Source organism: Malaclemys terrapin, chromosome 1 (assembly GCF_027887155.1).
Source record: "Malaclemys terrapin pileata isolate rMalTer1 chromosome 1, rMalTer1.hap1, whole genome shotgun sequence".
In the NCBI taxonomy this organism is placed as follows: domain Eukaryota; kingdom Metazoa; phylum Chordata; order Testudines; family Emydidae; genus Malaclemys; species Malaclemys terrapin.
In genome coordinates this window covers 135,466,429-135,610,607 of record NC_071505.1, presented here as the reverse complement: position 1 = coordinate 135,610,607, position 144,179 = coordinate 135,466,429, and the positions used below count along the sequence as shown (strand labels likewise).

Genomic DNA, 144,179 nt, shown 5'->3' with positions numbered 1-144,179 from the left:
AACTGGATCTATATAACTCAGTTCAGGATGGATAGCCACCTGTCGATGATTAGGAGAGATATAAACTCCAACACAGAAGAAGAGGAACTGGGGATGAGAGGACAAGAAAGAATATAGAACAACATTGAGCACAAGATGCACATTTCTGGCTGGATGCTGAGGAAACATTTCCTAACAGGGAGAGATCTAGTGAGATGTGGAAGGGTCTCCCCAAGGGATGGGGTGGAACATCCCTTGCTCAAGACATTTAAAACTAGACTGGGCAAAACCCTGGAGAACAGACTGTAGGAAGCCATCCTGCACTGGGCCCAGGGGAATGGAAATGGTGACTTAGTAGAGCTTTCTCCAACTCTGAGGCTGTATCTATACTAGATGTACTACAGTGGAGAGCTCTCCCGTCAGCTTAATTACTCCACCTTCCATGAGAGGCAGTAGCTGCTTCGGAGAGAGCAACTCTCCCACTGATATAGCGCTGTCTATGCTGGCACTTAGGTCAGTAGACTATGTCACTCAGTGGTGTGGATTATTCAAAGTTCTAGTGTAGACAAGGTCTGAATTCTAGGAGTCTATGAAATTCAGGACAGCAGAATGATGGAACTGCTGGCAAGAGCACTAGTGATAACAGTGTGATATCTTGTTTCCCCCCCACTGTTCTCTGGATCGGCAGGCTCACCCGGACGAGGAGAGGCTTGATCAAGGTGTCACTGCGGCCCTTATTTGGCACCGTCACTTTCCTACCGCCACAGAGCTCTCTGCTGGGCAGTGCCACTGTGGTGATGGTGAAGTTCACCTCACCTGGCAATGAAAAAGAAAACAAAAAAAAACCAAGCTCTTCAGAGCTTCCATTTCAAACCTGCCCATCCAGGCAAAACTGTTCAGTGCACAGAAAACTGATGACATCTGTAGTTCTGTGCAAGCCAAGACAATGATGTAAGAGGAATATGCTGTCACACCTAAGGCTTCAAAGTGATCTGTATTTCTCCACTCCAGGGACAGCTTTGCACAAACAGCCCTGTGCACTATGAGAACAGGGGTATGGGACCATCATATTCTGAAATATCAGGGATAGCAATGGAGTTCTAGAGGTGGGACAGTGGTCTCATCCAGTATGACAGGAGGATACTGAATTAGTTAGATGCCTAGTCTAGCTACAACAACAAGGTGGGAATCTGATTATTTGGAGCAATGGTCTGAGCTGGTACAGCAATTCCTGTGTTCTCTTCCCTTCGTCTCTGCTCTCCTTACCCAGTTTGGTGGCTGTCACGTTCCAGTAATAGGTCCTGGCTTCATCAGCACACAGACAGCTGGTGTATTCACAGCCCTTACATGATTTTACCTGGTACTTCTCTGACTTGGCCAGCGTAATCTGGATCTGCACAAGAGACCAGGGAAGGGGTGAGCAGTCAGGGACATGAGTGGAAGATCAGGCATAGGAGGCAAGGGAGAAAATGGGTGACACTTGAGCTTATTTAGTTTCTTTTATAGGGAATTTTAGCAACAGGGGAAAAGTACTGGATCAGCAGAGCAAGCTTCCCACACACATAGCAATCCAATCCCATCAATGTACCGAAGCACCATCCTGGCTTCCTGGTATCGGTAATGGAGGTAAAACTTGCTCTGGATCTCATGGGATTAGCTCCCGTTCCCTGGGGAATGTGTAAGGGTAAAAATCCACGTGGCTCTCTTGATACTGATTCCGGATCCATTGTGGGCAGGGGGGAAGGATTTACAGGCACACAGGTAAAGCCTAACCCAGAAGAGGCTAACCAGAGTGCGAGGGCTTCCTCACCCTTATGCACTGTTTCAGGTAGTTGAAGACAGTGGCAGTCAGTGTAAACGATTCTCCGCGGATCACAGAGTAGGGCAAGGTCAGGTCCACGAAGAAAGGTTTGAAGGCCGTCAGCCCCACCGTAGGGGAGATCCCGAAGCCGCTGCTCTCTGAGGTACAGAACATGCTGGCTTTCCATTCTGTGATGGTGTCAGGGAGAGTGACTGGGACCTGCTTCTTACCTGAACTTCTGCAGAGAAATCAGATCATGATATGGGGGGGGTGGGGGGAAGGGAGATCCCCAATGGACAGGAAAAATTGACAATAAATAAATGATACTATGATTATCTCCAGTATCTCCCATCCCAGTATCTTATAGAGCTTTCTAGGCATTAATCCTCCCAACACCCCCTGGGAGGCAGGGTAGGTCGTTATCCCACATTACAAATGCAGAAACTGATGCACAGGGAGGGGAAGTGACTCACCCAAGGTCACCCAGTGAGTCTGTACCAGAACCAAGAAAAGAACCCACATATCCTTTCTTCTAACCCCTAGATCCCACAGCCCTTCCTAAAACCCAGCAGATTTGTTCTCTAGAACATTAAACCAGCCCAGTCTCAAAGGCCTGTGAGGTCTGGTTCAGAGAAGCACCGCCAAACACTGCCTGCACAAAGCCTTGCATTTCTCCGCACCCTCCCTGGGATTAAACATCACTTACTCAATGGGATACAGCTCCCAGATCCAGGTCTCGGGGAAAAACTCACGGATTTGGGACTCACTGGATTCCACCACTGATGGAGGCGGAGATTCCACCACAGGGACACGTCCTGAATCTTCCATAATAGCAGGTGGCATGGGTGCCTCTGGAAGTCAGTCAGACAATACCTGATATGTGGCTGCTTACTCACAGAAAAGACTGGCACTGGGACAATAGAGTCCAGTAGGGGGCAGGGGAGGAACTCAGATGGAGATTAACCCTTTATTCCCAGACAGTAATTACATGGATTAAGAGAGCAGAAAGGAAATGTAATAGACCAGGACAATCAAATAAAAAGGTAAGGAACTCCTTACCCATTAGAATATTTTTCTTGTAGTACCAGATGGGATAGGAACGACAATCCTGGGGTCTCTTTATTTTGCCATTTGATAAAATTTTCAGTCCCATCTCCTGTGTTAAACCACAGATGAAAGAAACAAAATATGAAAAAGGAAGTTTAAAGTTTGCTTAGTGTCTCTCTGCCTGTGTATCAGTATAACTATTTGACTGCATCACATGGTCCCCTCTGCTTTCTCTAATCCCCATCTCGCCTGCCTCCCTTGTCTCTCTCTGCACTGGTCTACAATAAACTAGGACACCTTGGCAGGCACACTGATTTCATGAGCTCCTTGGTCATCTCGCTTGCCCTTGCCTAGGTCAACAGCAGCAGAATTTCTATTAACCAGTTTGGCTGATCAAGACACAGTAGTGCCTTACTCTAGCACAGCCATTGTTTATTGTGGAACTCGTGAGGCAACAATCCTGTTCCACCCAGGTATAAATCTGGTGATTAAACAAGAGCTGCTGAAACTGAACTCTTGAAAAATCTCTGAGTTCAGTGAGAGTGAAAAATTCCAAAATCAGCAACAGCATTTCTTCTGCTTAAAAAAAAAAAAAAAAACAAAAACCAAACCAAAACAAAAACTACACACACTCATCGTTTTGCAACTGGATGACTCAAAACTCACCACATATCGATCCCACCTGCTTTTACTCAGAGACTTTTAGATTCAAACACAACCCTAAGTGTCACTCCACTAACTTCAACAGCAATACACCAGGGATTATTTGCCCCATACACCTAGGACATAATATGTCCCGCAGATCTTTATTACTGCTGATGATGCATGAGCAGGAAAGAACCAGCCTGACTCTGCTTTTATTTCTACATAGAGTAAAACTGTTTTGAAGTCACAGAGATGGAACAACAGGGTGAAGTTTTAATGCAGACAATATTCAGAGCAGACCTGCACTTCCTAGTTGGTTGGTTGATAGATCTATGAGCCCAGACTCTCAGAACGGAGGCCATGCATCTTCTCCTCACACTAAGGCCTTGTCTTCACTTACCGGAGGGTCCGGCGGCACGCAATCGATGTTCTGGGATCGATCCCGGAAGTGCTCGCAGTCGGCGCCGGTACTCCAGCTCGCCGAGAGGAGTACGCGGCATCGACGGGGGGAGCCTTCCTGCCGCGTCTGGACCCGCGGTAAGTTCGGACTAAGGTACTTCGAATTCAGCTACGTTATTAACGTAGCTGAATTTGCGTACCTTAGTCCGAAGTGGGGACTTAGTGGGGACCAGGCCTAAGGAGAGGCTGGTGAAGAGTATAAAGGCACCCACCTTTAGGAAGCTAAAGAAGTCAGCCCCTTGGTCAAACCAAGGTCTTGGTATGATGGAACGTTTGCTGCGGTCCACTGGCACAGGGTTGATGACAGGCATTGGAAATGGCCTTGATATATAGCAATCATCGTACTCATCAACTTGATAGGGGTAACCTCCATTTGAGAAATCGAGCATCCCATACACCTGCAGAACCACACATGGGCCAAGGAAACAAACAAAGGGCTGATAGCAAGGACAGAGACACAGACACCTGCCATTCATCCCTCACCCTAGCTCCTACCTCCAACCCCTTCCCCCACACAGATGCCCCCATTCACCCCAGAGCCCCAGCTTCCACCATTTCTCCATCATTCTGCCCCATCCCTCAGTCCATCACAGTGAGCCACTCACACTGCTGTTGGAGAGCTCCCTCTCTGGCCTCAGGAGCAGGACACTCTGGTCCACAGCTCGGATGGCACACAACGAGTTGGGAGCCGCCCTCAGCTGGAGATTCACAATTGCCCCTGGCAAGTCCTGCTGCTGTGAGAACTCCAGGTTGACCTGGACAGATGGATCCCAAGACGGGCAGAGCCAGAAACATGGGAGCAAAGAGGCAGGAAAAAGGAAGGGCAAGAAAAGGGATGAATTAGAGAAAAAAAAAATGATTCCTGTGTTCAAGGGGAAAGATAAGGGTTTAGTCGTGGCTCCCCCAGTGCCTCAGCTGCATTTTCTATTGGTGCACATGCCACGCACTGAAGTGTTTTCATCTCTGCGCTACCCACCTCCCCTCTTCCTGCACCTGTGCCAACCCCAGCCTCCTCAGGCCAGAGCCTCACCTGGTTCTTGAAGCACATGGAGACTGTGAACTGGACTTTGTCAGCAACAACTCCCCCATCAGGGAACATGGCATAAACCACCAAGGAGGGGTCGGGAGCAAAGTGGGAGGTGAAGGTGAGAGGGATGGAGAAAGAGCCCATTAGCCCTGGGAGGAGAGAGGAAGAGGGGAGATTCTGTCAGTAGCTTTAATAGATCCTGCCCATCTCAGCCCCTCCCTCAGCCCCCCATCCCCCTTTCAGTCCAGTCCATTCCATGCTGCCTCCCTCAGTGCCTCCTTCTGGGCTCTGAATTGTCACTAGAGCCCAGCATTGGAGGGGTTTTGCTCCCCCATTTTGGGAGAGGTAGCTGTGGACCTACCACCATTCTTCTTGATATCGACACGTTTCTGACCATCCTCAATGAGCTTCCGCTTCCCCACCACCTAGGGAAGGAGAAGGAGAGAGAGAGAGAGAGATCTTAGAAGGTGTTCAGGTCAGGTACCTTCTCCCATCTCCTCTCATGTCCCCCCAAATCCCAAACACCAAAGATCAAAGATTACCACCAACCATGGGACGGATGAAGTCACATGGGGGACACTAGCCCTGGGAGAGGGGAGGGTTTCAGAGAGGAGGGGAGGCAGGTTGTGGGAGGGTTTTGGCAGCAGGGAAGGGACTTGCATGTCCAGGGACCAGAGAGAAGAAGCCTGTTCTGTGGGGACTGCACATTTTGTAGGGAGAGGGAGACTGGGGATGGTTTCTAGCAGTGGGGAGGTGAGCGGCACTGAGCGTGCTGGTTCAGGAATGAACAGGAGGAAAAGGCAGATCATGGGGAAGTAAGTGTCCTAGGGGATTGGGAAAGGGGGTTCATATGGGAGGGCATGTCCAGATTCAGGAAAGGGAATCCAGCACTTCAAGAAGCATATTGGGTAGCAACTGCTTATCTGGGGAGATTGGGAGGGCTTCCAGAAGGAAGGAAGGAAGGAAGGAAGGTGGGTCCATCAGGAGCAGATGTTTGTAAGGGTCAGAGCAAGATTTGGTGGGGATCAGGCAAAAAGGAGTAAACCAGCAGGAAAGAACTGGGTTGGGGCACTTGCTGGGGAATTGCAAAGAAGGTAGAAGGGGGTTTGCTGTCCTGTCACAGGGAGAGGGAGGGATCACCAGCTAGGAGAGGCTGGGCTGTCTGGAGGAGCTGTGATAGGGCAGGGTGGAACAGGGGAAGAGGAGTTGAAGAAAAAGTATGCTCCTCTTCAGTGCTTCAAGGGTTAAGCCACAGCTGATGAGAGCTACAGCCATGGTGCTCTCAGCACCATGGCATCTCTTACCCCTATTCCTGAGACCCCCACTTGGCACCTCCCACAATATCTCTGTCCCCCAGCCCCTGGCCTACACTGGCACTCACATAGAAGGAGAAGAGGATTTCTCTAGCTTTGCCTCCCAGGTCCATTCGGTCAATGCTGTAATCCACCTGGACCACCTGCTTCTGGCCGCAGGGCAGCACTCCCCGCAGCCGCTGGATTTTGAGGTAGCTCTTGGTGGCGCTGTAGTATGGCTTCAGGTGGAGGAAAGCATTCAGGTAGTACTGACGGATCTTTGTAGGCTCATACACCAGATCCAGAAGCCTGAACCTTCCCTGGAAGAGAAATAAAGGTAATAATTATGACTGCATTTCTCCAGAGCACTGTAAATGTTCTGGCCATCATGTGTGTATATATACACTGCCCTCTGCTGGATGGAATCAGTACAGCTCAAGTGTGATTCAGAAGATGTTATACTGGTACATCTAAACAGATTTTCCTCCAATTTAAGCACTAGAGGCCAGTGCTTTAGAGCAGAAGGGCCTCTGTGGTGAGAAGGGCCTTCGTTCTGTTCTTGGGCATTCATGGATCTGTTACAATCCCACAGTGCTTTACAGCAAGTGGACTGGATTCCAAAAGACATGATTGTGTTAGACATGAAAATAGACCTTAAGCATCTAAAATGGCATGTATTATCATATAACAATTATATATTGTGTACTGTATCTATAAATTATATACATTTGTTATAAAGTGGCTTATAGCCTGAAGCCAATCATTAACTGCCTGAAATTAGGAAGAAACCTCCCCTATGGATAGTTAGTGCATAGCTGTCCGTTACTGGATTTCTTGCTTCCACTAAAGTATCTGATTTTAGCCACGATCACAAACAAGATACTGGAATAGATGGTGGATCACAGCACTGATCTGGTTTGGAAAGTCCCCTGTTCTCCATGAATCCACTTAGGTACTTAACAGATGTGTAAGATACGCCAATAAGAAAATTTAACAGGGAGCAGAATAGTTTATTGGATGTCTAAAAACATGGATGTCTATCAACAGACAACTGGATTCAACAGGAGCCATTTAGCCACACTGCTGGCATTTGTTTATCTGTAGATGTGGATAGAGGGCTAACAAGGCCAGTTTTCTGTGCACAGAGGTAGCTCTTATCTGATGAAAATTCAGCAGTATTTTTGATGATGATTAGAGCAGGTCCTTGGGCTGGATGTTAGATGACCAGACGGGAATCTTTGAAAAACTGGGCTTTTTTACACCTTAGAGTCAACTCACCCACTATTGAAATGGGAAGGAGGGAGCCATTCTGCGCCAGCAGAACTACACAACATGGCCACAGGAGGGGAAGGGAATAAAGTCTCCTCCATTTGAAACAGCAGATTTTAGGATGGCACAATGTACAGAGTTAAGGGACTCACACCTACCTCAGAGAAACTCTGTATTATATGGCAACAGCCCTAGTGATGAGAATTACCCTCAGATCAAGGGCCTGAGAGATACAGAGAAGAGACTTTCTAGGGCCTACCCAAAGGGGAATTGTGTGGAGCCTTGCCAGTGCTCAATGTCTTTGTCAGCTCCTGGATGCAGCACTGTACCTAATTTGACTCACCTCCAGAGAGACCTCACTTCTATTCCAGGTAGCTGTGTCCAAAATGAAAGTAGCTACCCCTGTGCTATCGGTGGTGAGATTTTGGTGGGACTGGGTATTCCCAGCATTAATAACCAAGAAAATGGGCTGCTTCTTCAGTATGGAGCCTTCTCGGTCCAGGGCTTTGATCTGCAGGGAGAGAATCATGCACACATTCAACCAGCAAAACCTACTCTTGAGGAGAGACTGACCGGAATAGGGACTCTCTAGGAGAGACACTCAGTGGGGCTGAGAAAGCTCAGAGCAGGCTGGCTCCTTCTAAAGAGAAGGGCAGGGCTGAGGAACAGACAGAGGTAACCTCTAGGGAAAAATTAAAAATGGGAATTTCTAGGAGACGATGCTACAGGATCCTATGTTTTTGTCACCTGCTAGAGGCACTATGTAAAGCACCGTACTTTGGCTGCCCTGGATGACCACTCAGAAGCTCCACCCCATATAGATTTTACCTTCCCGCTGTAGGGGTACCCCGGGTGGTAGTAACTGTCCGAATCCTCAAAGCTCATTGACCCAGCTTGCTCAGACATAAACACAACATGGGTAGCGTTTGCCTCCACGCCTATGGGAGAAAGACAAGATGCACAGTGAGCCAATGAACACACAGTGGTTTGCCATACTCTGCCACACCAGGTTACAACAGAAAAGTTTTGGGACCACCCCTCCCATCTAGCCATAAAGCAAGGGAGGAAGGCCATGACCCCCCTTCCCCCCAGACCTCTTTGCAATCCCCATGTTGATAACCTGTGAATGAGCACCATGGCTAAAGACTCCACTCTGATTGGTAGAACAGTCTCCTGCCTGCCAGTGACCAACCCATTTATTACAAAAGACAATTTCAGGGTCCATCAGTGGCCAGTGGACTAGTCCACCATCCCAATAGTGTATACTTAGTGGGAAATGGCCCAAGCTATAGAAGACAGTGGGGCAGGCTAAGCATGTGCCCACACGCACCACAAAAACATTAAGTGTTGGGGGGGTCATCAGTCCATTTCAGAGATCACTCTCGGTCAACATTTCCTTCTTCCACCCTCACCCCCTCCCCAAGAACTTTATTATAAAGGAAGAGAGAAGCAATAGACACCCTCTCTCGCGCACGCACACACACAGCTTTGCAGATGCTAGGGTTTACCTGTTCCAGCTTCCACCAAAGTGGCTACCAGGTTTATATTGTGGCTGTACCTAGGGCTGACTAGGCTGAAGAATGCCAAGTCCACGGAGGCTGAGAAACAACCGGTCTTATCAGTCTGGAAAACAGGCAATGAGAATTGATGACACTTGCTGACAACATACTCAAGGAACAAGAGGAAAGGAACAGCCACCCTGTGATTGTGTCAGAGCTCAGAAGTGAAGCAGTGGCAGGCTCTGTCAGAGTGTGGAGGGGAGACATGCAAATGATGCAGGGAGTAGAGGAGTGTTTGAGTCAGCAGGAGGCACTGCTGTTCCCGAGTCAGCAGAACTAAGCCAAATGCTCCAGTGTGGTGCGAGGGGTACTGTGCAGCTGGGTCCTTCCAGAAGTGCCCACTGCTCCTGGTTAGAATTTCTCCCTCTCTAGCTCATTCTTTTGCCCTGCTGTTCCTCTTTCCCTAGATGCTCCTACATCTCCATTAGGTCATTTCCCTCCTCACCTGTCCTGTGACATTCTGGCAGATGTCCGTGGGCTCTGACTCCGTCCTGTCTATGTACCAGGTATATGCTGTCTGACACAAAGAGACTTGGACTGTACCCTGGACGGGCTTTCTGTATGTGTACCTGGCAGAGAAGGGAAACAAGAAAAAAAAAGAAACTATCTGCCACTGGTGTCCTTAGTCCACTCCTGCCTTCTTCCTTTGCACTATGGTGTATGTGCCTGCTATTCCAGTGCTGGGCCCCCCCCACAGTTCTGCTGATATACTCCACTTTCTCACACTCACACCTTCCTATTGCACTTTAACTGGGGAGGACACTCCATGATTTAAATAACTAACTAAAAGAACAGGAGTACTTGTGGCACCTTAGAGACTAACACATTTGAGCATAAGCTTTCGTGCCACAAGTACTCCTGTTCTTTTCGCAGATACAGACTAACACGGCTGCTACTCTGATAACTAACTAAATGGTGTTTTGAGGAAGCTGCAGAATGGACAGACTTCCGCGTGGAAGAAGAGTGGAGAGCCACTGTAAATGCATTCACCTTTTCCCTGAAGATCCTTATTACAACGCAGACCCTCTCAGAGAGGCAAAGCTAATCCCTGCCACCCACTGAGCTAGATAAGCTGGTACATTTGCACGTTAACTGTGCGCTCCCATCACAAGAGCCCCATGAAACGTACTTGCCACAAACTTTCAGTGGAAAAGACGTATCCGATGTGAAGATCCGAGTGGGCTCAGCCACAACCACTTTGAATTTGGGCAGCACTGGAGAGGGAGAAATAAGATGCAAGAAGTTAAGGAAGGAACAGGTTGGCTGACTGTCACCCAGCTCAGGGAGCAGTGTGTGTCTGCGTGTTGTGGGGGTGCAGCACTCCCAGAGACAGTATTCCCCTGGAGAGAAGGGAGGGGGGTGTCCTCTCTAAGGCAAGCGTTCGCTTGCAGAGTCTGTGTCAGGGTTGGATAGGGAGGGGGCTTCCTCAGGCTGGGATTCCCCTGGGACTGTCAGAGAGTGGAGTGCTCCTGCTGCTCTCCCCTCCATACCGTACTCCTCCACGCTGAAGATGCTGTAGGCCTTCCCACTGTCCACGTTGATGGTGTACGTTCCCAGGGGCGGTTCGGCTGCCAGCTGGAAGGACAACTGCACAATGCCTTGTGCTGGTTTCACATTAAGCCACTGGCCAATCCGGTTATTCTCAGGATCCTGATGCCACGGACAGAAACAGAATTAAAATGCAGCCCATCCTCCCTGTTTTACTCCCCATGCAGCCCAGCCCTTGGGAAGACAGGGGCTGGGAGTGCTACAGAGGCTGGGTCCAGCACCTCTGAAGGTTGGTGGTGCGCTGCATGACCAGGCAGGAGACCAGGGCTCCAGGCCTGGTCTCTTGCTCTCCAGGGGCCAGTACAGGCTGTGAGCACTGCAGAGGCTGAACTCTGTGCCTTAGGGGTAGTGCCCTGCACTGCTAGGTGGGAGACCTGGCTCCCATTCCCTGACCTGGTCTCACTCTCCTGGAGCTGGCAGGGGCTAGAATTGCTGCTGACACTGGGCTCTGGGTGCCCTACAGTTCGCACTGTTCTTTACTGTGCGTGACCGGAGTTTGATTCCCTGTCCTGGTCTCTGGCTCTCCATGGGCTGGCAGGAACTGAGGAAGCTGTGGAGGCGGGGCTAGGCGACCCCAGCAGATCAGTGCTCTGCACTGCAGGGTGGGAGAGTGAGGCTGGATTGTCAGCCCCAGTCTGGGAATTCCCCCTGGGCAGCAGGAGCTGCTGGAGAAGCCAGGATCCCCCAGGCTCCATTTCCCTAGAGATTAGCAATCTCTGCTGCTGTGAGGGAGACCCTGTTTCTAGTCTCTGTCGGTGCTGGTGGGAAGATGGGAATAGTGAGGGGGTCCAGTCTGGCACCCCCTGCAGGTTACTACAGTGTGTGTACTGCTGCACAGGAGACCATAGTTCCAATGCACGCGTCTCACAGCCGAGAGCTGCAGGAACAGGGCCAGCTACCCTCCAGGCGTGGGTGCAGGAGACCTGAGTGAGTCACAGTCTTGATCTCTCATTTGTGTGTGAAGGGAAACGAATGGAGAACAGAGGCATCTCAGTATGCATATGGGGGCCACTGACCTTCAGCTCCACCAGCAGGTACTGAAAGAGAAAACCAGACAGACAGAATTCCCATTAGCGATTGCTGCACTATTGCGGGGAACAGAACTGCTGCACGGGCTGGGATCTCCTCCACCCTCAGAGCTGAGGCCAAATCTGTCCCTACTCTTAACTCCATCAGATTGTGCTCAGGGCCTGGGCATTCACAGCAGGAGCATCTGAGTTCTAGCCCTGCTGTTGCCATGAAGTTCTGAGTGACCACAGTGTGCAATATATGGCACATGTTTTGTTACAATAACAGGACCCTCCAAGCATAGGCACCAACTACGTGCGTGCTCCGGGGCTGGAGCACCCATGGGGGGGGGGGGGGGGGGGGGAAACAGTAGGTGCTTAGCACCCACCGGCAGCCCCTCCGATCAGCTCCATCCCAACAATCAGCGCCTCCCCCTCCCCCCCAGCACCTCCCAGGTGCCAGTGATCAGCTGTTCAGCGCCATGCACAAGACGCTGGGGGGGGAGGGAAGGAGCAAGGGCGGGGCATGCTCGGAGGAAGGGTGGAACAGAGCGGGGGTGGAAAGAAGCCTGGAGCAGTGTGGGGTGCTGGCACATTAGAAAGTCAGTGCCTGTGCCTCCCAGCAATGTGAGCTCAGATCAACCTCTCTTGTTCCTTACAAGGCTTGAAAGTATGCAGCTAGTGATCCCCACCCCCTTTTCAAACTTCCAAAGTTGCTTCAACACCTCCCACAGCCCCCAGGGGAGGTTGCAGGAGGAAGAGTCCCATTTGGCAGCATTGGAGGAGCCTTGTGCGCTTTCCTCAGCTTGGCTGGCTGCTTTTCCCTGTTTTAGTTTTATGCTAATAGCTCTTAAACAATTTCCTAGGCAGCTTCAGGGAAGGTGGCTGTGTCACAGCTCAGAGCAGCTTCCCCTGTTCCCTCTCTATGGTCCAGCAAGAGCACCCCACTCTAGGCTTCTGGCTCCCCGGCTGTCACTGCTCTTGGGGAGAGACACACACACACTTCTTTTTCTCTTGCTCCTGAGCAGGTTGTTTCCAGGCTGAACAGTTCCCTGCCTACACGGTGATATCCCCAGCAAAGAGACTGCCTAATCAGGCCTGTTTTACCTTCTCTTTAGAGTGTAATTACCACAGTTAATCTACTACACAGCTTCTTCTAAGCAAGCACATTTTATACTGAAAGTATTACAGAGAAAACAAAAGAACCTACCTGCATGTTAATAAACTAAGCAGAGTTCACCCCCAACTCCTGCCAGAGCCCTTGTTGGAGACCAGTCCTTCAAAACCCCACTCCGGGGTTTCCCTGTAGCTTCAAGTTCCTAACACCCTTTGCTCAGCACAAGAACCCAGCCTTACGGGGGTCATGATAGGCCAAAGTCCTTCCAACCCTTCCCTAAGGATAGGGGGGCCCCCCTTGGACAGGAGATCCTGTCCGTGTGCTGGAGCAGAAAGAAGGCCCTGAGTCAAATAGCCTGAGTTTAAACTATCCCCAATCCTTTCATTGTCTGCTGGTCTCTGCATAATCCATCTTGAGCTAGCACATGTGAGCCTCTGTAAGTGGTGGCGCTTCTCTGGAGGGGTGACAGCCTGAATGAATTTGCCTAAGCACCCCCCACTGTTCCCAGCTCCTGGAGGGGCTGTATTTACCCTTCCCATGGAAATACATACAATCCAGGGCTCACAGGGATACATAAACCAGTCATTTAATACATTAGACCCCCCCATATATTAAACTTAAATTCAGTAAGGTTTAACCTAATTCCATAAGGTTTATCCAGGATATTACAGGACACCACCATATTTGTTACAGTTCGATTTCCTGAAGCAGCTCCCCATACCTCAGGGGAATGAGGTGGCCAGGTGCAGTAGGCAGCTAAGTGCTGGCAGGTCTCAGAAGCCACCTGATTCTGGTTTGGATCTGGGCCAAGGCTGGGTTACAACAGGAAGGGAGTTTAACCAAAGGGGAAATCCCAGATTCCTTCTGAAAATTCAAACTCTTGCAGCTGTTAGGAGATCCCAGATTGGTACTCCTGAGGCATAAAGCCCTCTGCCCCCAGGGCACAAGCAAAGATAGAAGGTAGCGTGTGGGGAGAGCCTATCTCCCTCTCTCCTCTTCCTCTACCACATTTCTCACCTTGTCATTCAGTGGGATGAAATTGCTGTTCAAAGTGACAATTCGAAACCTCACTGCAATGGGGAAAAAAATAAATAAATAAAATGCCTTTAGACTAATCTTCACGTGAGGATCCAAGCCTGTCTCCCCAATCCCAGCTGTATACACAGGTTCAAGGCATCATTTCAACATGTTCCCTGAAGCCTCATAGTTTCTGAGGCATTAAGTATTTGAGGGCTTGACAGGCTTTGAAGACAGGGATGGGGGGGGGGGGGGGGAAATATGTAGCTAAGATAAAAAGAACTCAGCAGGTATTTTGGGGAAGTGTGGTGTGGAGGTGGCTCTAGTGCACTGGTTCTCAACCAGGGTCTACAACCAGGTTTCAGGGGGTCCACCAAAGGACCAAGCTTCAGCCTTGGGTGTCAGGGCTCGGGGTCAAGCTTCAACCTCATGTGATGGGGCTCCAGGATGGAGTGCCACCTCCCTGACTCACCTCAGCGGGCCACTGAGCTGGTCTGGATTGGGGGAGGAGAGGCGCAACCCAAAATTGCAGCATCACTGCAGAAGAAAGATCTCCCAGAAGGAGTTGCCTCACAGCCACTGACTCCATGAGCAGGTAGCAGCTAGACAAGGAGACACCACTCCTCTGCCCTGCTACATCAGCACTGCAGGGAGCACAGCCAATGAAAGGCAGAAATCAGGGAGGGTGGCGGGGGGGATCCTGTGTGCTCCCCCACAATCACCTCTGGTTGGGGGTCTGCAGGTTTGTCTATTTAAGTTTAGGGGTTCCTGGGTTTAAAAAAAAAAGTTGAAGTGGAAACGTCAGACTGGCAGTTCTCATGTTTCCTCTTCAGCTTTTCACAGGGTTCTGAAGAGATGAAGCTGAAAGGCAACAAGTGTTTTCTGTGTGAAATGGGATGAGTTTATTTTGGCTGTGTGGGAGGAGCCTGAGAGACCTTTTAAGAAAACTAATCTGTTTGTCAGGGGTTGTGAAAGGGGAGAGAGAGAGAAAAACCACCTCCCCCTAAACAGGCCGCAGCTCTGCGGATAGCTGCGCAGCTTCTCAGGGAGTTCACTGGAAAGGAAGAATTCTAGACTAGTTGCACACACCAGCAGATACATTGGCATTGGCTTACTCACCCCAACATCTGTGAAGGAACATCTCCAGACACGTGTACACTTGCAAACTAACATGCGCACACTGGTGCAGAAACACACATAGCCCTTCAGCTACCATGCACTCGTAACACTTGCAGACCTCTGCACACCTCTAGGCATGAATAGATCTGCAGACGTGTACTCACTTGAGGGTAAACACTGCTTATGTACCAGCTTGTAGACAAATACCTCACCATATGCACCTGAAGTGTACATCTGCAAACACACATGCACCAAAAACCACTTGCCCATGCCCACGCACCTGCAAACACGAGTGCATACAAACAGTCTCATCTGCAAGTTATGCTCATTTTCACTAACAAAGAAAAAACGCTCACAGCTGCACCTCTCTAGGAACATATACACACACCCAATGGCACATCTGCATGCACACAAACACAGAGAAAGGAAATCCCTCAGGGCAGATCCCTTCTTACCCAACTGTCCTGGCATATAGATGGGCTTGTCAGTCTGCACAAAAGTGCTGTTGCTGGCCCTCTGAATCAGGACTTGTTTCTTCTCAGCTATCTTGCTCTTGCCCCCACCTCCAGACAGCTGAATGGTAGCGACTTCCTCAGTGCCCCCTGAAGGAGGTGGGACCTGGGGTACACAGGAAACAACATTAGGAGAATTAGGCACAATCCTTGGTGGAGGAAATTAATGATCACATTGCCCACTAATGAGTAATCCACAGAGGAGATAAGGAACCTACTTCTGCGGCCAGCTGAGTGATTTCTCCTTTAGCTGAAGAGGTCTGTGTTCTTGGAGCTCCTTCAGCTCCAAGAACACACATGAGAGTGTAACTTATATGGTAGTTGTAGCTCCTAGGTGCTGCATATAGATTTGTTACATAGGGTTACCTAGGGTTACCATACGTCCGGATTTTCCCGGACATGTCCGGCTTTTGGGGGCTCAAATCCCCGTCCGGGGGGAAATCCCCAAAAGCCGGGCATGTCCGGGAAAATCGGGAGGCTCGGCCGGGGCCTCTTTGTGCGGGGCCGGGGGCATGGTGCCGGGCCGGGCCCGCGGGGCCGGGAGCCGGCCCGTGGGGCTGGGAGCTGGGAGCCAGCCCGCGGGGCTGGGAGCCGGGCCGGGGTCGGGGAGCCGGGCCCGCGGGGCTGGGAGCCGGGCCGGGGTCGGCCCGCGGGGCAGGGAGCCGGGCCGGGGTCGGGGAGCCGGGAGCCGGCCCGCGGCGCTGGAAGCCGGGAGCCGGCCCGCGGTCGGGGAGCCGGCCCGCAGGGCTGGGAGCTGGGCCGGGGAGCTGGGAGCCGGGCCGGGGAGCTGGGAGCCGGGAGCCGGCCCGCGGGGCTGGGAGCCGGGCCAGGCCCGCGGGGCTGGGAGCCGGGAGCCGCCGGCCCGCGGGGCTGGGAGCCGGGAGCCGCCGGCCCGCGGGGCTGGGAGCCGGGAGCCGGCCCGCGGGGCTGGGAGCCGGGAGCCGGCCCGCGGGGCGGGGAGCCGGGAGCCGGCCCGCGGGGCGGGGAGCCGGCCCGCGGGGCTGGGAGCCGGCCCGGGGTCGGGGAGCCAGGAGCCGGGCCAGGGTCGGGGAGCCAGGAGCCGCGGGGCTGGGAGCCGGGCCGGGGTCGGGGAGCTGGGAGCCGGCCCGCGGCGCTGGGAGCCGGGCCGGGGTCGGGGAGCTGGGAGCCAGGAGCCGGCCCGGGGGGCTGGGAGCCGGGGGTGGTCGGCCAGGGCCCGAGCCGACCCAGGCTGGAGCCGCCGGGGGCCAGCCTGGGCCGCGCCTCCTCCCCCCCACACTCCCCCTTACCTGCTTCAGGCTTCAAGCAGGGGAGGGGGCGGAGACTTTGGGAGGGGGCGGAGTTGGGGCGTGGGCGGGGTTGGGGGCGGGGCCGGGGCCCCCGGGAGTGTCCTCCATTAGGAGGCACAAAATATGGTAACCCTAGGTTACCATACGTCTGGTTTTTCCCGGACATGTCCGGCTTTTCGACAATCAAACCCCCGTCCGGGGGGAATTGCCAAAAAGCCGAACATGTCCGGGAAAATGCCAGCCGGGCACTTCCCCTCCCGCGGCGGCTCTGCTCCTCCCCTGACTCTTCAGCTCTGTTTAAGAGCCGAGCTGCCTAAGCGCTATGGGCTTCGGGCAGCCCCCTTGCCTCCGGACCCCAGCCGCCGGCCGGGCACTTCCTCTCCCGGGCTCTGGAGGCAAGGGGGCTGCCCGAAGCCCAAGCACTACCGGCTTCACGGTTTGCCGGGCAGCCTCCAGACCCTGCGCCCCCGGCTGGGCGCTTCCCCTCCAGGGCTCCAGCTGCGCTCGGGAAGCGCCGGCCGGGGGCGCAGGGTCTGGGGGCTGCCCGGCAAACCGTGAAGCAGGTAGCGCTCAGGCAGCCCTTTTCATGTGGCTGGGAGTGGGAGGGAGGAGGGGCGGAGTTAGGGCGTGGCTGGGGTGGGAAATGGGCAGGGCCAGGGTCCCATGGAGGGTCCTCTTTTTTTATTTGTTAAATATGGTAACCCTATGTTACATACTGTGGAAGTGTCAAGAAGCTGGTGAAAGTGGGCTCCAGCTATCTCCCTCAGGTTATTGCTGGGTGAAGAGTATTTATCAAATTAAAGATGTGCTGAGTTAGGGCTTCACTAGAGCCATTAGCTGCACAGATTTCGCCTTTGTCATTGTTCAATGGACAGAACAAGACAATAGTTACCAGCCTGTGGCTCCTTCACCAAGCATCAAAATGAACACACACCTAGGGTTACCATACGTCCTGATTTCCCCGGACATGTCCGGCTTTTTGGTGCTCAAATCCCCGTCTGGGGGGAATTTCCAAAAAGCCAGACATGTCCGGGGAAATAGGGAGACATAAGCCAGGGTCTGCCCAGCCCCAGCATGATCTGCCGGGTCCGCAGTGCAGCCCAGCTGCCCCGGCTACATTGTAGCGAGCTCGGGTGGGGAGGGAGGGGCGCTCAGGCTTCCCTTGCGGGCAGGGACCCCCTGGCCACTGGGGGACCTGTTCTGTGACCCCGGCGCCACAGAGCTGTTTCCGGCAGGGACAACAGGCCGGGGAACGTGCTCGGCGGCGGCAGGAAGGAGGCTGCGGCTGGGGCTGCAGGGACCCATGCCGCCCCAGTCACCGATGAGCGTCTGAAGCCCCCACCAGGCAGAGGCTGCCGGGTGAGCGGGGGGACAGGGCAGGCAGGGGGCGCAGAGATTGCAGGGCGAGGAGGAGCAGGGCAGGTAGGGGCATAGAGGCTGCAGGGGCAGGAAAGGCAGGGGGCGCAGAGGCTGCAGGGGCATAGAGGCTGCAGGGCGAGTGGGGAGCACGGAAGCACTTAGCAACCCCCAACCAAGATCAGAGCGGGAGGGAGGAGGGGGAATGCAGGGTGCTCAGAGGGGGGGGCAGAGTTGGGGCAGGGACTTTGGGGAAGGGGCGGGGGCAGGGCCAGGGCCCCCGTGGAGTGTCCTCTTTTTTCAGTGTTGAAATACGGTAACCCTACACACACCTAGAGCAGTATCAACTACTAGGGCATGTGCTGGGAGCTGCCAGGCATGAGGTGAGAAGAGGAGGAACACACAAAGGGAATCTGTGAGCACTAATAATCAACACAATACCTACTTTATTAAATGCCCCAGACAGCCCAGCTCCACCCTGCCAGTGACATCAACATCATGTGCTGCCGTCCTCCCAGAGACCATTACACTTCAGTTACTCTGCATTAAGGGGGGGGGGGGGGAATAGGGTGACCAGATATCCTGATTTTTGGGTCTTTCTTATATAGGCTCCTATTACCCACCCACCCCACCCCCCCGTCCTGATTTTTCACACTTTGTCTCGTCACCCTAGGGGATAAGAGACCAAGAGTAACAGCTTGCTCTTCAGTGATTGGCAAAGCACAGAGCAGTCTTTGCACTGCTGCAAACCAGTACCATTGCTCTCTCTCCTTGTATTCATTGGGCGGGAGGGGGAGAGGGGTAACTAGAGCTGACTCAGTGGGCACATGACCATGAGCCCATTGCTCAGCTTTCTTATCTAACATTTACCACCACCACTCAGAGAGTTTGTTTATAATAAAACCCTTTCCCTGGGGGCCTTATTATTACTGGACTTGCTCATTAACCACACCTGTTAGTGAATGTGGGCGCACACCCTGTCAGTGCACTGCTCTGTACAACTAGCGAGGATCCTGCTTGCAGGCTTCTAGAACTGAATTTTGGGGCTGTCTTTGGGCAACAATGAGAACACACACACACACACACACACACGAAAATAAAATGGTTTCATTCAACTTCCTCATTGCCCCCCATACATGAAGTGGGTGTATATCAAGTGGGGTCCACTGGGATCAGTCCTGGGTCCGTATCTCTTCAATATCTTCATCAATGATTTAGATAATGACAAAGAGTAAACTTATAGAGTTTGCGGACGATACAAAGCTGGGAGGGGTTGCAAATGCTTTGGAGGATAGGATTAAAATTCAAAATGATCTGGATACATTGGAGAAACGGTCTGAAGTACTCCACTTAAGAAGGAACAATCAGTTGCACAAATACAAAATGGGAACTGACTACCTAGGAAGGAGTACTCCAGAAAGGGATCTGGGGGCCACACTGAATCACAAGCTAAATATGAGTCAACAGCAGGGCCGGCTTTAGGCCGATTCAGCTGAATTGGGCCCCGCGCCAAGAGGGCCCAGCGCCACAGCTCTCCACCCCGCCCCCAGCTCACTTCCCCCTCCTCCCCTCCCCTGAACACTCCGCCCCCTGCTCCTCCCCCACCCCTGCTTCCCACGAATCAGAGGTTCGCGGGAAGTCTGAAAAGAAGCAGGGGCGGGCAGGCAGCACCTGGTAAGCTGAGTCAGGGGTGTGGGAGGGGGACGTGAGAAGCGCTCTGGGGAGGCACAGCGCGGCCCAGTCCGGCCCTGGCCAAGCACCTCCAGCCCCAGCAGCTCCAGCCCTGGGGCGCCAGCCCCGGTTCTGGCCGAGCGTGCCGGCCCGGCCCCCGCGGCTCAGCTCCTTCCCGGCCCCCACGGCTCGGCTCCACTCCGGCCCGGCTCCCTCGGCTCGGGCCGGGCCCGGCCCCCAAGGCTCAGCTCGGCTCGGGGCGGGCCCGGGCCCCGCAGCTTGGTGCGGCTTGGCTCGGACCCGGCCCGGCCCCCTCGGCTCGGGCCGGACCCGAGCTGCAGGGCCGGACCCGAGCTGAGCCAAGCCACCCCCCTCTCTTCCCATTGCTTCACTGCATCTGAAGGGATAAAGGACACAGCTGTTGGACTAGGGGGAGTGGTCCTGACCTCACGAGTTTGGTCAGTAAGACTGCTGAAAGCATGTGGTGGGGAAAAAAACAAAAACAAACAAAGCTTTGATTTTAACATAGTTGGTTAAGTTAGGCACCTGTTGCATTTTATCTTTCTTGTAACCATTTCTGACTTTTATGCCTCACTATGTGTACTCACTTAAAATCTCTATGTAATTAATAAACTTGTTTTATCTACTCCAGAATGTAGAAATTGAAGTGTATGGGAAACTCCATTTGGAGTGGCAAGTTGTGTGCATATTATTCCTTTTAAAGAAATAACAGACCTAAAATAGCTTGTATAGTCCAGGAGCAGGGCCGGCTCCAGGGTTTTTGCCGCCCCAAGTGGTGGGGGGGTGGGAGTCGCGATCGGCAGCAGCTCCACCGCACCGCTTTCTTCTTCTACGGCAATTCAGCAGCAGGTCCTTCCCTCCGAGAGGGACCGAGGGACCCGCCACCGAAGAGCCCGACTTGCTGCCCCAAGCATCTGCTTGCTGAGCTGGTGCCTGGAGCCAGCCCTGTCCAGGAGAGGGCTGGGCAGTACAGGACATAGATTTCTGGGGCAAAAATCTAAGACTGGGGGTGTGTTACGGTCACCCTGCAGTGTCACCCCTTCCTGGGGATCTACAAGGCTGGTGAGAGCCAAAGTGTAACTCAAGTGTGGCTGGCAGGCTGCAGTTGCACACAGACACTCAGGGTGTAGCTTGTATAATGGAAGGCTGTTTTTGAGCAACCCAGGTGGGAGCTACTGCTGCAAAGTACTGTAAAGCACCCAAGGTTGCAGGGCAGGGTTACGCAGCTGCACAGAAGTCTGAATTGTACTCTGGTATGTCACAACAGGTATTTGAATATCAAGGCATGCCCTTCTATACCAGTCACACCAGTAAACATCTTCAAACAGGTGCATCAGCCAAGCCAAGCAGTGAGGAAGCTCCACAAGCACACTTGCATCTAACTATTTGCAAGTTCCATAGACACTTACTGGGAAGCTGAAGCAGTTGAGCTGTCTCCTCTCCCAGACGAACCTATCCAGCAGCTTGTAGGTCTTGATCTTGGTCTCCAGGGTGATAGTGAGCAGCATGGAGCTCTTCACGTTACTCAAGTCCATGCAGACCTTCTCCATGGAGGGATAGCTCAGCCGCGCTGGCAGCACAACCACATAGTTCCTTGAGCAGGGAGAGAGAGAGAATCAGAGGGAAGGATTTAGCCATGTGTGTTGCTTTTAAAACATTCCCAGGGAATCAAGTTCTCTGATTGACTGATAAACTATTCCGACCTAGCTGGCTGCTTGTGAACTTAGAGTTGCTTTATGCAGAAGCTTCCTTCCCTGGCAGAGGAGACAGGCTGAGTTTCTATCCCCCACCATGCTCCCTTGGTTTCTCAGGTGTCACCCCTTCCTGGGGATCTACAGGAGGTAGTCAGGTGCACCACAGCAACACCTTCTAGCAGCCTCCACAGGGAGACACACCCATCCATCACTGGGGGAGGCTTGGAAAATTTCTACTCTCTCTCAAGGGGGGTTGAGGCTGCCTTTATCAGCCTTGGTTTCTCCTTTCCAATCAAAGTAGCCCTTTACCAGATTCTGTCGCCCTCTGTGACATCACAATAGTCTCCCTGGCTACTGGTGGCAATGTTGCACTGCATGACAACATGTCTTATAAGGCTGCTGTACCCAGGGCCAGCTCTGGCTTTTCTGCCGCCCCAACCAAAAAAAAAAAAAAAAGAACACCCACTTGCGGCGCGGCCGGAGCCAGGGTGCAGGGGGACTCCCTGCGCTGGTGCCCCGACTAGCTGGGGAGAGAGAGAAGGGGGCAGCCAGGGCTTCAGTGGGGCGCTGTCAACGGCCCAAACTGCCGAGCCGCCTGCCAGGAGGGCTCGGCGCTGCAATCGGCTGAGAGGGAAGGATGCGGCTGCCCTGCCGGGCTTGCTGCAGGGTGCTCCCTTCCTCCGCACTGCCACCCCCTACAGGGCGGCCAGAGTGGAACAAAAAAAAAAAAAAAAGCGGCCGTGCCGCCCTAGGATTGGGCAGAATGCCGCCTCATACAATCTGCTGCCCCAAGCACCAGCTTGCTCGGCTGGTGCCTGGAGCCGGCCCCGGCTGTACCTCGGTCAACTTTCTCTGTGCAACCATCTTCCATTATCACAGTACTTCTCAGCGAAGAAACACAAGGATTGGACAGAGGGAGAGATATGGGAAACCAAACAGAAAGAAAACTATCTCCAGCTGGGACTCACTCCCACACCCTGCAATTCTTTGCCTAAGAATTACCTGCCCTTTGTGACACCCTAACTATCTCCCTAGCAACAGCCAGTGGTGTCACAGAGGATATCTCATGAAGAGACAGATGGGGACGGGGGTGGGGGGGTAGAGGGGACGGTGTCAATATGAACATTTCACCTACACTTTGGAGGTGTAAAGAACAAGGGAAGGGAGAGAAATGCCAGGAATCAAGGAGCAAGAGACCCCAGACCTGGTCTTATAACTCAACTGATTTAGTCAGGGAGTCTCCACCCAGCACTGACACCAGACTTCCAACAGCTTTCTCTGTCCCACACATGCTGAACCATAAAAACACTCCAGCTTCTTCTCTCTCCTGCCTCTCCTCATCTTACTCCACTTGGGGGTCTTGGAAAACCTGCCTTTATTTCCCCGCTCCCTACAGACTCCCTCACAGCATTCACAACTGCCCATGTGCACCTCCAGTCACTTGTCCCTTCCTCCAACAAACTGTCCCTCCTCTACCTACCCATTCCCCCTTTCCAACCAAGTACCATTCCTGATCCCTCATATCTAACCGCTTCCCTGCTTCCCTGACTGTGTCAATTGATATTCCCTCTTTCTCATCTGCCAGCCATTATCATCACACCCACCCCTAACCATCACCCTCAAATATTTGTCCCAACCTCCTTACTCCCACTTCTCATCTCATCCCCAACAATCTGCCCCCTCAATCTACCCTGGGCATTTGTAATGCCTCTAGCCACCAAAGTGCCCTCTGCTTCCCCCCACAGTAACTTGCTCCTTCCTCCCAACCCCTTGCCCTCTTCCTCCTCCTCTCCACAGTCAAAGAGCTGGAGCCAATCCCTAACCCCACAGTAACTTACGGGACAGAGTCATCCGAGACAGCAGATTGGAGGAGTAGGGCCAGGGTGCTGAGGAGAAGGAGCCACATCTCTGTAGGGACCTGCCACAAGCGCCACCCCAAAGTGAGCTACCTGGGAGCCTCTGAGCTAGGATTCAAGTTGGGGGGGGAGAGAGAGGAACAGAGTCTAAGCTGCTTTCTCTCTGGCTCTCAGTTTATGTGGTACTGGCTTTATATCCTCATTCTATCAGGGGTGTGACTCTAAAGAAGACTCCTTGCCCAGTCACCTATGGAAGACAATCCACCAATCAAGGGCTGTAGAAGGGAGGGTAGGGAGTTCAGATTTAACCTGTGAAGGGAGCTTATTCTGGACTGGAATGGAGATGAACGAGTTCTGGAAAGCTGGAAAAACCACTTAAACTCAGGCCTTTTCTCTCTGAATCTGCCAGAACCAAAGAGTATATACATTATGTGTGTAAGTACAGTATGTATAGTGTGTGTGTGTGAGTGAAAGAGAGCTCATATGTACATAGAGTAACACTGGCTGCAGAGAACTAGCTAAGTTCCCACTCCTAATCAACACACAGAAAAGAATACACAACTTTGTCAATGCAGCCAATACTCCCTGCACTAGGGGATTAAAAATTAAATACAAATGAAAACATGAGCCACCCGATGTAACATCACTCCCAGATTATAGCTTCCTAACCAGTGATGCAAACAACCTCGCCTCAAACCAAACAATGCTGAAGGTACTTAACCAACACCTAAAGCACCAATATATGAATCACCTGAAAGAACAAATTAAGAACAGTTAAAAAGCCAGACTGTTACAGAGCCCTGCAGAGAATTATCATACCAGGGCTGCATTTACACTAGCGAACTTCATAGCCAGAATTCACCTCTCGTGCAGCTCAACCAATAGTAACAACTGCTGCCAACGCCTGTAGCATAGGCAGGCCTCAGGCATTTTTGCCCATCATCTAACACTGTTCTGAGCAGATATACAGTTGAGCTCTGTCTAGATGCCATATATCCAAGTTCTGTCTGTAGAATGGAAGCTGTAATATCATTGCTATTACTGGTGGAGCTGCACTGGTAGAGAGTTATGAGTATGTTTGCTAGTATAGACAAGACTTAGCAGACTGCCTGTAGCTCCTGTATTCCCCATCTAGCTCACAGCTACGACCCTCTGCTTAGGAAGTACACAGCTGGCAGAAACTAGGCAAAGATACTAGCTCTCCTAAGGGACTGTATTAAAGCACATTTGGAGTTTCTAGGCCAAACCATTTTTTGAGATAAGATGGGACATCAACTCTGTTGGAAAATAGCTATACAGTGAGATCATCCCAATATTAGGAGTCTAGTATCTCCCAAACACCTTAACTGATTTCCCTCAGACTTTCAAGGGAAAAAGATCAATCCCAGCCTGAGCTCATAATTGTGGTAAGTGGATCACAATTCTGGTGTGGGTGCAGTTACAAGGTTGTAGGGAGAAAACCTAATGGAAATCTTGCCTCTGGTTTACCTCTGTGGTAGCAACCAGCATCTCTTCGTAATACGTGTGTACTGTGTGGTAAGTGTGAGAAAGTGCTACGTGCCTGCTCTAAAATTAACCTGCATACCTTTATGAACAAGGAAAGGGTAATATAATGGAGGAGGACAGGATTATGTACACAAGTATCTAGTTCTTGAGCAGCTGGACAGATGACAAATCTAGCCAAGGGAAAGTACCAAACGGAATGGCTCAGTCCAAATGAGAGAAATTGCAAAAGAATTTGCATAGAGATGACATATGTGCAGCTGAGAAATCCTTCCACTGTTCTGAATAATGTGTTTCTGCAACTGATCTACAGAATAGAATATATGGACTTCATTGCTTATTTAAGTTGAGGAGATAAAAATCAAATGATGTTTTTATTGCTGTATTCAGGTTAAATCACCTGCATCCAGTGCATTGGCATGAAAATTTGCTGCAATAGTCTGGAAATTGAAAGTTTAACATGCTGTTTGCATCCCTTAGTTTGTGTACTTTCAATATGTTTTTATATCCGATCACACTGTTTCTTATGTTCTTTGGCCTGGTCACCGGGAAGCTTCTCTTTCAGTACAGTTTGCTCACATCCAATGAACTCAATGAGACATGTGAATGGCTTCCAAAATTAAAACCCTACCCCTAAGCCTTGGGCATCCTATGTCAGCAAAAACTTCTTTTCCTCCTCTCATCATGATGGGATCAAGTAAAGGGTTTAGAGGAAGAGGAGGAGTACTTATCAAGATGTGGCAGCTTGCCAATATTCTCACTGCACATTCCAGCCAAGAGGAAGTCACAGTCCTCAAATTAAAGCTGAAAATTCATGTGCCACACCTGCTGCTGAATAACACTTAATTACAACTGGGTTCCTGCACTCCAGAGAGGCAAAATATTCAAGGGAGACAAGCAGATCCAGTTCATGTTAGAAAGGGTTCAGTTGTTACTGTTGTAAGGTACAACTGTTCTGAAAGACACCAACATGTCATGAGGTCCTGACACACTAGCCCAGTACGTGCAATGATCTCACCTCCTTCAGTGTCTTGGCTTGTCCATTCTTAGCTGTATTAGGCAGTAGAATCCTCTCCCCAGAGGAGAAGCTCCATAGTTCGGGACATTTAAAACAAGGACTAGATGAAGCCCTGGAGAAGAGTGTAGGGAACAAACCTGCACTGGCCAGGAGGGAAAGAAGTGGAGGAAGGAGAAGTGGTGACCTAATTCATTTTTACCAGCTCTATAATTACTGAGCGTGTCACTTCTACCTCTAGAGAGACAAGGTGGGCAAGGTAATATCTTTTATTAGACTAACTTCTGTTGGTGAAAGAGACAAGCTTTCAAGTCACACAGAGCTCCTCTTCAGTACACAGCCTTCAGGAGGTTATGGAGAAATGACAGATCATGAGGAGCACTTTGTGGGCCAAATCTAGAAGAGACACAATGGCACTATGGCTGCTTATGGCAGGCCTGACTCACACAAAACAGTGATAAGGGAAGACTTGATAGGTGCAAAATCCTTGGCAGCACAAGATTTGCAAACCTGTTATTTTGCATTCTGAAAGACAGAATCTAGACTGAGTTCTTGAACTATTTTTGCTTTAACTCCTCACCTCCTCCCAAGGGAGGTTCACTTATAAAATATTTTCTTCCTAAATGGAAGTCTCTGCTCTACATTAGGGGTATAGAATCCCCCAGGCCTCACAAAAGCTACACTTGTGCAAGTGGATGCCTTCGCCATTATTCTGCCATCTCGCCCTGCTCCATTTTTCACCCTCCTTTTTCCAGTAGAATTTCTCCCTCTCTCACTCTGCTTCATACTTCAGTCTTGGCTTTCCAGACAGTTTCCCTCTCTGCTTCTTTTCTCACAGTTGCTCCTAAGCAGAGCATGAGTGCAATAAAATAACAATTAAAGATAAATTTTAAAACCCACAACGTTCAAGCACGTTAGCCAATGCATATAGGTTATATACACACACACACACACAAACCATATTAATAGGTATTATGCAGATGGTACTAATATAATATAGGTGTGTGTGTGTGTGCTGGCTAATCATGCTAAATTGCACTATGCTTATTCTTGCTCATTTATGCTAAGGCATATACCCCACAACGCCCAGGGACAAGTATAGGTCAGCAGCTTAGCTTAGGCATGGGAATAAGTAAGTGTAGACAAGCCCTTAGGAAAATACAGAAGCTGTCAAAGGCTAGATGGATTAGTGTTATGAAACAAAGGTACAAGGTGGTAAGGAAATAACGTAAGGTGTATAAATGCTTTGTATTAAGGAGTATCTTCATGCCCTTTAACATTTCAAATTTAATATTCAAAACAAAAGATGGGAAAGTACAGGGAGGCACCAAAAACAAAACTGGCACAGGCTGGCTAGTTAAACTTTAAGTGACATGAACATTGCTCTGTTACTTGTAAACTGCCATTAGATAAAAGATGGCTAATTTAACAGGCCATTTGAGAAGCACACCTTCTGTGTAAGGTGAACTAAAAACACTGCAAAAATTCATTTTCTGGGAAGGATTGTTGACGTATTAACTCCTTCTTTCCTGTACTGTATTGCTTTATCCTTAGACATTACATTTGGCTGAGCTTGGTTATTTGGTCTCTTGAACATTCTTAACAATGAACTGCAACTACAGTCAATTAGTTGGCTATACCTTTTCATCAATAAGTGGGTTCACAATTAGGCAAAAACTCGCTTGACAAAGATACAACCAGACTAAAGATACACAAATCAAAGCTGTGCCATTAACCTTGAGGGCTGAGGTGACAGTTATAGGTAGCTTGTTTTCACACCCCAACGATTTCCCTGCTTGGGTGATGCAATGCTACATCTCTTACCTCTCTCTGGGCTGGATTGCATAATAAGGTTATCAGTACCTGGAGGGAGACTTAACCTCTGTGATGAGGGAGCTGGTCAAACTAGAGGAGCCAACTGACTAACAGGTTGGTTTGGTTTTCAGAGATGGCAGCTGGAGCATCATCCTAGTTTAACTGGTTTTACTATCTCCAGCAGACAAGAGCTCACACAGCCCAAGATGTTCTGATCCTCCTAGATCTCCCCAGAAATGCCAGAGGGGAAATTTTTTCCCTTGAGTTACCCAAAGAAATCTGAAAGTTAATCCAAGGATGGCCTAACACAGATGGGACAGAAGGAAGGTTGGTAAATGCTTCCTGTGAGAATAATCCTTCCCCTCAGTACTGCCCTGAAGTGCCACTGTGGAGTACCCAGTGGAGATAAGCCAGAGAAGAGCTAGACTGGTGGTATTGATTTAGATTGTTATCTCTAGCAGTCAGCTTCCCTCAAGCTAGAAGTCATTAGCCATTTGCTCAAGAAATCACATCCGGATGTCGATTATCTCATCATCCTATCACTAACTGCTTCTTTTGGAGAAGGTTATTGAGAAGTTGGGGCAAGACATCTTGAGTACTGTCTGAAGGCTTCAGTCAGAATTTCATTGTGGGCATCTGTAAACCAGCAGGCAAACACTGACCTGAAAGGTAGAATAAAGTTCCCAACAACCATCTAATCCAAAGTCCTTTTTCAGGGCTGGCTTTAAATTAAAACAAGAATTCCAAAACCAAAGTAAATAAATTCCAACCAACCACCCAGGGCTTTCCCAACATCTGCCCACTGGGAGGGGTCAGGATACTCCCTTCCTGGCTAGTATAGCCACATACTTCCATGGCCCTATGTCTCTCCTATTTGCTATCCTTGCCTAAAAGGCAGGAAGCCTATTAACTGGTTTGCGGAAGGTCACATGACTAGAAGCAAGCATTTGACCTGTAGCTACAACCCCCTATTTTAAATTGCTCAACAGGCACACTGGGATGTGCTCATGTGCCCCAAGGTCCTGTCCTCTTTTATATGATGGCAGAGAGGTTGCAATGGTCTCTGGCTGCTGAGTTACAGATGAACAAGGAAGAACTTTCTTTGCCAATTTGATCTAAGTACCTATCTGGCCTCCATTACTGTATTTATCTGAGTGCCTCACAATCTTTCATGTATTTATCCCCTCAGAGACAGGGCAGTGCTATTATCCTTATTGCACAGATGGGGAACTGAGGCCCAGTGCCTGATGACCATGGTGCATGCTGGAAGTATGCAAAATGAACACCTAGATAAGACTTGAACTCATGTAGACCTCAGTTGCACAGAACTAGTTTGTGTACCAGGGGACTCTGAAATATATTGGCTAAGGCAGCATGACCATGTCTCCATCTAGTTGCTGTCCCCTGTGCAGATAAATCAGGGCATGGTCCAGTAAGTTATGGTGGAGACAGAAAGCACTCAGGTACTATAGAAGTGGGTGCATTTCAAACACCTGGAACCCAATTCTTCACCTCCTGCACAGCATAAGAGTTCAAAGATTCCCCCTACGGTTTCATTTGGGAGCTGTTCTTCACTTCCTTCCTTGTGTTGCTTATCATCATTAGGGTAGAGTGACTCTCTTGATCCATGCCCCAGAGATAGCTGCATTTTAGGGATGAGTGTGATCCCTGGACAGTAGAGTTGGTCATATACTGCAGAAAAAAGTCCACAGATATTCACTCAAATTTAAACCACCAATTTGGTTTTGTCGTGGCTAGGGCTGTTTGGTGTTTGCTTGCCAGGGAAGTCAGAGCAAGTGAGTTTATTTGCCTGAGTGCTTGCACAGTGGCATATGCACATCAGAAGTGACAAGGTTGCATCATAACTTCTGTTTAAATGGGGGCTCTTTCTCAGTCCTCTAAAATCAACCTGCTTAGTCAGATTTCTTGACATTTATTGCGCCTCAGGAGGGTGCAGGGTAGGGTTAGTGACCAACATTTGAAGACGTCTGATCTAGAGGGTTGCAGAAATATAAGGCCTGAAAAAAATAGCCATTAAAAAAAACAACGGTTACCTAGCTTTTTGTAACTGTTGTTCTTCAAAATGTGTTGCTCATGTCGATTCCATTCTAGGTGTGTGCGCCCCCACGTGTGCAATCATCGGAGATTTTTGCCTTAGTGGTATCTGTAGGGCCGGCTGTGGCGCCCCCTTGAGTGCCGTGCTCATGCACTGGTATATTAGGTACCACCAAGCTTACGCCCTCTCAGTTCCTTCTTGTCAGCAACTCTGACAGAGAGGCAAGAGGGCGGGTAATGGAATGGACATGAGCAACACATCTCGAAGAACAACAGTTACGAAAAGATAGGTAACCATTTTTTCTTCTTCGAGTGCTTGCTCGTGTTGATTCCATTCTAGGTGACTCACAAGCAGTATCCTCGGAGGTGGGCTTACAGCTCACGGCCTTGCAGCTTGCAACACTGCTCTACTGAAGCCAGCATCGTCCCGGGCCTGCTAGGTAAGTACGTAATGGGACATGAACGTCTGGACGGACGACCAGGTGGCCACCCTACAGATGTCCTGGATAGGCACTTGGGTTAGGAAAGCTGCCGAAGAGGCTTGCGCCCTGGTTACGGTTACGCGGTGATGGGCGGTTACGATCACCGGAGGAGGCACCTTTGCCTGATCGTAGCAGCAGCGAATGCAGGCAGTGATCCAAGAAGAAATTCTTTGAGCAGACACAGGACAACCTTTCATCCTGTCGGCCACTGCGACGAACAATTGCGTCGACTTGCAGAATGGTTTGGTCCTTTCAATGTAGAAAGCTAGCGCCATCCTGACGTCTAGGGAATGCAACCTGCACTCTTCCTCCAACTTATGCAGCTTTGGAAAAAAGACAGGTAAGTAAACGTCCTGGCCTGTATGAAACTACAAGACCACCTTGGGCAGGAAAGCCAGGTGTGGCCACAGCTGGACCTTGTCTTTGTAAAACACAATATAGGGCAGTTCCAAGGTAAGTGCCCTAATCTCAAAGAGCCTGCAGCCAGATGTTATTGCAACCAAGAACGCAACCTCCCAGGAAAGGAGGAGGAGAGAGCAGGAAGCCAGAGGCTCGAAGCGGGGTCCCGCAAGCCGTGACAGTGCAAGATTCAGGTCCCACGGAGGGACAGGGTCCCTGACGTGTGAACAGAGGCCCTTGAGGACCCTGGCAGTCATATCTTGGGAGAAAACCGACCTATCCTCAAGCGGCGGATGGAAGGCCGAGATAGCGGCCCAGGGGACCTTAATAAAGGAAAGGGACAGGCCTTGGAGCTTGAGATGCAGAAAGGAGTCCAGAATTAACTACAGTGAGGCCCACTTGGGCCCAATGCCTTTATCCGAGGTCCTACAGGCGAACCTCTTCCATTTGGCCAGGTAGATCACTCTGGTGGAGGGCTTTCTGCTGCCCAACAAGACCTGATGGACACAGGCCAAGCACTCCTGCTTTTACACATTTAACCATGCAGCAGCCAAGCCGTCAGGTGCAGCACCGCCAGGTTCGGATGCAGAAGGCTGCCGTGGCTTTGGAGCAGCAGGTCCAGCTGGAGCTGTAGCTGTAACGCAGCAGCTACTAAGAGGTCCAGCAACGTGCTGAACCAGTGCTGGCGCGGCCAAGCCGGCGCTATGAAGATCCCTCTCGCTCTGTCCTGCTTGATCTTCATGAGGACTCTGTGAATTAACTGCACTGGAGGGAAGACGTACAACACAGCCCCTGACCACAGGAGCAGAAAATCATCCATCAGGAAGCCTCTGTCGATCCCCCGAATCGAGCAGAAAACTTGGCATTTCCTGTTTTCCCTAGATGTGAACAGGTCCACACGGGAGTCCCCCACCTCTGGGGGATGATGCTAACCATTTCCGGACAGAGGGATCACTAGTGGTGAGATGAGAAGGTCCTGCTGAGGCGACCTGCCAATGCGTTCCTGGCCCTGGGGAGGTGCGCAGCTACGAGATGGAAGTCGTGTTGCACACAGAAGTCCCAGAGCCTGAAGGCTTCTTGGCAAAGGGCAGACAATCTGGCTCTACCTTGCTTGTTGATATAGAACATAGCTGCTGTCATAGGCGTGCGCAGCACATTTCATTAGGGTGTGCACCAAGGGAATTTTTTTTTTTAAAGGTGAACATCATAAAGGGCGGGGTGTGGGAGGGGGTGCTGTGTGCAGGAAGGGGCTCAGGGCAAGGGATTGGGGCAGAGGAGGGGTGTGGGGTGTATGCGGGGGCTTAGGGAAGGGGGTTGGGTGCAGGAGGGGTGCGGAGTGCAGGAGGGGGCTCAGGACAAGGGATTGGGGTGCAGTGTGTGGCAGGGGGTTCAGGACAGGGAGTTGGGGTGCAGGAGGAGTACAGGGTGCAGGCAGGGGGCTCAGGGCAGGGGGCTGGGGTGCAGGAGGGGTGCAGTGTGCAGGAAGGGGCTCAGGGCAAGGGATTGGGACAGAGGAGGGGTGTGGGGTGTATGCGGGGGCTTAGGGAAGGGGGTTGGGTGCAGGAGGGGTGCGGAGTGCAGGAGGGGGCTCAGGACAAGGGATTGGGGTGCAGTGTGTGGCAGGGGGTTCAGGACAGGGAGTTGGGGTGCAGGAGGAGTACAGGGTGCAGGCAGGGGGCTCAGGGCAGGGAGTTATGGGGCAGGGGGTTGGGGTGCGAGATGCAGGCAGGGGGCTCAAGGCAGGGAGTTGGGGTGCGAGGTGCAGGCAGGGGGCTCAGGGCAGGGAGTTGGGGTGCAAGGTGCAGGCAGGGGGCTCAGGGCAGGGAGTTGTGGGGCAGGGGGTTGGGGTGCGAGATGCAGGCAGGGGACTCAGGGCAGGGAGTTGGGGTGCAAGGTGCAGGCAGGGGGCTCAGGGCAGGGGGTTGGGGGCAGGAGGGGGCTCAGGGCAGGGAGTTGGGGGGCAGGGGGTTCAGGGCAGGAGGTTGGGGGGCAGGGAGCTCATGACAGGGAGTTGGGGTGCAGGAGGGTAGGCTGTTTGCAGGCAGGCCCGGGGCTGGGGATCTGGGCTCCCCCATCCCAGCAGGCAGGCTCGGGGGCCGGGCAGGGCGCTTGGGGTCAGGCCAGGCAGAAGCAGGCGGGGTTGGATCGCAGAGGGGCCGGGCTGCTCCCACGGCTGGACTCAAGTCCGAGGGTGCCAGGCCGGAGCCCCCGAACAGCGCCAGGGAGCTGAGCTCGCAGCCGGGCTGCGGGGGGGCCTGTGGGCCAGGTTCGCCCCCTGCCCCGGGCCTCCTGCCTCCTGACCCCACTTAAGCTGGGCTGGGCTCAGGGGCGGCCTGACTCCCCCCCCCCCCGGGTGGTGCCCGGGCCCCCGGCCAGCGCGGGGAGCCGCAGATGGGTTTCGGGCCCTGGAGCGGGGCAGCTGCCTTGGGGGGGGGGGGATGTGGCAGCACCCCCGCGGGCCACTTTAAGCGGCTGTGTTGGTGCTGCCGGGTGGGAGGCTACCAGGGAGCACATGAGGCTGTTAAAGCAGCCAGCCCGGCCCTGGGGAAGGGGAGCCCGGCTCAACAGGGTGCAGGCAGGGGGCTCAGGGCAGGGCCGGGGGGGGGGTGTGCAGGAGAGGTTTGGGCTCCGGCCCGGCACCGCTTACCCGCAGTGGCGCGCTCCCTGCCTGCCAGGGCCCCATGCCGTGCCGCTCACCACCTCCCCACACAGCCCCAGGGGAGGGGAGGGGTGGCACAGGGCTCTGCACGCTGCCCTTGCCACGCCTCCAGGTACCTCCCCTGAAGCTCCCATTGGCCACGGTTCCCCATTCCCAGCCAATGGGAGCTTTGGGAGGCAGTGCCTGGAGCAACCCCCCCCCCCCCCCCCGACCCCAGAGACATGGTGCCCTGATGGCTGCTTCTGAAAGCAGCGCGGGGCCTGCGGCACCATGGGGGGCAAATCCCACAGGCCGGATCCGGATCCGGCCCGTGCGCACGCCTATGGCCGCTGTATCATCCATCAGGACTTGGACCACCCTGCTTCTTATTTGAGGTAGGAAGGCTTGTCAGAGCAGGCAAACCGCTCTGAGCTCCCCAACGTTGATGTGTAGGGAGCGATCGTGACTTGACCAACCATCTGCACGCTGAGATTGCCCAGGTGGGCTCCCCATCCCAAGTCTAAGGCATCAGAGATGAGGGTCACTGACGGGGACGAAGCTGCGAAGGGAACTCCCTCCAACACCAGTGCAGGATTCTGCCACCATGTGATTTACGACAGTATGTGGTCCGGGACCCTTACTACATGGTCCACACTGTGTCTGTTGGAAACGTAGGCTGATGCCAGCCACACCTGCAGGGGCCCAAGGAGGAACCACGCATGCTGGACCATGTAGGTGCAGGCCACTATATGGCCCAACAATCGCAGGCACATGTGAGTGGTGGTGAGAGTGTGGGTTTGCATGCACGAGATCAGGTCCACCATTGCTTGGAACTGGACCTCGGGGAGGAAGGCTCTGGGCTGACTATAGTCGAGGATACTCCTATGAACTCTGTATATTGCACTGGAGTTAAGGTTGACTTTTTCTTGTTTATTACAGCCCCAGGTCGTGACAGGTGGAGCAAACCAGATCGAGATGCCGCCACACCTGATCCCAGGACTGGCCCTTTATTAGCCAGTTGTCAAGGTATGGGTAAATTCAATTAAGGTGTAAGTGGCCTATTCTCAACAGTTGACAAGAAGGGGTGAATATCAAGGGAGGAAAAATTACTTTTGCAGTGCTAACGAGGCCAATGCAATTAAAATGGACGTTGCCCATTTCCAACAGTTGACAAGAAGGTGTGAGTATCAGCAGAGGGGAAATTATTTTTTGTAGTGACCCATCCACTCCCAGTCTTTATTCAGGCCTAATTTTGATGGTGTCCAGTTTGCAAATTAATTCCAGCTTTGCAGTTTCTTGTTGGAGTCAGTTTTTGAAGTTTTGTTGTTGAAGAATTGCCACTTTTAAGTCTGTTACTGAGTGTCCAGGGAAATTGAAGTGTTCTCCTACTGGTTTTTGAATATTACAATTCTTGATGTCTGATTTGTGTTCATTTATTCTTTTGCATAGAGATTGTCCGGTTTGGCCAATGTACATGGCAGAGGGGCATTGCTGGCACATGATGGCATATATCACATTGGTAGATGTGCAGGTGAACGAGCCCCTGATGGTGTGGCTGATGTGGTTAGGTCCTATGATGGTGTCCCTTGAATAGCTATGCGGACAGAGTTGGTGTAGCGGGGTGGACACCCGCTCCTGCCTGGGAAGGGTTAAAGCCAGCCCCACAAAGGGCTGGGGCTGTGGAAGAAAAGCTACCTAGGCTGATTGGTGAAGTAGCCACAGCTGGGCCACGCCCCAATCAGGCCCCAACTGGCCTGTATAAAGAGGCTGGGAGCCTCATAGAGTCTCTCTCTGCCTTCAGAGAGAGAGATGGGCCTGGCTGTAGGGAGCTAAGACAGAGTACCTGAATGGAGCAGGGCTGAGGAGCTCCAGCCTGGAAAGCCCCAGGCTGTGGCCTAGCATTGGGCCAAGGGATACTGGGGGTTGCAGAGGGCAGCCTAGAGGTAGGCCAAGGCAGCAGGTCCAAACTCTCTTTGCCAGTGATGAGTGGCTGATACTGCAGTCTGCCCCGGGCATGGGGCTAGATGATGATTGGCAGTAGCCTTACACTGAGGCGAGGTGGGGTTAGTGGGTGGGGGTTCCCCTGGGAGGGGAGATTCAGCATGTGTGGGTACTGCCAGGGGGCAGTACCCAGAGCAAGGGGCACTGGGGTTCTGGGAGGGATGCGGGGGCCAGTGCAGACAACAAGGTAGATCACTGGCCTGCAGAGGGTGCTCTGGGCTGGATTGAGTTTATTCCCTAGATGACCAGCAGGAGGTGCTGCAGGGGTGAGTCTGACCTCTTACAATTGGCAACGGGGTTTGTTGCAGGGATTGGTTCCTGGGTTAGTGTGTGTGTTGTGTGGTGTGTAGTTGCTGGTATTTGTTTCAGGTTGGGGGGCTGCCTGTAAGCGATGAATGGCCTGTCTCCCAAGGTCCGTGAGAGTGAGGGATCGTCCTTCAGGATAGGTTGTAGATCCTTGATGATGTGCTGGAGAGGTTTCAGTCGGGGGCTGTAAGTGACGGCTAGTGGTGTTCTGTTACTTTCTTTGTTGGGCCTGTCCTATAGTAGGTGACTTCTGGGTACCCTTCTGGCTCTGTCAATTCAGGTGAGTATTGTAGTTTTAAGAATGCTTGATAGAGATCCTGTAGGTGTTTGTCTCTGTCTGTCCAATCAGAGCAAATGCCGCTGTATCTTAGAGCTTGGCTGTAGACAATGGATCGTGTGATGTGGTCTGGATGAAAGCTGGAGGCATGTAGGTAAGTATAGTGGTCAGTAGGTTTCCGGTATAGGGTGGTGTTTATGTGACCATCATTTATTTGCACTGTCGTGTCCAGAAAGTGGATCTCTTGTGTGGATTGGTCCAGGCTGAGGTTGATGGTGGGGCAGAAATTGTTGAAATCCTGGTGGAATTCACTCCATGCATCTGATTAACTGGGTTTTAGCCCACGAAAGCTTATGCCCAATTAAATTTATTAGTCTCTAAGGTACCACAAGGACTCCTCATTGTTTTTGCAGCCACTTTGTTAGAATCACTGGTGGGTTTGGGCGACAGAAGGGATGCCTGTACAGATATGGAGTTGCTCCATCCACCAGTTTAGAGAGTTCTTTGTGTCCGGAGACCTGCCTGTCCATGGTGTCCTTGGTTGGAGAATAAGCAGTTCTTAGCCAGCCCTGGAAGCAACGAAGGCCCAGCCTTGCATGACTGGTCACAAAGGTGCAGGCTGACATATGGCCCAAGAGTTGAAGATAGTTCCTTATTGTGGTCCATGGGCTTCCCTGAATTGTCCCTACCTGTCCTGACAAGGTCACAAAACTATCGAAAGGGAGGTATGCTATGGCTGTCACTGAGTTCAAGTATGTCCCTATAAACTGTATCCTTTGTAATGGTACTAGTATGTATTCTTTATATTCAGCTGAAGGCCGAACTCTTGGAACAGATCAATGGTCTTCTAACTGGATGATAACACTGCCTTGAAGGAACAGCCTTTGAGTAGCTAGTTGCCGAGGTACAGGAAGACAAGGATTGCTTGTTATCTAAGGTAAGCAACCACTACCTCTAGAACCTTTGAAAATATCCTTGGGGCCAAGGATAGGCTGAAGGGGAGCATTCAGTGCTGGAAATGATCTTGGCCTACTGTGAATAGCAGGTATTTCCTATGCGATGGATATATAGTTATGTGTAGTGCCCTACCAAATTCATGGTACATTTTGGTCAATTTCATGGTCATAGGATTTTAAAAATCATAAATTTCATGATTTCAGATATTTAAATCTGAACTTTCACAGTGGTGTAACTCTAGGGGTCCTGGCCCAAAAGGGGATTGTGGGGGTTGCTATGTTATTGTAGGGGGGTCGCAGTATTGCCACCCTTATTTCTGCACTGCTGCTGGTGGCGGTGCCGCCTTCAGAGCTGGGCGGCCAGAGAGCGGTGGCTGCTGGCTGGGAGCCCAGCTCTGAAGTCAGTGTCACTGCCAGCAACAGCAGCAGAGAAGTAAGGATGGATGGTATGGTTCTGTCATCTGTCCAGCAGCAGCTGGTCTCCGGCCATCCAGCTCTGAAGACAGGTCAGAAGTAAGGGTGGCAATACCTCAACCCCCCTACAATAACCTTGCAAAAGACCAGATTTCACAGTCCGTGACCTGTTTTTCATGGCTGTGAATTTGGTAGGGCCCTAGTTAGGTAGAAGTAGGTGACTTGTTGGATAAGGGACAAAAATCTATTCCCTTCCTCTAGTGAAGGAATGAGTTGCCAGAGTTGTCACCCTGATCTTTTGAGGCTTCTCAAACTTGTTCATCTGTCTTAGAGCTAAGACCAGCTTCAACGTCCATCCTTCTTTGGTACTGGGTAATATTTAAAGTAGAATGCCCTGCCCCTCAAAGGGGAAGGAACCGGTTCTATTGCTCCTAGCTGAAGGAGAGCCCACCTCTTGCATCAATAGAAGCTTATGAGACCGAGAAGGGGGGTTGAAGGGAGGGAGTGACAGGAAATGGATGCTGTAGCCTGATATTATGCCCTCCCAGACACATTGGTCCATGGTGGTCCATTTCCACCAGGTGTGGGAAGGGATAAGAAGGTCCCCAAAGGGAGGGAGGTAAGCTAACGGGTGCAGCTGTAAAACCAGAGGAACAGGAGGATTCAAACCCATCAAAACTACTGTTTAGATGATGCCTGATTGAACATGAAGGGCAGCTGAGCAACACTCTTCCTCTGAAACCTGTCTCTTTCTGGGGGGTTCTGCTGGTCTATGGTACCCTGAGAACTGAGCCAGGTGTAACCTCTGGGCAGTCTGTGCTCTACTAAAATGCTTCTTGCTCGTAAATGTGTAAATGTTCAAGGAGCATAGGGTAGCCCTGGAGTCCTTCTACATATACAGGGAGTCAGTCATGGTCTCCAGGAAAAGCTTATGACCATCAAATGGGGAATCCCTCTACTGTATTCTGAACCTCTCTCGGAAACCCCAAACGTTGGAGCCATGATACCCTGCACATAACTACCAATGTGAAGATGGATCTGGCAGTCGTATCTGCCATGTCTAAGGTCTCTTGGAGCCATTCCGGCCAATAACTTACCCTCCACAACTATGGACTGGAATTGCTCCCTGGAGTCATGTGACAGCTGTTCAATGAAGACCGTGAGTAAATGTTGTTGTAATTAGTAAAGTTGCATATGGCCATGACTGCCTGATAATTTGCAATCCAGGGCTGCAGAGGAGTAAGACTTTCATCCAAAGGAAGGAGTCGAATAGGGGCAGGGAAGGGGTGGAGATTTTGGAGAAGGGGTTGTAATGGGGGCAGGGCATGGGTGGAGCCAGGGTAGTAGAGGGTCAAGCACCCACCGGCGCCATTAGAAGTCAGTGCCTATGGGTTCGGGGGCAGCCAATGAGGACAGAGAAGAGTCCCGTGCCACAGAATGGCCACACTGAGACCAAGGTCTCAGTATCAAGAGAGCAATGGGGATTCTGGCTCATCTGACACCAAGAGGTCCCTCGAGTATCAGAACTCCTGTGGTACCAGAAAGGACCACAGTACTGTCTCCATAGCTGAGGTTGCTGGAACTGGAGCTGACCATACCAGTGATGATGGGCATACTGGAGGCTTTATAGATGCCAGGTGCTGATGCTTGCTCACTACTGAAAGTACTGCTGGTACTGGGACCCCCAGCTGAACTGCTTACATTGGGTTAAGGAGCACGATGACATCAATGGCTAAGCAGAGTGCTTCGGTGCCAATGTCAGGGTTGAGCTTGATGGTACCCTGTGCTTACCCTCCTTACTGGTGAAGGGTAGAGATGCCCTATTGGAGCAGTACTTCCTTTCCTTAGAGCTCTGGGGCTGTCAAGGCTGATTCCCCATTCGGGCACTTCAAGTGCAGAAGGTGGGGGCCTGCAAGGATTCTAAAAACTAATACAGGCCACTCCAGGCTTGTAGTAAACTCCCAAGGTTACAGTTTTTCTCTGACATTGGCTTGGTAAATTTTGCCACCACCCAAATGCAAAAAATCCCCTTGGACCCAGGAAGGCGCACTTGGGAATTCCTCCCTGTGGGGTACCCTCAAGCGCTTTCACCCCCATCCCCACCCCTTGAGGAAGAGCTGAGGAGAAAAAAAACAAAAGAAATTAGCTGTTGCCACCAGCTAATCAAACAACATGGGCACAAACCTCTTTGGACACACACATCCAAATCCTGTTCTTAAAGGTAAACTTTATTAAAAACAAAAGAAAGGAAAATACATCTGGAACTTAGGCTTTTGCTAGATTTTAAAAGAACAATTCCAAAAATTAGCTTCCTTGGGGGTTCCTCTTAAAGGTTACAGGCAAACAAAAGCATTGGGGGTTAGCACAGAGGAGATCCGCAAGCCAAAATAAAGACCTAAACCTGATCACGTTTATCTAAACATTCCCTATCCAAATGATTTAGAATCATCAAATATCCGGGTTGGAAGGGACCTCAGAAGGTCATCTAGTCCTATCCCCTACTCAAAGCAGGACCAATCCCCAAATCACCCCCTCTACGATTGAGCTCACAACCCTAGGTTTAGCAGGCCAATGCTCAAACCACTGAGCTATCCTAGGTATGGAAGATACTTTTTCATACCTGGTTCAAACCTTGCACAGCATTTCTGCTTATAGCATTGCTGCTCCGTGTCCCTGCAACCCAGAGAACGACAGACAGACAAAGGGAAGTTTTTTCCCAATTTTAAAAAGTTCTAGCCTTCCCATTGGCTCTTTTGGTCAGGTGCCCACTTCCTTTTTTCTTTTTGTATGTATGCAGGGAGGTAAGGCAAGCAGAAAACAGCTACCAAGAGGAATTGTACAGCTAACTGGCTTCCCATAAAAGGGAGCTATCCCCCCTTCATTTATCACAGGGGCTTTACAGGCCTGCCAGTACCAGAGGAGGAGTAGTTGGCCTCAACAGTACCCTTGGAGACAGAGGACCTTGACAGGGACCTGTCTTTTTCAGAGCTGGCTCCTTAGAGATAGAATCCATGCTCCCCTTTTGGGAGTCTACCCAGCATGCTCCAAAGACTTTCCTTTCTTAGGGGAAGGATGCCCCGACACATACTGGGCACTGGATCTGTCCAGAGACAGATATATATGGGAGAGGGTATCTCCTGATCTGCTCAGAGGGTGATTGCAGGGAACATTCCATAGCGAACAGTCTGAGCTTTATCTCCCTGGTCTTCCTAGCCCTGGACTTATGGACCAAACAGAAGGAACACTTCTGGGAGATGTGGCACTCCCCTAGGCAATGGATACACTTATACTGTCTTGCTTACCAGTATAGCCTCCTGGCAAGAGAGGCAACATTTGAAGCCTGGCAACCCAGGCATACTCTGCCAGGAGAAGACAAGTTTCCCAGGGGAAAAGGGAGGGAAAACAGTCCTCTCACTTATTACTAAACACTGAATGGTAACCTACAACTACACACTCTCTTTGAAGAAAGAGAAAAGGCTGAGTATGCTCTATGCCAGGAATCAACAACCTTTGGCACACAGCCCATCAGGGAAATCCGCTGACGGGACGGTTTGTTTACCTGCAGCGTCCACAGGTTCGGCCCATCACAGCTCCCAGTGGCCGCGGTTCGCCGTTCCAGGCCAATGGAGGCTGTGGGAAGCGGCACGGACTGAGGGATGTGCTGGCCGCCACTTCCCGCAGCCCCCGTTGGCCTGGAACGGCGAACCGCGGCCAGTGGGAGCTGTGATGGGCCGAACCTGCGGACGCTGCAGGTAAACAAACCGTCCTGGCCAGCCAATGGATTTTCCTGATGGGCCACGTGCCAAAGGCTGCCAATCCCTGGTCTAGACGGACGTAGGCTTCCATCTTGGGCTAAGGTGGTAGAAAAGGAACTAAGGGTGGTTTTCCAGCGCACCCCTATTTAGTCTTGGTGTCTGCCATGAGGAGGAATAGAGTGCACACATGGGCTGGACACTGTTAGCTAGATATCTCTGATCGAGGGCTCAAGAGGCACATGTGCACCTGACGTGGAGCACCCATAGGGACACTACTCAAAGAAGAACAAACCATTTGCCAGTAGAACTGTAGAGGCAATTACTTTGCTGCCTCCTCCACTGGCTCCTCCTCCCTGTTTTTCCACATGCCAATAGGCTACATGCAGGGCTCTTGGTGCATGGCATTGGGAGGAGTTTCTTGGTGGCACTAGGGAGCATGTCCTTTCATGGACTAGCTGAGTGCCACAGAAGCAGGAAAACTATGCCTGAGCCTGCAGCCCTGGACATAGAGGGGTTCCTGTGACTGGATAGCATTACAGACTACCATGGGGGCAGGGCGTGAATGCAGGTGGCTTCAAGGAGACACCTGTTGCTTTACCAGGATAATTGGATTTATTTTATGCTCTAAGGATGGAGTGAGGCCCATGCAGATTTCCTTATCCCTGCTGTTCCTTTTCTTTGCTTCAGCATGCTTCCTGACTAGCCTGGACTTACCTGCCCCAAACAGCCTTTTTATCCCATTGCTCTTTGGACATGCCCCTCTCATGGAGCGGGTCTTGCTCTGCTTCTTGCCCTGTTCATCTAATACTTTCCTTCTCTCCACATGCACATATAGACTACCTGTTGTTCGCAGAGTCCTCTTTGTAGTTCCCATCATCTCAACCAGTGATCTCGGTATCTCCAGCTACTCACCTCTCTGCTCAGCTAGCACTGCCCTCCTGGCTGTCCCATTGCCTTAACTCTGCCCCCTTGTACAGGTGCTTTACAATACAGCCTTTAAATACAAGACCACATCCTATTTCTCAAGTAACACTGTATCCCAGACAATTTTTTTTTTTTTTTTTTTTACAACTAGAGATATAAATTGCTGCTTTCTACCCCCACTCATTTCAGCTGCAAGACTGTTTGGAGGAGGGAGTCAAAATAATTTATTTTTTAATACTCTGTGCTCAAAGATAACAGACCTGTCTTTGCTTCAGTTTTCCAGGGAATAAAAAAAATCATCTTTGGGCAGTAATCAAGCCTGGAAAATTTCTGCCCACAAGTAACACTTGTTAAGTTCTGAGTGACTGGAAACATTCCCTTCTGTCTAACGTATTTATATGGTCTCTCCCTGCCTCACTGTAATATCTGAGCACATCAATCTTTTAATGTATTTATCCTCACTGCACCCATGGGAGGAAGGAGGACTATGGGAAAAACTGTGGCACAGATATACTAAGTGACTTGCCAAAGGTCACACAGGAACTGTGCAGCAACGCAGGGAATTGAACCTGAATATCCAGTGTCCCAGCCTGGCACTGACTATCCTTCCTCTTCCCCTTGTATGTGAGGTTTTCTCCCTAAAGCTGTACAAGCCAGGATGGGCTACACTAAGCCCTGAAAAAGTAATTGGATTAAGCTGCAATATCTTACAAGCCTATAGTGCTACAAATAGCTACTTTATTCCAATAGAAAGGGGAGAGTCCCAATTTTTCAGTGGGACACTAAGGCGAGATCTACATTAGAAACTTTTGCCAGTAACATAATGTTGCATAGGGATAAGATTCTTCATGACATTTTATATTAGCAAAAAGCCCTAGTCTAGACACAGTTGTACAGGCAAAACTGTCCTTTTGCAACATAGCTTATTTAATTCAGGGAACTGGTGTAAGCTATATGGGCAAAGGCACTCTTTTGGCAGTATAAGCTGTGTCTGTATTGGGGAATTTGCCAGTATAGCTATACTTTGTAGACACAGCCTAAGTACTTGCTTCTAGTGCTGGAGTCATAAGAAACTGGACCTTAAAACTACAGCATTATTAGGTGTCCAAAAGCTAATTTAGAGTTGCCTACAATTTTCAGATATAATTTTCCTCTCCTTCTGATTGTTGTACAGTTGGATTTGAAATACATGGCTGGAAAACACTATATAATACAGGGGTGGCCAAACATTTTGGCCTGAGGGCCACATCTGGTTTCTGAAACTGTATGAAGGCTGGGTAGGGAAGCATGGCCCCCGCCCCTTATCAATCCCCTCCCACTTCCTGCCCCCTGACTGCCCTCCTCAGAGCCCCCGATCCATCCAACCCCCCCTGCTCCTTGTCCCCTGACTGCCCTGCCCCCTGACAGGCCGCCTGGGACTCCCATGCCTATCCCCATTTCCTGTTTCCCCACCCCTGGTGGCACCAGTGAGCTAAGGCTGTGGGGGAGGGGGAACAGCAGGGGAGGGGCTGGGAGCTAGCCTCCCCGGCCGGGAGCTCAAGGGCCGGGCAGGAGGGTCCCATGGGCCGGACGTGGCCCACAGGCCGCAGTTTGCCCACCTCTGATATAATAGCTAAGTATTATTACTACTTGAGGGCAAAAATAAAAAAAACAGTAGGAGAAAAAATGTTAAACTTCCCACAAACATTTTGAAAACTGATTTTATGTAGCATATCCAGAATATAAGGCCTTACAGTGGAATGCACTGGGTACCTTAACTATAGGCAGTGCTACCTGCCCCTGTAGGTAGCCACTAAGAGAAAAGGCTTTAATAAAAATATAATTTTAGCTCCTGGTGCACATATCTAACTTTACTCACATGTGTAGTCCCAATGGAACTATTTATGTGAGTGAAGTTACATGCCTGCATAAGTGTTTGCAGGATCAGGACCTATATTTCCAATATTTTGATTTTTTTGCATACAGCAGTTTTGTAACATTCAAACCAGACAACCTACCAGTAAAGGCATCTTTTAAAATATTCAACACTTATAATTTAGTTCATTCTACATTTTAACCTAGACTTGCAATGACATACATTTTCAAATTATCCTCAACCTGATTTACACTAATGATTCAAAACAAAATAAACAAACAAGTGATTTAAATCACTCCACCCTGCCTGGTTGTGACTATTGGTCACTACTTAAATATACATGTTAAATGACACTTCTTCTTGCCACCTATGTTTGTAGGGACACTGATATCAAAGTCACTTTGGAACTGATATTTTAGATAATTAAAAATAAAGCACTTTACACATCTAGTTTCACTAACCCTCTCTCTCCCCTCCAACCCACAAAAATAACGGATTCAATATGTCACAAACCAACATCTTTGCCTATGTTATTAATATCACTCAGATTGTTATGGTGAAAGAATTTGAAAAAAACAAATATTTTTAATGGCATTTCTCTCAGTCTGGAAAATGAAATTCAATGAAATCAGTTTCATTTTGGTTTACAGCCAATTTTACTTAGTATTTCTCTGTGCTGCAATGTTTAGCTAGCTCACGCTGCTGGGGGGTTTTGTTTGTTTTTTAATCACTAGGAAACTTTCTAATGGATTTGGGGGTTTTCTTAGTTTTGGACTTCAAGTTTTGATTGATTTAAAGGCCTTTCTAAAAAACAAAAACAAAAAATGTGTGTTCATATGAGATACCAAAGCCCCCTCTCCTTTTTCTTTAATTCCATATTTAGGCCTCAAATTACAGTTTTTAAAATGTCTCCTTCACAAGAATAAGGAGGCAACAGCTTCAGAAAATGCCTGAATGAGGAAAAACAGATTTTATTGGATACCAGCAGGGGGAGACAGAGCCTCAGAAAAACAATCATCATTTCATTGTAGTGAAGATATTTGGACAAAATCCTCCATAGTGTAACAGCACTGGAATCAACTGATTTACTCCAGGGATAAATTTAGCCCATTGAGATGTGGCAGTCTGAGTCTTGTTTCTATCCCATATGCTATATTAAACACAATGACAATAGTAGAGATGAAGGCACAGGTTTTCAGAATGACCTCTGATTTGGGGTACCTCTGCTTTTGAATGCCTAACCTGGGACGGCCGTAGGCCTGATTTCCAGAGGTGCTAAGCATCCTTTGTTCCAACTGCTATTAATGGATACTCAGCATCTCCAACAAAATCAGGTTGTGGGTGTCTCGAGTTGGGGAGCCACAATTAGAGACAACAGTAGAAAATGGGTTCACTTGTTTCAGCTCTGCAGACATGGTGCAAATACTAGTTAAAGTGACAGCAAGTGCTTTTAATAGACTTTATCTGGGGGAATAAATATGGTGCTTTCAGGACGGGAAGATAAGTGCATCATATTACACCTCCATCCTAACCAGCAGTGATACCCCTGCCTAAGTGCTGGGGAAGAAAGATTTACGCAGCCATAAAGCAGCAGGTAATGGGCGGGGGGTGGAGGGGGGTGTTTCCTTGTCTGGAAGGCAGGGGCTGGTTTTTGAACAGCAGGGAAGTTTGGTGATAAGGAGACCCCCACCATTAGTGACTAGCTGAGGAAGGTGTGGATGGGGAGAGGATTCTAAACAGTAGGACGGGAATAATGGAAGAGTGAGACTTGCTGTGGGCAGGAATCTCATCTCTTCCTGCTGATCAAAAGCTTCCCCCACTCCGTATTAACACCCCTTGCCTCCAAACCAGCCTGCTTCACTGAGTCACTGCCTGTGGAACTGCTCTGGCTCCTAAGGGTGACATCTATTCAATGACACTTACAAAAACCTGTAATTAACAGACAACTAAACTCCTTCAGGCAACTGAAGCAAAACACACACACACACACACACACACACACACACGCATGCCAGTGTGAAGGGAAATTACGACCGCCTCAATTCCACATGAACAAAACAATGCACCACAGTGTGTTGAGTTCAAAGAGGCACAGAATACAAAGAGATTAAACATGAGCCACTCAGGCTAAGGGAAAGAGATGGAAATATAATTAAAAGGAGATGGCTGGGGTGATGTAATTTTGCAGTTTGGCTGCTTGTAAAATAGACTCAACTCTCTCTCCAGGCACACTAGAGAATCCAGGGGCCTAATCCTATGAGGTACTGAGCACTTTCATTTCCCTTTTAAGACAGCAGGCATTGAGAGCACACAGCATCTTGCAGGATTGACTCCCTCCTCTCGCCCAGGGCAGCATCCAGAAAATCTGTTCCCAACCCAGCTGCAAGCTCTCCTGTCCCAGCTGGGCAAGAAAACGCTTCAATCCCACAGGGGGAGAATAGAGCAGTAGTTCTCAACAAGAGCCTGGGACCCCTTGGGGGGCCACAAGCAGGTTTCAGGGGGTCCACCAAAATAAACCAGAGAGGGGCCAGTGTTAGATTCACTGGGTCCCAGGGCAGAAAGCCAAAGCATGAGCCCCACCCCCTGGGACTGAAGCCCAAGCAATTCTCCTGCTTGCTACCCCCTAATGCCAGCCCTGGTTTTAATCTACTGGATCTGCAGAAAGACAGTTGTTATGGCACAGGTGGGCTGTGGAATTTTTATAGCATGTTGGGGGAGAGGGGGGCTCAGAAAGAAGTTGAGAACCCCTGGAAGAGAGAACATGTACAGAGCTGGTGTGGATGTTTGTGGGGTGAGTTAGGAGAGCAGTAAACAGAAAGTTCCCTCTTAAACAGGAAGGGAATGTGATGTGCCCCAACACACATTGGCATAAAGCAGGAGATGTCTGCATTCCCCAGGGACTCAAGCTCTCATCCCCTCAAACTCCTTATGCTCTTAGACTTGTAAAAAACTTGAACTGTAAAATGAAGATTGTGACCCCTTGATGCCAACTGGCAGAGGGCTCAGGGGGAGCACAGGGATTTATGGGAATCCCCTAGGTCAGATATACACATAATAGCTCACCAAAGGGTGGCATGTGAGGTCTCTGCTCATTAGAAGGTGATATACCTCTGAAATGTTCCTTTCAGGCAGGAGGTAACAGACTATCTCCCTGTCAAGCCATTTGGGTATTGTGTATTATCTGCCTCACATTGTCTGCCTGTTTGCATACAGAGCCAGATATGAATTAAGAGATTGAAAAATCTATAAGAAAAGAAATCTAAAAGATGAAACAAACAGCAGGGAGGGTCCCGTCTATGAATAAAGACAAGGAATTGTCTATCTTGGGGTGTAATTAAACACATGGACTCCTTCAACTGGGAGGCAATCTGACCGCATACTTGCCTCATGAAACAAGTATCACAGCCAACTTGTCTGCAAAACACTGCAAGGATTTGGGGTAAGCAATATTCTACGAGATATGATAATATCTTGTTAATTAACTCTAGGCGCTACAATGTGCATTAGGACTTTGTTTTACTTGTAACCATTTGTTTCCAATACTTCCAGTAGCTACTACTTGAATCTCTATCTTTGTTAAATAAACTCATACTTGATTTCACTGAAAACGTATCCAAATGCTGCATCAGTGATCTGAGGTATAACTAGTGAGCTGGGGTGTACTGTTCCTTCGGAAGCAGCAAATCACTGAATAAGGAGTGTCTAGGAGACCAGGGGCTGGGCACTACAGGGAGATGCTCGAAGGGCTCATGTGTTGGTGTGTGCCCATCGCTAACCTGTAGAGTGACAGTGGGGCCTATGACGCCTAGAGCAGAATGCTTGTGGTGCCCGTGGCTGGTGGAGTTGGGAGCTGACCCATGGCAGGCAAGGACAAGGCTTCCTCCCGCTATAGGTAGGTGGTAGCGAGGTGCCTCACAACCCTGGGTGCCACCAGGAAGCATCACAGGGGTAATGCTGACCTACCTTCCGAGGTCAGAGAGAGTGAGGTACTTCATTGCTTTAGAGATCCTCAGCTCGATGGTGCTACTGAAGGTCAAATTACTTCTGTGAGGAGAGTGACAGGGAACAAATTCAAGTCATTTGGAAGAGTGAGATCAGTAATACAGAGCCCAGCTCTGCTCAGGGCTGGATTAAGACCACCAGAGACTAATGACTATCACTCCCCTTGACCAGCTGTGCATCGGGGAAGGTGCAGTGGCAGGTCTTTTTCTTGCAGCTATGCCCCTTTATTGCAAACATCAGGGAGTGCAGGAACAGAAAAAGTGATTGATCTTCTGAGGCACTGTGTGTGTGGCAGGCAGGGCTCCTCATAGGACCCTAACCTGCCTTTAAAATACCACTTTGCCTCTCTCCCTTGGTTTCCACCCACAGAGAGCAAAGTGCTTCACAAACACTGGGGAGTTAAGGGTCACAGAACCCTGGGAGGGGCACAGCCATAGTTTCTCCAGCTATAAAATTGCAAGACTGAGGCACAGGATGACATGTGACTTGCATCAGCTCACACAGTAAGTCAGTGGCAGGGCCAGGAAAAGAACGCAGAGATCCAAGTCTTGTGGCACTCCCCTCTAGCCACTAAAACCACCATGCCTTTCCTAAACACACACCTGATTTATTTTCTAGAATATTAACAAGCAAACCCTCCAAAGGGCTGAGAGGTTTGGTTCACAGGACCATTGTAACAGAGCGCCCTGTTAGCAGTAGCGTAGCTAGTGGGGTGCAGGGGAAGCAGCCGCTTCCCCTCATCACATTTTTCAAAAGCGGCACCTGAGCAGGGCAGGCGACCCTAAAAGGGCCCCGCAGCTGTCCACCCCTCCCCTAGCTCACTTCCCCCTCCTCTCCTCCCCTGAACGCTCCGCCCCCCTGCTCCTCCCCCCCCCCCCCCGCTTCCCGCGAATCAGATGTTCGTGGGAAGTCTGAAAACAAGCAGGGGCAGGCCGACAGCAGCAGGTAAGCTGGGGCAGGGGGGAACGCGAGGAGGAGGGCTCCGGGGAGGCGCAGCGCGACCCAGTCCGGCCCCGGCCAAGCGGCTCCGGTCCCGGCTGGCCCCAGAGGCGCCGGCTCGGCTCGGGACCCGAGGCACCGGCCCTGGCGGCTCCAGCCCGCCTCGGGTCCCAGGGCATCGGCCCGGTCCCGGCCCAGCTCAGGCCCTGGCTCGGGACCCGAGGCACCGGCCCTGGCGGCTCCAGTCCTGTCCCGGCCCTGGTGACTCCAGCCCGAGTCGGCGCCGAGCGCGCCAGCCTGGTCCCAGCCCTGGCCAAGTGGTGCCGGCCAAGCATCCCCAGCCCCAGCCTGGCTCGGGCCCCAAGGCGGCGGCCCCGGTTCCCGGAACGCGGCCGGAGCTGTGCAGCTCTCCCCCCACCTCTGCCATGAGCCCTCCGGCCTCCCCGAAGGCTGTGCCTGCTACTCCGCCGGGGAGCCACCAGCCCGCCCCCGGCCCCCTCGAACCGAGCCCCTCCGAGGAGGAGGGGGCACAGCATGGCCACAGCGTGGCTGGAGGAGCCAAGGGGGGGCGGGCATGGTGCGGCTGGAGGAGCCAGTGGTGGGGGGGGCGTGCGCAGAGCATCCGGAGGAGGAGCCAAGGGGGGGCGTGGCCAGAGGAGGAGCACCTTTTTTAGGTTTGATCCCCCTGCACTTAGGACCTGGCTACGCCACTGCCTGTTAGGGTTGCTGTTATAGCAACTAACATCACCGCAGGGAGAGTGGGGCAGAACTGGCAACAGGCATCTCTCCTGGTCAAACTTGTTTCAGAGCATTGCAAGAAAACGAACCCAGCAGAAAAATTAGTTGTAAAAAACCCAAACTGCATCAAAGAGCAAGAGCAGTGGAACAAAGTAGGGAGTGGCCATAATTGCTTCTCCTGAAGGAAGTTCTACTTAGCACCTTTCACAGCCCAATATGATCAACTAGACACTCACAAGGTCGGTATTATCCCCACATTACAGCAGAGGGAAACAAAGGCAGCGTGTTAAGAAAGACTTGGCCAAGATTTCATAAGGCAGCTGCAGATCATGAAAGACAACACTGCTATTCTGACTCCATAATCCCTGTTCTAACTAACAGACAATACTGCCTCAGGGTAGCTATCAAAACAGACAAATAAAAATGGAGATATACCTATCTCATAGAACTGGAAGAGACCCTGACAGGTCACTGAGTCCAGTCCCCTGCCTTCACTAGCAGGACCAAGTACTGATTTTGCCCCAGATCCCTACGTGGCCCCCTCAAGGATTGAACTCACAACCCTGGGTTTAGCATGCCAATGCTCAAACCACTGAGCTATCCTTCCCCCAAATCCGGCAGCCAAGGTGTTGGGGGGGAAAGTGACCCAGGGAAGCAGCCAAGGTGACAGAACAAAAGGTGCTGGAGGAAAACAAAGGGCAGTGGTTAAAGCACAACTGTCTACATATCTCATACACAGCTGGGAATGCAGGCCAACCAAATCAAGAGGTTTTCCAAAGCTTGTGCTAACACGATCACCTTCTCCACTCCATTATGCTAAGAAGTTTTGTTTATAACAATGGCTCCACTGGGCAGATTCAGGAGTGCAGCAGAACTGTTTATACCAGGGCTTCTTAAATACCATAGCATGGGCCACAGTGTGTAGTTCCCTTACCGACCAAGGGAAGAACACAAAGGAACACAAGTAAGATGGGGCAGATGACACTCATTTATACTAACAGTGTAGCTGAGTGGCTCTTGTACTGCAGCGGACCAGTTCCTTGTGGGAGTTTGCAGAATGAAAATTTGAGAACCAAGTAGAAAGGAAAGGGTGGAGAGATCACAAGGGAATCTCTCCCTGTTAGGAAGCCATGGTCTCTCTCTTTTCCTCAGCATTGATGTAGTATTCTAACCTCCCGCACTTCAGTTCATTCCATTTTGGCAGTGGACCTAGACAGCTCCATTTCACTTTACTAGCTGCTCACTGCTGCTGCATTCAGGCTTCACATTCCTACAAGGGAATGCTTAATGTCTAAACAACAAACCTGGTTTTCACTAGAAAAAGGACAATAGGCCTTTTGGGGAATTCATTTGAATACCAAAGAGTGGCTGTCAATAGCCACTGCATAAATATGAATAAGTCACTGTGATTTGGAAAGGGTGGGGAGGCAGGCAGCTGAAACAAGATTGCAGAGAGCAAGTAAGGCTAGTGGGTAGGAACAGGAAAAGAATGGGGAAAGTCCCAGAGAAATTCAAAGGAAGCTGCATAGCCACTCTGCTATGGTGGCAGACATCCTTAATATTGGTATTTGAGGGTGTTGTTGTGGGTATATGTTCCAACACAAACAACTGCAGCTTGCTGATACTCATATAGTGACTCTGCATAATATTAATCAAATTCCTAGCTTCCACTGACATTTAACACACAAAGACCAAGAATAAGAGGCACAAATAACCCTGGAAATCAAAGTTCTACAGCAGCAGGGTGTGATTGTTATAGCGAGGTGGGTGCAGAAGCCACTGTCTCAAGGGAAAAAATCATCTTGATATGTATTGCAAAAAGTTTTTTGGTTAAGTCAGAAAGCTAGCTACAGATTTCACTACACAGATTCCTTATTAATACATCCTGACAACATCTCAAGGCTAACATGAGAGAAAAGAACAGGAGTACTTGTGGCACCTTAGAGACTAACAAATGTATTAGAGCATAAGCTTTTGTGGGCCCATGAAAGCTTATGCTCTAATAAATTTGTTAGTCTCTAAGGTGCCACAAGTACTCCCGTTCTTTTTGCGGATACAGACTAACACGGCTGCTACTCTGAAACATGAGAGAAAAGATTATTCTCCCCTCCCTCCCTCACCCTCCCCCCCCAAACAAGTTCATTCACTGAGTTGAAACTAGTCAGTACTTGGAGGGGATATCTAAGGCAATGGTTTTCAACCTTTTTTCATTTGCAGAGCCCTAAAAATTTTCAAATAGAAGTGCAGACCCCTTTGGAAATCTTAGACCACAAGTTGAAAACCACTGATCTAAGGGATAGCCACATAATGAAATGGGTTACTGATTCAATAAGTTTTTGTAGATACAGACTAACACAGCTACCCCCTGATACTTGATTCAATAAGGGGAACTCTTTTTCAAATCAGTGTTAAGTGGTAATTCTGGTGCTAAGGGCACTGTACAATTGGAGCAGCCATTGTTGGATGAATTATAACACACAGCCCTTCACTCAGAGATCCTATGATATTTTTCTCTAGAACCTTGTCTTCACTAGAAAAATGTTGTATTCTTCCCACACGTCAGCTAGTACATGTACATGATTCTATCTTAATGTTAAAGGCCCAAGCATATTGATAGCGCTACTGTATAATTTAAGTGATTCTATTTGTGCGCAAATCTGCTAATAATTTTTTTAATTGTTTAGTTGTGTAATGCCCTGATAGTACAAAATCCTGTGGATGGACATTCAATATATATAATCAATGAATGAAACAGCCTATTTTTGGGACAGAATGTGTGATCCACAGATCTCAAAGTACTTCACATGGGCTGTCAAGTAATGACTAGGGCTGTCAAGCGATTAAAAAAATGAATAGTGATTAATCACAATTAATCATACGATTAATCCTGCCATTAAATAAGAGAATACCATTTATTTATTTGTGTATGTTTTCTAAATTTTCAAATATATTTATTTTAATTACAATTAGATTTATTTTGATTACAAATGTTTTCACTGTAAAAAACAAAATAAATAGTATTTTTCAATTCACCTAATACAAGAACTGTAGTACAATCTCTTTATGATGAAAGTGGAACTTACAAATGTAGAATTATGTACAATAAAAATGTGCATTCAAAAATAAAACAATGTAAAACTTTAGAGCCTACAAGTCCTTGTTCAGCCAATCGCTCAGACAAACAAGTTTGTTTACATTTGCAGGAGATAATACTGCCTGCTTCTTGTTTACAATGTCACTTGAAAGTAAGAACAGGCGTTTGCATGGCACTGTTGTAAGCCAGTGTCACAAGGTATTTTCATGCCAGATGCGCTAAAGATTCATATGTCCCTTAATACTTCAACCACTATTCCAAAGGACATGCATCCATGCTGATGACGGGTTCTGCTTGATAACAATCCAAAGCAGTGCAGACCGACGCATGTTCATTTTCATTATCTGAGTCAGATACCACCAGCAGACGGTTGATTTTCTTTTTGGTGGTTCGGGTTCTGTAGTTTCTGCATCGGAGTGTTGCTCTTTTAAGACTTCTGAAAGCATGCTCCATACCTCATTCCTCTCAGATTTCGGAAGGCACTTCAGATTCTTAAATCTTGGGTCGAGTGCTGTAGCTATTTTTAGAAATTTCACATTGGTATCTTCTTTGCATTTTGTCAAATTTGCAATGAAAGTGTTCTTAAAATGAACATGTGCTGGGTCATCATCTGAGACTGCTATAACATGAAATACATGGCAGAATGCGGGTAAAACAGAGCAGGGGATATACAATTTCCCCCAAAATAATTCAGTCACAAATTTAATTCACGCATTATTTTTTTAACGAGCATCATCAGCATGAAAGCATGTCCTCTGGAATGATGGCCAAAGCATGAAGAGGCATATGAATCTTTAGTGCATCTGACAAGTAAATATCCTGCAACACCAGCTACAACAGTGCCATGCAAATGCCTGTGCTCACTTTCAGGTGACATTGTAATTAAGACGTGAGCAGCATTATCTCCCGTAAACATAAAAAAAATGTGTTTCTCTTAGCGATTGGCTGAATAAGAAGTAGGATTGAGTGAATTTATAGGTTCTAAAGTTTTACATAACTGCACTCAAACAGAACAGTGTAACAAAAAAACCCTAAATTTGTAAGTTGCACTTTCATGATAGAGAGATTGCACTACAGTACTTGTATGAGGTGAATTGAAAAATACTTTGTCATTTTTACAGTGCAAATATTTGTACTCAAATATATAAAGTGAGCACTGTACATTTTGTATTCTGTGTTGTAATTGAAATCAATATATTTGAAAATGAAGAAAAACATCCAAAAATATTTAATATATTTGAACTGGTATTCTTTTAACAGTACGATTAATTGCGATTAATTTTTTTAATCGCAATTAATTTCAGTTAATCGCATGAGTTAACTGCGATTGACAGCCTTAGTAATTACCCCCCATTTACACAAGGGGAAACTGAGGCATGAAGGTATCAAACTATTTGAGATCATACAGCAAATCAGTGGCAGAGCTAGGAATAGAGCTTAAATGTCTTGGTTCCTTGCCGGATGCCCCTTGCTTCGGACCATGCGGCTCATCATGCATGGAGCAATATGATGGTAGTTTTCTTGGTACAAACCTCATCCAGAAAAAGTCAACAAGCCGTATGAAATCATAGCAGCTCATAACCACAACAGCGTAAAGCAATCCCAGATTATACACACAACAGGCAAGTGACCTAAATGCTGACCAAACACAGACCCCCGGGGAAAACGACCTCCAGGGACCACTGTGTTTTTCAAATTTCAACACAAAGGATCATGTGGAAAGAGAATTGTGGACCATTGTGCAGTACAGAAAGGAGTGAAAGAATTCACCTAGAATGGTGACTTACTGGTTAGCCAGTTTCAGCACCTAGGATTTTGTTTTGAATAGCTGATCAAATTGCTGGGGCACTGCAGTCAGCTCCCTTCTTCAGCATATTTTTATGTTCTGTTACCCAGCCCATAACAAAGCTCTGCAAAAACATTTCAGTATGATGATTTCTATCAAACCATGCACACATTTGGACCTAGTAGGCTTCTGAAAGTCTAGATGGCAGCAGTCTGCCTCCACTTCCCATCTATACTTGACTAGGGAGCTTGTAACAATTCCTCTCAAGATGTGGACCTCATAACACAGTTTGGTGTGCCTTGGTGATCCCCAGATTGAACTAGTGCAAAGTGCTTCATATGTAGGACTACAGTTGAACTGACATCCCAGAGCAGATGAGTGGTCTATCACATCCTGTGCACTGTCAGATAGTAGCTAGTACCGAATGCTAGAGGGAGTAAAACGCACACAATGAACTATTATGGAATTATATGCCCCTAAGGAAAATTTCTTCATGACCCCAGGCAGTTAGGGATTGCTTATGCCCAGAACCATTAGAGTTTATATCCTTTAGATATTTGTTTCCTATAGGGTTACCATTCGTCCGGATTCCCCCGGACATGTCCGGCTTTTTCGGGTTAAAAATAGCGTCCGGGGGGAATTTGTCAATGTCCGGACTTCCCCTCCTCCCCCCTCCCATGCAGAGCGTGCGCGCCGCTTACAAAGCAGCCGGTGCTCCAAAAGCCAGAGCCAGAGCCCTGCTTGCACTTCCCCCTCCTCCCTCCTGAAACTTGACACCACTCCCCTCCTCTCCCTCCCTCCCTCCCTGCACTCACAGATCGCCGGCTGGGCTGTTCGTCTGGAGCTCCGACCCTGCTCCCCTCCCCCGCTGTCGAGCGCGCTGCTCTGCAGCACAGTAAAGGGGCCGGGGGGCAGAGAAGCGGCAGGGAGGTTCTGGAGGGGGTAGTCAAGAGACAGGGAGCAGGGGGGAGGGTTGAATGGGTCAGGGAGTTCGGGGGGGGCTGTCTGGGGGTTGGGGGTGTAAGGTTTTGGGTAGTCAGGGTACAGGTGGGGGGGTCTCAGGAGGGGGCAGTTAGGGGATAAGGAACAGGGAGTCTTAGGTAGGGGTTGGGGTTCTGGAGGGCAGTTAGGAGCAGGGGTCCCAGGAGGGGGCAGTCAGGGGACAGGGAGCAGAGGGGTTTAGATGGGTCAGGAGTTCTGGGGGGGGCTGTGAGGGGGTGGGGGTGTGGATAAGGGTTGGGACAGTCAGGGGACAGGTAGGGGGGTAGGGTCCTAGGGGGCCAGTTAGGATGTGGGGAAGGTCTCAGGAGGAGGCAGTCAGGGGACAAGAGGCAGGGAGGCTTAGGGAGGGGGTGGAGTCCTGGGGGGCAGTCAGGGGACAAGGAGTGGGGGGGAGGGTTGGGAGTTCTGAAGGGGCAGGGGCGGGGCTAGGACAGGACAGGGGTGGGGCTAGGGCGGGGCTCCTCCCATCCTCTTTTTTGATTGTTGAAATACGGTAACCCTAGTTTCCTATCTAAAACAACTGTAGATGTTCTTATTCATATAAGGCCTAATCCTTTATTGAGTCCTGTTAAGTTCTTGGCCTCAGCCTGAATTGTATTTTGAAACTTTAACTACTTTAACACTGCATTTTACCTTCTTACTTAGTAGTGCTTTTTGCATGAAATGTATTCCATTGGTGCTCCCTAAACTGCGCCAGCTTCAGCCTGGTCGGATGCAGGTAGTTAGTTTTAACCTAAAAAGCCCTTTTTGTGCTTTAGGTCCTGAACAGACACCACCTCTCTCTCTCAGAACATTCTAGGACAGCTGCCGTCAGCTATGGCACTTGAGTTTGGCTCTAGTTTTGCATGTCCAGAAGTTCTCAGCAAAGGGGTACAACATTGAATTTTGTCAATCCTTATAGTACTTTGCAAAGCCTTCTGAAGTCTTTGCCCTGGCTCTTAAAGAGGGATGTGAAACTGAAGTCCTTGGCTTCTATCAGGAAGAAAGAGTTCATTGACTTTGTGTCAATTTAGATTTCTTATAAAGATTGAAACAAATTTACAGCACACACTTCTAAAACTTTCCGAAGGCAAATTATAAAGTAAGCATTAGTCAAAATTTACTTTTCTTCTTATATATTGTATTTTACTAATATCTTGCAGTTCCCTACCATGGTGAAATGTTCAGAATATGCATGTTCTACATCTCACGTTCTTTTTTTAACACACATTCCTAACTATCACATGAAATAGATATTGGAACAAATATATGGCTACCTAGGACATCACTGTTGTAAGTATTTTATTGTGGTTGCTTGGAACTTCATAGCAACAGTTGGGGTAAAACTCAGAACCTCCTACTCCAAAAGCACAGTCTCTAATTTAACCATTTAAAGAATTTCCATTTGGTGTCAGCAATACGTGACCTGACACACAGCTGAGCAGTTCTGACTGGTGCACACACTCTCTGCCGTAGGTCATTACAATATGTTTTGTATTATAGTTTTATTGATTTTCCTTTTAAAACTCGCTATAATAAACATTTTTTGTTTGTTTTTTGTTTTTGTTTCTTTTAAGTCACTTGTTTTATTATCTGCATTTATAGCAAAGATCTGATAAAACTGAAAACCCGCAGTTTGGTTTCTAACGCATTTGGGAAAGTAAATTCATCACAACCCTACCCTATGCCCACTCCATAAAGTGTTTTGGCATCCTTCAAAATGAAAGGTGCTGGGGAAATACAAATTCTCCATCCTGTATCTTTAAAATCGTCTTCACTGTACCAGTGCTATGAGGTCAGCACATTTCTGATGTCAGCTGACGCTTCAAGAAATTAATCACAAGACAGAGGAAGAGAACAATACGTTTGCAGAGAAACAGCTACTGAAAAGAACCTCACACTTCTGTGAGTTACAATTCACAACACTTTAATTTAGTTTTTCCATGTAACAAAGGCAGCATCATTGTGGCTGCTATCATCTCATCTCAAACTCTGGCTGTCGTCCCACACCTATGCAGTTCTGTTCTCTCATCCCTTCATCATCGAGAGGGTAATGGAGAGAGAAAAGTGTTCCCGTAAAGGGGAAAGGAAGATCTCTTGCCGCTTCACAATGCCTAGAGAAATAAACCACAGAAAATCAGTCTCCTTCATGAGAATATACAATCAGAAATTCAAGCAGGCATCACAAAAACTACCACCACCAATTGGCAGTCTTGGTAGACATGCCAAGAACTAAATAGGCCATGGAGACCGAAACTTCCCTCTTGACCTTAAGGAAGGTCCCTCCAGTTCAGGGGATGAGGTGCAGTGGAGGCTGTGTGCCCTGAGAGAGAAGTCTGACCACTGATGCCTGTGTGTTACCTGTCCTGTGGATAGAGGATTTCAATCTCTGGGGCTGCTGATCCAGCACCTTTCACCAGTATTACATTCCTGCAGACATATTCCATATGGAGAGAAATGTAAAAAGTCTAGCAGGGTCAAACTGCAACCTCTCTCTCCCCAGCTCTCCCACTGACAAAGCCTCAGAATCTGCCACATGGAAGACAAATATTTCTGGCATTCAGGGAGGGGTACAAAGCCTCATACAGCAGACTGTGATTTTGGGCTACTGCTCCCATGTGCTGCCCCACAGATGGGCGGGGAAGGTCATTAGAATGCTGGTGTGGGTTCTATCATCCTTGTGTTTGTCAGATGGATGGGGCCGTATGGTGTTCTCACTCCCCTGAAGAAACTTAAGCAATTCATCTTGAGTGTCTTCCTAAAGCATCTAGAGTATATTGAAACTTGTGTGCATAACATACAACAGCAGCAAAATGCCAATACCTATAGGAGAGAGCGGAGACTGACTGACACACAGTATTCCACACCAAAGTGGTGACGAAGAAAAACTTTGCACAAGGATGCCAGGGGAAATCATATTCTTATAAAAATTGCAATGAAGTCTTTAAGGTTTAGACAGACCCACAGCTGTCTTCCCATCGCCCACCACAAACACACTGCCATCACTAACCATCTTGGCCTCTACCCCACAACTGCATTAAAGCATTGAAAAGTGGAGCTAGTACATATATATACATACACACACATACACACGCACCAGTACTACCCACTCCCCTCTCTCTGCTGAAGTTTTAGGTCTCTGGGTTCATGGAGCTGTGCTCCACAGCACTTCCTGTTTACTTATCTAGGTAATAAGAATATGAATAATATGCACTTCTACAGCTCCTCCCTTCCAAGAATCTAAGTGCTTTACAGACATTAATGCATTAAGCCTCACAACATCCCCATGAGGGAAGTCAGTATGCTCAATTTCCCCCCATGCTTCTTTTGTGAATAATGGAGAAAGCCTGCGTGGTGAAATTGAATGAATTCCTCAAGGTAACAGCAAGTTTGTGGCAAGGGCAGGAATAGAACCCAGGATTTCTAACTCTCAGTCCAAGTGATTTAACCATAATAGCATCCTTCTTGTCAAACACGAATTACCGCACCATTTACCAAAGACTCCACCATATAATACAAAGAGTTCATATGATGGACTCAGAACTAAAAATCCCTCTGAACACTAACGATACAAAATTTTTTATGTTACCATAAAACAGTATCTATTATCAACTAGATTCTAGTTTGCTGCCCAACCACAAAATATAGGTCATCTCATACTACCCTAGTTTAACCCAAGGATTTAACATTGCTACATAAATGCAGTGTATCTGTAAATGAAACAACAGTACAGGACCAGAGTAAAAAATAACGAAAAAATAATTGGAGGTCAGAAAGCAGCTGCCATTTTCTGTAGCAGTTTTATCTATTAGTCTCTGCAAATTCAAAGAAAAATTTTTGTAGTGTGCCCCAAAACAGAACTTCCCCATGCCATCAGCTATTATGCTGAGCATGGTATAAATATGCAGGCAGACGGAGTAAAGACTGGACCCCAACACTACCTCTTTCCCTTTGTGGAATGAATCTGGGTGTTCACGGGGGGGGGGGGGGGGGGAGAAGAGAGTCTAAATGACAGTATTTGAAAGGGTATCCCTAGACTAGTGTAAAAGGTGTCTTTTTAAAACATTAGCTAAAATATTTTAAAACTCTAGAGTAGACCAGGCAAGCTGTATTTTAATAGGTGTTAAAACCCCTCCTGGGAATTGCCCTCAACCAGCTAGCATGTTAAAATACAACTTGCCCATTCTACAGACATTTGAAAATGTTATTTTAAACATTTTAGCTAACATTAAAATAAAGAAAAACACCTTTAATCTTAGTCTAGCCAAGCCCTAGAACTAAAATTCATTTGTAGGTAGGTTTTGGCTAGGTACCCGTGCAGTCTAATCCCCCCCTCCTCGATCTCAACTCTCAACAGCAGAGGGCTTTCTGCAGCCAGCCATTCTTTTAATAAGACATATACACAACCACACCAGGAAGCTATAAAAAGCCAGCCACAAAGGATGCAGTTATTCAAGGCAGGCAGCACTTTCAACTTCCCCCTCCTTCTGTTTCTCTTCCTCCCTTATCACCTACTAAACAGCAGGTCTGATCCTCTCCCAGCAATATCAATGAATGCAGGATTGGAACCAGACTAGATGAAACCTTTTATTTTACAGGCAAAATTACTGCCTTCCAAAAACGCAGCCATGTTCCCCTCCCCCTTCCCACTCTGCTCCCTACAGGAGAGAAATTCCAGAGACTGGGAATGGGCAATGAAGTGACAAAATCATCGCTCTCCCACCCCCAGGCACTTTGCTCTTAGGAACAGTGCTACAGCAAAGAGAAACCTCTGCATATCCTAGTGATGCTATTTCTGTCTTTCCTATTCAGCAACTTGCCACCAAATCAGAAATGGACAATACCACCAAATAGACATAGGGGACGAAACCCACTGATATCTTTTTACAAAACCCTCTTCTGAGCAAATGTTCAATCTACTGAACCTCCTCCATACTGTTCCTCTCTGTCACTGTCATTTATATACTTTGGCAACACTTGCATTGCTTGTCATGCCATTAAAGAGTTTCAATTTGCTATCAAACTGTCCCCACTCCCTCTCTGTCACCCCACCCAGCCCCTGCACTTTTTATCTGACATTCTGTAGAGGAGAGGGGGAAAAAAGAGTGTTTCTGAAGAGAACAAAAGGAAAATGGAGAAATACCCTGACAATGCCCTGCCTCAGCACAATGTAAATGCCACTCTTTGTCCCAGCCTAATCCATGCTGGCAGGGCGGGGGAATGGGGAGGGTTGCTGAAGCACCTCCCTCCCCCCCTCCCCCATGAAAAGAAATACAAGCCATTCCACTCCCATCTTGGATCTCTTTACGTGGGGGGGGGGGGTTGCAGTAAACACAGGGCGCACTGCTCTGTGCTGCATCTGGTGGGGAAAGCAGACTAGATAGATGTTGACATGCAAAAAGGGAGAAAAACATTAATCTAATCCCCACTTTTCTTGCATTTCAGAAGCCTTTGCTGAATACCTAAAATGGCTACCTCAAGCCTTGCCTTTGTGAACAAGGCTCACATTTCTATACCCCTACCTCCCCAATTCAACTACCAAGAGCAGCTGGAGATGCCTTATGAGTAGGACCCTACCAATTCATGGCCGTGAAAAACACGTCATGGACTGTGAAATCTGGTCTTTTGTGTACTTTTACCCTATACTATACAGATTTCATGGAGACTAGCATTTCACAAACTGGGAGTCCCGACCCAAAAGAGGGGGGTCGTGGTATTGCCACCCTTATTTCTGACCTGCCTTCAGAGCTGGATGGTCGAAGAGCAGCAGTTGCTGGCTAGAAGCCCAGCCCTGAAGGCAGTGCCCCACCAGCAGCAGTGCAGAAGTAAGGGTGGCAATACTATACTATGCCATGCCATCTTTATTTATCTGCTGGTGGTGGTGGTGCTGACTTCAGAGCTGGGCTCCCAGCCAGCAGCCACTGCTCTCCAGCAGCCCAGCTCTGAAGGCAGCACTGGTGCTAGCAGCAGCACAGAAATAAGGATGGCAATACCGTAACCCACCTACAATAACCTTCTGACACCCCCCGGCCCTTGCAATCTCCTTTTGGGCCAGGACCCCTACAGTTACACCACACTGAAATTTCTGATTTAAATATCTGAAATCATGACATTTACGATTTTTAAAATCCTATGACTGTAAATTTGACCAAAATGGACCATGAATTTGGTAGGGCCCTGGTTATGAGACTGACCAACATTTTTGGTTAGGAGACTGACTATTATCTCCCCTCCTCACGCCTCTTGGTTTTCCTGTTCCACTCACTCTGGGTAAAAAATTGTCATTTTACTACAAGAAACATAGCAGCATTTTTAACCAGAATGACCATCTGTCTCTATGGAGTGGAGCTGTGCTGGTGTCTACACCATGCCCATCCCTAGGTCCGCTGCAACACTCAGTTTTCCTCCTCCATCGTGTGAAGGCTGAAAAGCCTTTTCCATGGGAGGGGAGAAGGGTGTGTGTGGGGGGGGGTATGTTTCTTGTTTTCTTCCTCTCAATGGACAGTTGGGGAGTGCTAAGGATGAGCAAGTTCCCTTTTGCTGTCTTTACTCCACTGCTGCTGAAAGACCCAGCTATGCTTTTGACTCCGCTTGCCTTGACTATCACAATCTGCTCTCGTCATTTCAGTCTCTTGACTGTAAATACAAGAGCCTTCTCCCTAAAGCTCCCGCCATCTAGAACAGCATTTGTGTATCACTCCACTAAACAGAACTCTCTACAAATCTCTACTCAAAACACCTTTCCAATTTGCACCTAGACCTTAGTTTCTTGTGCCCTCTGCAATGACCTCGGATCAAATCCTGCTTACTTCCCACACAATAAGTACTCCAGATGGTTTTAATGGGACTACTCAGATAAGTAAAGCAAACAGGATTTTGCCCTTAGTATTTAACCAAGCATAATATTTAAGTGCAAAGTGAACAGGGGATAGTCTTACTGAAGGAAAAAAAGCAACGATATATTATTCACTGTATGCATTTTAATCACATCCAAGTAACACTTCTGCCATATCAATGCGCTATAACCGCAAGAAACTTCTTTTGGACTTTAAGACATCCTAGTGGGACTGACAGCAGAACTGTCTGTCTTGCCAGTTAATAACAGAGCTATTTTAGAAGGCAGGCTGCACATTTTACAAGTTACTTCCAAGGTACTTGATTTAGAAGCCAAATGCAGTGAACTATGCTGCAGATTTATAGTGTTCATTATAACAAAAGGGTCAGACATTTTGTTGCTTCTGCGGGCTGAGTGCATTGCACATCCTTGCATCCTTTTATTCCTCATAAACTACCTGTGTGCCACCCTCTCTTTTTAAGGGACTCCCTGTAACCCTCACCAGCTCCTCCCTCTATGCCAGGGGCAAGGTGTGCCCCGCCCCCCTTCCTTATCTCCACCCCCACTCATTTCTTTTCTTTCTGTCTGGGAGGAAGACAGACAGAAACATGGATGCCATCAGGCTGAGTGTTAGGCTATGTCTTACAGCACAGCTGTGCTGATAAAGCAGAGGTGGGCAAACTACGGCCGGCAGACCCTCCTGCCCGGCCCCTGGCCCCTCCCCTCCTGTTCCCCCTCCCCCGCAGTCTCAGCTTGCCCCGCCGCCGGCACAATGCTCTGGGCGGCGGGGCTGCGAGCTCCTGGGGCAGCACCGCTGCAGAGCCTGGCCTAATCTGGTAATTTGTGCTGCGCAGTGCGTGGCTGTAGCACCGCCAGCCACCAGTGCAGCGTGGTAAGGGAGCAGGGAGCGGTTGGATAGAGGGCAGGGGAGTTCGGGGTGGTGGCCAGGGGGCAGGTAGGGTGACCAGATGTCCTGATTTTATAGAGACAGTCCCGATTTTTGTATCTTTTTCTTATATAGGCTCCTGTTACCCCCCCCCCCCACCCCATCCCGATTTTTCACACTTGCTGTCTGGTCACCCTAGGGGGCGGGGGTGTGGATAGGGGGCGGGGCGGTCAGAGGTTGGGGACCAGGGGGGTTGAATGGAGGCAGAGGTCGGGGGGGGGGGGCAGTCAGGAAGGAGGGGGCGGTTGGATGGGGCGGTGGGGGGCAGTCAGGGGCGGGGGTTCTGGGGGCGGTCAGGGGACAAGAAGCAGGGACGGGGGGGATGGGGCAGTGGTCCTGGGGGGCCTTCAGGGGACGGGGGGGTTGGATGGGATAGGAGTCCTGGGGGTAGGGCGTCAGAGGGCTAGAGGCGGATGGGTGGGGCGGGCCACGCCCCCCTCCGCTAACCATCCCTCAATACAATTTCCAAAACCCGATGTGGCCCTCAGGCCAAAAAGTTTGCCCACCCCTGTGCTAAAGACTTGCTGCTGTAAGGCACGCAGTGTATCCACCCTTTGTCGGCAGCAGAGAGCTCTTCTGGAGAGAAAATAAAACCACCCCCAACAAGGGGCAGTAACTTCGACGCTCTCCCGCCAACAAAGCGCTGTCCACACCAGTGCTTTTCGTCAGTAAAACTTTTGTTGGTCAGAGGTGTGTTTTTTTCACACCCGAGTGACAAAAGTTTTACCAACAAAAGTGCAATGTAGACATAACCTTAGACCCTGCTTTGCATGGCCAATGAATAGGTAGTTTCCAGTATCTTTCGCTTCTGTCTTCCATGAAGACCACACAATATCCTTTTCACCGTATTTCTAGTGTGTCTATCACATACAGTATTCTAAGTATCATATGCAGTAATTAACATTTGCATATTGATATGGGAGTGGATTTTATAATGGCTTCTGCTCTTAGCCTCTTCCTAGTTCAATAGCTTTTTGCTTACCATGTTGGGTTTGTTTTTGTTGCTGTATTAATTCCTTGTATTCGGTTATTATATAAAACTTTGATATTCTATATAACAAGTATAATCAGGAGGTTTTTTTAAATGAATTCCATCACTGATTATTAAATATTATTTTGAAGCCTTTCGCATTTCACCTTGTAAGCAACTTAGCTTTTTGCACTTCACTTACCAACTTGACTTACTCAACTAGATCACAACAAGGTGGGTGAGGCAGTATGTTTTATTGGACCAACTTCTGTTGGTGGAAGGGACAAGCTTTCAAGCTACATGGAGCTCTTTCTGAGGTCTGGGGAAGGTAACCACAGTTTTCAAGTTAAATACAAGGTGGGACAAACTGTTACACATAAGGATTTGGCAAATGTTGTAGGAGACCACTTAAAATAAAGTGGGCAATTAACACCTCTGCAGTCATAGGACAAAGGAAGGTAGTAGGCAGCAAGGTATGTTAGAAAGAGTCATAAAAGCAGTGTTTCTATTATGTCCATGGTTTTTGTGTGTCCAGCAGAGTTACAAATTTACCTTCCCAGGCTCATCTTTTGAAGATGCTTTGCAGGTTTCCTTTGAGGAGAGGACTCATATCCTAGGACCAACATGGCTACAACAACACTGAACCTGATGGATTAGTTTCACTTTATATTCACATGCACCAGTACAATAGTAGAGGGGACAGTATAAGTCCCAAGAAGACTTTTATTAATTAATTATTAATTATTATTATTGGAGTATCATAGAAAACATTTCTATTCACATTAGATTTTGAAAAATGTTTTTCTAAGGAAATAATGCACTGAACTGACTAGTACACCTACCACTGCTCTCTACTGGCTGGACTCAGAATGGCTTAACTGTGTGTCAACCTCTTTGCTGCTAATGGCATATCCTTCCGTTCAAGCGGCTGAGCCCTGTGCATTTACTGAAAGAGGATCTCCGCTGTTGCTGTGAAATTTTGAGTGGCCACGGTGTGCAGCAAAGTGACAACTGTGGCGTCCTAGGCGGCACTGACTAGCATGAACTATAAAACTAAGATATTCAGCTAGTTACCTGCTACACAATATATAGTTAATGCTCCCCACATACACTAAATGGATGAAAACCTGTCAGAATACGACGAGAGCACTTGAGATTAAACAGGTGACTGTTTTTAACGTACAAAGGAAAGTATTTGGGGGGAGGAAATGTTAAATATATTTATCAAGTGGTGTTTGCTACTATAGATTAATACTCAAAAATTCCAGAAAGGATTATATATTCATATAAGGTGAATAGCACACAGAGTAGCTAAACATATTGGCTATGAGTCTTGTGGCTTCAGGGCTGATCACTGGCTGGGGGTCAGGAAGAAAATTTCTTCCCATTTGACAACACGTAGTATTATGGAGGCTTATGTCTCCCTCAGATATCCAAGTGTTAGCCCAGGGGTTCTCAAACTGGGGGTCGGGACCCCTCAGGGGGTCGCAAGGTTATTATATAGGGGGTCGTGAGCTGTTGGCCTCCACCCCAAACCCTGCTTTGCCTCCAGCATTTATAATGGTGTTAAATATATAAACAAGTGTTTTTAATTTATGGGGAGGGGTCGCACTCAGAGGCTTGCTATGTGAAAGGGGTCACCAGTACAGTAGTTTGAGAACCACTGTGTTAGCCCATGTCAGAGGCAGCTGGAAGTGGGATGCTGAACGTCAGATGACACTAGTCGAGAAGGGCCAAGGTGTCCATTCTACTATGACAATTCCTATGATGGGTAAGAATTGAGTAAAATCACACTCACCATTTAAAGTGACAGTTCAAGGACTCTGCCTCTCTCCTCTGTCCCCCTTACTTCAGTTAACATTTTGCAATCCATCTCTCCTTGAATTGTAGGTTTCGCAGGTCCCAGCCACATTAGTTCCTTCTTCTGCTACTGCCACCTACCAGTTTTATTATTCTGTTGCAGCAGAAGGGCATATAGAAGAAGTTCTTGTTCAGCACTCACATAATTACACAATTGGGATCCCTTTGTCTAAGGTGCCAAGGCTTATTCAAGTTTCTCCAACATTCTCCCCTCACCCAACACCCTTTGCAAAGCACTGGACACAAGCAAGATTAATATCAGGCTTTGAAAGCCATTCCAGCAACAAGGCAGGGGTGGGAGAGTAGAGGATTGAGACATTAGCTTCAGTGGACTGCAATAGCGTTTCTCTTCTACGCTTCCCACCAAAGCCTGTTTATAAACACTATAGGACTTAACATTTTCTACCACCAAGAAAACTTCGAAGAAATGTGTTAGCTGTGGGTCTGAGCTGCAAAGTCTAGAGGCAAGTTCAGATCTGGTTAACTTAAGGGCAACGGGGGGGGGGGGGGGGGGGGGGGGGAGGGGAAGAGAGGAGGAGGAGGAGGAAGAATATTACAAATCCGCAGATCTTTCCCCAAAACAGAAGACACCCAGCCACATGCCTGAAAGCCTGAAAGTGTTACACTGTCTTACAGCAGCTGATTCACAAAAATATACACAAATAAAGGAATAGGCCTGCCCAGTGGTGAGACGAGAGAAGTGGGTGTGTCTGAAAGGAAAAAGCATTGGAAATGTGAGTATAACAGGTCTGTACAATTATCTTGCATGTAAAATTAAAGGCACAAATTCTATACTCTGTTATACCCTTGAAAATCTGGTCATTTCACTGATATTTCAGATTAGCATAACAGAGCAAAATTTGGCTCTATCTAAAATTATTCCCCCCCCCCCATATCTTGTTTTGAGTATTGCTGCTCACACAAGCTCAATACACAAGCACTCTTCTTTTCTAGAGCATAGAGGAAACAAATTGAGAAGGTCACAAGCAGAATTTTTTTAATGCCTACAAAGATCAGAGTTATTCACATATACAAAAGATCTTCAAAAGAAGGGCAGGCATACCCAGAAATAAATTATATGAGGGAGCACTTGTAAGCCAGCCTGAAGTGTCATACTTGCCCTGCTTAGAAACTCCCTCCCATACCCACTTCACATCTTTGCCTCCACCTGTAGAACAAGGAATCGCCTACCCCACAAAGGATTTGGGAGGCTAAACTGTCAACATCTGCAAAGTGCTTTGAGATCAGTGGATGGGAGGTACCACAGAAGGGCAAATTATTTATTGGTGCTTGGATATTATAGTTAGGAGGATCATTAGAAATGCCTGAAACAGATAGTCCAAAGGTTATTCTATTTAGCAGAGGTATTCTCCCATTTGCCACTTCCCCCATATCTGCAAAATTTTAACCCTAATCCAACCTTTTTAATACTAGTTTTCCATACCTTTCAACTGCTAATTGATGCTGTTAAACTTTGTGCTCACCGTGCACCTGGGGAAGCACCATAACCCTGTGAAAACTTAAGCCAGAATAGCATATTGGAAGGAAAAAGTAGAGATACACACAGAGGATGGTCGCATTTGTGCAGTTAGACATCATCCCTTCAATCATTCTGACACAGCAATGGTATTTAACCCACCCTCACAGTGGCTCACCTGAGCACATTAAGGGAGAAACCCTGAAAAATTTCTTAAAATCTAGCTTGTACACAGGAGGGGGAGGGGAGGAAAGTAGGATTTGCTCTCTAAGCCTCAATACTGAAGACATCCTTTGAGAAGCTTCATCAAACTAGGGGGTGGATGGGGGGAAATGGGAAGGAAGAAAGGCAAACACGTGAGGGTTAAAAAAAAAAAAAAAAGAAAAGAAAAAGAGCAGAAAGAGTGAATTTACCTGCCAACAGGTCGGTTTTGGATGCCACCAAACTGCTGCGTTTACTGTTTTACCAGCTTGCATTACTGGGGAGAAAAGTTTAGGAAGGAACATTCTCAAGGACTTTTCATAAGCTCTCACTCTCGCCATCAGAAAGGGGAGAAGGGAAGTTTTTCTCTGGATTGTTTGACTTTTTTGGCTCCTGAAAAGTTTTGCAAAGAACAGTAAGAAAGTGCGAACTGTTAGAACACATCTTTTTTAAAAGAAAAAAATAATACACACAAAATAGAACAATTTCAGTTAAACAAAATTACAATGCCCACCCAAAACCCACACTTCACTTTGTGAAATTGGTCTAAACAAATGAAAAAAACCCGAACATTTCAACTGAAAATTGGAACACAAGGGGTTTGGAGATTACCAACAGTGGGCTAAGATCCGCCATCGGAACTCTCTCCAAGGTCAAGAGAGACTTAAAAGAAAAACAAAACCAAAGGAAAAGGCAGCAAACACTTGGTTATAAATCCTGCAATATGTTAACATTTTAAAGGAATTCCTAGAACAGTGAAAAATTAAAAATGAAGAAAAAAACAGTAGCAGCAGAGGTTACCTGTCTGAGCACCTACAATTCCATAGAGAGAACAGGAGTGGGTCGTGTGTCTCACACCAGCCATAAAGCCCATAAACCTTCTCAAAAAGAGTGAGCCATGAGAAAGATATTGTACGCACGGGTTGCTTTCACAAAGTCTCTCTAAGCCCGTGAGGCCCCTTACATATTTAACCAACCAGGGCTTTTTGCATTTGAGGAAGAAGAGAGGAGATTTAGAAAGAGTTACTGATTTCACAGGTTGGATTTAAAAGTCCAGTGCAACTTTTGAAGAAATGTCCTCTTTTTTTGGCCAACATACACTGTAGTTCCAGAGGCGTTTCCTGGGCAGATATCACACATGAAAGATTGCAAATGTGAAGCAGGCGTGGAAAAGCCATCAAAGCATGACCACATAGCTCGGAGGGGGTGGAACACCCAAAAAAAAAATAGTCCATGTGTATACAGAGCATCACTCTTCCATCATGTGTTACAGATGAGGCATTGTAGCATTCCAGAAAGGGGCGATTTTATAAAACACATCAAAAAATTAAAAAAAATACTTAATATACAAAGCCATACAGACAATTTAGAATTAAACATGGTAAACAAGGAATTGTAAACGTGATCAAATCTCACAGCAGAAAAATTCACAACCCTTCCCCCCACGCCCCTCAAAAAAATCACTTACAAACAGGATAACAAATTCCATCAGGTTTAAATTAAGAAACTTATTTCTGCAAACAAAAGTTTCTGCTTTGCTCACTCAAGATTCTCTCCCCTCCCTTAAAAAAATAGACATATTAACTCATGCACCATCATTATCTGTATCAGCCCTTTAAAAAAACAAAAACAAAAAAACACACAACACCTCAGTGTATCTTGATTACGTTTCCTTTCCAATATAAGCTTCCAAAGCAGAATATGACAGGTAATGTTAGCTCTATTAAGGCACTGGAATATGGAAAGTGTTCTTTAGGATGTGGAAGTGAAGAGAACATAGCACATAGTGCTGAGCTGTATAGTGTTTAAATGTGATGGGAGACATCTCTTAATTAGCACAGGCTTGATTTTTTAGTTGTATTACATGTGAAACCTATTTTTTCTTCCCCACCCCATACATCTCACTGACCATGGAACAATGGGTAGGTTGGGGAGAGGAACATACAAGATTGATTCAAATAGACAAAGCTTTGAATCCTCAGCAAGGCTTTCCATGAGCAATATCAAGAATTATTGTCTACATGAATGTATGTAAAGTTTTAACTCCTGATCCTCCCCCATAACAAGCACTACCCATAGACTTTTCTCCAATCTTGCAAAAGAAGCACCAATCGCACAAGAGGATCTCATTACAAGGGAGCCAGCCACAACATGATACCCTTCAGTCCATTTGCTTGTGTATTTCAGAATAAAAGTATGTGTACCACTTCACAAATCTGTATTACTCTGAAGTGTGAGTAGGAAATTCTAAAGGTGAGATGCATTAACAAGTCCCTGTTGCCACAGCCTTATTCTCTCAAGCAATGTGGGGACTCAAGACAGCTCAGATCCTATAGCTGTTACCAGCCTCTTTCCAACAAGTTATCTTTACTAACTGGGACAGTAGTGCAGAGGCTCTAGCTGATTACTTCCAGCTGGCATGGAGTTGACTTGTCTGCCCTCCCTCACTTATATCCCACACAGGTGCTCACAGTGTGTATATTAAAGTAGAGTTGGAAACTGCAGGCTCAGTCAGGGTCTCAAAGGGAATACAGAACACTATTTAAAAAACAGCTCCTTAAGTAAGCAGATGCGGGGAGAAGAGCTGTGAGGAGGCAGAGCTTTCCCACCCAGTAACTAGAAAGTTGGGTTGGATGTAACCTGTGCTGGGGTGTTTTGATTTTTTATACAAGGGAAAACCTTTGTGTTCTTTTGTTATAATCTGTGCACTTGAAGGCTCAGAAATAAAACCTCAGAGATGACCTTGACTGCTGAAACTTCTTTGTTGCTGGATCATCTGGATCACTCCATCAGCTAACATCAACAATCAACCTTCCACTTGTTTTTAATAATAATAATATTTAATTCTACAAAAAACCCTCATTTTATTACATTCCTTTTTAAAATTAAAAAAAAACTGTACAAATAAGCATGATCAAACCTCCATGAAAGCAGGTTAATACTGTTCTGTTTATTGCCTCTTGAAGTCTCTCTCCGTAGTGTCCATGAGTTGTGTTTGTTTAAGATCCGAGCGAGTGGTAAAGCAGCAGAGCAGCGGAGAGGTGAGGAGGGGCCACAGGGGTAGGAAGCGCAGAGCCTCAGCGGATACATGGGACATGCTCCTTTAAAGTATCCAGATAACAGCAGCATTGCACACACACAACCCCCCCTCCAAACCCTCTTTTCACAAAACCATCTTTCAGTCGTAAACGTTTTACCTTTTTTTTCCCTAAAAAGAGGCGCATATATATATCTATATATAACTATCTATATATATATCTATATCTATAGTTCCAGTGCTTTATGAACCCAGAAGGAGGGAAGGAACAAGCAGGAGGTGAGGAGGAGGAAGATGGGGACTTCAAAATGGACCCAACACTGCTGTTTTGATTCTTTGTTTCCCAAAACTGCTCAAATTGAATGAGAAAATGCACAGCCAGAAGGACTGAGGAAAGAAAATCAATCAGCCTGAAAAAATGAAACTGAACAGCCCCAAACCAAAACGAAATAAAGCAAAGCACGCACACGTACACAGGGTCCAGGATCCATCTATTCATTGCTTGTGGCCTTTTATATTTTTATTCTAGCTGAGCCTTTTTTTTTTTTTTTTTTTTTTTTTAAATCTGCTGCATAGTTTCCCAAAGCCAAGAACTGTGGTATTTTTCCCCTGGATCCATGCTTTGGAGCTCAGCTGACATCAGAGTTTAGACATTTTCAATGTGGCAAATACAAGCCTAGTGATAGTGGTAATGAACGAACTTCACCTTTATCCTAAATGTCCTCGAGGTTTCAACCAACCTTTTCCCTCCTCCACACCCTACCACATTTCCCGGAAAAAAACGACAAAAATAAAAGAATGATTTACAGGCTTCAAGTCAGTGTTTTGTTAAATAGTTTGTGGTGTTCTCACTTTGGCCACTGTTAAAGATGCAGGCATAGAGAAGGGTGTGTTGGACTAGCATGTATTAAAAAAAATGGAACATTAACATAGCATCTCTCTCTCAAAAAGACTAAAACACTAACAAATACAAGTCAATGCACATTTGTTTTAAACTACTGTAATTCTTTTTCACATTGGATTAAACATTATTTTGTACACCAAACATTACAATGCTGTTTATCTCCTCCAATCGTGCAAAAATAGTTAAAACGTGCCACTTCTGCCATCAATGAGAACATGACTGATTCCTCTACATACCTGCCCCAGGATTTAAAATGATAAAAAACACAAATTTAAAAAACATCTCCCCTTCAAAAGCTTTATAAACGAATATGGACACATTTTTGTGGACACATGCCAGTTAATACTGAGATGGCAGAAGTCGCAGGTTTGTACTAAAAGCTCAAGTTTCCTGTCCCTGCCCCATCACTTAAGGCCAGATCCTGCAAGGTCACAATGGGCTGATTTTAAGAGATGCTGAACTTTCACAGCTCCCACTTCCGTGAATGGGAACTGCAGATGCTCAGCACCTTTGAAATATCAGACCTTAAGCACCCTCAGCTCTCTTGGAAACTAAAGGCACTCAAGCAATTCACAAGATCAAGCTCTTAAAGAGGTAGGAGAGAGTTCACAGCTGCATTAGTTCACAGATGCTTTTGGAGAATTGCAAGATAGCATTCCAAAACCAGAAGTGTGAATTGTGCTGTAATATCTCCCCATCCATACACGTGTTCTGCGATAAGCTTGGGACCACAGCTGCACATAAATAAAATCCCTATGTGGGTTTGAACTGGGTATCATGGACTAGAGATTGGCTGCCAAAAAATGACACCAATCATATGTTCTGCAGGATTAAAAAGTAAGAGCAGCAATCAGAGAATATGCACCTTTTAATCTCACTCTTTTGACTAATTCTCTCCCCACTCCATTCATCTCCCTGAGCTTCTCTGATAAACAGCATTGCAAGTTGGTTTAAAAAAAAATTTACAGGAGTTTTGTTGGTCATGTATTTACACGTGGCATCATTCCACAAGGAGTTTGATCTCATTGGCTAGTAGCTGGTTCATGTTGAATAAAGCCCCCGGGAGCTTGGTGAGCAACTCTCTCTCCGTGGTCTCAGGGTCGCTGTCGACAGAGCTGGAGCTAGCACTCATATTGTCGACAGCGGCACTAGCTGGAGGGCCCAGCTCTGGCTCGCTAGTCTCGCTGGCCGTGGACACCACAGAGAGCAAAGACATACGCCGCGTCAAGCGACCGGGGGGAAGGAGAGAAGCGGCATAGTCCGCTATGATACCAGCTACATCTAGATTACAAGCCTTGTCAAAGGCAATGAAACCTACATTTGCATTGGCCTCGCAGACGTAGAACGAGCCATCATCTTTCATCAGTAGGTCGATGCCACACACGTCCATCCCCAGGATGTTTGACACCTGGACTGCCAGCTGCTTGCCTTGTTCACTCAGTGAGCACATCATCCCTACACCGCCTGGCAAAAGGGAAAATAAGGGTCAGCCCTCAGGCTGCGATCTGGTCAAAAGTCACCGGCTGAGCATGGTAGGGATGGCTCAGTTCTTGGATGGGAAACATCCAAGGCAAATCCAGAGTACTGCTGGGAAGGGTGTGACCACTTTTGGTCAGGAAGGATATCAACACATTTTTTAATTGTAGGGGTGTTAAAGTTGACCTGCAAATTAAAAAAAAAAGGAAGACGAAGAAGAAAAAAAAAGCCATGTGTCTGTTTTCCTTCTTTGTTCCGTTAGAAGGTGGTCTGAGACCGTGTCATCCCTCTGCCCCCCACCTCAGAGCATTGCTTGCTTCTCCTATTAGCTACTCAGACCTTCGTTATCCTGGAAGACTATGGTAACTGAAGAATTAGCGATATGACATCACAAAAGATAAGCCTGAAAGCTAAGCAGTTGAGTTTTTCTTTTTAACATTTAAGCCAGACTATTCTTAAAAATTAGATTGACCTAACTACATCAGTGAGGGCTGCAAAAAATTTTGCATCCTGTCCTACATAGTTAGCTCAACCTAACCCTTTCTGTGGACGTAGGAAGCATTTACACCAGTGGTTCTCAAACTTTTGTACTGCTGATCCCTTTCACATAGCAAGCTTCTGAGTGCGACCCCAACCTTACAAATTAAAAACACTTTTTTTATATATTTAACACCATTATAAATGCTGGATGCAAAGCGGGGTTTGGGGTGTAGGCTGACAGCTCGCAACCCCCCATATAATAACCTTGGGCTCCCAATACATATCTCTAAGCACTCTTAAGAAGCCTTTGAACAAGACCAGGAAGGACCAGACATAGCATTCCAAATATTGCAAGGTGAAAAGTCATAAAACATTTAACAAAAACCTTTTAAGGCCACCTTTACTCAGTATAAAGTAGTCTCTCCACCCCACCCAAAAAAAAAAAAGGGGGTGCTGCTGACCTAACATTTTAAAAATCTTTTTGCAGATTTCTTAACTCCAGTGTCCAGGTTGAATTCTAGCTTGGATAGCAGTTATTTTGTTTCCCTACAATTCCCCTTGCAGTTTCAATTGTATAGAGTGTTCTTCATTTCCTGTACTAAAATATTACATAGCACTGCTGTTCAATGTTAAAACAGCTGCCCCAGAATGTCTATATTTCAGTGGTGGGTGGGTAAGTGTTCAGAAGTATATCTGGATTTCAGACATGTATGTGCACATGTTTTGCCAAGCTCTTTGGGATCTTTGCTTTAGTGTGCCATATACACTAATGGCCTGATGTTCAAAGCTCCTACTGGCTTTAATGAGAACTGTGGATGCTCAGCATCTTAGGAAGAATTAAGCTATTGAGCATTCTATCTGAAACACCTTTCCTCAAGTCCTCTCTCAAACTGAGTCATGTCCCCTTGTACCTGTTACACTGACAATTCCCCAATTATGCAAACATTTTTGATCTCCCATAACATTTTGAAAACTGAAGTTGTACTGCATGTGAAGGAGGAGGTAAAAATGGGGCCCAGCCAGGGCCAACTCTCCCCCCACAGCACTCCCCAGACTCAGAACTGTGCAGGAGAGGACCCATTCTCCCCCACCCCACAACTTTGAGGGCACTAGGAGCCATGTGTCTTTGGGAAGAAATTGCACGGAGAAGCCAGTCAGAGACTGAAGCTGGTCCAGCAGCTGCACTAAACACTTTAAGCAGGGGCTGACAGACACTGATGTCAGGCAGCTCTCTCCAGTTTGTACTCTGAACATTCTCTCCCCTGTGCTGGTTGGTTTGCTCCAATCCCTCCCACCCCCTTTTTTCCTGTGTCTTTCTATCTAGCTCAGCGGTTCTCAAACTGTGGGGTGCAGCCCCATTTTAATGGGGGTGCCAGGGCTGGTTTAAATTTGCTGGGGCTCAAGTTACAGGCCCCCTGCCTGGGGCTGAAGCCCTTGGATTTCGGCTTTGACCCCCGCGCCTGGGGAGGTGGAGCTTTGGCTTTGCCTCCCCTCCCCCTGCGATGGCGGGGCTTGGGCAGACTCAGGCTTCGGTCCCCCCTCCTGAGGTCCTGTAGTAATTTTTGTTGTCAGAAGGGGGTCACAGTGCAATTAAGTTTGAGAACCCCTGATCTAGCTTATCCCTTTCTAATATAACCCCACTGAAAGAACAAAAATACCATGGCACTAACATGACAGTTGCCACCATTGCATCATTCACTCTGCTTTTTCTCCCACACTGTCTTATCTATTTAGACTATAAGCTCGTTGTGGCAGGGACTGTCTCATTCTATGTTTGTACAGTTCCTAGCACAATGGGTCCTATTCTCAGGTGGCCCCTAGGCATTACTGTAATAAACATCAATCAATAAAAAATAAAATGCGAAACTTCTCATTTAAATTGGGGTTGCCACTCCTCTCCCATTGGGCTCCACAAATTCCAATCAAGACCACAAACAATGCCATTCCTACCAAGTGAGCAGTTGCTCTGCATCCTTCCATCTGTTGAGCAGCGCAGCATGGTCCCCACCACGCGGCCGCCTACCACGATGACACGCACATCCTTGCCATGGGACTCCTTGACATATTTCTGGAACAGGTAAGGGGCCTCATGACGAATTAAATGGCTCAGGTCTGCCAAATGGTGCTTATCTCGTGCCAGGAATACAGCTTTGCCTGTTCCAAGAGAAAACATGGAGTGGGGACTGGTGAAAGAGGGCAAGAACCACTAGACTTGTCTTGTGTTGTGTTATAGATTCAGCACATGAAGAATCTCCAAAAAACCCTGCCTATCCTCATGAGCTGGATATATTTTATATCCCTTTACACATTCTCCTGTCTAGACCAGTACTCAACTGCTTCAGTGCTGCTGAATGTATCAAGTACTGAGACAGTCAGGGTGGTAAGTCAGTCAAAAAGGCTCTTTAATAGAGAAACTGGGCCTTGTAACTCCCACCCCTTTTGGGACAGGTGCCTGGTGAGAGAGGAGAGGAGTCACAAACCACAGAGAGAAGCACACATGCAACCAACAGCAAAACTTCTCCCCCATTTCAGGCAGAAAGCTGGAACTTCAAGGTATAAAAACAAAGTTAACTTAGAACTCTACCCAGATGCACTGTAGGAAGTACGCTATGGCATAAGTCCACTGCTGTAAAATCCTTATAATACATGAGGAAAACAGCACCCCTATACCCACAACAACCCAGTACTGGGGTGACAGACGTCCAATGGAGCATAAGGGTTTAGACAGAAATGTAGCTGTGACTGACTCTGATGGAGCTGATAAAATGACAACTTCAGCAGTTTATTCCACTAAAAATAAGAACCTGTGGGGCATCCTGACAGTTGGTGAAAGAGGGCTAGCTTGATTCTTTAGAAATTCAATGCCCCTTACCAGCAAACTATTCTAAAGACTTGCTTCAGCCAATCTCTGATTTGTTCTTTTTACTCCTCACCTTGTTTTCTCAGCTCACCTCACAGAAACTTCCCATCCCTCCACGTAACCTCTCTGGTGTCTGTGAAAGGCACTTCGGGAACAGACTCCACTACTCTGCAACTCATTTCCTTTCCTTCATCAGCCTTACCTCTTACTTGCTCTCCTCCTCTGTTGATACCCCTTGTTTTATGTGGCACATTAGAGTTACATTTTTGCAGTAAGGCACCACCAATTTATGTGGCAGAGCTTCACTGAATTATGCTGCAACATTACAACATTACAAAATCCCTTGATAAGCTGGTTCGTTTAATGAAGAAACAGGAAAAAAAAAAGCAGAAGGAAGAGGAGATGAAGTACTGTGTCGGGGGTACCACATCAGCAGACTCTGCTCCTTCAGGGCTTAGGGTCTGTGTAGCAAAAGACTCCTATATAACATGGAGCTGCAAAAGACAGCAATAATGGAGCTCTGCTTCTGAAGGATTTAAGATGGTCCTGGTACCACCTACTCAGTCCCAGACAGCACGTAAGCTCATTCTCCTCATGCTGCTTCTTATCCCCTACTTCCCCACTCTCACAGCTGCTGTGCTCCCAAAATGGGGATGAAAAAAACGAGGACTTGGAAGATGGTAGGAAATTGCCCATTTCAGTGGGATTATGTGGTACCAGAGATGTGTGGCATTTTGATAAAAAACGATGTGTTCATTTGCACTGATGCAAATTGCACTGCAAATGGCCTTAGATGTGAATGGTTAAATTTATTCACCATATATAACACGCAAGCCATAGTTTTCTAAAATATCATTTGCTATCTGCTCTTCTGTATTTAATTTCAAAGTATTTAGGGGGAAGCTTTTCATCTAAGAATCCATGCCACTGAAACGGCACTGAACAGAGACACCGGATTAAGTGTATTTTAAAGTACCCCTTATAAACAGGGGTTTATGCAAGTCCAGGTTGGAGAAGGAGAAGAAATTTGATAGCTGTAAACTATCTAATTGATTTTATTTAGTAGATCTAATCAGCAGAATACCATAGAGTGTCAAGTAAAATCCTGGGTCCCACATATTCCACAAATATGAAATTCACCCTTTGCTGCATAATCATGCTCCAGAATCTAAGGCTCTGGCTACATAAGAAACTTTCATCACTAACTAAAATCAGTTTTTAAAGTTAATTTAGTTAAATTGGTGCAATCACCTGTGTGGAAACACATCAGTTTACACCTGTCTTCATTTGATAATATACTGATTTAACATTAAGATAAACGGATTTAACACTTAACATTTAAATTACAAAAATGAGGTTCTTATTCAGTTATTTGAAGCTGCTGCTGAATTTGCCCAATGTCACAGAATCAGAAATCCTGTTGTAGAATTTAGGTCCAGTTTGGTACTTATTGCCTTGCAACTATTGACAAAGCTAAGCAGAAAGAAAAAGATATTAAGGTTCACTGAACAGAGATGTAGTCTCTTAAGCCTATTTAGAAATTTCCCCTCAATTCCACTATTATTCCAAGTCCTGGAGCCTCTCTCCACAGTTGTGCCCATGCCACTCAATCAAAAGCTGTAGAAACCTTCTGCTATTCCAGTCCTGGCTCCTCACACAGCTCTGCCAATGCACCACATGCAGGATCCTTGTTATTTCTATTCTGTGCTCCTTGAACAAATTACCAGCTGTATTAAAAACTGCCTCCCAAGTTTGAAGTCTGTTCAATGCTCAGAAGCAATTCAGAAGTTGGAAGGATTTAGACAGAGAATGAAATCAAAGTCTAACCCCCAACATAAAGCCTCTTCAAATCCTTTCCCTTCACCACACATGGAACCCTGCAATGCTGGTTACCACCACACCCCTCTTCCCCACATCTCTGCACCCACCTCGGTGACCTCGTGTGTTCTTCACCACCATGGGAAACTCCAGCACCTCCGCCTCATCAATCATTTTGGCAAAGTTCTCATGACCACCTGACAAGAAGAGAACCAAGATATGTTACATGTTGCCAGTCAGATACTATCAATCTAATCTGTGACTGCTGGATACAGACTACACCCCTTCCACCTCTGATCTTGAAGACAGCAGTGTAGGCCAAAGGTTAATAGAAGGCAGGTCATTCAGAAGGGTCAGCACTTCCCTGACACTTGTCATCTATGGGACATTAACCCTTAGTAATTAGGAAAGGGTACTGTTGCCCTTATTTCATCTTCCTTCCAAATATGCCCCAATACTCCCTGGAACTCCTGATCCCTATCCATGAGGATAAACCCTATCCCCAAATTTGAATGCCCCAAACTCTATTGCTCTTTCCCGCTCCCTATTCTATCTCCATGTTTATCAACTCCCACCTACCTGCCTCCCACCTATCTGGCAGGGAACCAACAGGGGGATGCTCTGGAGACACAGGTCCACCCTGGCTACATGTAGCAGGGGGACAAGATGTGATATAGAGATCCACCCCCACCCCCAAAATCCTATCCCATTCTATCTCCCCAGATTCCTAGATCTGAGTTCTTCACATCTCAGCCTGCCTCCCTAACTCCGGGACTAATGTTTCCACTCCTCTATCCCACTGCATCTATAAAGCCACTAGAAGAGTAGTTTTTAAATGTTGTTTACCGGATAACAGCCTAATGATCTAAAGGTTACCTGAGCTCAAGTCACCCTTCATTCAGAGGGCTGATTGTAGTGTGGGGAACAGAAGGGAGGGGGTTAGAGGGAGAGAGAATGAGAGCCCTCAGAGGCTTGTGCAGTAAAGCAGAGAACTGAAGTCAGGGTGATGGTTTGAAAATGAGCAGCAGCTGCCATTGCCCTGGATTTTGCTGCTCATGATGGAACAGGAGCAGCTCAACATCTCCTGCTTTTCTTGCCAATGCCACCCTTTACAAGCCACCTACCACTTAAAACAGAAGAGGGAGCAACCCTGAGTACAATTTGTTATACAGACAGGGAGAGCTGTGCAGGATGGGAGATACACTCTGGTTACCCATCATGCTTCACATCCCCCTTTCTCAAAGGAACAACACACGTCTCCCCTTCCTCAACAGTTGGGAATCTCTAATGCAAGGACACAGTCACTTTTCAAATAAGTATCTGTTTTATTTATATCACATTAGTTTATGTAACAGGCGGACAGACTTTATTCATGGATCAGTTCTCCTGTCAAGGAGACTTTGTATGACAGTCCCATTACTACAGCCTGACGGTGTATCTGCACAGAGACAATAAGCTTCCCCCTTTCCTTGGCAGAAAGGGATGCTGAGAGGGAATCTTCCATTCTTAAATACATTACAGTTAAAAGCAAAGAAGTTCCCATACTAGATCGGACCACAGGTCTATTTAGCCCAGTATCCTGTCTCTGACAGTGGCCAATACCAGACACTTGAGGAAGGTGCAATAAAACCACTTGTAGACAAAGACTGAATAATCATCCCATAGGGGAAGTTATCTTCCTACTACCAGGCAGTTTTTGGTAATAAAGCATGAGGATCTGAACCCTTATACATTTTTTTCCTATCCAATATAGCTGTGGATGTTCTTGATCATATAAATTTCTAATCCTTTTTCAAATACAGCTAAATTCTTGACTTCAGTAATGCATCAAGTTCCACACGTTATCTGTGTGTAGAGCAAGGGACACAGCTTTTTCATTTGAAGATATCAAAGTATTTTAGATAATAATCTTCACAATACCCCACATTACAGATGGGGAAAGCGGGGCACAGAGTCTAAATGATTTGCCCGTGGTGTCACAGCAAAGCCCAAAATAGAACAATCAAGCAGACCTGACTCCCAATCCCCAAGCTAGCCATCACACAACACTCCTATAGAGCAATTACACACTGCAACCCAATAATAAGGGCCTTTCCAAACTTAACTAATGTCCCACCTGCTGTAAGTGCTTTTAGTATGCTGCCCTTTTAACCCAATGGGCTTACCATAGGAGAAGGTGTCTGGGAGAGGCACACCATGACCAGCCAGCTCCTGGAAGGTCCAGAACTTGTTGACGCAGTTGAGGATGGCTTGGGGCCGATTCATCAACCGGCAACCCATCTTCTCCAAGTGGCGAAGGACCGTGATGTCACTGTCGCTCTGGACCCAGGGCGTTGGCACACGTACAACCACCACCTGTGGATAGGCAGTAATGAGCTCCCCATTCACCCGGAGACCTACAGAAGGGAAGGAAAGGAAAGCCATTCCAATCAACTCCAAGGGCTCAAGAAGACAACAGATGGATAAACAAAGCATAGAAATAATTACAATACCAGATCACACCATCGATCCATCTGTATTCTGCATCTACAGATGTCTAGTGCCTCATGTTTAAATGGCACCCCATTACTCTTACAATGCACCTGGTCAACTGTGCCACTTTGTACACAGAGGCAAAAAATCCTTCCTGTCCCCCTTGATATATTTAAAACTAGGACTGGACAATCCTGGACTAGCCCCCAGAGTGATGAATTATTAGAGATGGGAAAATACCAAACTAATCCAAAGTCTGTGTGTCTGGAGGGATGGGGTGGGAGGGAAAGCTAGAGTGAAACAAGTTGCAGGAAAGTAAGTATGATGGGGTTGCTTTTGGAAGATGTCAAGTCTCCTGAGGAGGACCTAGCAGATGACTGTGGGTTGGGAGCCGAGAAGTCATTTTGACCATCTTGTCAGGTTAATAAAGTGAAAACTGATGGAAACCCATCACTCAGCGCAATTCACTGAGGTGATGGCACTTGCTATTGGTACCGTAATGGTTAAAGGAGGAGAGAAGAGATAGGAAGAGAGATGACAATGCACTTAGATTTCCATAAACAGTAAAAGCCAGCTGGAGCAATTCAAATCTGGTACAGTGTATTTGCTTACTATCCCCATAGCAAAAAAGGGTATTTATTTTTAAAATAGGGGTGCCAATCCATCGTATGCAACTGCTATATCAACAGTTTGTGTTTCATTTTGCTTTTAAGGAGCACTTGAATTAATGCTTTTTCCTGGAGACAGGTCTTTTCTGCTCCTCTTCCTCTCATATCTCTCCTCCCACCTAAGATACATTTCAGACCATGCCTTTAATAGAAATGAGAAGTCACCTCTGCCCTGCAATGCATGGAGAAGGATTCCCTCCCACCTTCACATGCACACAGAACCCGTTTTTTTTTTGTTTTTTTGGAAAGAACAGAAAGAGCCATTCCCAATACAGATCCCTTTCCCCAATCCTCTCTCCTACTAGTGTGTGTGTGTGTGTGTGTGTACACACACACACACACACACACACACACACACACACACACAGAGCGCGAGCACACAAGAGGAAGGCTGCTCTGAAAGCTCACCTCATTAGCACAGAGCACTGCCGCATTGCAGCTGACATGACTTGCGTGTTTAAGCAAGCAGGCTTCACACACACCATTTTACAGTGCTTTCTCAAACAAGATTCAGAATAGCCACTGCAAAAAAACGAAGCGGGATGCAAACATCAGGGAGAGGGTTACCATCTCCTTCAACATGAAAAGGAAATCTGATTTGGTAAGCACGGAACTTTGATGTTGTCAGAGCAATTAGATAGTAGCATCCTCCATTAGACACACTCTTCCCCGCCTAAATCTCCATTCACACCCACTTTTCGTTATCCTATTTATATGCATGTATTGAGACACATGCAAGTTGAGTAACAGTTGTTAGTGGGAAGCGCTTTTTCAGCAGTAGCCGTTGTATATTTTTGTGTTGTGAACTGGAATTATGCAGTTTTCTGAAGAAAAAAACTGAATCCTCTTTAGCATTTTCCCTTTAAAATGGAATATGCTAAATTGAGTAGGTTTTGGATGCAGGAGTTTGCAAAAGGGATGCAGCAATCTGAAGGAGAAGTATAAACCACTTCCAATGTCCTCCTAAATATTTTGGACCAGATTTGACTGTTACAACTGGTGTAAATTCAGTCAGGCCATCAGCTCCCATGGAGTGACACTGGAATTACAATGATTTAACCAAGAGGATAATCTGGCCCTTTGTTTAGATTCAAACTGGTCTGGACACTGTTCTCTCCAGAACAAAAAGCATTTTCTCTCTTTTTAGAGAAGATAGTTTAAAAACAAAGAGGAAAAAGGCATTCAATGAAATGTATAATTTGAGTCACCACTACTGACGCGCACCATAAAAATTAGCTGCAGTCTCCCAGCAACGGAGTACTGCAACGAGAGGCAGTTCCATTAAGGTAAATGGGAGAGCCAGATCCTGCCATTTTGAAAAATAAGCTTTTATTTAGCATTGGCCCTGAGATGCAGTCATTTGTAGTCAAATGAACGTCCAAGAGAACTGAATGTCCTGATGCGTAGATTTATAAATCCACTCATTAGGCTGTGGGGCATGCAGTAACATGTTTATGTATATGGCTAATTAGCTTTTCAAATAATAGATCTATACATATGATACGAAATAAAAACCAAGATACCAGAGAGCTATAGGAAGTGACTGAATGGCTTGAGAATTTGGCAAACGGTATGCAGAGTATCTCACCTCTAAGGTACTGGTACCATTCTGGCCTTTGGACAGAAGTAATAAGTTACTTCCCAGGCTATTTGACATTCTATGTGAAATGAATTAGTTTCAGGCCAGCATTTAGCAGGCATCTGTCCATATACAAAAAAATCCTGAACATGATTAACCGGCTGCCTTGGTGGCAGTCTCAGGATACATCTTAGACACACTACCACGGAATCAACTCTGCTGCGATTGATGCACCAGGGGTTGTTTTAGCGGGTCTAGTGAGACCCGCTAAATCGATGGCACAGCGCTCTCCAGTCAACTCCAGTACTCTACCAGGAATGAGAAGAGTAAAGTAAGTTGACGGGAGAGCATCTCCCATCGACCCAGCATGGCGCAGACACCGCAGTAAGTCGACCTAAGCTACGTTGATTCCAGCTAAGTTATTCACGTAACTGGAATAGCGTAACTTAGGTCAACTTACTGTGATAGTGTAGACATAGCCTCAGTGGAGGCCCACAAATGAATAGGTCAGGTAGACATAGCTATCCACTCATCCTCAGCCCTAGCAGGTTTAGGCACATTGGGAGGAGGGAAGCTTGTATTGACACTTCCTGTACTTCACTGGTATCCACTTGGGGCCTCTTGCCAGCAAAAATGTTCGCTTTAATGGGGGGAGCGGGGGAAGGAGCAATTCCTGTATATGTAATGATTATAAAGCACTTTGGGATTCTTTGGCACAAGGAGCTTCTAAGATTACACGAGCTTGAACAGCACCATAAAAAACAACAATCTTACATTTAAATAGGGTTTTACACTCAGTAATACAGCCATTCCTCAGCTCTCCTCTGCAAGGCAGATGTCTTCACAATAGAATGTGGCAGCTCTAACTCTACTCAGTGAATTTAATTCACTGTATCCAGATGATGCTGTAAGGAATTTTAGCAATGCACAATGTAATTACTTGAGATGGAATTTTGCCAGGATACTTTACTCTTAGGGGAAAAAAGCCCCAGAGCTTCAGTTCTCGCTCTCTCACACTCTCATATGAAGGGTGTCCCCTCAAAACAACATCTGATAACTGAGTAAGACAAGCACTCCTTGAGTCACCAACACACTCATAAGATCCAACCCTATTTCGACGGTGAGATAGATGGGAACACAGCTTCCTCTCCACAAGCTGGACTGACTGCCATTTTATGCATTTCTCTAGGAAAGAATGCTTTCTCCCCATCTCTTCACACCAGAGGGGTCTCTAGCTGTTTCACTGTGACAATCCATCCATTAACCACCTTTTCTGCAGAAAAGGCAACTGTTCCTAAGACATGAAATATTTAAAGAGGGAAGATTACATTCCAAAGTAGTATCAGAGAGGTAGCCGTGTTAGTCTGTATCCACAAAAACAACGAGTCCGGTGGCACCTAAGTTTATGCCAGAATAAATCTGTTAGTCTTTAAAGTGCCACGGGACTCCTCGTTATTCCAAAGAAGATGTATCAGTGTTTAAATGTTTCAACTTTAGCTGTACCCGCCTTCTTCCCAAGCTCAAGGACTATCCTTAGTGTTTCAGCCTCACAGCCAGCTGTCTCTCTCATGCTTCTGAAGCTGCTAGGTTGAGAATGCAGATAACTTTTGCACTAAGGGCATTATAGTTCACTAAAAAGGATCAAGCTATTTCAAGACACCACGTCCAGGTCTGATCACCATCTTAATTCATGCACCTTCAGAAGTATTTGATAGTGTCTGACATCTTTAAAGCTCACTAAGCCCACCCTTCTCCCCCCAAATCCTTTACAAACTCTACAAGAATCACTTTACCAGTAGCTGTTCAGATGTGACACAACAACATTACACTTCCTGTCCTAAACTGTTGAGAAGAATTGTGTTTTCAGTTGAAACAGTGGAGTGAATTTTAGGGAGGCAGAAAGCTATTCAGAAAAAGGGCATAACACCCCCCATGGACTTGTTAAAATCTTTTGGCAATTTTTGCAAGTTTTATATCTCATCATAACAAATACTTGACATTTATAACAAAACTTGCCAGGATATCCAAGTCTGTGGTACTCAGGAATCAAACCCAGGTTTTCTGACTCTAAGAGTTCAGTGTTTGACCACTAGAATTTTAATATAAAGTTAAACATGTAATATAATTTCTAACACACATACACAAGGAGTATTGTATGGGCATATATTTACAAATGCAGTTACATAAATCAAACATCTAGTTATGTGCAAATTCTAAACATCAACATCTCTAGGGTATAGGAAGACACACAGGTAAGATACGTTTAGGGCAAGGAAGGAAAAACTTACATAATTGCTTTTTACAAAACGTTCAAATCTGCAACACAAGATTTCCTGGCTTGGTATTGCCAAACTCGCTGAATTCCTGGCCCCAAACCAACTGATAATAAAATGCCTTCCTTAAAAAAAAAAAAATCCATGTCATGTAAACAAGCCTGGAGGAGTCTCTGACATACACACCAAGTCAAAAGGAGCATAGTTGTGCAAGTTCCCTTTTTAGCATGCTGCAATTGATCCAGCAACACAGAACATTTGAACATCTTGGACCTTTCTTTTTACAGCTGGCTTCCAACTAGACTTTTTTTCTAAATTTCATCTGTGAATGTACCAATGATGAAAGGTGCCCAAATGACAAACTGGATGATTGAAGTTCTCTATTTAACCCAGAATAGTATAGCTGTGCATGTTTCCCATACCATCCCAGCAATGGGAGTGATCATTGCCCAGGAGAGACCATCTTTGGGAGTGAGAGCAGAGTTCAGCCTCTATGACTTGTTCTATCCTTGGAGTCTTTGCTGAGATTGCCAATAAGTGCCAATGCAATGGTGTGTGTGGGGGGGGGGGGGGGGGGAGTGGGCGAGGGAGGGGAAGGTGTTAATTATTATGAGTATGCAGACACTTGTCCTGTTATGAACAGGACTGACTCACCGAAAAGTCATCAAAAATGCTTTAAAGTTGACGATTACAACAATAAAATGAGCACACCCAAAAATGCACCTTCCATATATTTGCCAACTTCACTGACCCAAACTAGACTTTAAGCCCATTAGATCTACAAAGCCCACAAAAGATACAGGCACACAAGCTCTTGAGTTCCATGGATAAACTCCATCTTTACTACCAGTGAAAGCATCAGAGTCAGAAAGGGCAGAAATCCTGCCTCACTCAGCGCACAGGATGGACTTGCTCTGGAGATGAATCAGGGTTATGTAGTGAAGGAGAGTTTTGGCTATAGGACTTCTGCCTCATTTTTTGCAGAAGTTGGAAGGTTTGTAGTTAAAAAGGCAGGGAGAGAAAGGATGGCCTCATAGTTAAGACAGTTGAATGCTGCCCTGAAGAACTGGATTTTACCCCTGCTTTTTAGAGTTGCTATGTGAAGCCAACCAAGGCACTTTAAACCAAACCTTTCACAGATTGCCACTAATTTGAAGTGACTCAAGTGATGGAAGTTTTTTTAAAAAGGTCCACTTATGTTGTATATTTAACTGGACACAGTCAAGCACTGGGCCCTTTTTGTCAATTTTGATTAATCAATTCAGAACCACCACAGAAAGTTCCCCCCGATGACAATAATATTAAATCCAAAGATATGAGAGAGAAGAGAGATTTGTGCTTGGTAAAGTGAATAGTTCAAGCTGCAGTTCTCGGAGTTCACAACTTGTGGTTTTTTTGTTTTTCCTCTCTCCCCTTAAGAATTGGCCAAAGAACATTTCTTGCACAGATTCCTAAGCAAACCACACAAGGCAGAGGGTGAAAAAATGTGAACTTGCTACTAGGAGCACAATGCTAACTACATATTCATTTGGGCATAAGCTTTCGTGGGTAAAAAACCCAGTTGTCCAAACATCTGAAGAAGTAGGTTTTTTACCCACGAAAGCTTATGTCCAAATAAATCTGTTAGTCTTTAAGGTGCCACCGGACTCCTCGTTGTTTTTGTGGATACAGACTAACACGGCTACCCCGATACTTGGTACGTATTAGTTAGAATTCAAGGGATCATACAAGTGTATTACTTATTTAGAAATCTTCTCTGGATTTATTTCCACCTATCTTATCCTTATACAGTCATCTTGTACTGGCTCCCTTTCCACCTTTTCCCAAAAATCTCATTCCTTACTGAGTGCTCAAGAACCTTCTCCTCTGCAGCTCCTCTCATCTGGAAAAGCCTCACTGTATCAACTCAAGAATATCGCAATTTGTTTCACTTCTCTCCTAAAGCTCTTTTCTCCCCTGCCCATGCCTTTCACACCATTTATGATGACTAATGTACACAGAAATAGGATCTTCCAAAATACTTTAATGCTGGATGATCTAGTTTGATTTCTCTTTCCATGTCAATCCACCCTTTTATTTATTAAAGCTTCAGCATGGAGCAGTGTCATTTTTAGCTCACCTTGAGCAGGAGATCTCCCCCCTCTCCTTTATAAAACACTAGGCAGGCACTTCTATAATTTGAAGGCTCAAATAAAGTTAGAAAGAATGCGATAAAGCGATTTTCATTAGTACGATGTCTGCTCCATTCTCCTGCTTTAAAGTAGGGGCTAGGAGAGGAGAAGGGAGAAAAATGAGACAGCAGCGGCTTCAATTACAATTTACAAGTTTATAAATTTAACTTGCTGTGAAAACCTTGACAAAAGGCCTCTTTCAGTTCGGCTTCAGCTCTGGCCAGATAGGAGAGAAGGAGCCTGGCTGCAACAATTCCATTTTCTACTCCCACCCCATTGTAGGGGCGGTTCTCTGCATCCACTCCTCTGGAAACCAAGGCACAGCAACATGCTCGTTAAAAATCCATGGGGTGGAGTGTTACGGGAATGAAAAAAGGTAACTGAGTTTGTGTTTTGTTTTTTAGCCCCTCTGAATAGGGGTTCATTTCAGGTGTGAGGAGAAATCAGATGCCCATATTCAGCACTGCATTCATACCAAGAAAATAGTTAGTTTGATAGCGGTTAGAGTTGTGCTTCTGAGCCAGGTTTCCAGCCATGGGAAAAAAAATTACCGCATATACTCAATCATAAGCCCTTTTGTTTATAAGCTGACCCTCCGAAGATGGATAAGTAAAAATGGAAAATTTGTATAACCCGTTCATAAGCCGACCCTATAATTCAGGGGTCAGCAAACTTTGGCTCCCGGGCCATCAGGATAAGCCGCTGGTGGGCTGAGATGGTTTGTTTACCTCAAGCGTCCACAGGCACAGTGGTAAACCTAAGTAAACAAAGTGTCCCGGCGTGCCAGCTGCTTACCCTGACGGGCTGGGACACCAACGTGTGGGGAAATTTTGGGGGGGGGGAGCGGGGGAGAGAAGCCGGAAGTCACGGGAGTAACCCCTGTGACCACCCCCCACATGACCCCACCCCTAGCCCGGGACCCCCACACTCTCCCCATCCCATCCCTTCCCACCTTATCGGGGGAGGGCTAGGGGAGGATGTCTCTGGCCTGGCTGGAGCTGCTCTGGCAGGCTGAGCAGCGCAGCCACAGCCTGCTCCAGCGGGCCAGACCAAGCGGCACGGCCGCAGCATGTTCCAGTGGGCTGGGCGGCACAGCCGCAGTGTTCTCTGGTGGGCCGGGCGGCGCGGCCACAGCCTGCTCTGGGGGGGCGGGGCCGAGCGGCACAGCTGCAGCCTGCCAGCCCCGGAGCTGCAGTCTCTTCAGAGGCTGGGGGGAGAGCAGCGTGGCCAGAAGTGGAGAGACTCTGGCCCCGCCTCTTCCCTTCTGGCTCTGCTGGCTGTGCTGCCTCTCCTTGATCCCTCTGTTGGGGGGAGGAGCTGTGTCCCACCTCTCCCTCTCTGTACCCGTTCATAAGCCGACCCCCGTCTCTGGTGCTTCCCTTTTTTACTAAAAAAAATTCGGCTTATGAACGAGTATACACGGTAAGTGATGTGATCTGGAATCAGGAGCAACCTCTGTGTGGTAAAAGGACCCAAATAAACAAATGCACAGGTTGATTTAAGTTTTTTAAAGGCATGCTGCAAGGGGAAAAAAAGTTTAATTTATAAAACACTCTCCCCTCCCTCCATCTTGTGAATTAATTCTACAGTAGCAATAAAAATGGGATTCCTAATTAAAAATATCTCCATATTAAAACAAATACACTTGTTACATTTGCAGAAAAAAAAGTTACAGTAAAATAAACAAAGGTCCTATCTACACTATCAATAGCTATAATGTTCCAGAACATATTTAAATACAGTTGGTTCTTACAGCACAGATGGGACCAAATCACGTTTAACCATGTTCCCAAACCAGTGCACCACCTTAGACTTTACAGAGCTATAACAATTAACACACATTTCTTTTAAATGTGTTTTTACATAATTTCATTTGAAACTATAACAAAACAAAGATTCAAATGCCAAATTACAAGTAACTAAGCCATTTTGGAAACCATTCCATTCTGGCTACTGCTACAAATCATTTTTTTTATGATGTATTTTAATTAGCTTCTCATAACCTGAAAATCAGAAACTAGTTACAAAAGCAACAGAATCAAAAGAGTTCTAAAGTAAGTAAGAAAGCATACAATTTCTTGACTCAGCCATGAACTCAAGTCTGCAAAAATAATGCTTTTAATATTGAGATTGATATAAATCTGTTGAATTTAATTTTTCATTTAAGTTGAAGGTATCTACTGATCAAGATATATTTGGATTCGCTGATTATAATGAAGCCAAGGCTTTAACAGCTTACATTAATGAGTGCCTGCATGCAGAGGGAATTTTGTTTTCATGATGATATTGTGGAGAGGTTCCTGAATTTAAAAAAACATAGTATGCTTTTACAAAGCACTTTAACCAATTATTAATCATTTTGATAGATTCTTCTGGTCTACCTAATGTCCAACTAAACATCTTAACGAATGGAAGGTTTATTCTAATTAGGAGAAATATTCAAAAGCACAAATGTGATTTAGGCACCCAGCTGCCAACGAGGGTTGGACACAATTGCTTTGTGTGTCCTTGAAAATCTACCACCATTTAGAGTCTTTAGAGAGATTCCCCATTACCTTGTTATCTAGCAAGTGTCAAATAAACTTAAGAAAAGCAGTAAAAAAAAGTCCTGAAAAACTAGTATTTCCTCTCCATTTCCCAGAATTCCAGTAAAGGGGTGTTTGTAATGTTGCTGTAGCCGTGTTGGTTCCACTACAGAGGTGTATTAATGTATACTGTATGGGAGCATATTTTTAAGAAATTGTCATAATTACTTGATAGAGGCTTTATCAAAAGGACTATACTTTGAACGGAACACAGACTTGAGGTGCAGATTAATTTATTCTGACTAGTTCCATAGTTTGGGTCCTGCTGATGTTCCCAGTGCCTGATAGTGCAAGTAGTGTCCCCGGTTCCTGTGGAACATAGTTTTAAAATCCTAGAGTGTGAGGTGGTGTCAGATTGAGAGCTGGGGCTACTTCAAAAAAGGATTTTGTAGATTAGTTCTTGGATTTCTGCAAATGGGGAGCCAGTGGAGTTTGTGAAGCAAAGACAAGGCCATATCAGCCTTTCTTGTTTGTAGGCTTGCTGCTGTGTGCCACACTAACTTCAACCTTCTTGCAGCAGTCACATTCAAAACCAAGCAAAACAAGTTGGATTAGTCTAACCTGGAAGTGAAAATAAAGGCATGTATCACCTTGGTTAGGTCCTTGTCTGAACGGAAAGGGTGTAACTTCTTAGCCAGATGAAAGGGGAACAAGTCACTCCCCACTACAGAGGCAGTAAGCAAGCCTAGGAGTCAGACAATACAGAGACATCACACCACCTCAACTATCTGTGGTCCAACTCCTGCAGTCTTTTGGTTAGGTCATATAACTGGCAAATTCCTCCAAGTATTTCCCCTCTCCACTAATGTCACCTCTATTTTCGCTGGATTGATCCCAAGCCAACTGCTCTTAGTTCTGATCTCTTTTGGGCATTGGGACATCCTGGCAATAGTAGTAGCTACATCGGTGAAGGAGGAGCTATATAGGTAAGTGCCATCTACATATCAGTGGAGCCAGTCTGGGATCTCATGAGATATGAAAGAAAAGGGAGGGAACAGTGAGGCTTAAGCAACTCCACAAGAAAGGAGTTTGGGGTCATCGTGGGATATGTCCAACAGGAATGAGCAGAACCAATATACTGCTGCCCCACTTGGCTCCTAAATATTGTGCGTGCACTTCATCAGTGCTGAATAAACAATGTCAAAGGCTGCAAAGAGATTTAGCATTATAAGACCAGACGATTTTTTTTCACTATCCAAGGCCAGGATAAGTTTACAGATCAGCAAAAATAGAGATGACAGTGTACTGGTGCTGTGTACTGGTCCAAAAAACTTACTGTGGATCCAGGTGGCAAGTAGATGCTTTTGTAGTTTGGAAACCAACACCGCCTCAGCCAGAAGGGATTAGAGATTGGTTTAACAATTGATAAAGTTACTGAGATTAAGCACAATCTTCTTCACTACTAGGTGAACAACTGTATTTTTAAGGTGTTTGTCCTCTCTGAAGAAAGCACTGAAGAGCTCTACTATAATGGATACCAGGATCTCTAAACTGCTTATGTTTAAGAACTTCTTTCAACTGACTCTACTTCTCTCTTTTCCATTAGAATTCTGTCATTCCTTGCTAAGTTGATTAATTTTTCAAATATAACTAGGAATTAAAACCACTGTTCAGACCAGCCTACACGTCAATATCAAAACCATTTTGAGTACAGAAGGAACCACTATGTTGTGATCAAGTTCTTCCAGTATCTTAAGCTTTTTCGTAGGTTAGATGGGGACCTCATAACTGATTTCTGTTCAGTTTATTATCCTTTACACTAGAGTACCCTACAGTATTTTCCATCTGAAGATCTCAAAGCATTAACTAAGAAACCTTCCCACTCACACTGTAACAGGGTATTCAACACACACAAAACCCCATTCAGCAGATCTTCACCTTCTGCCCTTTCCAGACCCCTTCACAATTGAAAGCCTGATGAGCAGTAATAAATACTGAAGCAAATATAAGCAATATTCTCCTTTACAGATATGGATATTTCAAGTACCGGTTGGAGAAAGTTCTGTCAACTGGACTGACAAGCTACTCCCTAAATACTTCTCCCACTGCTGTGTCAAAGAGTCTTCAGCATTGTGGGATGAGGCTAGCGATACAAATACTGCTAATCTAAATACAAATTTTGGAAGCTCAATCCTCCTAAATACCATTGCCCCAGTCAGTTTGTATTTCCTCACACCCTACCACAGCTATTGTTAGAAAACCAGATAGAAAAAATGTTCCCATTCCAAGTTGAAAACACCTGAAATCTGGCTGTTTAGAGGGTTTTCCCAACAGTGGGAGAAAATTAAGAAGAGATTCCAACAACAGAGAAGGGTAGGGACTTCCCGCCCACTCCAACCAGAGTGAATCCCAACCTACCCACTCACCTGTGTTCCCTGTAAGCTGCGCGGTTGGGCGGCTGCCTAGGAGAGATTCAAGTGCCGCCCAGTTGATTAGCAGAGCGCACACATCCAGCAGCATGTGTTCAGGTGCTCCTCCTCCCGCTGCTTTGCAGCCACATTGCTCCATCCTGCAGCTGCTCCCAGGTCCCTCCTGCTGGCTGTGCAGAGTAGGGGTTGGGGAGGAGGGTGCTAATGTCAGGGTGTCCCCCTCTCCCCACCCCTGTACCTCATCTCCGCAAAGCAGGGGAGAGGGGACAGCCTGGCTCAGGACGCGAGTTGCTGAGCCCAATACACCCGAGTCAGAGACTTTTGCCAACAGTGCCACTAGGGTGATGCATGCACTCCTGTCCTATTTGTGCTCTCAGATGAAAGCGTAAAAGGGGTGTGTCTGCCACCTTCCTCTCCTTTCCTCTGCACTGCTGTATGTAATAATGTCTGAAGTAGTGGGGAAGGTATGATGATCATGGAACATATATGTGCAAACACAGTTTGAAGTTCTTCGAACAATTGTCCTTACAGGTGAAGGGGCTTTGGATCATCTGAACAGAGACCGTAACACTATCTTGCCAAAGTTGGCATCGTCACGAGAGGTTACAGGATAGTGTAATGTCTGGAAAAGGTATGTCCAGACGACCACAATGCTGTTTTGCAGATATCTGCTATCACAATATTGATCAGAAATGCTGACGTAGTGGACTAAGCCCTGGTGGAGTGAGACTATTTTAGGTGGAGGAGAGACTTTAGAAAGATCATAGCAGCTGGAAATCCAAAGTGAAATTCTCTGAGCTGCCATCAATTGGCCTGTAATACTCTCAGCATAGGCTACAAAAGGACCTATTGTGTGTGTTCCAAATAGAACACCAAAGCTCTACAAACATCTAAGGTGTGAAATCCCTTCTTACATTTTGGAAAATTAACAGTTTAGTTCAGATGGAAAGTTTACACCTCCTTAGGCATGAACTTAGGATGTGGCCTAAGGGAAACACTGACGTCATGGAAGATAGTGAAAGGAGAGTCAACCAGGAGAGCTTGAAGTTCTGAATCCCTCTTTGTGGAAGTGACTGTCACCAAAAACTCCATCTTCATAGACAATATAGGCAGTGGGTTATCACCATTGGTTGAAAAAGGGATCCTTTTTGAGAGGATTATGCTGATACACCATACAGGCACAGGATCAGACACAAGAGAGTAAGTGTTGAGTACACCTTTCAAGAACTGGGAAATCAGAGGGTGAGAGAAGCCATCTACTAGTGATGTCGTGCAAATATGGAAGCCAGATAGACACTCACAGGACTGACTGAAAGGCCCAATGATTTCAGATAGCCCAGCACATGTCTAATCTCTGTGTGATAGAGCAATAAGTGTTGAGATTGCACCCAAAATCGACACTCTCCCGCTTTGCTGTGTAAGTGGCTCCAGTGGATTCTTTTCTGTTGCTCACCAAGTTGGCCTGTACAACTCGGGAGTACAATTCCTCATGAGAATTCAACCAGAGACCATCCCTGGTGTGAAGTGGAGAGATTGGCGGTTGGGATTCAGAGATATCCTGGTTCTGAGATAGAAGACCCTCAACTAGAGGTAAAGTTATCTGTGTCTGGACGGAGAGCTTATGTAGGTCCATGAACCAAACTGTCTTGGCCACATCGATGCTACAATGATTATCATTGCTGTGTCTCTTTTCAGTTTCCTGAGTACCCTTGGAATGAGAGGAACTCAAGGGAATACATATAGAAAAGGATAGGACTAAGGGAGAAGGAAGATATCTGTCGTGACAGAGCACAGGCTGCAGTCTGCCCTGGAGCAAAATTTCCTGCACTTGTTCACATTGCTTTTGAGCAAGTCTATTACTGGGTACCCTCAATGATAGAAAACCTGAAGGAGAACATCCTTTCTGATTGACCATGTCCAGGAAATCCCTGCTGAGGGAACCTGCAATTGTCTCTCTCACTCTTGGAAGGTGGAACGCCTTTAAGGAAAGACAGTTTCTTATACATAGATTCCATATGACGACAGCTTCCTGGCATAGCTCAGATGATCTTGCATCTCCCTATTTGTTCAGATAAAACATGGCAGTAGTGTTGTCATAAGAACTTGTATCACCTAGTTCTTGATGATAACAAACATCTTGCAGGTCTGACAAACAGCTTGAAGTGCCAGGAAATTTATGCGAAGTGAAATTTGATAAGGTGACCAAAGACCTTGAACCGGAAGTTGATTGAGATGAGCCTCCCCCTCCCCCCCCTTTGGTAGATGAATTTGTTACTAGACTCAGTCAGTTCTGGGGACAGACGTGGAATTCCTTTACACACATTCCACGGATCCAACCACCAATCTGGAGACTGAAGCACAAATCTGCATGTCCATGGATGCCTGGAAGGATGAAAAACCAAATGGAACCAGGCCTGCAGACAGCAAAGGTGAAGTCTGGCATGTGGAGTTGCATATGTGCACAAAGCCAAGTAGTCCAGAAGCTATAGGCAGGCACGTAGTGATGTTGCTGGGTTGGATTTGGGACTTTCTGAAAAAAAGGCTGTGGACTAAAACCTTTCCTTGTATGATAATGGATCATAGTGTCAAGGTCAGCTCCAATGAAGTTATGCGCTGTGTTGGTTGTAATTGTGATTTGTCCAAATTTAGTTTCAGGCTCAGATGACAGAACTGTCTGATGACAAGGATGCTGTTTGGGACTCCATTGCTTGATGCTCTGTGAACTAGCCAATTGTCCAGTTAAGGAAATATTTGAACAAACACAGCACCAGTGGGCTTCTACCACTGCCACGACGTGGTGAAGGCCCATAGGGCTGATGACAGCCTGAAGGCAAGTACTGTGTACTGGTAATGGAATGAATTAAAGATGTATCTTGACCACAGGAAGCATCGCTGCATGGAAGTATGAATCCTGCAAACTCAGGGCAGCACAACAATCTCCAATTGACAGAGAAGGGATAATGGAAGCAAGAGTGTTCATCCTGAACTTGATTTTCTTGATGAAAACTTTTGGCTTCCTTAACTCTAGATTTCCTCAGGACCAAGAAGAACTGGAAACAGAAGCCTTTCCCTTTGTGTTGGTAAGGAACTTCCTCTGTACTGTTTGATGTAATACAGTCTCACGAGATTTCCCACTGAGAAGGGATGGGGAAGGTGAGCTGGAAAAAGGGGGGGGGGGGGGAGATGCACAGGATAATGTACCCCTCTGCACTGAGCATCCACTTGTCTGATGTGCTGTCTTCCAAAGCACAGTGGAAGAGGGACAGGCGTATTCCAAAGGGAGGAGATACGCTTAGTTTGCTGTCCTCAACTGAGCAGTCAAAATGGCTGCTTGGAGGTTGGGGTAGTCTGGTGAGAAGTGCCTGCTGGAGAGAAAGGCAGCGGGAGACATGGAGGAGGCCTTGACCTGCTGTTCGAGGAATCTTTGCATCCTCTGCTGGAAAGAGGATTTACAATAAGAGTGTGGCCTAAACAGTTTCCTCTTTGTAACTGGAATGTAAACTCCTAGTGAACAAAGTGTTGTATGGGAGTCTTGCAGGGTGCGCATAGCATAGTCGTCGGTTTTGTTGAAAAATAGCACACACCAGAGGTTCTCAAACTGTGGACCAACCTCCATTCAGGTGGTCTGCAGATAGTTCCCTCTAAAATGCGCGCCTGGGCGGCCACACATGAGAGAATGAAGGCCACCCACCTAATCAGTGGAGCCGCGCAGGTGTGGCTCCACTAATTAGATGCCCAGTGTGACGTGCTGTACCTCGTGGGAACACCCTACACCCCCATGTTCATCCTTAGAATATTATTGTGTGGTATCTAATGCAAAGTTTGTCATGTTGGTGTCTTCGGAAGGCTCATGATGTACTGAGCATTGTTGTTATGATAATATTATGGTAATCGTTGTTATAGTAATGTTATAAGTTGTAATTTCATGTATATAGTTATGAGGTTGAAAATGTGTCCTCATGGCTTAAAGCAAACCCAGGCAAAAACTCTCCAGAAGCAGAGGGTCAGTTCACACCTCATCAGGGCATGTTGGGACAAACCCAGCCCAGCTCACAGGAACAAAGGACACTGGCCTAGGCAACAACAAAGGATTTGTTGGACTCTCTGAGTCACCCCCCTTCCTTTGGTCAGTTTGGAACTGTGATGAGGTAATGCTCACCTGACTCTGAACGGGGAGGAGGGGACAAAACCAAGAGGGAAGAAAGAACATGATAAAAGGGAGACACATTTGCCATGCTCTTCCTCTCTCTCTTCCACCTACATCTACAGACACCACCACCACAAGACTGAAGCACTGATCAAAGGAGAGAGCCTGGCTGAAGGGCAATCAGCCAGTCTGTGGTGAGAAGCATCTAAATTTGTAAGGGCACTGAAAGTGTTAAGATCAGCTTAGAATGCAGTTTTCTTTCATTTCATTTGACCAAATCTGACTTATGTTTTGACTTATAATCACTTAAAATCTATCTTTGTAGTTAATAAATCTGTTTGTTTATTCTACCTGAAGCAGTGCGTTTGGTTTGAAGTGTGTCAGAGACTTCCCTTGGGTTAATAAGCGAGGTACATATCAATTTCTTTGTTAAATTGATGAATTCATATAAGCTTGCAGCGTCCAGTTGGCATAACTGGACACTGCAAGACGGAGGTTCCTACGATTGTGTTTGGGACAAGAGATATTGGCTAATGTCATTCGGTTGCACAATCCAAGGAGCAGCTTACACGCTAGAGGCTGTGCATGAACAGCCCAGGAGTAGGGGTTCTCACAGCAGAGCACTGTAAGGTTGGCTCCCAGAGTCAAGGATTGGAGTGACCTAGCAGATCACCAGTTCGGATAACACCAGAGGGGAACGACACACCTGGACCCTGGAGAAGACGGTGAGGTGGTGGCCTTGGGAGGAATAGAGGGTAGGTGGGAGGGGGCAGTGGGGTGATAAGAGGGGGTGGGGGGAATTTGGGACATGCAGGGCTGTGGCAGCCAGAGAAAGAGGAGACTTCCCCAGCTCCAGGACTGCGGCCCCCCTCCTTCCAAACCCCAATTCAGGGGCTGCCACGGCAGGGGAGAGAGGGCACATCCATCACATTAGAACACTAAGACTACTGATATTAAAATATGAGTTTAGAACAAAAAAATTTTAATTATTAAGTTTTTAATATACCGCTTTTATCCAAAGCGCTTTACAGTAGTTATCTAACAGTACAAACAACATTTGGAAAGATCATTAAGTGGTCCGCTGAGAGCCTCAGCAATTTTCAAGTGGTCCGCAAAAAAAAAAAAAAAGTTTGAGACCCACTAGTATAGACCCTTCACAGGGTAAAGTTTCTACTGTATTTTATAGTTTCTCCAAAACACCAGAAGCCTGAAGCCAGGAAGAGTATCTCATGGAAATCATGGCTACTAAATGAGAGGCCATAACAGTGGCCTCAATAGCTGCTTGAAGAGATGTTCTGACCATGAGCTGCCCCTCTAAAAGTAGAGCCAGAAACTCTCTTATATTCCTCTTGCAATTTGTCAGTAAACTTAGAAACTGTACACAAATTAATACAAATATATCTAGACAAGAGAGACCAACAGTTATTCCACCATTACTCTTCACACGAGGGAGGCTAAGCCTTTTAAACACATAAATCCCATCTCTTGAATTCCCTGTTTTTGGGAGTGGCTTTAGGATGGGATTAATGCAACCACTCCTAATTTCACCATGGGTGGTGAGAAGGAACTGAGAGGAAGATGGGAGATGCCCCTTTTTTGCCCTCATTTGAGAGCACAAAGAAAGCAGGAGTGCACATGCCATTTTGTGATACTACTGGCAAAAGTTTCTGACACAAGTGCATTGGGTGGGTGTGTGTATATACACACATATATATACACACACACACACACACCCTTGCAGTGGAATGTATGTGCACACCACTCAATGCACCCAAATGTGCACTGCATATGGATTTGGGACTTGTCATAGGACATGCATCTTGGAGAAAACAGCTCTCAGGACCATGAGCTATAAATTGATTATTGGCAACTGGCAGGAATTAAGAATTTGCAACAGGAGATGAAGCAAACAGCAAAAGGACTTCAGCTTTCTCCAGCCCTGTTAAGATGTGCTTGTTTTCCCTAACAAGTTACATGATTTACACTGCAGTGCAGCAGCAGCCACACACACACACAGGGTCCCCTGCCAGAACTATAAAGAAAACACAAGTGACCCCAATACTACTGATCTCAATCTGATCTGGCTGCAGGATCTTCCAACGCACACCAGGTACACAAAGGTCAGTAATTAAGAACTTGGCACAACCCCTGATTATCTTATAAAAAAAAACCCCGTCCATAGTATTACACTTGAATACAGCTCTTCAAACTGTGATTAGAAAAAGGTTCAGAGATTATTATTACTCCACTCCAAAGACAGCAAATTAAAGTAAGCATAAGGAAAGTTCTCTGCTGTCCAAACCTCTAGTTTCCAAAAATAGTTAGTTTTGGCCTTTGAAGATATCATGTTCAAAACAGGAGGACACACTGCAGCCAGGCTTCAAGTTTGAAAATGTGGTTTTGATAAGTATCAACTTGTAGAGCTAGCTAAATTAACACTTATATATGCATTTTAAGCCTTACAAGCACCCTTATCTACCTCTTGGGGGATGGAGAAGTACTATCCCCGTTTCATAGATGGGGAAACAGAAGCACTGAAAGGTCACCAATTTGACCAATGTCACACAAACAAGACAACGGGAGAATCCCAGAGATAGAAGTTCTCTGTTTACACACATCAGGTACCATAAGCTTCCCCAGCCAGCATGCCTTAGTTCTGCACAGAAGACCCCAGGTCTGCAAGAAGCTCATTTTAACGTCTGATGCTTATATATTTTTCCAATGACCTCCCTTGTTTGGCAGCATTTTGGATGAAACCCACTAACTGCCAGTTTGAATGCCTCACAATGCCAAAGCTCTTGACAGTACGTACAGAAACCATGGTATCTGACTATGTTTAGCTTCAAATTCACAGTATCTGACCCACAAAGAATCCCGCCCTTGACCCAGTCCCAACAGAATTGGATATACTCACTCATGCAGTATGTGCCCACAATACTAAATATTCTTAACAAATTATGCCCCTTTCCTCCAAGAGTGTTTATCAGCACATTTTATATCTTGAAAGAGTCAAGCCAGCAAAAAGAAGAGTGGTGGGGAGTATACTTTAGGAATTATTTGGAAAGGATACTAAATGAATCAGACACGAGACCACAAATCTCTGCAGAGAGATTTTACCATCCTCTTCTCCCTTATGTTTACAGATCCATGCTCACTGCATTAGCCCAGGATCCATTTTGTAAACAGAATGGTCAGTCAAGCATCTCTCCCTCCAACTGTCCTTCACTCTCCTGGCCATGCAACCTTTCCCAGAGCAGAAAGCACGTTCATCAGTATAAAGAGTGACTCATGTTTCCAGGCAGTACAGCTCTGTGCAAATGTAACTGCTATAAAGCCCCAGCTGCTCATCTCTTTATTAGCACAGTCGGTGATCATTTGGTTAACCCATGGTAGGTCTTCATTTCAATGACCACTGCTAATACTTCCCCCACTTTTACATAATCATTGTAAAGCCAGACCATGCTGGTGCACCTTACATATTAAGCCATTTTCAAGCAAGTCTCTGTAGACTTCAAAGCCCTAATACCATGTTGGTTATTTAAACATGCATGTAAAATATATACAGTGATATTACACACAAAAATATGTTAAAAGAATATTAAGATTGCAAGCAAGCCCTCAACAGTTAGAAAATGGCAGAATTAAGGTTGTCTGGGCAAAGGGAATTCGGCCTCCTTTTGCACATGCATTATGATAGTCTTAATTACATGATCACAAACTATTTTTCTCACAATACCTCTCCTTATTCAGTGCAGGGACGGATGTGCTCTGGGGATGAATCAGGGCTGCATAGAGAAGGAGACTTGTCTGTAGGCGGCCCCCTGTTGCATTTGTTGCAGAACTTGGAAGATATGTAGTGGATTTCACCAGGGTGTTGTGAAGACAAATTCATTAATGTTTGTAAAATACTCAGATACTGAAGTGATCAGTGCAATGGGAAAGACCATGAATAAATTAATAATTCTGTCTTCCAAACAGGGGTTGCAGTAAATAAACCATAGGGTCACAGGCCGACCAACGAGAAGAAAACAAAATACTGAACAACCGCTCATTAAGCAGTGAGCAACGTCCAATTCTGTGTACTGAATGAGGCATTGCTTCTGTGGAAAAAAATAGTATTTGATCATATAATTAAAGTCTATTTCAATACATACTCACCAGGAAGCCAAATGAAGTTGCACAGGCAACCTTTATTCCAGTGCTCTTCACTATTTTTGAAGTGGGGGCCACTTTGGCAAAAACCCTTCAATATGAGAGCCACATCAACCCTACACAGACGGTTGAACACATACATGACACAGACGGTTGAACACTCCAAGTTCTTTGTTGGCTGATGGGTAATATTACCATTATTGGTAATATTGCTTGGGGTGCAGGAGGGGATATGGGGGGCTGTCTCTGGGAGGGGGCTCAGGGCTGGGGCAGGGGCTTGGAGTGCAGGAGGGGGTGAGGGATGCAAGCTCTGGGAGGGAGTTTGGGTGCCGGAGGGAACTGCAGGCTAGAGCAGAGTGTTCGGGTGCAGGAGGAGTACAGGATGCTGGCTCCAGGAGGGGGCATGGAGTGCGGGCTCTGGGAGGGGGCTCAGGGCTGGGGCTTGGGGTGCAGGCGGGAGTATGGGGTGCAGGCTCCAGGAGGCTGCAGGTTGGGTGGTGGAAGAGCTATTCAGAACCTGCCCACTGAAGGCGGCAACAACACTTTGGGCAGCCCCAACCCCACGCCGCTCCTCGAAGGGGCCAATGTGCCCCTGCGGCTCCTGGGAGGGCATATGGCTCTGCACACTGCCCCTCTCTGCAGGTACCATCCCCGCAACTCCCATTGGCCACAGTTCCCCATTCCCGGCCAATGGGAGCTGCGGGGGCGGTGTTTGCAGGCAGGAGCAGTGAGCAGAGACCTCTGCTCCCCGCCTTATCCCTTGAGGCCACGGGGCCATGCTGGCAGCTTCCAGGAGCGGCGTGGGGCCAGGATAGGCAGGGAGCCTCCCTTAGCTGCAGTCCCACTGCGCTGCCAGAGCGCGCAATCGACAGAGAGCCGCACTTAGGGACCACAGGAGCCGCCATTGGCTCGCGGGCCTTGCAGTGAAGAACACTGCTTTATTCTGCCATTCCTTAACATCTGAGGGCTTGAGTTTGCAATCTTAATGTCCTTTTAATATAGTTCTGTGTATAATCAAAAGCAAACTGAAAACTAACAGCTACCTAAAAACACAAAAAGAAAAGGTTACTAAACTTTTTCTGTAACTGTTCTTCAAAATGCATTGCTCAAGTCCCTTCCACTGTAGGTGCGTGCACATCTTGTGCACAGTTGCTGGAGACTTTTCCCTCAGCAGTACCCATTGGGGAGGTGTGAATGCCTTCTGTGCTTCACGCCACTGTGTGCGGGTATAAAGGACGGAGCCATCCCCACGCTCTCAATTCCTTCCGAACAGAAAGACTCTGATAGAAAGGGGAAGGAGGAAAGGTTGTGGAACAGACATGTGCAGCACATCTTGAACAGTTACAGAAAAAGGTTAGTAAATCTTTCTTCAAGTGACTGCACATGTCCGTTCCACTGTAGGTTACCCACAAGCAGTTCAAACTGGAGATGGGCTATAAGTCTTCTTCAAGAAGGATTTGTATAACCACTTGATGATGGTCTGGTGAATACACCGCGGCTAGCCAGCTTTGTAGTTTCTTGAAGTGCAGCCTGGCATGCTGCACCCATTTAAGTGCACGCTGCCTTGTGCCCTTGAAACTTAAGGCAGTTTTGTGCTGTAATAACAGGATGCATCTTTAGATCTAGAGCAAGGGTAGGCCAAATATGGCCCACCGGCTGGATCTGGCCCGTCTAACATTTCTGTCCGGCCTCCTCTGCAACCTCACAATCTCAGAGTCCAGGCCGCTAAAAAGTCCTGTGGCGCAGGGGGGGTGCTCAGGCAGGCTGCCTGCCTACTGTGGCCTCACGCCACTCCCGTAAGTGGCCGCTGCTGATGGCACGTCTCTGTGCACCCCTGGTGGGGGGGAGGGGAGGGAGAAGGAGGCGACTCCATGTGCTGCCTCCACCCCCAGCACCATCCTCACAGTTCCCGTTGGCCAGAAACTGGCCAATGGGAGCTGTGGGGGCAGTGCTTGCAGGCACAGGCTGGCTGCAACCGCTTCTGGGAGCAGCATGGGGCTATGGCTGGCAGGCAGGCAGACTGCCTGAGCCCTGCTACACCACTGGCCGGGAGCCACCTGTGGTAAGCGCCTCCCGGACAGAGCCTGCACCTCGCACCCCCTCCTGCACCTCAACCCCCTGCCCCAGGTCAGAACCCCCTCGTGCACCAAACTCCCTCCCAGAGTCCACACTCTCTCCTGCACCCCAACACTCTACACCAGCCCGGAGCTCCCTCCTGCACCAAAACTCCCTCCCAGACCCCACACCTGCTCCATTAATATAGTAAAAATGTGCAGCCCATAATGACTTACCAAATTTGTGGAGTCCCCCCCCCCCCCCCCCACGCGAAAATTATTGCCCATCCCTGATCTAGAGCAATGACCCACATCATTTGGAATCTCAATCTTGGCAAGAAAGACTTGGCCTTTGTAGAGTTCAAGACCACTCCAATAAATTCTTTTTCTTTGTACTGGAGAAATCTATCCTGATTGATTAGGTGCCCCTGCACACTGAATCTGGACAGTCTAGTGGCCACACTGGACAGTACACCTCAGACCTGAATCAACCTCTCGTTAACCAGTCATCTAAGTGGATACATGGACTCCTGACTTTCACAGGAACTTCACTACCATAGCCATGCACTTTGTGAATATGTGAGGAGCTACTAACAGGGTAAAGTGCAGCACTGTGAACTGATACTGGGATCCATTGACCATGAACCTGAGGAAATTTCAGGGATTCTGGTGAATTGCCACGTGAAAATCTTAAGTTAAGGGCAACATATCAGTCCCTGTGATCTATGGAAGGGATAACATAAGCTAGAGTGACCAGTCAACATTTTATTTTCTTTAGGAACTTGTTTAGCTGTCTTAGATCTAAAATAGACCAGATACCCACCCCTTTGCTTAGGCAACCATGATAACAGATGGTGCTACCTGCTTGTCTATAATATACAGGTGTCATGGAGTCCACTAAGCCACAAAGAGCAGAATCAGAAATAGAACCCAGGACCCCTTCGCTCAAACTAAGCAAAGCTTCGGTTTAGATCAGTGTCCTCCAATATGGGATGTAGAAAGAATGCTACCCTAATCTTTTTTTTTAGATGCATGGGAGGGGAAGGAAGGACTTAAGAGATGAGGACATTGGAATCAAGAAGTGAAAGAGGATGGCAGTGTTGGGCTTAGGACATTTTATGCTTTTAAATCTTGAATGACTGAAATCAGGCACCTACGTAAGTGGCCTGATTTTCACCCTGACAAGCATCTGAGGTTGCCAATGCCCAGCAACTTTGAAAATTAGGTCACTTATACAGAAGTCAAAATATGAATGATATTAGTATTTAGAAGCAAAATGCCTGGAATCACGAAGGACGATTTTCTATTCCCACCTCTGCCGCTTACTCACTTTGTGACCTTGGGCAAGTCCCATAACTTCTCTCAACCTCATTTTCTGCACTGGGAAAACAGGAATACCAGCAGATGTTACAAGGGTATCTGGAGGTTTAATCAATTAACACTGGGAAGGAGCTTTGAGACCCTGAAATGGAAAGTGCTATATAAACGTGGAGTATTGTGGCTAATAACCTAGAAGATCCTATGATCTTCAACTTCCAAAAAGTCACACAAGCATCTACTACTGACAGAACACCGAAACTCTTCTGCGCCTATGATATTTACACTTCTGATCCAACATAAATATTCAGTACCATCACCTATCAAGTTGGAATAGAGTTTGAACTGATTCTCCCAATTTACTCAACCTGACAGAGTGGTATGTGTGTGTCAACTTTCTTCCGAGTGTCATTGTGAGGGGGTGGATTAGGCCCAGAGGCCCCCTGCTGGCGGCCTCATGGTCCTGTCACACTGATCTCAGCAAAGGAGCAGTGAAGAGGTCCTCCAAGCTGCCTAGAGCAGCTGTGCAGAGCTGCAGGGCCAAAGTGAGTTCAGTCTGCTTGCAAGGATCAGGGAGCAAGAGGTGCTCCTGGCTGATTACAGGGGTTGCAAAAGCTAAGGCAGGTAGTTGCTGTTAGGGACCAGTAAAGCAAGGGAACAGCTTCTGGCTGGCTGCCAGGACTCAATTAAGACGGGCTACAGGGAAGTGGCCCAGGGGAATGCAGTTAGTTAAAAGAACGTGGCACGTGGCTGACATTTAGAGTGTCCCTAAGCTGGGACCCAGAGCAGTGGGAGGACCCGAGTCCCCCAGCCTCCACCCAACAGCCACTGGCGAAGTGGCTGTGCCGAGAGAAGGAAGTTTAGACAGGCCCAAGAAAGGGACTGTATGTTCACCTGTTACCCCCGCTTCTCTGGAAGGGGGCTGAACTGGAACTGACACAGCGAAAGAGACGGAGTTAGAGGACTAAAGGGAAGGTGAAGAACTTCCAGGGAGGAAGCCCTGGGGGTGCTGCTCCATCCCAGAGCAAAAACCTTCACACACGAGTGGGCCAACTACAGCACTAAGATCGGTCCTCAATCTGAGGAACAGGGCCTGAGCCAGTGGAGAGCTAAAGAAACGTAGTCAATGGAAGGGTACTGTGGTGGGCCCGGTTGAACAAAGGACTGAGCCCGGGAAGGGCTGCAGGAGATTTTGGACTTATACCCCAGAAAGGGTGTTTGTCTGTTTGCACGTGGACTGTGTATGACTTGGCCAGAAGCCTGAGTCACTGAAGACCTGCCTGACAGGTGCAGCAGCCAACAGGGGGCACTGGAAAATTGAGAAAAACTGTAGGCATGCACACACTCGAATAGGGGGCACTCACAAGAGGTGGGTGCCACCCCATTACAGACAAAGTCTAATTGGCTCTAATCAGCCATGTAATGTTCCCTTTTGTAACCAAATCCGTAGGTTATTGCTGATTACCTGTTCTGAACAGTTTTAAGGGATAGTTGTAAATAACCAAGTTGAAGGCTACATGTTTATGTGCAGAGGCACACAATTTGCATCTGCCCAAAATTAATCAATAACTGAATTTTTTTTTTTAAATCTATATTTCTTACACTTAGCCAGATTTCCTGTGGTCAAACAAACATTAGGTCAGTTTGTCACATCCTCTTCCCAGTATACTGCCCACATAGAAATGCACCACATAGATTGCAACAGATAATTCACTCTGGAGGAGGGAGCCTACCAGGCTGGTAATGCATTTGAAGCTTTGCAGGCATCAAATCTGGACAGACTGGCCTGAGAGATTACACCAATGGTTAAGCAGAAACAAGCCTGGACATTCAAGCTCTGCCCATGACATTCACACCATTATCTCCATTTGTTAAATTGCCTCTCAAAGTTAGATAAATTTTCTTTATTCAGAATTGAGATTAACTATGCAACTCAATCCAAACACCACCTACTTCTGTGATGTCAGTGCAAAGATATTGAAAAGAATCCTTTTGCCCCAAGTCAAAAGTTCTGTGGTATTGTCCCAACAAGGCAAGAAAATAGACTCCTAGATGAGCAATTACAGTTCCTTTCCAACACAAATTCCTATAATCCTAGCTAGGCATTTTCGTTCTGAGGGTATATCTACACTGCAATTAAACAACTGCAGATGGCCCGTGTCAGCTGACTGGGACTCAAACTACAAGGCTGTTTAACTGCAGTGTAGACATTCGGGCTCGGGCACAGCTTGGGCTCTGAGACCTCCTAAGGGGGAAGAGTGGACATACTGTGAATTCCCATACCCTCACTTGCTAGAGCTAATTCATCATTTTAAATGCTGCACTGCAAGAAAACAGGATTGACTCAAAGATGAAGTCCTGGTGGTTCTTTGAGGCGTTGTCCCTATCTATAGTCCACAGAGTTATATGCATGCACCACGCGTCCAGAGCTAGAGATTTTGTAGTAGTCCATTGTTCCGCACATGCGCCCTTGCTCCTCCTCATGGTTTCAACCTAGGTGATAAAGGGTGGGGGGACCGACCACCCCCTCAGTTCCTTCGCTACCGCAAATCAATCAAATCCACAAATCTTGCAGAACCTCCAGTTACAGGTAAGTAACCTCCTCTTCTTGGAGTGATGGTCCCTATTGTATTCCACTGAGGGTGATTGACAAGCAGTACCTTTTTAGAAGGAGGGTGCAGAGAAGATGATGGAACAGTAGAATGGAGGGCAGCCGCACCAAATGAGGCATCTGTTGCAGTGTCTTGCACTAGGGCATAATGGGAAGAGAAGGTGAGTACCAAACTCCATGTGGCCCCCCTACATATGTCTGTGAACGGCACATCAAGAAGTGCAGCCATTGTTGTTGCTTGCTCTCTTGTGGAATGGGCCTGTACTCCAATGGGTGGAAACAGTCCCAATAACTGATAACAGAGCGTAATGCATTTCAAAACCCACTTAGAAATTCTCTGAGCACAGATGGCCTGCCCTTTAATTCTTTCTGCTATAGCGAGAAATAGCCTAGGAGACTTCCTGAACAGATTTGTCCTCTGCAGATAAAAGGCCAGAGCTCTACAGACAATGAGGGAGTGAAGGTGCCTTTCCTCCTCTGAGGCATACGGCTTCAAAAAGGTAGGTAGGTAGATAAGTGTAAGGGTTGGTTGAGGTGAAAGCAGGAAAACACTTTTGCCAGAAACTTGGGATACAAACACGGGAAAACTTTATCCTTATGGAACATTGTGAAGGGGGGGACAGGGGGGGTCCGCCCTCATGGCCTCCAATTCACCCACCCTTCTCACCAAGGTAACAGCTATCACAAAAGCGACCTTCATGGAAAGAAGGGAAAGGGAGCAGGAGGCCAGAGGTTCAAAGGGCAACTTCATCAATGCCATGAGGACAAGGTTGAGGTCCCACTGGGGAGCAATGGATTGAACGAGAAGACACGTCCCCATTAAGCCCTTCCAGAATCAAACAGTCAATGGGTGAGTGACAACTGAGTGCCCCTCCACAGTGGGGTGGAAAACACTAATGACCACTACACATGCACTTTGATAGAGCTGAGAGCAAGTTCCAGTGCCTTCAGGGATAGGAGATAATCCAAAAGGAGAGAAATGCTTATGGTCTCAAGAGCAAAACCTTTGCATTGAGCCCAGGAGGCAAAACATTTCCATTTGGCTTGGTAGGACCGCTACATGGATTACTTCCTGCTACCAGAGAGGACGTCTCACACTGCCGACGAGCATTCTCATGCTAGCGAAGATGCCTATCCAAAAAACAGGTTCTCAGGTGAAGTATCTGCAGATTGGGATGTCTGATCCCACCATTGTGTTGCCTGAGTAGTTCTGAGAATGTAACTAGCAGGAGAGGAGGATGCTTCAACATGCAGAGAAGAGAAGGAAACCAAAACTAGCGAGGCCAGAATGGTGCAATCAGAATGACCGCTGCTGTCTCCTGCCAAATCTTGAAGGATGTGGGGAAGGAGTGGTAAGGGAGGGAAGGCATAATTGTTCTGGTCCAATCAGCCAATGACTAGGGGATCATCTTGGGAGCGGACTCTGAGCCTGCCCCTTGAACAATACTGGATGCATTTGGTATTAGTGCGGGGGACAAAGAGATCTCTGATTGGAGTCCCCAAATGGTGAAAAATGTCTATGACCACAGAGTCGTGCAGCTCCCATTCGTGGTTGGCCATGAAATTCCTGCTGAGAGCATCTGTAATCATTTTCTTAGTCCCTGGGAGATAAAGCCGTTGACAACATGATACTGTGTGCAATGCACCATTTCCAGAGGCAATTCACTTCTGCACAAAGTGCTGGCAACCTCCTGCCCCCTTGTTTGTTTATGTAGTAAACTGTAGTGATATTTTCCAACATGATGAGAATATAGCGGGAGCATATGGACAGGAGAAATGTGCAACACGCTGTCAGTACTGCCCGAAGTTCTAGGATGATTTATGTGCACCCTGGATTCCCAAGCGGACTAAATCCCTTGCATCATGTGTTCATCCATAATGACCGTCATGCTTGGGGAGGAAAGAAGGAACAGCATTCCAGTGCAAAACTGTTCTGGGTCCATCCACCACTGAAGGCAGAAAAACTCGGGGGGTGGGAGTCAGTCAGTAGGATGTCCATGGAATGGAGCATCAGAGAGCAGGCTCTCTGTAACCACAGTTGTAGACAGTGGAAGCGAAGACGAGCGAAGGCAGTGATGTATGCGCACACCATCATGTGGCCAAGAAGGGAAAGGCAAGTTCTGGCCAAAACCAAAGGACTGGAGGTCACCGAAACTATCAGTTCCAGCAAGGTCAGGAACCTGTCCTGCGGTAGGTAGGCACGCAGAGAGACTGCATTGAGGTGTGCCCTGATGAATGAGGGACTGTGTTGGGTCCATGTCGATTTTTCAACATTTACACTCACCCAAGGAGGAGAGGAATAGAAGCAGCAGGGAAGTTGATGCTTGAGCCTTGCTTCTGGATCGCACTGACAGCAGCCAGTCGTTGAGGTAAGGGAAGATGAGGACCCCTTGATGCTGGAGGTAGGCCACCACTGCAGAGACGACCTTGGTGAAGACCTGGGGGGCAGTGGTGTGTCTGAACGGTAGAACCCTGTATTGGAAATGTTAAGGGTCCACTGTAAACCTCAGGAATCATCTGTGGGTCAGGTGGATATCTATGTGAAAGTAAGCATCTTGCATTTCGAGAGCCATAAACCACATGCCTTTTTCTAGCAAAGGTCTGATGGCCACGAGCGTGACCATACAAAACTTTGGCTTGTGTATGAAGCAGTTGAGACGACTGAGATCTAGGATTGCTCTCCATCCTCCCTTTTTCTTGAGTACCAGTAAGTAGGTGGAAGTAGAACCCTGCGCCTTGAAAGGCCATGGGCACAGGGTCTATCACCCCTCTCTGCAGAAGGGAGTCCACCTGTAAGACGAGGATACTGTCATGAGAGTGGTCCCAGAAGCGTGATAGGACATGGGAATGAGATGGCTATACGATCGAGTTCACGATGCTATGTTGAATGACATCCAGGACCCACTTATCTGTTATCACACCCCAGACTGGTAGAAAGAGCAAGGTGATGGGGTGCAAGAACAGTAGGGTGCAATGTGGTTGACAGTTCTCTATTTGCAATCAGAAATATTGCTAATGTGAGGGTTGAGCGTGTGGTGACAGGCCAGGCAGATGGGATCATTGAGGATTTTGACACTTGTGAGGAGGCTCACAGGGCCACTGATGGAAAAACTGAGGGGCTCTGTACAGTTGTGCAGGAGGTGGCAGATAGAATTTGCATTTGGGTGCTGATGTATAAATATCTAGCGATTGCAGGGTGACTCTAGCCTTTGAGTATAGTGAATCAATCTTCCAGTTGAAGAGGTGAGATTCATTAAAGGGGAGGTCCTCAATTGTGTTTTGTATCTCCCTCGAGAAACCAGAGGAATGTAACCAGGATTCCCTCTTCATAACGATCCTTGTGGCCATAGTGCCCAAAGACATGTCCATTGAATCACCACAGCCTGGAGTGTCGTTCTGGAAACCAATTTGTCTTCCTGTAAAACAACCTGGAAATGGGCACAGTCCTGCTGGAGCTTGTCTGTAAATTCTGCTAACTGGCCATAATTCAAAAAGTCATATTTTGCCAGTAGTGCTAGGTAATTAGAGATGTGGAACTGAAAGTTGGCCAACAAACAGACCTTACGACCCAGAAGGTCCAGCCTCTTTACCCTCCTTGTCAGTTGGAGTGGAATGTGGGTGCTGCTGCCTGGCCTGCTCAGTAGTGGCTTGAATAACCAGGGAATTGGGTGGGGAGGGGGGGGTGAGAAAACAGACACACACACTTTACCAGTACATAATCTCTCTTTTTCGCCCCCTTCAGAGTGGGCGCACAAGTTATTGGGGTATGCCAGATGGTGTGGGCCAGTTGGAGAATTACACTGTTGCTTGGTAGCACCTCTCTGTCCAGTACCAATATATGCAGAATGTCCAGTAACTGAGGCTATGGCTACACTGGCGCTTTACCGCGCTGCAACTTTCTCACTCAGGGGTGTGAAAAAAACACACCCCCGAGCGCAGCAAGTTACAGCACTGTAAAGCGCCAGTGTAAACAGTGCCCCAGCTCCCAGCGCTGTAAGCTAATCCCCTCATGGAGGTGGAATACCTGCAGCGCTGGGAGAGCTCTCTCCCAGCGCTGGCGCGCGACCACACTCACACTTCAAAGCGCTGCTGCAGGAGCACTCCCGCGGCAGCGCTTTGGAGTTTCGAGTGTAGTCATGGCCTGATGCTGGCCATACCTACCCATCCTCCAATGGAACGTAGAATGCCTCAGACACCCTCCTTAACTCCTGGAAATGACAGTCTTCCAGGGGGGAGGAAGGAGTCGAGAACACTGCCGCACCCAGAGATATGGGAAGGTGGTGGTGGGGGGGGGGGGGAAGGGCAGAAAACGCTCCAGATCTTGCAGTACGACATCTGGAGACGAGGAGAGAACCACTCCGGATCTGGCAGTCGGAAGTTGGGCTAACTGGTGCACCCTCCAACCCTGGTGCTGAACATCTACTCAACAAAGGCCAGGGTGGTGAAGTGGGGGACTCCTCCTGGGTAGATCGAGATGGTTCCAAAGGTAGATTCTGGGGCCAAGATCCCCAGTATGGCCAACCAAGCAGATCCAGCAGTTGCAGTGGTGGTCCCCATGGAGCTGGGTACCATTGGCTCCTGTGCTGAGGGAAGAGAGGGATAGCTCAGTGGTTTGAGCATTGGCCTGCAAACCCAGAGTTGTGAGTTCAATCCTTGAGGGGGGATCTGAGGCAAAATCAGTACTTGGTCCTGCTACCTTTCGAGGTCCCTTCCAGTTCTATGAGATAATATATGCAGATATCCTATTAATTATTATTATTATTAGGGAGGTGTAAGGGTGTGGAGTCACCCCTGCGGCGCCTCCTGCTGGTCATCCATGGGAATTAGCTCTGCCAGCCTTGGAGCGCCCTCTGCAGGCCGGTGATCCACTACCGCTTCGCCACTTGGCCCCCGTGTCCCTCCTGGACCCGGTGCCCCTTTATCTGGGGGCTGCCCCTGGCAGTAACCCCTTTCTCTTTGGGTCTCCCCTCCCCAGGGAACCCCCACCCACTAACCCCACTTCGCCTCAGTGTAAGGCTACTGCCAATCACCATCTAGCCCCACTCCCTGGGGCAGACTGCAGTATAAGCCACTTATCATAGGCAAGGTTGGGTCTGGACCTGCTGCCCCTCTCTGGAACCCAGTGCCTCTCTGGGGCCTTGGACAAGGCCCTGCAGCCTGGGGAGTTGCCAGCCTAGAGCTCCCCAGCCCTCCTGGCCTTTCCTCAGCCCTGCCTCACTCTAGGCACCCTGAGCTTCCCAGCAGCCAGGCCCTTCTCTCTCTGAAGGCAGAGAGAGACTGTTTCTAGCCCTGCAGGGCAGGAACGGGTAACCACTCCGCTACAGGAGGATACTGCCAATGGACCAGCAGAGCCTTCAGATATTCTTGCCGTCACTACGAGAGCGGTGGACCATGTTCACCCTCTGAGTCCTCCAATGCCAAGAAGTCGGATCCTTGTTCAAATGGCAGAGCCAAGTGAGTCGCAGAGGAGCGCTCAGGGACATGACCTGAAGGTGGCAAGTCCTAAGCTTAAGCATCGGAAAACATGGGGATCTCACCTCATCTAAGGCAAACAGTTTATGAGGTCCAGGAGTCCGACTTGAGTTTCTCCAGTGTCAGCAGCACGCATGCCACAGAAGGAACCAGAGCCGGAACAGGGACAGAGGAGACTCTCAGAACTGACGATTCCCATGGCTTCAGCAGTACCGATGAAGAAAGTGTGTGAGGCTCAGCAACCGGGACCAGAGGGTCCAGCATTCTATGTGACTTCTTGTCGTGTTTGTGGGGCTTGGAACCCGCTGCTTCTCTGTGGCTGGAACTCCTGGAGGGTGCAGTTCTTTCTTGCACCTTGAGGAAGGCTTACAGCCATGCTTAGGCGCACAGCTAGGCCCTGGCACGGGATCCATAGCACTGGTACTGGTGGAACCGGACTGTAGTTCTGTAATAGGAGGCGCACTCCTTGACTGCTCAGGTGGATGTATAGGGGGATTCTCCAGCCTGGATCCAACTGCAGCCTCCTGGTGACCTCCATGAGGTGCTTCTTGAGGCAGAGAGCCTGGCGTTCCCACGTATAGGCAGAGAAGGAGAGGCAGATATTGCACCTGCATGCAACATGGGCTTCCTCCAAGCAGTAAAGGCAGCATTGGTGCTCGTCGCTGATTGAAAACAAGCAAGGGCAGGAAAGCGCAGATCTTTGGCATAATCCAGTACCCATGCGTGGGTGCCAGGGGGAGAAGAGGGGCTGGTAGGTGGGAAATTGCCAAAGCAGCATCCCAAAGTCCTTAAATCCTAAGAAAACTCCTACTAACACTAAAAGAGCTTAATCTAGAGAAGCATGATGCCTATCTAGTCCAGTTTCTTACCTTCTCAATGCAGCAACCAGATGAGTGCATTGGTCCATCTAGCCACTTCCTGCTATAGTGGATCAAACCTCTGATTCATCTAGTCCAGTATCCAATCTCTGCTGGATATTTTTAGCAAAGGGTGGGGGGGGAGAAATCCATAATACACTTGGATATATTGTGTAACACCGTATAATTAGGTGATGGAGAGTGTGTATATGAAGAGGAAGGGGAGTTTCTTAATGCAAGTGATCAGCTGAAGCATGAGATTTGATTAGCTCTCATCTTGCCTTCAAAAGGAACACTCTCCTCTTACCCTCCAATCTGTCAATGAACATACGGATCTGGAATTTAGGGGCCAAATTCACTACTGGTGCAACTCCATTCAATTCAAAGGAGTTAAACCAGGGATTAATTTTGCCCTAAGGATATAAAACATACAGTTACAGAGCAAGCGCGCACACTAGATTTCCCCATTCATTCCAATGACTTGCACATTATAAGAATGCATGAGTCTGTCTCTCTTCTAAACCAGAGTGTGGTTTCAATCCAGTATCTGCAATATATGGCAAGAATGGCTGTGTCTGTAGTGAAGGTGATTGAATCAGAGGCCTTTTCTACATTATGGCTGAAACAGTTCCAGTAGTGAGGGTAATCCAGCACAGTTTTCTTGATCATTGAGAGCAGACTATTTCTCCTCCCATCCTTAGGTAACATTAGTACATTTTGCCTATCATGATGTTTAGAAAGTGGCTTCTATCCAAGCTCAACATGCTGTGCAAACATTAAAAGGGCAGTGTCAAGTTAAAAAAAAAAAAAATCACAACTCTGTCTGAAAATGTTGTACATGCTATTAACACTTGCAATATCTAGCTGAAAGAGATAAATAAAAGGAAAAATACATATATATTAGTTTGTGTACTTGACAGTAGTCTAGTCAATTTCAGTTTCCCCCTGTATAGTCAGTTTCCCTTATTTATGCCAGTTTCATACAGTAATGGGGAAATAAATTAAAGGAAAATGTTATTGTAAAAACAACAAAAATTGACAGAGTGACTCAGGAGCAGGTGCCAGATCTCATCCTATTTTTAATTCGGCCTTTGAAATTAATGAGATTAAGATCCCTTTAAACCTTATAACCTTATGAGGTCAGTCAGAATTTTGGCCCCATTTTACTTCTGGGGAAAACTGAAGCACAAAAAGGCGAAGTGACTTGTCCACAGTCAAACAGTGAGTCAGTGGAACTTCTAGGAATAGAACCCATGTCTCTTAATGCCCAATCCTGTGCTTTAAGCACTAAATGACCTTGTTTCATCATATTCCACCTAACCAAGATATCCTAATATCCAGCGTCCCCCACACCCACAATCCCACTCAGTAATCAAATGATGTGCACTGATGACCTCTAGCACTGCTCTAGGGAAAGGTGAAAGTAAATCCAAGATACCCCGCAGTCATTCCCTGAAGGGACTGGGGGTAGAGTTGTTTTCTGATCAAATCTAGTGAGAAGCTTAAATTCAACCCTCTGCATGTGACATAGATAAGCATCCAGGTTTGAACCATTTTGACACAAGATTGTTTTCCCCAATACATCCAGCCTTGGGATTCCTTGCAGTGATCCCAAAATTCAGCCACGTTCTTCAGCATTTTCAAACAGTGACCTGTTTGGAGGTTCAAGCTGCAGCTTCCTTCAGTTCTGACTTTCTTGCTCAGTGGTCTAAAAGGTGAGTAAAACAGAATGGCCTGACTTCTAAGAGCATTTCTGAGGTAATGTCTGAAGAAAAAACTCCCCACATAAAGATTCTTGTCCTTCTAACTTGCTTAACTGAATCATGCACAGATGATACTCTAGGGTGAGGCCAGTTCTACTATTGGTGGGATATTATTGAGATCCTCTGGAGTCACTGAAGAACTTTAAAATAGCTATGCACACTTTTAGCCCTCATTATGTGGAATTAGCCCCAACAGAATACCACATTTGTGAGCTCCAATACCTGCAAGTAAGGAAACTGCCAACCACAGCAACATTCTGGCACACAACTTAAGGCTCTCTTGTCTGTATGTTCAGCGTGGGAAAGTTTATGTTCAATGCCATGATGATGAAAGCATGAAGAGAAACAGCAATGTTCACCGCTTCATGTGGCAGCTATTAAAAACGTACCTGATATAATAATGGAGGGGTTCGAATTGCAGCTTCTTTGGTCATTCAGGCCCTGGCACCTAAAGTTTACTGCTGTTAAATAATCTCATGCCAATACTCAGCAGCTACTATTACAAACCCCACTACTTGTGGTCCATAGTTGCCAAGTAGTGACAATCACCCCTAGGGTTCAACCTGAATCAATTTGGCAAGTCCTTGGAAATTCAGATTAAAGGGAGTAAGAGACACAAAGGGCAGGTCTTCACTACAGGGGGGGGTCGATTTAAGATAGGTCGAATTCAGCTACGAATTTGCGTATCGGAGCCGACTTACCCCGCTGTGAGGACGGCGGCAAAAATCGACCTCTGCAGCTCCCCGTCGACGGCGCTTACTCCCACCTCCGCTGGTGGAGTAAGTGCGTCAATTCGGGGATCGATTGTCACGTCTCGATGAGACGCGATAATTCGATCCCCGAGAGATCGATTTCTACCCGCCGATTCAGGCAGGTAGTGTAGACCTAGCCAAAGTTAATTGGATAGAAATTGGTTAGTACTAAAAGGCAAACTGAAATGGCTTTTTTATTTGCCAAGACCCAAGTCAGTAGTTACAAGTGTCTTGCACAACTGCTGATGTAACAAGCAGCAAAGGAACCTGCTCTCCAATGCACTGCTTTACTAATTTTCCAATTTTGAGATATAGTTGTCAGAAAAGCAAATACCAGGTTTCATCAGGTAAGCAAAGAAAGAAGCAATTTTTAAATTGAATTTTTAAATGTTGGTAATGTCAGCAGAGAAACCAAGGATTGAATAAACCACCGATTAACCTTGCTTTTCCTCCTAGAGATGGCCCTAACTAGTCAAATTTGAGGTACACCGGGAGGAGGGCAGAACTCCTGCACCTTTGCTGTTCTTGCTCATGGAATAAAGACCACAGCTGCTCTAATAGGCACCCATCTCAGCACCTTTCATGAGCACTAAATTCACCTAATTTCTAGTCGCTGTTCGGTATTTTGTGCTCATTGCAATTTTCTCTCCAGCCTCTAGTGTGGAGATACATTATCCACACGTCATCAAGGAGAGTTTGTGATGGCTGCTGCCAGCAGAAGGAGACATGCCAATTCTGCAGTGCTGGGCGAGGACGGACAAGGCTGCTGGCCTCCGTTCCATCATTCCCAGAGCCATTTGCTGCATACTGTAGGGAGGGCTCTCAAACAGAGCTGTATGACTAATACCAGAAAGATGCTGAAGGGACCAGTAGCAAAACATCTGGACATCGAGCTAACTGAAAAAGGGGCAGAAATGAAAACATCTCTTGGTAGATTTAATGGCAGCTCTTTAAAACACAACAAGAAAACATCTTTCCACCAGAGATGATCCAGAGCCACCCCTTTTGTTGTACTGAAAAGGAGGATAGTCATCCTCTAATCCTCATTGTTCCTTCCAGTTCTCTCAACCGGAAGATATGCCCACATGTCCTGGTCTCATTATTCCCTTTAGCATCTTCACCCGCCACCACAGGAACTTGGCGAGACAGGACCTCAACTACTGGTTTCCAACTCAATGGCTGAATCAGTAACAAGGGGCAGGTTGCATGAGGGGAAATGAATCAGGTCCCAGGATGTGGTGGAGAGAGAGGTCAGGGTGGACTTGCACTGGCAGCTACGACCCGGAAGGATGCAGTCTAGAGAAACCTCAGATGCTTGGATTAGCATCTTCTATTGACTGTAGGGGCAAGCCATTCTCTGCAACCCAACATCTGTTTTATTAATATCTCCCTTTCAAAATATAGAAATAAAAACCCCTAGCCATTTCCCAGACATCATCCACTTGGCAACAAATAGGCTAGCTAACCATAGCTTGGGTCTTTTCACTTATGCACATACCACTACTCTCCCTTCCTGTAATCCCTAATCCAAGTTCTCATTCATTTTTGCATCCCCAATTGTGGGAGAGCCCAGAAGATCTTCTAAAGACTGCAGTCTTAGTTTTATGACCAAATACTTTTTAGGACACACCACCTCCATTCAATCCAACAGCTCTAACTGCTGAAAAGCTCATGAAAGCCTCTCTGTTTTACCTCACAACCTTTCTCCTCCAATATCAGAGGCAAGGAGGAGCTACTACTCTCAAACTGCTAATAATTACAGAGCAAGGTTTTCAAAGATGGATGCTCAGGTGAACAATTTTGGTGAAAGAGGAATTCAGAGTTCCTCAGTGATGCTCTCACCAGCATCTAGGTCCTATGCTCCATTTCTCTGCTGGCCAGCCTCTTTTTTTTTTTTTTTTTTTTTTAAGTCATGCAAGACCTATGCACAGGCAAGGGACAAAAAACCTACTCAATTCTATACAGATAACTGTTGGGTTATATATCTTTGTCCATCTCCCGCTTCCACTCATAGCAAAATTGTTCCCTATAGTCTATTCTTCAGGGCTTTATTTAGTCTAGTTTTAAATGTCCCAGCCAAACGAAAGAGGAACAAGCTGGGCATGAGGAATGTTCCGTCATTACCCTTGGAGAAGGCTATTCCACAGTTTAGCAGAACTCTTAGTGTTAATACCCAGACTAAAGTGTCACAGCTTTGCTCAATTTCATCCCATTTACTTCTAGTCACTTTCAGAGGAACACAGCAATTGCCATACCAGATCAGCTCAGTAGTCCATCTAGTTTAATAATGCAGTACTCTATCTCCAACAGTGGCCAGCAGCAGATGCTTCCATGTAGGGTACAAGAACCCTGAAGTTGCAAGCTATGGAGTATCCTGCCCATAGGGAAAAAAAATCACCCTCCACTTCCTTTATAGTGTGGTTTATGCCCCAACTCATGAAAGGTTTCTATCCCTTCCAAACTTAACCCCCCCCCCCATAATTCTGGATGTTCGAGTTCCATATAAATATACAATCCTGTTTTGAGTCCTACTAACTTTTTGACCTGAGCGGTATTTTATGGCAAGGAGTTCCACTGTTAACAGTGCACTGCGTAAACGGATAATGTATTTCCTTTTATCAGTTTTCAACTTGCTGCCTTTCAATCTCATTTAATGCTCCATTGTTCTTGTTTTGTGAGAAACAGTGAACAGAAGGTCCAATCTACTTTCTCCGTAGAATTCATTGTTTTGTATGACAGCTTATTATATCCTCTGTTATTCCTCTCTTTTCATAGAATCATAGACTTTAAGGTCAGAAGGGACCATTATGATCGTCTAGTCTGACCTCCTGCACAACTCAGGCCACAAAATCTCACCCACCCACTCCTGTATCAAATCCCTAACCTATGTCTGAGCTAATGAAGTCCTCAAATCATGGCTTAAAGACTTCAAGGTGCAGAGAATCTTCCAGCAAGTGACACCATGCCCCACGCTGCAGAGGAAGGCGAAAAACCCCCAGGGCCTCTGCCAATCTGCCCTGGAGGAAAATTCCTTCCTGAGCCCAAACAATCCTAGACTTTTTAATCTCATATGTAAGTTTTTTTCTTGTTGCTGATCATTTTTCTCTCTGAACTTCTGCTGTTTCTGCCAGATTTTTGAGACAGGACAACTACAACTGCACACAAGCTGAGTGACAATGTGCCACTGATTATACAAAATAACATGCTGAAAGATTTTTTATTTTATTTTATTTTTTTAAAGTTGCAACCTTAATTCTGGCACTTCCTAACTTGTGGGTTCTTGGCTTTTCAAATGTAATGTCTTAAGTTTTTAACAAAGAAAAAAGGCAAACAAACTCCATTAAATACAATTGTAACCACCACCTTCCCCACATCATGGGTTGTTAGCAGCATTTGAACCCTACACCTCCAGCCCTGCAACAGACATCTATGATTTGTGCTAAAATAATATGAGCTGGCAGCAACAGTAGGTCATTATCCTCTGTGGACCAGTCACTTGAGAAGAAACAGTGGATTATATCTGCAGGGAGTTAGAACATAAGAATGGCTATACTGGGTTCATCTAGCCCAGTATCTTTTTTTCTGACAGTGGCTGATGCTAGATGCTTCAGAGGCAATTAACAGAACCGGGCAATTATTGAGTGATCCATCCCCCCGTCATCCAGGCCCAGCTTCTAACAGTCAGAGACCTGTGGACATCTGATGGTGTCCCTGACCATCTTAGCTAATAGCCATTGAAGGACCTATCCATGAACTTACCCAATTCTTTTTTGAACCTAGTTATACTTTTGACCTTCCCAACCACCCCTGGCAATGAGATCCACAGGTGGACTGTGTGTTGCGTGAAGAAATACTTCCTTTTGTTTAGTTTTAAACTCTATGCCTATTAATTTCATTGGACAACTCCTGCTTCCTGTGTTATACAAGGGGATAAATAACGCTTCCTTATTTCCTTTCTCCATGCCATTCATGATTTTATAGATTTCTATTAAATCCCCCCTTAGTTGTCACTTTTCCAAACTGGACAGTCCCAGTCTTTTTAATCTCTCCTCATACAGAAGCTGTTCCATATCCCTAATAATTTTTGTTGCCTTTCAAAAAAGATATTACAATTGGAAAAAGTACAGAGTGGCAGGGAAAACAGAACTGCATGCAGTATTCAAGTTACAGCCGTACCATGGATTCATATAGTGGCATTATCTATCCCTTTCCAAATGGTTCCTAACATTGTTAGTTTGACTGCCACCACGCACTGATTGGATGTTTTCAGAGAACTACCCACAATGACTCCTAGATCTCTTTCCTGAATCGTAACAGCTAATTTAGACCCCATCATTTCATCTGTATTGTTACGATTATGCTTTCCAATGTGCATTATTTTGCATTTATCAACTTTGAATTTCATCTAACATTTTGTCACCCAGTCTTGTGAAATCCATTTTTAACTCTCATGGTATGCTTTAGATTTAACTATCTTGAGTAATTTTGAATCATCTGCAAATTTTGCCACCTCACTGATTACCCCTTTTTCCAGATCATTTATGAATATATTGAACAGCACTGGGCCCAGTACAGATCCTTGGGGGACCCCACTATTTACCTCTCTCCATTCTAAAACCTGAGCATTTATTCCTACCCTTTGTATCCTATCTTTTAACCAGTTACTGATCCATGAGCGGACCTTGATACCATGACTGCTCCCTTTGATTAAGAACCTTTAGTGAGGGACCTTGTCAAAGGACATTCTGAAAATCCAAGTACCCTAATGTGACTGGATCACCCTTGCCCATGTTTGTTTGACCACCTCAAAGAATTCTAATAGACTGGCGAGGCATGATTTCGCTTTACAAAAGCCATGTTGGCTCTTCTCCAACATATCATGTTCACCTCTGTGATATGATATGATATTTCTGTTTCTTACTACAATTCCAAGCAATTTGCCTAGTACTGAAGTTAGACTTTCCAGCCTGTAATTGCCAGGATCACCTCTGTACCCATTTTTTTAAATTGTCATTACATTAGCTATCCTCCAGTCATCTGGTACAGAAGCTGATTTAAGTGATAGGTTACATACCACAATTAGTAGTGCTACAATTTTGTATTTCAGTTCATTCAGAACTCTTGGGTGAGTACCATCTAGTCCTGGTAACCTGTTACTGTTTTAATTATCAATTTGTTCCAAAACCTCCTCTATTGACACCTCAATCTGGGACAGTTCTTCAGATTTGTCACCTAAATTGTATGGCCCAAGTGTAGGAATCTCCCTCACAGCCTCTGCAGAGAAGACCGATGCAAATAATTCATTTAGCTTTTCTGCAACTGTCTTGTCTTCCTTGAGTGCTCCTTTAGCACCTCTATCATTCAGTGGTCCCACTGATTGTTTGACAGGCTTCCTGCTCCTGATATACTTTTTTTTTTTTTTTTTTTTTTAAAGTGTCTTTTAGTAGCTACTCTTCAAATTCTTGGTTGGCTTGCCTAATTATATTTTTACACTTGACTTGCCAGAGTTTATAGAATCATAGGCTTTAAGGTCAGAAGGGACCGTTATGATCATCTAGTCCGACCTCCTGCACAACGCAGGCTACAGAATCTCACCCACCCACTACTGTATCAAACCTGTATGTGAGCCACTGAAGTCCTCAAATCATGGTTTAAAGACTTCACGGTGCAGAGAATCTTCCAGCAAGTGACCCGTGTCCCACGCTGCAGAGGAAGGCGAAAAAAACCCAGGACCTCTGCCAATCTGCCCTGGAGCAAAATTCCTTCCCAACCCCAAATATGGCCAACAGCTAAACCCTGAGCATGTGGGCAAGACTCACCAGCCAGACACCCAGGAAAGAATTCTCTGTAGTAACTCACATCCCACCCCATCTAATCCCATCACAAGCCATTGGGCATATTTACCGCTAATAGTCAAAGACCAATCTCATTATACCATCCCCTCCATAAGATTAACAAACTTAGTCTTGAAGCCAGATAGGTCTTTTGCCCCCACTACTCCCCTTGGAAGGCTGTTCCAGAACTTCAGTCCTCTGATGGTTAGAAACCTTCATCTAATTTCAAGTCTAAACTTCCTGATGGCCAGTTTATATCCATTTGTTCTTGTGTCCACATTGATACTGAGCTTAAATAATTCCTCTCCCTCCCTGGTATTTATTCCTCTGATACATTGCTCTCTACAAATCATATCTCCCCTCAGCCTTCTTTTGGTTAGGCTAAACAAGCCAAGCTCTTTGAGTCTCCTTCCATAAGACAGGTTTTCCATTCCTCGGATCATCCTAGTAGCCCCTCTCTGTACCTGTTCCAGTTTGAATTCATCCTTCTTAAACATGGGAGATCAGAACTGCACACAGTATTCCAGATGAGGTCTCACCAGTGCCTTGTATAACGGTACTAACACCTCCTTACCTCTACTGGAAATACCTCACCCGATACATCCCAAGACCGCATTAGCTTTTTTCAAGGCCATATCAAGGCGGCTCATAGTCATCCTGTGATCAACCAATACTCCGAGGTTCTTCTCCTCCTCTGTTATTTCCAGTTTATAACAATAATTCTTGTTATTAATCCCTAAATGCATGATCTTGCACTTTTCACTATTAAATTTCATCCTGTTACTATTACTCCAGTTTACAAGGACATCCAGATCTTCCTGTATGATATCCCGGTCCTTCTCTGTATTGGCAATACCTCCCAGCTTTGTGTCATCCGCAAACTTTATTAGCACATTCCCACTTTTTGTGCCAAGGTCAGTAATAAAAGGATTAAATAAGATTGGTCCCAAAACCAATCCCTGAGGAACTCCATTAGTAACCTCCCTCCAGCCTGACAGTTCACCTTTCAGTACGACTCGTTGTAGTGTCCCCTTTAACCAGTTCCTTATCCACCTTTCAATTTTCATATTGATCCCCATCTTTTCCAATTTAGCTAATAATTCCCCATGTGGAACCATATCGAATGCCTTACTGAAATCCAGGTAAATTAGATCCACTGCGTTTCCTTTGTCTAAAAAATCTGTTACCTCCTCAAAGAAGGAGATCAGGTTGGTTTGACACGATCTACCTTTTGTAAAACCATTTTGTATTTTGTCCCAATTACCATTGACTTCAATGTCCTTAACTACTTTCTCCTTCAAAAATTTTTCCAAGACCTTGCATACTACAGATGTCAAACTAACAGACCTGTAGTTACCCGGATCACATTTTTTCCCTTTCTTAAAGATAGGAACTATGTTAGCAATTCTCCAGTCATATGGTACAACCCGAGTTTACAGATTCATTAAAAATTCTTGCTAATGGGCTTGCAATTTCATGTGCCAGTTCCTTTAATATTCTTGGATGAAGATTATCTGGGCCCCCTGATTTAGTCCCATTAAGCTGTTCAAGTTTGGCTTCTACCTCGGATGTGGGTAATATCCACCTCCAAAGCCTCATTCCCATTTGTCATCCTACCATTATCCCTAAGCTCCTCATTAAAGACTGAGGCAAAGTATTTGTTTAGATACTGGGCCGTGCCTAGATTATCCTTAACCTCACCCATACTCAGTGTTTAGCGGCCCCACTTCTTCCTTTGTTTTCTTCTTATTTATATGGCTATAGAACCTTTTACTATTGGTTTTAATTCCCTTTGCAAGGTCCAATTCTACATGGCTTTTGGCCTTTCTCACTTTATCCCTACATGGTCTGACCTCAATAAGGTAGCTTTCCTTGCTGATCACTCCTACTCCTTGTAGGCTGCTTTTTCTTAATCACCTCTCTGAGATGCTTGCTCATCCAGCTTGGTCTACAACTTCTGCCTATGAATTTTTTCCCCTTTCTTGGGATGCAGGCTTCTGATAGTTTCCGCAATTTTGACTTGAAGTAATTCCAGGCTTCCTCCTCCTCCACCTTTAGATCCCAAATTTCTTCAGTCCAATCCACTTCCCTAACTAATTTCCTTCATTTTTTAAAATTAGCCCTTTTGAAATCAAAAACCCTAGTTACAGAACTATTTTTGTTTATCCTTCCATTTAGTTTAAGCTGAATTAGCTCATGATCGCTCGAACCAAGGTTGTCCCCTACAACCATTTCTTCTACGAGGTCCTCGCTATTCATCAAAACCAAATCTAAAATGGCATCCACTCTTGTTGGTTCAGCAACTACTTGGTGAAGGAATCCATCAGCTATCACATCTAGGAAAATCTGAGCCCTATTATTATTAGCACTTGTCCTCCAGTCTATATCTGGGAAGTTAAAGTCTCCTATGATCACACAATTCCTATTAGTATTTACTTAATTAAAAAGATTAAAGAGGTCTCTATCCATATCTAAATCAGATCCCGGTGGTCTATAGCACACCCCAAGCACTATCTCGGGGATGCTCTAGTAGCTTTCTTCCCCAATGTGATTTTTGCCCAGACAGCCTGTCTTATCCATTCCATGACTTCTTATTTCTTTACAGTCTAGCTCATCATTGATATACAATGCTACTCCACCACCTTTGCCTTTATTTCTGTCTTTCCTAAACAGCACATAGCCTTCAATACCTGTACTCCAGTCATGACTACTATTCCACCATGTTTCTGTTATCCCTATAATATCCGGTTTCACTTCCTGCACTAGTTCCTCCATTTTGTTACCTAGGCTCCTCGCATTGGTGTACAAACATCTTAATTCTTGCTGTTTGGCTTCGCTCACATCCTTTACCCGATTAAGCTCAGACATTCTACCACCAGTATCACCTATTAGAATGGTATCTACACTACCCTTCCTCCCTATGTCCATTCTCCTATCCAGGCTGTATCCTTTCTTTCTTCGTTTTCTTCCCTCTCAATGTTAAAATCCGGTGTGGAGATTACCTGGACATCTCCCAACCATCGCCCCCCAATTCCTAGTTTAAAGCTCTCTTAATCAGTTGTGCCAGCCTCCATCCTAGAAGTCTATTTCCCTCCCTACTCAGGTGAAGTCCATCCCGAGAGAACAGTCCTCTGTCCATGAATGCCTCCCAGTGGCCATACATTCCAAAGCCCTCCTTATAGCACCACTCCCTGAGCCATCTGTTGATCGTCAATCTTGTCACACCTCTGTTGCCCTTCTCTAGGAACAGGCAGAATCCCACTGAAGATCACCTGAACCTCGATTTCCTTAAGCGTCTTCCTCAGCCTGGCATAGTCTCCCTTGATACCTTCCAGCGAAAATCTAGCTGTATCATTTGTTCCCACATGAAGGACAATCAGCGTATTCTTTCCCACTCCCGTTAGGATCCTCTTCAGCCTCAGGTCCACATCCCGTATCTTAGCACCCGGCAGACAGCACACCCTTCTGTTCTCTGGATCAGCTCTGGTTACAGGCCTGTCTATTCTTCTCAGTAAGGAGTCTCCAATCCGTAGACCTGCCTTTTCCTGGTAACGGTGATTCTCCGGTCTATCCCCTGTTCCCTCTGGCTGCAAGTCCTCTCGATTCCTATTCGCCCTTGCAATCCTCCGCAACCCATCCCATATCCTCCTGGGGCTCACGTTTGGTGGTGTTATCTCCATTGACTCTCTCTCTCCTCTTACAGGACTAGCTGCTCTTCTCTTCTTCCTTGCCCTCTCATTTCTATTTTCCTCAGTAATATTTTACTTCCAATTTTTAAAGAACACCTTTTTGCCCCAATTCTTTTACTCTATTGTTTAGTCATGGTAGCCTTTTTTTGACCCTCTTACTGTTTTTTTATTATTAATTATTATTATTATTTTGGGGTATAAATTTAATTTGAGCCTCTATTGTGATGTTTTTTAAAAGTTTCCATGCAACTTGCAGGCATTTCACTCTTGTGACTGTTCCTTTTAATCTCCATTTAATGACCTTCCTCATTTTTGTGTAGTTCCCCTTTTTGAAGTTAAATAATACTTTGGTAGCCTTCTCTGGTATTTTCTCTCCCACAAGGATGTTAAATTTAATTACATTATGGTCGCAAGTACTGAGCAGTTCAGCTACATTCACCTCTTGGATCAGATCGTGTGTGCCACTCAGGACTAAATCAAGAATTGCTTCCCCCTCTTGTGGGTTTCAGGACTAACTGCATCAAGAAGCAGTCATTAATGGTATCCAGAAATATTATCTCTGCATCCATTCCGAGGTGGCATGTACCCAGTCAATACGATGATAGTTGAAATCCCCATTATTGTGTTTTCTATTTTTGTAACCTCTCCATTCTCCCTGAGCATTTCACAATTACCATCACCATCCTGGTCAGTAGTATATTTCTACAGCTATACTCTTATTATTAAAGCATGAAATTTCTATCCATAGAGATTCTATGGTATAATTTGGGTCATTTAAGATTTTTACTATATTTGACTATGCTTTCTTTCACATATAGTCCTATTCCCCCACCTGCACAACCTATTCTGTCATTCCTACACATTTTATACCCCGGTATTACCATGTCCCATTGATATAATCGTTCCACCAAGTTTCTGTGGTGCCTGTTATATCAATAGCCTCATTTAACACCAGGCACTCAAGTTCACCTATCTTAGTATTTGGACTTCTAGCAGTTGTATAATGAGCACTTACAAAATTTGTCTATATTTAGTTGTCTACTTTCATGTGATCTAATTGAATGGGACTCTCTCTTCAACTCCTACCTGTACACTTTATCAACTTCTATCCTCTCCTCTTTACTAGGATATAGAGTTGCCCCATTTTACAGATAGTGTAGCTAGGCACACAGCACTAGCAGATTCTTTCTCAGAGGCAGTGTAATAACATGAATGAGCTTGGGTTTGCCATATTAAAGATGTGGATTCCATTCCCAGCTGTCAGAGTGACCTTCTGTAGCTTCTTAGTGGAGTATGCCTTGTTCAATAATAGTTCTGTGCACTTCACAACCCTGTACACCAGTTGATATAAGAGATGAGTACAGAACACATTTATACTGGATCTATTCCAGTGCACCTTCCCCTCCTAAGCCAAAAGGTATTTTGATGGGGATGAGTAGAAAGTGGCAAAAGCAACAGTGGAAGACAACAGATTCATTTTGCCTGTGTCCCATCTGGAGATTTGGTTCTGTATATAGGTGCAACCACAGGGGGGGAAAAGCCTGCATGGCAGGGGGGAAGAGATGACCAGGAGGTAGAATGTGGTTCAACAAAAGACAAAAATGAGGAGAAAGGAAGAGGAAGGCTAGGCAGACATGGCTAGCCTAAGCAAATTTCTCTTCCCACCCTTCCAGCACATTTTATACCACTCATTTAAACAAATATAAATGTTATTTAGGGTATTTTGCATCACCAAGGAGAAACAAAGTAAAAATGTTTAAAAGTAGGGGACAGAACACGTTTCCCACTCTGTCCATCCTTCCCAGCAGCTGTGCCTATGGTTCTGTGTTGCCTTAGCCTGGCACAGGGACAATGGAGAAGCATGCTCGGCGCAGATAGAATGTTCTGAAATTTTAGCAGTAAGACTGTCATAAACGTGGAGTAACACAACTTTCACATGTTAAACAACTTAAAACTGCCAAATCTGAACAGACTTCATGAAGAAAACACAAAACACCTCTTTGACCACAGGACCATTTCCTTGACAAATTTCACATTCCTCATACAAATCTCGGAGCATTAGAAATCTTAAAGGTTGGAAAGATTTTGATAATGGGAACTCCTAGACAACTTTACGTAAGTGTCACTATTGCTCCTCTTATAATAGTGGCATTGTATTTTCAATATTATTTTACATCCCATTCTTTATACATCCTAACATCTTGTTTTCCTTTTGATCACTATTGAAGAGGTATTCATTGATTGTCCACAACACCACCAACAACTTTTTCCCAAACTGTTACAGCTAATTCAGAACCCACTAAGGTGTAGCAGTAGTTCAAATTATTTTGATGTGCATTACTTCACATTTGTCAACACTGAATTTCATCCACTCACCAAATTTTTTTGTTTTTTAAGTCCTGTCTTCTTAAGTCTTGACTAACCTAAATAACTATGCATTGTTGAAATTTTATTTCCTGACCACGCACTTCTTCCAGATACCTTTTCATTTTGGTGTTTACACTCATCATATTTGAAGGGGACTCACCTTAGTCACCTTTTAACTAAGCTACAGATATTCAACTATTTTAATCGCAATATAAATCAATCCTTCCAACCCCATGACTACTCATATTACTCTTCTCTGAAATTCCCTTTCAGTTTGTTTGCTTGCTTGGCTATCTAGGCTGAGTTCAGAACCCAACCTGCAGAGAGATATTGATGTGTTACCTTCACAGCTTTCCCTAAACTTAAGTAATCAACTTACAAAGCCCACACAAAATTAAATGAAGTCAATTCTCTTTAACCCAGCAATCCTGGAGGTAGTTAAACTTGTATTAGTTCATTATTGTCTCTTGGAGAGAACCCCCTCATACAGTAAGGCTGGGTTGCCAAAGCATGACCCCAAGGCTTTAAAATGCTCCCCTCATTCTGCAGAGGAAGAACAAAGCTTATCCAACTGCCAATCAACAATTTCTATTTGATGATCAAGTACCCATAAGCGATGCATTTATATGCAATATTAATTTAGATTAGGTGTCCTGATCCTGGCATATGTGCACTACATTGTCACGAAAGTTAACCACCCCTGCATTAATCTCCTTGTCAGATCCCCTCCCCAGCCCACACTCTGACCTTGACCTCATCCTCACCCAGGTTTCCATGCTCAATGGTCAGTACCACTTCATCCATCACCAAGGCCCGAAAGTCTAGTTCCTCTTCACAGCACTTGGCCTTGAGCGCCCTCAGGATCTCCTGTTGAGGATAGTCTTCCCTGATACGACGATCTGTTAAGAACCACAGCCTGGGAGCAACTGAGCTGCACATCTTGCTTGACTAGTCTTGCAACCTCTGGGATCTCCTTTTAATGGAAGTCTAGATAAAGGAGAAGATAAGAAATCATAGTACAAACGTTTCTGTCCACATGCTTCCCACCACCCCTCAAACCTCTTCCCTGTACACACAACTCTGTCCTTAATTCAGAGGGGAGGGGGAAAAAAAATGTGTCTATATAGCATTTCCTATCCAAAGATCTCAAGGATGCAATTAATGTCTTATAAACATTAATTAAGCTTCACATCTCCCTTGTGAGGACATTCAATATTATCCCAATTTATTGATGGAAAAACTGAAGCATACAGAGATGAAGTAACGTGCCCAAGACAATACACTGAGCCTGTGTCAGAATCAGGACTCAGGTCTGAGTCCCAGTTCTGTTCCTTAGTCACAAGGCCATCCCTTCCTCATACACAGAAAATATCAATGGATTCCAACCCACTCCCACAAGTGTTGCAAAGTACTGAATTTGAACATTGTTGGTGGAGATGATCCCGCCAGGTGACCAGTGAGGCCGTATGGATTTGCATTGTTTTTGCTCCCCATGCTTTGGCTATATAGAGGACATCAGTCTCTAGTGACCTTTTACCACCTGCCAACATCATTAAAAACTGCAAAGCAATCAAGAAAAACTGATATGAAGACTGAAAAATCCACTGCACTGGTGTGTAAGAAACCTTCCTTGAGGAATATGAGGAAGCATGAAGTAAGCAGCAGAATTCACGAAAACCTAGACTTTCATTTGTTTAAATATGAAGTTTCCTGTTCCCAGGGTTGCCAAAAAAAAAGGAAAGAAAACTCTTCTGAATATGACCTGAAACAGTTACTATCTACTCATGGACTTGCCTATGCTGAGATTTTCCCTGGAAACAGCCATCAGTGGCCAGTAACTGGTAGACACTCGAAGTGTAGACAGGCAAAGCTGCTACTCAAAGCTTTCCCAAGCAGCAGCAGGATTAAATTAAAACTGGCCATTTTCACCTTCTATTTGGAACCCAGTGGGACAGCAAGGAAACTGTCAAGAACCATATCAACATCACACTACTGCTATTGCTTTGGAAACCTAAGATCAGCAGCACAGTCCAGGACCAGAGCTCTTTATGCAGGAGAAAGGACAAAACCAACTGCTGGGGGAGGGGAAGTAAAGGAGCAGACCTTCCCCCTACGGCAGACAAGAAGTTCTTGCAGAAGTGAGAGAGGGAGCACCTTCTCCTTCCAGCAGTGAAAAGGTGTTTGGAGTGAAGGGGGCAGGATTCAAGTTTTATACCCCTGGTAGATAGAAGTTACAATACAAAAGTCCCAAAGCAGTGTCCGCAGCACCCCAGTAACAATTTCTCCTTCCAAGCACCAAAAGATGCAAGGGGCAGGGGAGGTCTGGGCTTATGCCTGGGCCTCACTGGCTCACAATTCCCCAACCCTGCCCTACTTTATCTTTCATATTAGCCTCTGGGAAGTAGGTTAAGGTTTCCTTCTATGGCTAGCAGGTTACTGAAGCTCTGCTGGCTACGTACTTAATTATATATCCTCTTCCAGTGCTTATTCAGAAATAGCAGAATATAAGAACAAAGGAAAAGCCAAGTTCAGAAGGTTTCTAGTCAATTTATCCTCCTTTCTGCTCCCTACAAACATGTCCTTACTATGGACAGACAGAAACTGACCACTTACTGTCTCTCTCCTCAAAAGCATGCTATGTCCATTAGAAATGCAAACCCATCTCATTTTAAATCCAGCCATAGAGCATTAAGTGTGTAAAGAATACAACAGACAAATGTTTGGATTTTAAAGACCATGTCTATAAGAAGCCATTACAGATCTTCAGCATGTGTTTCAAGGGACTTGTCTACACAGGGAAGTTAGTGCACACTAAGCTAGAGTGTGAATTTAAAGCGCACTTGTTACTCCCACACTAATTCCCCATATGGACACACTTACTACACACTAACAGTGCTCCCAGGCAGTTTAGCTTAGTACACTTCCAAAGTGCATTAAGCTAACATGCACAAAGACACTCCATGCAGTGAGAGTGTCCACGTAGTAAGTTAGTACAGAGTATCTAACATGCACCAGCTACTTCACTCTTTTTCCCTACATAGACATACCCTATTCTCATCCCCTTGCCCCAGTATCAAAACCAGTGTCAAGTACTCTCACCTGTGCTTGTTTCCTACTCCTTCTTGCCAACAATGTGCCCCTCAGTTCCTCTGCCAAGTTTCTCAAATCTCTTCTTCCCAACCTAACACCCCTTCCACCCTTGAAAGCTGCAGACACCCAGCCATCTCTTCCCTGATTATTTCAGCTCTTCCTTTCTCAAGAAAGCTGAGGCTGGCAGAGAAAAAAAAAACCTGAAGAAACTCTCATGCGGAGCTGCAGCATGAACAGGAAGGAGAAAAGCCATCTAGATACTGTCACTTATATATTAAGATGATATACACATCAGAAATGTCTTAGACAGATATAGTTTGCAGTATTGTTTACACAAATATAGATCAGCCTTGCTAGAAACAATACTTTCTCCTTCTACAGTATCTTTCATCTGAAGATCTCAAAGTGGTTTATAAAATTTATAAACATTAAGACTCACATCCTTGTAAGGCAGGCAGGACATAGCCCCACTTTACTGACTGGGACATAGAAGTTAAGTAGCTTGCCTAAGGCCAGAAAGCAATTCATCAGCAGAGATGGGAAACAGAACTTACAAATCCTAGCTCCCAGTCCTCTGCTCTGCTAGCACTATACCACATGATCACTACCTCTTTCCCATCTTAAGTAGGCCAGGCAGGGGTGTAAAGATATCTTATCACCATTACTTCAGCATTCTGATCAGAAAGACAGGCTGGACTATTCAGCTTCAAGCTCTCATTAGAACTCTTCACTCAGTCAAAATTAGTTATTAGGGACACACTGAAAATATTACAATTTGTTCTATTAATGCCAGCATCTCAAGGGTCCTGCCCATATTCTCAAAAATATTCTTTCTGAGGAAAATGTGCCTCTCAGAGCTTGTCTACATTTAAAAGGCTGCAGCATCACTGATGCAGCTGTGCTGCACCAATGCAGCTTCATGCTGCACTGATTCAGTGAAGAAGCTACCTACACCAATGGGAGAGCTTCTCCCATCAGTGTAGGAGAAATCCACCTCACAGAGAGGCAGCAGCTATGTAGAGGGGAGAAGCTATCTCATCAATACAGCATTGTCTATACCAGGAACTAGGTCACTATAATTGCATGTAACTGTGAAAAATCCACCCACTGAGCAATACAGTTATACTGACATAAGTTACTAGTGTAGACCAAACCTCAGACAGTAACATGCAGCATCAGTTTCTAAGTAGGATATGCTTTCCAGAATTCCTCCCCGGAAACTAACTCCACCCCCCTGGATCTAACAGACACGCAGCCTGAGACAATGCTGGGTGTGTGTTAAACATTTTCGCAGTGTCTATGGGAGTACCAAATCCAAAATATGCATGCATGAGGGGGGAGGTGAAACAGAAGATAGTTAAACATCTTCAGAGATTAGAAGTGGCTGAAAAGCCTTTGCACTAAAAGCCACAATGGCCAAACTGGGAACAATCTCTCAGCAGGTGCTCAACCCACTTACCTGATCAAAAGTGACAACAAAAAACCCATCAAGGACAACAGCTAACTGAATGTCAGTTAGACTACCCCTGCAATCACAGACTGCATCTGCTTCAGAGATTAAATCAGTTACAAACCCTCCAGTGATTCGATTATGGATGGAATGGAAGTGCCATCTCAACTTTTAGCTCTAGTACTCCACACCAGCTCCTTTTCTCTTCATTTGCAGTCTTCCTGAGAGTACATCTCTAAACTGGAATAAAAGCCATGAGGCTGTATCGCAGGTGTTTAATTGTTGTGTAAACATACCCTGGTTGTCATCTTGTTCCCTGCAACAATCTAGTGGAACACACCTATTCTGCCTCAAATCACATAAGGTTTTTATTCACTAAGCATGAAGGGAAAGTAGGCAGATCAGACTGTCTGTCTTTAGGTCCTAGAAACCTGAAGTCCTCTGTTTACACTCAGAACAGGTATGGCAAAAGCTTCCTATCCCCACCAATACACCCTTGCCCTGCACATAAGGAAGTACTTCCAGGAGCAAGAGGGGAGTTCAATCTCCATGGACCACTCATTCCTTGTCTCCAGACTAGTGATAGCCAACAAAAGGGACAATTGTGGTATTCTATTTTTTTGTTTTATGTGAAGAGTTTTCCTTTAGAAGATGAGAATCCAACAACTCATTTTATATTGTGCAAACTGAACTGTCAAAATAGTAACTCCTTTAGGTATTACTGACAAATAGCGGAATTAGAATTGATTCTCTAAGTGAAGAAGTAAACTGTTCCATAGCCCTTTTCCTCAAAGTGCCATTGTCACAAAAGCTGCTGCATTAAAAAAAACAACCAAACAAAAAAAAAAAAAAAAATTTCTTCCCTGCAAGAATGCTGAATGAAATTCCAGATGTTTCACAACATTAGGACTCAATGTCATTTAGCCTTAATTATCTGGCTTGTGATCTGCGGTTATGGTATATTCCTACTGTCTACAGAATGGTCTGGAGCACAAGATATTGGAGAAGATCTCTCACATTAACTCTTTTCTAGTCTTTGGGTTAGATCCTGGTCTCAGTTACATCACGATGTATCCAAAGCAACTCCAGAGCTGCTAACTGGAGAGCAGAATCTATTTTTTAATAGATCTCCAGGTCTGTTTGATCCCTGCCAGTTCAGATTTGAGGGATTTAATGTTAATCAATAACGGGGGGAAAAAATCTGATCATCCCAAGGAGGAGGTAATCAGGAAAAAAAACCACCCACCCACCGCCCTTTACTATGTACAGCATTGCACTCTTGTTTATGATTTCTAACAAAGCACCTATGCTCTCTTTGGCACATTATTGGGGAGAGGAAGGGTATTTTACTTTCCACAAAATCATCATGAATTAGCTGATGCTGGACTATACTTTAAACAGAACAAGTGCCTGTTCCATGATGGCAATTTCTGCAACCCTATTTCGGAGGCCACACCTTAAGACAGTGGGATCAATAGCTACAAGACTAGCAAAGGACCTTTGAGAGATTGTCATAAATAGCAGTAAGGAAGATCGTTAGCCCATAGTTCATCAGCATTATTATGGCTCTGTCAGGGGATAAGATAGGGTGGGACAGTTAGCAAAATGCCATCCATCATACATTGGTGGGAAAGACTCTGACTGAATTTTACAGTTATTGTGCAAGGGGAGCAGATTGGTATTTGACCACATTATGAAACCAGAACTGCTCCTTATGTCATGCTGAAAAGAGAACACTATCAAAAACAATTTTAAACTGAAGTACAAAACACAGCTAATTCTACCTTCTGTGCATAGATACCAAGGCAATCAGCGCCCAAGAAAAAAAATTACAGAAATAGTTATGTATTGAGAGTATATCCAATAAGAGAGATATACACAGATAAGGACTTATTAAAAAGAAAGCTTTTGACCATTTATTACTTAAAAATAAAATTTAAAAAATGCAACCCTGTCTCCTGTCTCTACAGCTAAACAGGCATGCCCAGGGACAACCACAAGTAGTAGAGTCCCTTTATTACAAAAATAAGACTTGGTTGCAGTTTTTATAAGAACATCATGTACAAACATGACTGCTACAAGGGCTTTAGAGAGAACAAAAGACTACAAAAACAATGGAATCAGAAAAAAAAAATAAAGTCCATGGTATCCTGAACAGCAGCAGTGCAATGTGTCCATCACTCCCGCATGTCATCTGCCTTCCCCATATACACATTATACAATTTAAATGCAGGCAGGTGAATCCAAAGTACATCTCTCTGAAAGCATAAGCACTGTATTCACACACCCCTCTTCCCCATCCCCTTTGGATATTTGTGGAGACCACTGCAGTCAAGGGAGGAAGGAATATATTAAGCATATTGGTAAACAAACTGCAGCAAGATAAAAAATAAAATCATCTTCCTTCTGCACCCCCTTCCCCCAATTCCTTCCCAGTATGCCCTCTCCTGCAGATAGGCAAATACTCAATTGGATCCTCTGACTGAATCCCATACTACTTTTATCTGCTCAATCTCTTCCCTTCAACTGAGTAATCTTAAAGATATCAGCAGCCCTTCTCCACAATCCCCCTCAGACACAGACATCCCCGCCCCCTTTCTTTCCTCATCTCTCCAGGCTTGCAAGTAGGTGATAACATTCTTCACCCATACACCCCAGTTTCTGATCTCCAGTGAGGAATCCATTCCCTTGCCTCCCTGCCTTACAAAGCTGATATTGGTCAACATTAACTCCCCCCACCACTTGATCTGTAAAAATGTTACATCCATCTCCTTTCTCTCATAGACTCAGCTATTACACTCCTCTCTAGTGTGCACATAATGTATAAATTCCCCATTGCTTTCTCTGAGGCCAGCATGCCTCTGTCCTTATTCCCTGACCCCCCCCCCTCCCGCAGAGTGGGTGTGTGATATAAACCCCCCTTTCCTGATCCATGTACATAGCCACTTCTCTCAGATCCCTTCCCCCACCCTGCTCTCAATCTCTGTGCATGCCTCTCTTGTAGCAGTGGGGGAGGGGAAAAAAGCATTGAATGAATGAATGAATGTGGTATGACTTACCAGAGATTTGGGGAGCAAGGGGTAAGAGATGAAGGGATGTCAAAGATGGGTGCTTCTTTCAGTGCCCCCAGTAACTGGAGCTTCTGTCCTGGCTCTCTCAGTGAGGTGAAGGCTTGCTGGTACCCTTCTTTCCTTGGTGCCCCCTGAGAAGAGGGTGCTAATGAAGTCCTTTCAGGGCCTCTCTGATCTGCACTCCAAGGGAGAGAGCAGTGTCCTGCTGGAGCCCCCAAGGCCAGGAAAGGAGCGATGAGGATTATGTTCTCCTGGTACTACAATGGGTGATGCCTGGCTTGTGCCCCCAGGGACCAAGGTGTGTTGGGGAAGGGGGTGGGGGATATTAAAAGTGATTCCCAGCTCCTCCCCCCCCTCGGGGGAGAGGAGGGTGGGGAAGAGAAGTGAGGATATTGATGTAGAGCTGTGGCAGTCTGCGCAAAATAGATTCAATCCAATAAGCCCCTCGCGTCTCTGCTTCCTCAAAACTGAACCCCTAACTGTCTGAGTCTGGAATCACCAACACCTACGGAAAGAAAGACATATTAGACATTAAAAAACTCAACCTATTAAACAGGGAATGAGATTGCAACCTGGAGAAAAGAGAATGAGACACACAAGACAGTAAGAAAAAGCAGAGCAAAAATCAGATGGATATAATTTTGGGGGGACTGTAAGTAAAACAAAGTAATTTACATAAAATATATGAAATTAGAAGTCTTAAAAGGAAAAAGTCTTCAAAGAGGTTACACTTGGGCAATTGTGTGTTTAATACAGATGAGTCAATATCTGTATCTTAATACAGGCAGAAAATTCTATGCTTTAAAAGAATAAAATTTTATTCTACACACTTTAAATATCACATAGTAAACGTAATAAAGACAAAAATGAGATTAACAGAACCATGTTTAAGGTCAGAAGCATGCTCATGTGAATGAAATCACAGCCTCCTAAAGCCCAGTGGTTTCTAAACAGAAGCAAATAACCAAAAGATAAAATCAATGTCTAAAAGGTGTTTGCTTCCATGATGTAATACGTTTAATTATTATAAAATTAATGATTGTACAGCACTTTAATCGTCCTTGGCACTATATATCATAAGTGCCTGATCACAGAAGTTAACAATATACAATTATCCTTTTAAAAATCAAAAAGGCAAGAAAAGAGAAAAAGAAACCCAGTTAAAAGGGTTTTGTTAGGAGTATGTGATACAATGCAAACATATTAAAACCATACAAAAACACCCCCAATTTTTGCATATCTTTATGTACAAAAAGGTTTTAATATCTGTTTACACGTTGGTGCATGTGAATATACACAGATGCCTTGCAAGCACGAGTGTGTAAATGCAGATATTAACGTTCACAAACAAATACCACGCAGATACAGAATTATCACAGCAGACACGAGTCTGGGGTGGAGGACACAGCATGATTTCAAATTCAAACCAGAAGAAACGTGTTTTTTTTAAAGACACAAACCTGGCCGCTGCTTCTGTCCTCCCGGGCAGGATTGTGTGTGATGGTTGGAAAGTTGGGGATGGAGGGTTTAAAATTCTCCCCTTCTCCGCCAGGGACAGTGTAAAATATACATATGGGACCCAACTAAACCAGTGGAAACCAGGGGGGGATGGAGAGACAAGAGAGATAATCCCGAGAAAATGGGCCACTAATTAACCCACCCACAGAAAAGGAGGCTCCCGACCATGCCCCCAGCAATAGCTATCCACGGCAGCCCCCCAAATTATTCATGCTAATTAGGGCAGCTAATCAACCCTCCCAAACGTCCCCCATCTAGTAAGCAGTTGAGCTCCCCGCCACACACGCCCCGGCCTTCACACCCGCTGAAACTAATAACCGCCCCCCCAGGTGCCCACCGGCCCAGCCCGCACTCCAGGCTGGGGGGCGGCGCGGGGGCCGGGCTGCTGGAGGGGGCCCAGTGGAGACCTCCCCCCCCCCCCGCGAGCAGGAGTCGCTCGGCGACGCTGGATGCGGGGGTGACGGTCGCCCCTTCCCTCGGCCCCCTCCCCTGTCTCCCGCCCCCTCTGACGGGGAGAGGAGGCAGCCCGGACTCGGCTGTTCCCTGCTGCGCCCCCCCTCCCCTTGCTGCGGATGCTCCACTCGCAGAGCCGCCGCCGCCTCCTGCGCTTGCTGCTGCCCGACTGAGCCAGCCCAGGGGGAGTGCGCGAGGCCCCGAACGCTAACATACGAAAGGGGTGGCCGCCGGGCGAGCACGCGCACTGGGCAGAATCCCCCTCGGCGCAGCGGCGGCTTTGCTGCTGCCTCAGGTTGCGCGAGACGCGCAAAGGGCCCCGCCCCCCTCCGCCAGCCCGCGCTGCCTCAAACAGCCCACGCGCCAAACTGCGCCAGGGCAGCAGAGTCGGGGGCGGGAATAACCGTCACTCTGTGCCGTGCCCACTCCTGCCCCTCCCCTCTCCTCTCACCAGCTGCAAAGCCAGAGGTAGCCGGGCCCCATGGTACTCATGGTCACCCCACTTGTCTGTCACAGGCCTGTTCTGAGTGTGAGGCGCCAGGCTAAGTGCGTGTGACATGCTACCCTGCACGCCCTGCGCATGTGGGACACATCTGACCCAACTCAACCGAGACACATGGCTAAAGTGCGTGTGACACTTTTGTCCCATGTGACACACTAATCCCCACTGTCCTGAGTGTTGGGCACTCCCAACCCACCACCCTGCATGGCCAACACAAGTGTGAGAGACCCATCCTGCTGCCCTGACATATGACACACACTCACCTTTACCTGTACGTGAATGACGCACCCAACACACCTGCCACCACATACCACCATGTTTGACACAGCCATCACACAGACTGGGTGACATGGTGTGACACACAGACCCCGTCCCACCTCCCCCATGTGTCAGACAGTAATACTGTTGCGGGGGGAGGGATAGCTCAGTGGTTTGAGCATTGGCCTGCTAAACCCAGCATTGTGAGCTCAATGCTTGAGGGGGCCATTTAGGGATCCAGGGCAAAAAAATAATCTGTCAGGGGCAGTACTTGGTCCTGCTGTGAAGGCAGGGGACTGGACTCACTGACCTTTCAAGGTCCCTTCTAGTTCTATGAGATAAGTATATCTCCATATAATATACAAAAAAAAATGGTTCTGACACACCCAGCACAGCAGCCAACCCTTTGCCCACCAATATGTGTGACACACCTCTCATGCTTCCCCTCATACCCACACTTGTGATACACCTAATTGTCTACCCTATATATACAACACACCTAACATACTGACTGTCCTGACCCATATCCCCAAACATGAACACATCAGACACCCATTGCCGTCACATGACACACCTAATGCATCATCTGTTGTCCCATGCACTCCCACTCACACCAACCTATAATCCCAACATACTGTCCCAGGCCCATCCATACAAATGTAACATCCCTCCCTTATACCTTTTATCCCATGTGTGATGCATCCAGTACATGAATGCTGCCTTCCATTCCCTCACATGTGTGACATGCCCAAAACATTAGCTGTCCCATGCTGCCTCACATCTGAAACATCCAATACACTGCACTGCATCACAATGAGTACATGATACACTTAACTGGCCACTCGTGTCTAACATCTAACACACTATCAAAACCATGACATACACACCCATCCCACGGCCCCACATTCCCACAGAGATAACAATCCTACCAATCTACCTCTGGACACCCTTGCATGTGACACATCCAGATGGCTGACCTTCATCACCACACATCTGATATGCCCAACTTACCGCCCTTTGCTCTCATGTGTGACATTCCCAACCCACCAGCCTGCATGTGTAATACTTTCAACATGTACCCTCTAAGGTATGCCCAATCACTGCCTGGCTCCACTGCCTGTGACACACATAACTGCCATCTCTAGCATTCACAAATGTGACATACCTATCTCAATTCCTTGTCCCCAATGTAATACACCCAAACAGCCACACTACCATGCATGTAACATGCCCAACCTGCTTCTCTCCCCCTCCCAAGTATGTGATAGACCCATCTCAACCAAGTGCTCTGCTCTTCCACATGAATGACTGATGCTGTCTATGTCCCCATGGATGAAAAACCCATTCCACATACCATCAGCACATATGACACGCCCAGAGCCAGTCCAGCTGTGAATCCTGCAGCCGCAGGGATTGCCTGGATATGGGTGTGTCATGCATACTCCATACAAAAGACCCGATGTACTCTGTGGCATGATGGGCCCATTTTCTGCAGCAGCAACCCCCAAATTATCTGGCAGAAACCCCTAACTCTACTGCAATGCAAATTTATTTTACTACCATGTAATACCCTTTATTCCTAGCCCCGCCCCTTCTGCCCTGCTTCCCCCGGCCAGATGTATGGCTCACAGTTAAAAATACTCACTGATGTAAACATTGTTGATTATTTTCAACAGTGATTTTTTGAGGATGTTTGTTTGCTGGGCTCTCCAAAGCAGCCTGGCTCCACTCCCCAGGCCTCAGCTCCCAGGCTGTTGTCCAAGCAATCTGGCTCAGAACCTCCTTCCAAATGTGTGACATAGAAGAGGGGAGCTTAGTTGACTTCAGTGGCCTATCTCCCTAATTGCCCAGGCCTCATATGAAGCACTGTTCTCCAGACAGCCCAGGTTGCCTGCCTACACTTCCAGTTTCCCCTATTCCATGGCTGCAAATTGGATGCCAGTTCTGTCTCCATGACATCCTGCTGCCTTGCTCCATTTAGCAGTACAGGAAAGATGTCCTATATAATCCATTTAATTCACCGCTGTGGGGAAAGCTGAAGAGCAAGAGACAGCTGCAGGCAAGTCCCAGCAGGGTAGGGAGACAAACAATAACAAAAACAAAAATGCTGGGCACCTGGCTGGAACAAAATGGCAAATTATGTGACAAAATTGCTGAATTCTGTTGCATCTTGGAAAAACAGAGTTAATGAGTGCACTGAATCACTGTTCAAGGCATACAAGAATGCTCCAGATGCCATCCAAGCACTTTTTTGGGGAGCTGGAACAGCATTCGTGCTTCTGATAAATTTTAAGTAAACTAATGATTATTGGCAAAAAGAAGAACAGGAGTACTTGTGGCACCTTAGAGACTAACAAATTTATTAGAGCATAAGCTTTCATGGACTACAGCCCACTTCTTCGGATGCATCCGAAGAAGTGGGCTGTAGTCCACGAAAGCTTATGCTCTAATAAATTTGTTAGTCTCTAAGGTGCCACAAGTACTCCTGTTCTTCTTTTTGCGGATACAGACTAACACGGCTGTTACTCTGAAACTAATGATTATTGGTTATTTATTTCCCTCTGTATTTTGCAGTATGCGTAGCCAGCACCTCTGCAATTAAATTGTGCATTCCGGCACTTCTTTTTGTAGGAATTGAGCGCTGCAATGAGTTCACACCTCTCAGAGCTATCATTTCAGGCTGTCTGCAGTCTAAGAGCCTGTCATCACAGGGAAAAATAATTATAGCACTCTAGTTATACTGGTTATATAGTAGAACCTCAGAGTTACAAACACATTGGGAATGGAGATTGTTCGTAACTCTGAAATGTTCGTAACTCTGAACAAAATGTTATGGCTGTTTTTTCAAAAGTTAACAACTGAAAATTGACTTAATACAGCTTTGAAACTTTACTACATACAAGAAAAATGCTGCTTTTAACTATCTTGTTAAATCTTTATTTTACACTTTCCCTTCATCTTTTTAATAGTTTACGTTTAACATAGTACTGTACTGTATTTCCTTTTTTTTTTTTTTTTTCTTGTCTCGCTGCTGCCTCATTGTGTACTTCCGGTTCCAAATGAGATGTGTGGTTGACTGGTCAGTTTGTAACTCTGGTGTTTGTAACTCTGAGGTTCTACTGTATTGGTAGTGATATAATTATACCGGTAAATTTCTCCATGCAGATAAGCCCTAAGGCAGGCCTCAGTACATCCGTTCGTGCTTGGTTCACATTTCTGAAGTTATCTTTGCAATCCTAACGGCTAAAACCATATTTGTTTTAAAAATAAAAGCTGAGCTCCTGGAGCAAAATTTTGTGGCAAGGGATGAATTCCACAGTTGGGAAATCATGGAATACGTGGAGTTCTGTCCATATGTATGTAGATTTGCTTATGGGGAGTATGAGAAGGAGGAAGGAGCTCTGAGTATTGGAAAGAATCTCAATATGGTGAACACAAAGCTGCTGAGCTCCCTCTCAAGCCTGCTGGGATCCCCCAGCCTGGTCCTCTGACCTTAGATGAGAGCCCAGGTCTGAGAGTTACTCCTGGACATCACCCACAAGCTGTGTTCTGATACTGAACTTGTGCCCTGCCCATCCTTCCACCACCTACCTGCCTGTCTCTCTGGAATGGGAGATGTAGCCTTAAGATGGAGGTCCTTATTACCTGTTGTTTGGCTGCTAGACTTGAGGTACATTGAACTCTCTCACACATATTCCTTGATTGCTGGATTGACAACCTTGTTCTGGTGCTGGAGTGGGCTGAGGTAGCCTGTCCTCAGGAGAGTGTTTCACTAGCTGGGAGCTAAGCCCCTGTCTGGAGACAGTCTTAAGGTCTTTCTGCTGTTTGTCAGGATGGTAGGCCAGAGGGTCCTTTCTGTCAATCTTGTTCCCTGGCACATGGCTAGGGCCCTATCAAATTCATGTCCATGAAAAACGTGTCACAGACCGTGAAATCTAGTCTTTTGTGTGCTTTTACCCTATACTATATAGATTTCATGGGGGGAGATGAGCTTTTCTCAGATTGGGAATCCTGACCCAAAAGGGAGTTGCAGGGGGTTCACAGTATCACCACCCTTATTTCTGTGTTGTCTTCAAAGCTGGGTGGCCAGAGAGCAGCAGCTGTTGGCCAGGTGCCCATCTCTGAAGGCAGCAACCTGCCAACAGCAGCACAGAAGTAAAGTGGCAATGCCATACCATGCCACCCTTACTTCTGCGCTGCTGCCTTCAAAGCTGTGAGGGTGGAGAGTGGCAGCTGCTTACTGAGGGCCCAGCTCTGCAGGCAGCAGCGAAGAAATAAGGGTGGTAAAACCATACCATGACATCCTCTTCTGTGCTGCTGCTGATAGTGGCTCTGCCTTCAGCACTGGGCTTCCAGCCAGCAGCCACTACTGTCCAGCTGTCCAGCTCTGAAGGCAACACTGCTGTCAGCAGCAGTGCAGAAGTAAGGGTAGCAGTATCATACCCCCCCCCACAATAATCTTGCAACCTTTCTCCCCCTCAGAACTCCTTTTTAGGTCAGGTTCCCTACAATTACAACACCGTGAAAGTTCAGATTTAAATAGCTGAAATCATGAAATTTACTATTTTTAAAATCCTATGACCGTGAAATTGACCAAAATGGACCCTGAATTTTGTAAGGCTCTACACATGGCAGTAGATGGAGAGACCCTGAAGATTTCAGTCCTTGTTGCTCCTGTGCTGTTGGGCAGATGAACTGGATGGGGGTGTTGTACATTCCCTCTTGAGGAAAACAAAGCTTTTTAGGCTAATGAAGGTGAGGTCTCTCTCAGCAACTACAGGCCTGGTCCTAAGTCAAAGAAATGGTGATGATTCAAACAGAAAGTTTGATGGTAACCTTTGCCCTCTGTGCTAATGCACCAGAAAACAATGTCAGCTTTACCATCTGGGCAATCAATATAATATTATTAACTTTAATTGGACCAAAGCTAATTAATGAATAATGGACCCCACTGCACAGTGAGCATCATGGTCACCTTCCTTTTTGCTTTTTCCCTTGCTCAGCTTATGTTGAGAGCAAGACATGGTATAATGCCTGATATGTGTAATGTAAGGACTGTTCCAGAACCTCTGTGTATCTGAAATAAGATTTCATAGTTGCTTTCATGAAACATCTCTTGACACTAGGCTCACTAAAAATGCAAGAGAGCATTTTGGTCTTGAAACACAGCTTAGTCCCAAATTTAGAGGGTATAATTAGCATGTCAGAAGGCTAGAAGGCTTCATATATAAACTCTTGTGTGTGTGTGTGTATCATTGGATGTATGGGATTTTGATAAGAAATGTGGTGGAAAACTCCTGTCTGTACATTCTGGTACTGATGGAAATGTTGGAACAGTTAATTGGAAATACATTAATGCTTCTTTTTCTGTTCACTAATCCTTTTAAAATCTATCTGTATTGCGGTGAATGCATTTGTTTTTCACAAGTATTTGCCCAAAGGTTTATGCCAATACATTTCAGCTTATGAGTTACTTCTTGTTAAATGTTTACCTTAACTATTCAGTTGGTCACCTAAGTAACAGTACTATTTCTGCCTGTTTGGATGACACAATAATAAATAAGAAATAGAAGGCAAGGCAAAGGCCCCTGTTCAATACCATCCATGTTTGCCCATACCTCTCAGCTATGACACACCCTATTAGTCACCAGGCATCCTCATTCAAGGCCACGGGTGGCCATCCTATGCCTCCAGAGCCACATGCGGCTCTTCAGAAGTTAATATGCGGCTCCTTGTATAGGCACCGACTCCGGGACTGGAGCTACAGGCACCAACTTTCCAATGGGCCATGGGGTGCTCAACCCCCGGCTCAGAGGCCCTGCCCCCACTCCACCCCTTCTTGCCATTCCCCTGAGCCTGCAGTGCCCTTGCTCCTCCTCCTCCCCCTCAGAGCCTCCTGCATGCCATGAAACAGCTGATCAGGAGGTGCGGGGTGGGGGGGGAAGCGCTGATCGATGGGGCTGCCAGTGGGCAGGAGCTGATGGGGGCTGCTGATGTATTATTGTGGCTCTTTGGTAATGTACATTGGTAAATTCTGGCTCCTTCTCAGGCTCAGATTGGCCACCCCGTTCAAGGCTATGACACTCAACTCAGTAACCTCCTCTCCAATGCATGAGACACAACCAGCCTGTTATTCTGTGCCCCCATATGTGACACACCATCCAACTCTCACCTCACCTGGGAGAAACTCAGCCCATTGCCCTACATTCCTTATGCCCATGATGACAATTCCACTCCCAACCCTGATGTACCCCACTATGTGACAGATGCTCCAGACCCATGTCCACAAGTTTATGATAGACCCTCTCCACCCAGCAACCACATGTGTGTGACAAACCTATTTCCACCTACTGGGTTGTGCTTTTTCACATGACAAGATAGGGTTAGGAGTATGCCAACTGCACACCAGTATGTATAACACATCACTGAGGAAACTGCTTGACCCTAGGGAGGGGAGGAGCAAAAGAAAATCAGTGATAGGCGGGAATGGCAGAGAGAAATTGGACGGAAGTCTGGAGACAGGAAGGTGAATGGGGAGTCGCAGATTGGGAAGAAAGGTTAAGAGCAGGCAATTCAATTCTATGCTGTGCAACCCACTGATAGAGATTAATTTATTTGGTGCTCCCATGTACATGTGCATAT

At 46.5% G+C, this 144,179-nt stretch overlaps 2 protein-coding genes across 4 annotated transcripts in view; both read right to left on the bottom strand.

Moving 5' to 3' along the window:
• The window catches only part of A2ML1 (alpha-2-macroglobulin like 1), a 37,997-nt gene extending 14,556 nt beyond the window's left edge, over positions 1-23,441 (bottom strand). Inside the window, exons 1-21 of the mRNA XM_054040196.1 lie at positions 23,247-23,441; positions 21,124-21,307; positions 15,342-15,504; positions 13,768-13,820; positions 11,643-11,663; positions 10,569-10,728; positions 10,208-10,292; positions 9,524-9,647; positions 9,028-9,142; positions 8,348-8,457; positions 7,863-8,030; positions 6,340-6,570; positions 5,320-5,383; positions 4,962-5,107; positions 4,537-4,686; positions 4,144-4,329; positions 2,840-2,936; positions 2,487-2,631; positions 1,790-2,018; positions 1,246-1,372; positions 674-795 (exon numbers count right to left, since the gene is read on the bottom strand). Coding sequence (XP_053896171.1) covers positions 674-795; positions 1,246-1,372; positions 1,790-2,018; positions 2,487-2,631; positions 2,840-2,936; positions 4,144-4,329; positions 4,537-4,686; positions 4,962-5,107; positions 5,320-5,383; positions 6,340-6,570; positions 7,863-8,030; positions 8,348-8,457; positions 9,028-9,142; positions 9,524-9,647; positions 10,208-10,292; positions 10,569-10,728; positions 11,643-11,663; positions 13,768-13,820; positions 15,342-15,504; positions 21,124-21,307; positions 23,247-23,314 — 2,748 coding nt within the window. The 5' untranslated portion in view covers positions 23,315-23,441. The remainder of the gene's footprint in view (positions 1-673; positions 796-1,245; positions 1,373-1,789; positions 2,019-2,486; positions 2,632-2,839; positions 2,937-4,143; positions 4,330-4,536; positions 4,687-4,961; positions 5,108-5,319; positions 5,384-6,339; positions 6,571-7,862; positions 8,031-8,347; positions 8,458-9,027; positions 9,143-9,523; positions 9,648-10,207; positions 10,293-10,568; positions 10,729-11,642; positions 11,664-13,767; positions 13,821-15,341; positions 15,505-21,123; positions 21,308-23,246) is intronic.
• Positions 23,442-57,109: 33,668 nt separating this feature from the next.
• On the bottom strand, positions 57,110-137,021 carry RIMKLB (ribosomal modification protein rimK like family member B). Of its 3 annotated transcripts, XR_008446241.1 has the most exons (10): positions 136,267-137,021; positions 134,795-135,311; positions 127,960-128,182; positions 80,229-80,459; positions 78,174-78,260; positions 75,336-75,539; positions 72,748-72,893; positions 67,701-67,881; positions 65,749-65,904; positions 57,110-57,313 (listed from the first exon to the last, which is right to left on the bottom strand). XR_008446241.1 is itself a non-coding variant. In XM_054040172.1 (7 exons), exons 3-7 carry the CDS (start codon positions 128,132-128,134, stop codon positions 72,430-72,432), a joined length of 1,161 nt encoding a protein of 386 aa, XP_053896147.1. In that variant the 5' UTR covers positions 128,135-128,182; positions 134,795-135,311; positions 136,267-137,020; the 3' UTR covers positions 70,297-72,429. The 3 variants fall into 3 exon arrangements, 1 of the variants encoding a protein (XP_053896147.1); XR_008446243.1 differs by lacking the exon at positions 65,749-65,904; XM_054040172.1 differs by lacking the exons at positions 57,110-57,313; positions 65,749-65,904; positions 67,701-67,881 and having other exon boundaries at positions 70,297-72,893; positions 136,267-137,020.
• Positions 137,022-144,179: the final 7,158 nt, after the last annotated feature.

Excerpts from the sequence above, each read along its gene's own strand:
- RIMKLB (XM_054040172.1), bottom strand. The coding sequence starts at position 128,134 with ATGTGCAGCTCAGTTGCTCCCAGGCTGTGGTTCTTAACAGATCGTCGT. Across the intron at positions 80,460-127,959 it reads CATTGAGCATGGAAACCTGG|GTCTCCGGGTGAATGGGGAG; the intron begins GTGAGGATGAGG and ends TCCCTTCTGTAG. Across the intron at positions 75,540-78,173 it reads GAACACACGAGGTCACCGAG|GCAAAGCTGTATTCCTGGCA; the intron begins GTGGGTGCAGAG and ends CTCTTGGAACAG.